The sequence below is a fragment of the Coloeus monedula genome, assembly GCF_965178545.1.
Source record: "Coloeus monedula genome assembly, chromosome: 6".
In the NCBI taxonomy this organism is placed as follows: Eukaryota; Metazoa; Chordata; class Aves; order Passeriformes; family Corvidae; genus Coloeus; species Coloeus monedula.
In genome coordinates, this window is record NC_138786.1 from 54,896,077 (window position 1) to 55,025,072 (window position 128,996).

The window sequence follows — 128,996 nt, forward strand, 5'->3', positions numbered from 1 at the left end:
CTGGGAGAGTCTGGTGTTTGCCTGACACCTTTTCTGCCTCTGTCTCTGCCCAAGACCTGCTGCCCCAGAATTAGGGGCCTTTTGGGGTCTCAAGTGCCTCTTTGGCAATCCACCACACATAGCAGACTAAAATTCATTAAAGTTGCTTTCGTCTGTCCTTTGCTATTGATCTCAAGCCCTGAAGCTCCCATCCCAAGCATCCTGCCTCCCTCAGGTAACTGCTGGTACCATCTAGGTACCTGCAAAAAGGAACAAAAACTTCAAAAGAAACAACACGGGCAGAGACAAAGACAACTGGAGCAGATCCAACTCACCTTCCAAACTCCAAATAACATTTCTTCCTCCAGCAAGACCATGCTGCCACAGAGCATCAGGTACACACTGCAGATGGAGTTACACAAACTACATCTTCCATGCAGGACAGGCAACAGCAGGTTATCCTGCAAAGAGAAGCAGGACAAATGAACAGGGAAAGGGCAGGCCCCTTACACATGGCATAGCGTGGGCACTCAACTCTGTGTCTGAGGCAGAGAGCAAGAATGATATTCAGGAATGCTCAGAGGTGTTTTAAGAACATGGGACATATTCTGAAAGCTGGAATGGCCTGGTTGATACAAGCTGGCTGGAGGGTTAGCCATGCTTCACTACATTCAACTAACATTGATGTACCACATGTTTCTAATATTGCTCCTGGGGAAACCACTGGTTTGGGACAAACATTATGAAGACAGCTTCTTATACCCCAAATTTTCCATTTTTTTCCACCCGTCATATAATACTCACACACAGAACACTTCTGCTGTCTATAACCTGCAACACCTCGCATGTGATGCTGCACCGAATTTTCTGTAACCATATTTTCGGGGGGATCAATTAATTCCCATATACTTAATCAGTACATGTTTATATAATTACACATGCATTCTCTATCTTACTGTTTAAACCAGCAGGCTAATACTCCCTTGAAAAAGAACTGAAAGCAGCAATTATTCACTGCACTCTTTAATGGCAAAAACAGATTTGCAGCCATTTCAGAAATTACACAGTCAGTAGTTGGTGCCAGAGTCCCGTTTAGCTCAAGAGCCTTTTGTAACAACAACAAACAATAGCTTCTTCCTTATTTATCTGGCTTCCCTTAAGAGGAAGAATTCATGTTACAAAGGAAGGGCTACATAATCACGCCTTACTTGCTCAAGGTACACAGGACTTTTACAAGTCCCTTAGAAATTTCAGTATTCACAACACCCATGGAAGTTATGAGCAGCCCAAGGAAAACAGTCTGATCTTGGTAACAGAAGAACTACTAATGAGTGCAGGACAATAGGCACAGGCCAACAAAGAGCAGAAGGAAAGGTGTAACGGGAGCTGGGTTATCAGCTGTGCTGTAACAGGAGAGCTGGTGCAGGCCTGCTCTGTAGCCCACCAGCACCATGCATGGTGTCTCTCAAGGTCACAGAGCCACCCCAGAAGCTGAAGGTGGTGCAGAGGTGAGAAATGCAACTCCTCTACTCCTGCTAAACAGAAATCACCAGTCCTCTCCTCCTCTCACCAAAGTGATGTTCCCCTCACTGTTACCTTTCCTCATGGGAATGTTCATGTGTCATTCCAGTACAAAGCTGCTGGGAGACCAAGTTCAAAATCACATTAGACTCATTCTTTAAATATCCCATTTTTCTTTCTTTTTTATTTTTTTGCAAGCATGAAATGAAGACTTTGTGTCTTTTTCAGAGAGGGCAATGTTTTATTTAAAAACGGCCTGCCAGCACCATGAATTTTACATGACAGAAGCTCCATCCCACAACATATTGAAACCTCTCCTCGTTAGTCATCAGAGCTCTGATCCTTCAGCCAGAAGATGTGGCACATCCCACCAGGACTCCTGGCACAGGGTCCAACTAATGTTGTTCACAGGCCTATCCCTTCTCCCTGCTGACCACCCTTGAAACACAGCCTGCCCTGAAGCACTGCCTTAGAGGAGACAGATCTGCTGCATCAGCTCCTGCCTGCAATGTGTCCCACTGAAACGGCCCCCCCCCCACAGGCTGTCTGGAATACACAGATGTGAGCAGAGATTTGGCAGGTCTAGCGGAGCATCCTATCTGTTGCAAGGCCTCTGTAGGTCACAGATAAGCAAACCCAGGCAAGGGTAATGCTGGGCACATAGATATACAAGCAAAACAAGACAGGCAGCAGATGTCTTCCCATAATTTTGCATCTAGTGCAGAACTCACTGGTGACTGTGGAGTCATCCTTAGTAATGAGTGTCCAGAAAGCCCAGATTTTACAGTAAACCGAACATATTCAATTCTCAATTAGCCATGGATGATTAGCTGGGTTGGGGATTAACCAGACACTCCCTCCCCATAGCAACCACAGCTACAGCACCAGGGCACCACACATAGAACACGAGCCCCTGGGCTGTGCCCTACTTTCACCTCAGCAGGGTAAAGCTGTCCCCACTCAGGACAGAAACTGGCAGGTTTCTCACAATCCTTTCACCTGTAGAAGACCTGAATAAGTTCTTATCCCCTAAATAACATATAGCCTGTACAAGCCAGGATCTGTTTTATCTAGGTTACCCATGCCACATTTTCTTCAATGGCTGAAAGCTGACGATAATTACATGAAGCAGCCAATACTAAAACAAGAACACACCACATAGCCTGCAAAAGCTGTCCCAAGCACTAGGCAGCTGGTGTGCTGACACTGTTGCCTATGTGCTGAGTAATGATGTCTCACTATTTCTTTGTGCTCCCTTACCCATCTCTTTCCATCTGTTGTTCCTTGGCATCCATTTGGATCATATGCTGCTCAAAGCAGGGCTTTCTGTTAGCACCTAGGAGATAATCTGTGACAGGGCACTGCAAAAATCAGTCTGGTTGATTCGTGTGAGTAATTAGTGAACTGGAGTCGATGCTGTCAAGGACACGTGTATGAATGGGTTAAATATGCTGTGTCTGGACGGAAAACGTGACTCGTAAGTGTTACTAACATTATTCTTTCTCATGTCCATAAACCTATGTAAGAAATGGGAGAAATGGAGTGGGTAGAAAAAGACAGCAGGCTGGCGGGCAAGTATCTCTCAAATACAAATGCACTAAATTATGGGTACATAGATCGGATGCTGAGGAGAGCAGAGCATTTGCAACTCCTACACACAGCCCCATTTCTTCTCTTATAGCTATTAACTCTGCATGCTTCTCCATTTTTTTTTCCTTCATCTTTCACATACATAGCCCAAGACTTGGATCTTACCTGCGCGTATCCCAGTGATTTCCTGGCATGTCATGTGCATGCACAGCTACACCCACACATTGAGGCATCTCTTTCTCTGCCTTCTGTACATGCTGATAGTGCAACTACACCAGTCACCAGGACAACAGTCACAGCCTGTCAAACTGATAAGAAGTTGGTTTGTTGGGTTCATGCTCTGAAAGAGAGCAAGATGGGGGCAATAAATGTAATACTCAGCAGAGAACTACAAATGACATTTGGTTTTCCCCTTAGGGAGCTGAAATGAGAACGAACATGAGAGTAACAAAGAAAGAAGAGAGTCTGAAGAGGCTTGCTGTTTAACTTTTAAAGCTCCACAGTTAATGGGAAATGGGAAAGATTCAAGTAAGACACAGGGTTGGAGCTCAGACCTGGGGTTTATCTCAGCCCTCTCATGAAAAGGCAAATAGTTCCAAATTCCCAAAAGTGACCAAAGCTACTGTCACACCAAGGGGCTCAGAGGTTGTCACTACTGGACACCAAAGTAGGGGGCAACTAAAAGAAATAAGCACTTACATTGCTAGAATTGCCTCTCACCAAGAGCAGCCAGGACTGCTATAGGACTGTGCCACGTCAGGCCAACGCCCAACATGTCTCTTGGCTGGATCTGAATGAACTGCAGGAGGAGGACGCTATCTCTTCCCGCAAAACAGCCCCGCCAAACCGTGCCAAGCTGAATACAGAACTGGGGCATGCCATTCAAGAAAACTATTTTGCCAAAGAGGCATTTTGTAGTTATGGAAGTCAAGTTGTCATCCAAATTTCTGAATGCTGTCAAACCTCAGGGAAGCACAGAACTGGTATCTCTCACCTTCAGTCTTACAACTTCAAGGTCCATAGTCTGACCATTTTGCCAGTGCAGAAATAGATATGAAAGACAGTCTGAAAAGAAAACCAGTTGTAACTCCAAGTGAAGTCTATTTTATCATGTTATCTATGGCCTATGGCAGGAGTAATTTATCAAAGTGTCAAAGCCTTGTCACAACAAAAAGGAACTGCACATATCCAGCTGAAGTACAAGAACTCTGGTAAGACTATCCCTCTAAAACTGATGAGAAACACTCTCCTGTCTCTTTGAGAGATACTCATGGACACAGCAGGGCTTCAACCAAAGCGAGACTTGCACTAGCTGCGTTCAAAATAAGGTCTGAAAATCCAGGTCACACTGGTCAAGCTGTAATCTAAATGGGAACAGAGAAGCAATACAAATACTGGCAGACAACAGCTGGTGATAAACGGGTAGGTGGTGGTTAAACGTCTCCTCTCCACTTCTTCCTCAACACAGATGAAAAACTTGAGTATCTATATCCTGTCTCTCAGCTGTGATTCAGCTGTGAATTCTTGAGATGGAAAGGTGCCCCAGCATTCAGAAACCCTCTCCATCCCCTAGCCTGCATATAAGGGAAAGGGGAACTTCAAGCCAGCTGCACAAATATCTCTGATTTGGCTGGGGATGAGATACACACTATGGTCCAACACATTCAAGGCCTTTCTAAGCACAACAAACCAATGCCAAGAAAAGGAAAATGTCATCAAGGCCATATAGTTTGGTTTCTTGCATTTGTTTTGCATCTCACTCAAAACAGGCAGGCAGAATGCAGGGAGACAAAGAGGCCTTTCTCAGTGAGCAGCGTGGCGTGCAGTCCTGGATCACCTCAGGCAGCTGTCTGTCTGCCCAGTCCCCTTTACCCTGTTTAGATTGTAGCTGCATCCTTTCAGTATCAAGATGTGGATACTTAATGCATGCTCACCTCTGCCCCAAGCCACACACTGTTTCTGCTTAGCTAATGCTTTTCTTGGCAGGCTCAGCCAGGCAAGTCAGAGTTCAGCTTGCACCCCGATCAGCTGAAGCACAGATGATTGGCTCTGGGAAATGCTGCAGAGACACGGCCAAAATGAACTGAAATCGCTTACAAGGAGCTGCAAATTGCCCTGTGTTGGTACTCAGCCAGTTTGATTCTGGCCCATGACTGGGCATCCAGCCACAGCCAAAGGACAAATCAAAATAAACAAACCAGAAGTTTCTTTCAGGGACATATTATGAAGAGATTTTCTGTTGGGAAAGACGAAACAGGAAGGCCTTATAAATATGATTGCCTGACAAAAGATTTTGGGAATATGAAAACTATAAGCGACATCGAAATGAAAGCCACCTTTGAGATACCAAGTCTTAGTTACTGAACAACTGGAAAACAATGGTATGGCCGACTGAATGTAATCCCCTCTTGATTGAACAATACCCTCTGCTTGCAGGCAGGTCCAAGGGTCAGAGCAGACCCTACTAGCTCAGCAGAAGGGGTCCAAAGAGTAGTTTTAGAAGTTAAGATGTAACACTCTATGGTAATATAAGAACTCTTATAGGCTGTATGTAAATGCTATAGGATTTGTATCTTGTATTAGATTGGTTAGTGACAATTAGAATATTCAGTACAGAAGATGATTTATTGTATTGTAACCAGGACTTCACACACTTTTTACTACACTTCTTTCACTACACTTCTTACTATACACTCTTACTGTAGACTCTTACTATTCTCTCTTTGCTTACCCGCGTACTCTCTTGCTCTCTTGGGCCTGCTCAGAGCTGCCAGCTGCAGCTCTAAGCAGTGCCTCTGTACCCACGCCCTTCGCAATAAACCGCATGTTCCAAGACCTGACTACAGAGATCTCTCGTCTCCGTCCCCGACCGTCCGAACCCGCACCGAGCGTCCCGAGTGACCCCCCCGCTCCTACAATTTTCAAAGCAGGATTTAAGAACAGAATACTGTCTGTCCATGCCTTAACTGCGTGGACAGCACAATGACAGGCCCTCTAAAAAGCTTTAAATGCAGTCAGTGCCAGTGGGAAATGGACAACATAAAAGACACAGAACAAGACTTAAGACATATACAGCTTTTCACAGCTCTGGCACAGCTCTCCCGTGCAAGCAATGCCTGCCAAGCTTTCAAGAGTGGTCAGAGCAAATGGCTGAAGCCTAGCTGGTCCTGAGTACAGGCTTAAGACTGTGACTTTGTTTTGTCTGATATTTTTATTTATTTATTGAGAAGCAGTCATTAGTTATCACTCTATGAAAGAGACCGCTGTGGGAAACCCAGGACTACTAACTCTCCTTTGATTCATGTGTTCTCATCAGCAGGTCTTTGGAAGAATACATTGCACAGCCTTTTGTGCAATAGCCCTGTGCAGAGTCCACAGATGTAGGGAGACAGACCTCCCCAACACTGATCATGTCTCCCAAAGATCCCTAAGGAGATATGCTGAGATAGGTTAGAATCAGCATGAGAAACACAACACCATTTGCAGATCTGGAGCACGACAGGTAAACGCAAAAATCAGGCAAATCTGCCACAACCCAAAGTAAGCCACAGAGCTGCTTTTAAGACCTTTGCTAGGGTAAGAGAAGCCCTGAGTGGCTCACTCTATAGCAGGTTTGTGCTGACTCTCAAGCAACCTAGCCAGCAGGTTGGGACTTGGCAGCCCACCAGTACTTTGCCTGTTTCCCTGCTGCTCCAGGATGTGAGTGAGCTGTGAGCGATCTGCCTGCACACATCCCAGCATATGCCTCCTGTGCACCAGAGTTAGCACAGCGCTGGACAAGGTGCAGGGGACAAGCTGTTCACGCTCCTGCCCACTCAAATGTTTCTCAGGGTGTAGAACTCAGTAGCTTAGGACTCTCTGCAGAGGAACTCAGTGGGACTCCCTCACATCTGTGAGAGGAGAAATTTCAGGCTTCATCTTTATGACTCAGCTGTTTACTGTAAGTCTCTGGCATTGAGAGTCACAATTCATAATCTATAAAATGAAAAGAAGTTTTATCAAACGTCTACTCTAAACATCCTTCAGAGCACATAGACCCACACAGAGACTTACCCTCAGAGCATATAGACTAAAGTATCAAAACCCCTTGTCGCAGCACTCCGTGTCTCAGTGCACCAGTAAAAAAAAAGCAAGCAGGGAAAGTAAAGGCTTTCTTTAGCCACATTAGGTGCAACCAATCAAAAGAACTGGATATCTACTAACAAAAAATAACCATTTATATGTCTTTGAAGACAGAAGTATTTTATCTATATGTCCACAATCAGGGATAAGTACACAAAGCTAGTGCCAGGAAAGATACCTCAGAAGTAAAGCCTCTGAGTAAACCCAGCATATTATCCACGGGTATAAAATGCTGCATCTCCATGGACTTGAATGAGTTCACACATATTTACACACCACCTTCAAGATCCCACCTGCACACACACACCCCCTTCCTAACGTCATCTAGAAGACACTATTCATCCATCACCTGGTCATCCATTAATCTGTCAAATGCCTGTGCTGGTTTCAGCTGGGATAGAGTTAATTTGCTTCACAAGGGCTAGTACAGGGATATGTTTTGGATGTGCAAACAATCAGAAATGAGAGGAGCTGTGTATTTATTACACATTTCTGAATAAGTCATGCCAAATATCTAGGACAAACAATACATTAAACCCTAAAGAACCCTTTGAAAGCTTTTTGTCTGCTGGAGGCAACAATGAAAATGTAACATGATAGAAAGGGAACAGTAAATCATTCATGAGAATGATTAAAAACTAACTGTGGGTGTGATGCAGCAAAACAGCACTGAAAACAGCCAGAGTATTTTTTGAGCATCTCATCTTTTAAAGGTTGGAGTGGTTGTGAGGAACTTTAAGAAGTCCTACTTTGTGTCCTTTATTGCAAAGAAGACATAGCAGATACAAAATCTGTGGAGAATTGTACAGCCACAAGTTGCAGCTTATTCAGATGCCTCATGTCCACGTCAGGCACTGAAATAAAAATGCTACTGTGCCTGAAATAAGTTGTGCAAATAAGTCTTAAGAAAAAGGGATCTTAGGGACACTGGTGAAATAAGTATAAATTAGATTAAGTGCTGAATAATGCTTTATACATGTGATCTCACATGCACACAATCATTTTGGAATCCTAAAATCAAGTTCTGAAAGAACTACAGTGTCAAAATGTTCACAGCTACCACATAATGTAATGCAGTTGTTGGTGCCACAGTTTTCCAGATGAGTGTGGTAGCCATAAATTGTGTTATCATTAGTATTTATTTTAGACCCCTTCAACTCTATGAAAAGGCATGTTTCAGGAAAGCTTGTATCCTAAGACTATCCCAGGTAAAAAACTCAAAAACAATCAATGTGGATAAGATTTTTTTTCTTCAAATAACACCCTTGAGCTTCAAGGGAAAATTCACCCTACGTTATGCCTTTGAACCTTCACTGGCCCAACTGTGTGTCTTAAGACTTTTGAAAAACTGATTTTGGAAACAACTCAAGGCAGTAAAGTCCTTGTAAGAAAGTTTTGCCTTCAGTGTCTCCTGGATTATTCTCAGAAGAAAAAGTCTACATCAAGTCAGTAAAATCATGCCAGACTTCATAGTCAGCACCATGTTTGACCTGGATTCGTATTCAAGGATATTTTTAGCCTCATTTCTTAAACAAAGAAGAAAGACTTATGCAATGGTGGCGTGTGTGTTTGTGTGTGAGTATGCACTTGCCTGTGTCTTCAGCACCATTTACCTGTTCCTGAACCCCCTGCATAATTCCAAACACAGTGACATTCACAGGTAGAGTGAGACATTATTAGTGCTTCAAGTCAGCTTTTATTAGGTGTCAAAGAATCCCCACAGGCCAAAACCAGACTTAATTTATTACACCACTCTTGGAAACCATGTGTGTTATTGGCTATTTTAATATTGCTACTAGTCTGTGTAATACCCTGAGCATACATAACACTTGGTATATGCAAACCATAGGACAAAGTTTCTGCCTCTATTTTCCTATTGAAGTAGCATTCCCCCTGCTTTGTTTTGTAGTTTGAGAAATAATTTACTTTAGTAACATAAATATTTGAGCCGCAAACCACCAGAGCATTCAAAGCCTTTGGCACTGCATGGCAGTCATGTATTACTTGCTTCATTACAAAAGGTAATCCCTGTGTTTTTATTAAAAAGCTGGCACCAGCTGTACTCAAGCTGCTGGCCAAACATACCAAACAAGCAGCAAATTCTCAACCATGATGTACAAATTCAACATTATCCTCTAAGACCTGTAGTTCCCTGCAAAATACCTTCAACGTTGCAAGAGGCAACTCTTTAGGGATTTAAAATCAGACTTCAGAGAAAAAAGTATTTTCTGTGATGTGTCTGTCTGTCTCCAAATGCACAGCACTGCCCTATCAGCCAAGCAGTGCCTTCAAAGGTTTTGTTTTGGAGAACATGAAAATTTTCCTTTGCGTTCAAAACTGGCTTTTCCTTTCCTTTCAGCACAAGCATCGGGGATAGCTTATCTTCTTCCTAGATCTGCCAGCAGAAGCACAAACGTAATCCCTGCATGGATCTCAGTGCTGCCTCCAAACCTCAGCTCTCCCAGCAATGCCCTCATATTGTCGTAAAGAAAAGAAACTCTTCCATGCTCAAATGGCTGAACAGATGAGCAAAACTTGCTGCACCTGGCAGCGCAGACCCCTAGAAACAAGCTCAGCAGACACATTTTGGCTCACAGGAGAAGGGCTTTGAGAGCACTTAAGATCTCCAGGGTCTCCCCAGACTGGGAGGGGGTTTGGAGACAGGCTGTCAATACCAGGGGCTACCACACCTTTCCCTTAGGAAAAGTAGAAAACCAATAGGTAGCTCTAAGTACTCATTACTCTTTTTTACTACTTAGAATTAGCATCTGCTGGGAAATCTATACTGATAATCACAGCACTGGTTGCCAGACCATAACAAGCCAAAGAAAAAGGATGAAGGAGGATTAATCTGTGGAGGTGTTGGCAAAGCATATGACAGCTGCAGAGGACGCAAGCTATTCCTTTACTGAAACAGAAGTGCAAATTGCTAAAATGATACTGAGAGAGAGATTTAAAGCAAGGGCAGATTTTGATGTCTGAAGCTTGACTATGACAAGAAGCAGGGAAATGTAAATGCAGTGGTTACTAATGGGCATAATGAACAGGCAGGTAGCTTTGACAGCATGTTCTCAGCTGGAAGCTGTATTCCCAGGGACTCCTTATCTTCCATATCCACTTCTTTCAGCAACCATATAAATGTAGCAGGCAGATTTGCCAACCACAGGCATGCAACTGCTGGATAATGGTAGTGGTTGCCAGTTAGGCCTGTAGCCAAAGCTGCTACCTGGACAAACTGAGAAAACCTGGATTCCCTGATTCCTATCACCAGCTCTTCCACCTACTGCTGAGACACACAGAGAAAAGACAGGTCTCCAAGGCAGGGACTTCACTGCTATCAAATACTGGTTTACATTCTGCAGAGAAGCTGTTTGCCTCTCCTTGCTGAGGTAATTCCCTTACATAGGCAGACATACACCAGAAGAGAAAGAAGGAGGGTACAGGGAACCTCACTGGTGACAAGACCAGATTTGGGGCAGAGTTTACCTCATGCTGTCAGCTGACACTGACGCCTTTCAGGACACTCAGACTCAAACACTACCTGGGAGATTTTAGCATTTCTGCATAGTAATAGAAGCAACAAAAATAACAACCATAAATAATGGCTACATGTGTGTCTAACGTCACACACTTGCTCTCATGTTTTTCTCTGTTTAGTAATTCCTGAGCTACTAATAATAGCTAACAGGAATGATGGTGCTACAGAGCATGGAAAGGAAAGCATTTCACAAAGTGAACTTCCCCAAGATGACCAGTGAGGTGCCGGACAGAAATTACTGTGAAGCTCCTGAACAGTAAAACCAGAATTAACCTCTGCCCTTGTGACTGATCAATGTCTAGTGTCAACCCCGATGTATTTCGGACCCACCCTTCCCTAAAGGTTACCTATTCCAACCTAGTATGTAAATAATTAAACTTTCTCTACACATTGCCAAGATAGGAAGAAGAAAGGCTATTTCTATTCCACGTAACTATAGATAAGCTTGGCCCTCCTTCTATCTCCTGAAATTACAGCCAAAGCTGTGAAGATGGCATGAGGAGGAATCCCTTACTCAGGTGCTAATGTTCCTGCCTGCACTGGATGAAATTAAGAGCTCTGACCCAGCCACTGGGAGGTAACACACACAGCAGAGACAAAACATTCTTCAAGGCCAAGGTTACCAAGAGGGCATTGCATTACTGTTATGTTTACAGCCAGCCACACCACTGATAGTGGACAAACTTGCTGAATAAACCACAGACAGGACACAAAGTTGCCAATCAGAGATAAAAAGGACACATCATAACTGTTCAGATTACCACTTTGTGAAGATTTTAAATATGTTAAGAATTTCAGTAGAGTTTTGATTTTGCTGCATTGTCACAGTCATTGACTCTTGGTTATTTCTAATAAAAACTGGCTAAGGCAACATAGAACAAACTTGGATTGTTCAAGGCTGAACTCAGTAATAACAAAGCATTTCTGTGATAAGGAAATGCACCCTAAATTCAACTGTGGAAAACTTCCTATTCTTGGAGATTAAACCATTTGCAAAACCTGACTTACTAATGTCATTTAAAATGTCATACGTACAAGAGTATACATAGTTTCTGTCAATAAAATGCAAAGTACACAAGCAGTCTGGGTTTTGAAAGTCACACAAGCAATGTGAACTATGAACTTCAGGATTCATGAAATCATGATATTTTAAAGTGGGAGGAGAGAAAATATTTTTCTGTCTTGTCCACACCATGAAATATTAAAATGAACAAACTGTAAATATTAAGATTCAGTAAAAATATTTGGGATGCAACATTCAATATTAATGAATTTTCTGCTGAGGAAAAAATCAACAACGAGGCACCATGAAGTCAATAATCCAGTTTTAGTCTGGTTTGCATAATCCAGGAGAATGTCATGTGACTTCACCTGGATGAGACCTGCTCTTTGCAGAAGAATCACCATCTTAAAAGGGACCTCTTTAACTTTTGTCAATTTATCTACTATATACAAAAAATGTATCTTTCTTTATGATGGTAATGGTAAGGGTTTTTCATTAAGTCAAATAGTACCAAATCCAGGGTCTCTTTCCAAGCAACTCACTAAGTGGTGTTGGCAACGGTACACTTTAACACTCGTAATTTATTAACCCCCTAGGTGTTGTAACACAGAGCTAAAGCCACAGACAGGAGGCATTTAGCAAGTTTTATGTGCCACATATTTTTACAGCAAAGGATTTCCTGAGGTGCTTTTCTTGCCTTCCACTTTTTTATGACTTTTTTTTCCCTCATGGTAACTGCCAAGCCTCACAAACTTTGGAGATGCTTCCTTATTTTGCCCTGACACTCTCTCTTGTTTCAGAAAGTGTTGCTATGCATTTATCAAGGAGACATTTAACATATCCTGAGGAATTTTTACCTTTTTCAAATGCTGATTGTGAAGCCCAAGACAAACTTACATGATGGACTCTCCATCACCAGAAGTGTCCAAGGCCAGGTTGGATGGCGCTGGTCTGGTGGAAGGTGTCCCTGTCCGTGGTGAGGGGTTAGAACTAGATTATCTTTAAGGTCCCTTCCAAGCCAAACCATTCCATGATGCTTTACAGGGCAGTGTCTTGGCTAGAAAGACCAGCTATTCCATATGCTGAAAGGAGACGTAGCAAGGGCAGCTGCCACAATGAGGGGTTTTATAGAAAACACCAAGATGTGCACACTTATCTCTGGTTGCTCCAGCTGAGGAAACAAGATTTTTTATTGTTGTTGTGTGCCACTGGAAGTGGCAGTAGCCCTGCTTTTGTGACTTCTAAGAAAGCCTCGTTTATCAGCCACCTTCCTGAGTGCAGTTCTTCTGCATATCAGACCAAAAATGTTCAGTATGCACTTCAAGGTTCAACAGGAGGGGTATCTCCTTTGACCACATCAATGTGATATCAAAGTCAGCCAGGAAAACTACGCATCAAAACTACCTTCAGGCAGGAAGAGATTTAGAGTATATAACACTATTTAATGTCACTACTAGTTTTCTTGTCGCTCCCTCTCTTTTCCTCTATACTCCCACAGAGCCATCAAGAAGCTTTACGTTACTCAGTAAGACAGTGACAGGAACTGAGGAGCATTGTTCTGCTGGGGAGTGTTTATAGGGGTAAGACAGGTGGTTATCCACTCAATTCATAAAGTCAGAAAAAAATTCTTTCCCACTTGAACATTATTGACACTCTAAAATACCCAAAACATGTAATTCCTGTGATATTGGAAGAGTGAAGATGGAAGAAGATGGGAAAGAATACATAACAGGGAAGAAAGGATGCATGTTTTCTGCTTTTGACGTGAAAATAAATCCAAACATGCATTTCATTCAGGGCCTCAATTCAGGTACATAGGGCTGGCAACATTTTCCACTAAGAACAGAGTACATGCATATGACAATTGTGTCATCCTTTGTAAGGCAGCCCAGAGCCACCCAACGCTGAGCCTTTATGACACCGGGGTTAAGTAACAGGCTCATCCCCACACCCCAAAAGCCGGCTATGCAGGAAAAACACAACTTATTCAGCAACTTAATTGCTTTTATTCACTTGTAATATAACTTGTAACATAGTTGCTAAGATGTCAAGCATTGGGTCACTGCCCTCCCGGGAGCAGCTCGCCCCCGGGGCAGTGTCCCGGCACTCCGGGCAGGACTGAGGGGCCGGGGGAGGCCCGGAGCGCCCCCAACCCCTGCCGGCCCCGCCGCACCGGCCCGCGCAGCCCCGAGCCCCCCGCCCCCCGCTCTCTCGCGAGACTCGGTCGCTGTAGACGCGATGTCCTTTGGGGCACGGGCGAGGGGAGGGCACGAGGGGAGGGAGGCAAAGCCTTGATTGATAGCGGTCTTCACCAATGGGTGGGGGGAGCGGCGGGGTCTTAGCCAATAGCTTCGCTGCGAGCCGAACAACGAGCCAATAGCGATAGCGGGGGGCGGGGCGCGCCGCTGGCTGATTGATCCCAGCTCTGGCGTTGTTCAGTCGGAGCGAGAACATTCTAGAGGTGAGTACGGGGCAGCCATTGCCGGGTCCCGTCCGCCGCCCCCTCCTGCCTCAGCTGCGCGCCGCTCGCCGCCTCTCCCTCCCCCCTTCCCTCTTCTCCCCCCTCCTCCTCCTCCCTCTCCCTCACAGGTGCCGCCGCTAACGATGCTCCTGATTGTGTCTTGCCCGCAGATTGCCCGGCACCGCTCTCCCTGGTGATACCGCCCGCTCCAGGACGCCGGGACCCGGAGGCTGCGGCGTCCGCCTCCGCCTCCCTCTCCCGTCTGGATATAAGCGCCCCCTCGGCCCTGTTCTCCTCTCACAATCGGCTTCGTCGCAGCCCGGGGCGAGCAGCGTTGGGTTTATGTCTTTATTGGACGAAAACGGTGAGTGTTAGTAGTGGGCTACGGTGAGTGGGGGCAGCGGGGTGAGAGTGGGAGGAACGGGCGGTTGAGGTTGGGCTGGGGCCTCAGGCTGTTGGTGAACGGTGGATATTGGCAAAGGTTTTGTGTAACGAAGCGTCCGGGACTTTGACGGGAGAGGAAAGAGAAGCAGTGTAGGGGGCGGTGGGAAACAAACAACAAAAAAACCCGCAACAAAATTTAAATCTAAAAGCCGTAGATCTTCAGCTGCAGGGTAATTGTTTGGTTTGGTGGGGGACGGGGGGGCTTTTTTTTTTTTTTTTTAAATTATTTATTTATATTCATTTCGCCGCCGCCATGCGACGAGACAAGATGGCGGCGGCGGGGCCGCGCCTCCCGCGCTGTGGCGGAGGGGGGGCGGTGGCGCAGTTCCCACCGGCCGCGGGGGGGGCGCTCGGCCCCTCTCCCGAGGGGCGGCCCCGGGGGACACGCGGGGGGCGGCCCGGGGCGGGGGGGGGGGCGGTGGAGCGCCCCTGTCCCGCGGCGCATGCGCGGCCGGGGTGACTCCCCCACGGCTCCCAGCGCTGACTCAGTGCTTAATTGCTGCATTTATGACTCACCGCGAGAGGGGCGGGGACGCGGCGCTGTGCGGCACGGAGTCGGTCTGCCTTCCCGCTCTCTCCTCCGTGCGCGGCATATAGGGGGGTGGTGCTTGGTATGAGGTGTCGTAGGGACCAGGAGAGGGAGCTTCAGCCTGCAGCAGACAAATGCTGTACTCTGGAAGGAAGGAAAAACGGCACGCTTCTTCTGGGAACTCGGTCACCGAGAGAGCTGCTTCCTCAGCACTTCTGCAAACGCGTGGTCAGGTTACGTGGTGGTTCTTTTTAGACATCCTGGGGAAGGAAACCGTGTGTTTTAAACGGAGTCCGCAGTGTACTTTTGGCTGAGGAAGGGTAAAATTGCATCAGGGCTAATAATGTAGAACACAAGGCACGTACCAGTCTATCTGCTTATTGTGTAAAGAAGTTGTAAACCTGACCAGAGGGGTTCAGATCGTGTTGCACCATAGGCACGCTCTTACACATAAATACAAAGAAGGCTTTTTTAATGTGCCAACGCTTCTGTCATTAACGATAACAACATGATGACGTGTCAGGATAGCCATGCTCTGTAGTTAGGGTTGCCTGTGTAGTCAACCGGTTGTGGCTTAAGTACTCTTAGATCTGATTATAGAGGCACGTGTTAATTTAAATATGTAAATACTGCTCAAGGCAACGTTAATAATAGGATTCATCCTCCTTCCCCTTCCTCCCCTTCCTCCCTTCCCCCAAGAAAAAAATCAACTGGAAAAGCTGCTGCACTGCTCTGTACCTCTGCATTGCTAGGCTTTCTACAGTGAAGCAACTTTGTCAGACTTTATCAGGCTTATTGTTAAGTCAGAACTCAACAGAAGCTGCTATGAGAATCCATAAGTGAGAGGGAGAATTACGTAATTTTCAACTCTTTTCCACTCCGATCCAAAAACTGGTAAGCCATGTACAAACTATGTTGGGCTACAGATTGCTGCTGCTTCATCTTACTTATATTTCTCAACATTTTGGCAGACTTCAGTTTGTGTGATAGGTTCATGCTACGATATGGAATTTAAAACGGATTTCCAAATCTTTCTCCTGATTTCCTGTGCCCTTCAGTCTGAAACCATACCACATGACCCTTATGGTGCAAGTCACTGGTCTGCATAATAAATCAAAGAGTGTGCCCTTCCTTAGTGATCCCAGAACTGCTTCAGGAGTTAATTGTATAAAAAAGTAGTCCTAAGCTGTTTAGTGGTTTTAGGGTAGTTAGAGAGGGTGGAAAGTTTTGTGGTGTAGTTAAAGAAAAGTTCCTTAGCAGTACAATCCAAGGCTGTTGTTTTCAGTTCCATAGGTTGAAGAAAGCCATAGCATAACAAATGTACTTTTCCCTTTTTCTCACCCTAGATACAATCTTTATATAGCTTTGTAGCAAAAGTAGATTGATGTACATCAAGCTAAACTTAAATTTTTTTTGTTTGTTAACACTTGCAGAGCTGTTGCGCAGCCACTGGTACCTGTATTGGGGAAACATAGCATACAAGCAAGAACCTTACAGCCTCAGTGGCGAAAATTTTTTCATGTCAGAGACCGAGAACTCTTGCAGTCGTTTATGTCATCCCGTCTTCTCCAGACAGAAGATACCAAAAAACTGCAATCAAAGATCTCTTCATCTTATTGATAAAGCTACTAATAAGGCAAAATGTCTGTCAACGTCAACCGCAGTGTTTCAGATCAGTTCTATCGCTACAAAATGCCCCGTCTGATTGCCAAGGTAACTTCCTAAGCAGCTGTAAGCAGGGAGTATTCTCCCATAACGGGTTCTCCCAGGAGGGCAAAGAGGCAGTGGTAATGCTTGGCCACTCAGGGGAGGGAGGGTGTCCACTCCTTCAGTCCACATAAGTGCACGTTAGGTCCTGGAAGGAGAGGCACTTCAAAGCAGAATTTTGGTGTAGTTTAATGGGAAATGCACGCTGGGCTTGGCTGTTGCAGGCATTTAACCTTAAAACATTATTTGTTCTCTAGGTGGAGGGCAAAGGAAATGGAATAAAGACGGTTATAGTCAACATGGTTGACGTTGCAAAGGCGCTTAATCGGCCTCCAACGTGTAAGTAATAGTGTGGAATGACACAGCATTTTTTAATGCTTTCGTGTTTGAAGTGGTAGTGTTAATTAGCTAATGAAGCATTAATACTGTCTTCAAAGATTTGTAAGAAAGAAACATGATTATCTTGGGATGAAATAATGGACAGAAAGAACCAATAGCCTATTTACTTGCTGTTAAAGAATCACAGTGAAGATATGAACATGGCAGTGACTATAATGCTTTCTTTACAGATCCTACCAAATTTTTTGGTTGTGAGCTGGGAGCACAGACCCAGTTTGATGTTAAGAATGACCGTTACATTGTCAATGGATCTCATGAGGCGAATAAGCTGCAAGACATGTTGGATGGATTCATTAAAAAATTTGTTCTCTGTCCTGAGTGTGAGAATCCTGAAACTGATCTGGTGAGTGCTCTCTGTCCACATCAACAGTGTCACTATGGAAACACTATATTAAATGTTTGTAGAAGTAGTGCAAAGTTAAAAGCTGACTTAAAAACACATAGCAGTATCTATGAGCAGAAAATCCAAGTACGCGTTCTTGCACTCTTTGGGAAGGTTTTACATCTCTAATAGTTCCTAACTTAGATAAATTGCTACTTCTAAACTTTGTCTTCAGGGGTGATAACAAAGTATTTAAACCTCTGCCTTAATAATTTGGAGATAATCATGTAGACATTAGGTTTAGGTTTCTGTGCATAATTGTTCTGTAAGATCTAAATTCACTGGAGATTGTTGTCTCTTACAGCATGTCAATCCTAAGAAACAAACTATAGGTAACTCTTGCAAAGCCTGTGGCTATCGAGGCATGCTTGACACAAACCATAAACTCTGCACGTTCATTCTCAAAAACCCTCCTGGTAAGTGCCTTTTCTTTCCTTCTGGGGATAAAGAGAACTTCTGTATTAGTGGTGTTATGGAAGTAGAAAAATAAGTGGCTCGCATCTAATTGAAATGTAAGCAGGCACTAGCATACTCTAGAGTAAGGATCAAGATGAGGTAGCTGTGCTGGTAGTCTCTTTCCTCATTATACTGTGTCCTTCCCAAGTAGAGCTACTTGTTAAAAGCTGGATTTCCCTGTGCAGGACTAAACTTAGGAGGAAGGAAGGTAGTTAGCAGTAGCTCATGGCAGTTGTTCCTTTAAGTCAGTGTTAAGTGTGAGAGTAGGTTGTAAAAACTGTAGTAAATGCAAACTGTAATCTGTGCAAGCAACACTCTGTAGTAAGCATCCAGTTGCCTGCTGCAATTTGAGCTTGCTAGAATAGAAAAGTCTAACCTATTCCAGGGGTCTCTGCTTTGTGAGGTCACCTGTTATATAGACTTGGACAATCTTGGTGACAAGCAAGATTTTGGCTGCAACTGGGGTTTCCCCACCAGGTGTACATCTTCCCTGAGTGTGTTTCGGGATGGGTACTACCCATAACTTACAGCTAATGAAAGCATCCAAACCCACTTGGGGATATGGCAGAGGTGCAGGGACTTTCTAGTTTGCTCTAGTTCATAGAACAAAACATTAAAATTCACTTGCAGAAAGTGGTGACACTGGTACAGGAAAGAAAGAAAAGGAGAAGAAGAACAGAAAAGGCAAGGACAAAGAGAATGGTTCTGTGTCCAGCAATGAGACACTTCCACCCCCACCACCAGAGGAGATTACTCCTCCACAGGTTGTGGTAAGTAGAAGGGAAAGTGGGGAGATAAGGGTGTATGGTGTCTTGCTCTGATTTAAACCTTTGAAATCACTGGCATTCCTTGCTGGTCAACATTGCACCTAAAGGTCTTACTGTATCTGGAACTTAGTGCTGGAATAGAAGGATCCCTGATTCTCCTCTAGAGCAGCTTTATCAGCTCATCAGTACTAGGGTTTGTGCTCCTTGCTAAGTGAAAGCTGCCTATCCTTTATCACTTCTTTTCAGGCACCTGGATTGTCTCTTGTGTACTAGGTAGAATGGTAGAACTGCAGTTCAAGTAGCCCTACAGATGGCTATAGACTCAGGTCTAGCTTCCATTACTTCTTTCCTGTTTGTACTTTCTCCATGGTCTTTGACTTGTAAATTGTACTATAAGCATTTCTTTAGTTTTATAAAAGTGCTGTCGTGTCTGTATAATTTCTATCATCACCTAATACTAAGCCTGCAGTAATATTGTGTGAATCTCCTGTTGTACTTTTGTATTTTAGGAGGAGGAGGATGATGATGACTGGGGTGAGGACACAACAGAAGAGGCCCAGAGGCGTAGAATGGATGAAATCAGTGACCATGCAAAGAACCTCACACTTAGTGAAGACCTGGAAAGAACTGTGGAGGAGAGAGTCAACTTACTATTTGATTTTGTGAAGGTAACTATTCTCTGGTTGTTTGCGTGATACAACCACTCAGGTGTAGTGGTACAAAATGTTTGTAAGGAAACTAAAAGCAACGTGCTCAAGCTTCTGCAGAGTACTGGTTCTACCAGTGGTGGGAAGGGAAGAGTGCAAAGAGTATTAGTGCAGACCTCAAGTGGCATTAAAATGTTGCTCTCTGCACCTGTTTCCCTCTAGAAAAAGAAGGAAGAAGGTGTCATCGATACTTCTGACAAAGACATTGTAGCAGAAGCAGAGAGACTGGATGTAAAGGCTATGGGCCCACTTGTTCTCACTGAAGTCCTTTTTGATGAAAAGATTCGTGAACAAATAAGAAAATACAGACGTCACTTCCTTCGTGTAAGCCATCTCTTCTGCACTCATTGTGACAACTGTTTGGAGTTTTGTAGCAGTTGCTTGGTACTATGGGCAAGAATTCTTGAGTTTTTGTAGTGTTTTACTTTTAAACCCCTCCTTAGCTGGGGGCAACTGCTGGGAAAGATTGTATGAACTATTGTAAGCTCCACAATCTCATAGAGCTGCTTCTGCTCTCTATTCAGTCTGGAGAGAAGGTAAAAAAGCTCATTCAGTCACTTTTGCTTTTATCACAATTCTAGTTCTGCCACAACAACAAGAAAGCTCAGAGGTACCTTCTCCATGGCTTTGAGTGTGTGGTAGCTATGCATCAGTCTCAGCTTATTTCGAAAATACCACATATTTTGAAGGAAATGTATGATGCAGATCTTCTGGAAGAAGAAGTCATCCTTGGCTGGGCAGAAAAGGTAAAGGGCAGTATGTAATGTACTGTAGCAGTTAAACACCTGAAGGTAGCCTGTGGGGTAGCTTGTGCAGTGAGAAGCCTCCTTTGCAAAAACAGGCTATGGAAGGCAGTGGGTGAGGTTGGAGTTCCAATTTAAGCAGTTTGGCTACAGTCTGGTGTAAACTCCTTCAGTGTTCACACGAAGTCTCTGTCTTTCAGGCCTCAAAGAAATACGTTTCAAAGGAGCTTGCCAAAGAAATCCGTGTCAAAGCAGAACCATTTATTAAATGGCTAAAGGAAGCTGAAGAAGAATCTTCCGGTAATGAAGAAGAGGATGAAGATGAAAACATAGAGGTAGGAAAGGCTCATTTACTGTCAGCAGCTCCAAGGTTGCACTGTTCCTGCATGCTTAAGTCTTGTAACCTTGTCCTGGTGCATTCTGAAAGGGATTACTTGGGGTATTACTGTGCATGTTGGGAACAGGAGGAACATTCCATTTACAATGCTTTGTCAGTGTTGCTGCTAATTGTTGTCAGTTGTCTGTCTGACATCACTGTAATAACTGAAGTGCACCTGGATAGCCCAAGACTGTACCATTCCATAGTGACAGTCTCTTGCACCGTAGCAGCTCATGTAGTGTAAGGTTGACAGGATGTATTGAGCATCGAGTCTCATGTTCTAGATGAGTTGGTGAGGGTGTGTTTGTTAGATAAGCTGATGGCAGAATAACCCGTTTCCTCACAGTTCAGGCCTAGGTAAAATCTGTTGATTACACTCCAGCTGGCTGTGGCTGGGAGTGTTTTCACATGGGGGTTGGTTGGTTGGTTGTTCTCTTCCCAGCATTAGATTATTCTGCTCCGGGGTATGAGATGCTTCTTCCTCCCAGGTGCACGTGCACAGCTCTGCCTTAAAAAGCAGCATGATGAGTGGTGCATGGCCATGGTCAGGAGGGTGGTTGTGTGGTTGGGTGTTGGAATTACTCCAGTGCTTAGTGGCAGTAGGTGCTGTAGTTACAGGAATGCCTTGTCTCCACAGGTGGTGTACTCCACAACTGCCAGTGTACCTAAAGTTGAAACTGTGAAGCCTGCAAACAATAAAGATGATGATATTGATATTGATGCCATTTAAAGTGATGCAACATAGCTTCCAGCATAGTAATGCAAACTTCTCTGCGTTTTCTGCCAGAAGTGTGACTTGTATGTGCACAAGCTGAAATGGCTTAACGTCCTGCTACTTTGTACTCTAAAATGTATCTTTTTACTGTGACTGGTCTTGTGTAACTAAGCCTAATACCAAGGAGTCAGCACGTCGGTGAACTGATCTAGTTTGCAACTGGCATGTTCTATTTTGTTTTTCTAACTTGTGTTGGACACAAACTTGGAGCACATTTATACAGTTGTGGAAATAAAGGATTTGGTTTTGGTCAATCTTCATTTATGCCTCAACCCCCTTATTGCTTTTCCAAGTAAGTATTTACACAGCTCGGTGAAATTTGCAAAGCTGGTCACACAATGACAATCTCCAGAATGAGACAAAAAAAACCCCACCTTAACCCTCGAGACTGTTCCAACAGTGGAGATTTGAAACCTGGGCAAGAAGCAGGTGTTGGGTAATGAACAGTGTGCAGCTTCCAGCTTCTTAAAACAGGACAGCTGTCTGTGTTCTTATCTTTGCAGGCTTGGGTTTTTTTAAGCAAACTTCCACTGGTGTTCACTACATGAGTTGGGTTTTTGCTTGGGTTTTTTTTCCTTTCCTATGGTTTTCAACAGCTCCAAATCCAGGATTAAAGCTGCAGGAGCTGCTACTGCTGCAGTTGGTGTGTACTGCTCCTGAGGAGCCCAGCTGTTGCTGTGTGTCCAGCTGTGCAGTGTCACTATGGCACAGGCCAAGCGGTGCCCAGCTCCAGCCTCATCTGGGGAGGGAGGGGCAGAGGAGCAGATCTGGCACCTTGAGCCCAAGAAGTCCCTGAAGTTCACTTGCTTATCTCTGGAAGTGAGTGTCCTAAATGCCAGTGTTGAGGAATCAGATTATTTTTAGAAATGGTGAAATGAAAAACCTGGGCCATCAAAATCAGGAACCTGGTACGACATGGTGTGTGACAGGTTTTGGCCAGGGAGGAGCTAAAGGTGGGGGTTTTGTTGCCCTTCACAGCTGCCTGCTGGGAAAATTGAGTGGCAAGAGAGTGGGTTTGGGGGTTTTTGTTAGATTCAGTATGAGTAGTTTTGAGAGATCAAGGCTGCACTGCACAGTGAGCTGCTTTTTCTAGTCAGGTTATTCTGGCAGAACTTGGACAAAGGCAAAGATTGTGCTTGGATAATTACAGCAGGGGTGACTTGGGCTGCAGGTTCTGCTGTTCTGCAGTGTTGTGTTGCATGTGGCCCTGGCAGTGAGTCGTCACTTGGCACTAGCAGGTGTGGCAAACCACTAGAACGATGGGGTAAAGCCCTGAAGCATTTGAAAGTCCCCTTTTATCTTACATGGATTTTTATTGCAGTAATGTAAAAAATACAAGAATTAACATTTTTAATTTAGAGACAGGTTTATTCCTGGCTTCTTTTGTCTAAAAGAAAATCTGTTCTCCACTGGGTTTAAACCAGGTTTGTTTCCGAAGTGTCCATTTTCATGCATGTTTGGGAACCTGGAAGATGAATTACTAACCCCTGTGTGCCCTGGCAGGAAGACCTCTGTCCCTCCTGGTGCCAGGCTCATGCCTCCCTTGTGTAGCTGTTGTGAGCACACGCTGATAAGTGTTACTCTCATGACCAGAAGGTTTCTGGCTGAAGGTTTTTTGTAGTGTTGGCTGCTCCCAGTTGTGACAGTGAAGTACCATTTGGGGGTGGTCAGTACCATTTCAGGGCAGACTCGGTGGTAATTGAAAGCTGCCACCAGTGGTGATAATCTCTGGGATTTTGGTTTTTTGCTCTAGGATGTAGAGACTAGCAAGACACACCGGTTCCTTCCAGCAAGGAAACTAGGAAATGAATCCACCCAGAATCGTTTTTCATAGGGTCAGTGAACTGATGATGTCATACCAAAGCTGTAGGATGGTAGAGTTGGTGTAAACGGGGTGGGAGCATGCAGGGAATGAAAGTGTTCTTGTCTGTAGTAGCCCACAGGTGGATCAGAGTGAGTGTATCACAAAGTGGTGCCCTAATTTCAGTCATGGTGGAGGCTTCTAGAAGTGCTGAGGCTGCTGCTATGAGATTCCTGGTGCTGAGTTATGCTTCTGACCCTATTTTCACATTCATGTTGCTGTTTCTGTCTCGGATCATTAACGGATGATTCCACCAGCTCATAAAAATTTAGTGTTTGTTGTGTGACTATTTCTCTAGGGAAGGAAGTCTGACTTTAAATTGTTTCATGAGTCTTTGAATGTATTGCCTCTGCTATGTGATTAAAAATAACAAGTACATCTTCAAAAGGCAACTTGGAGTTCAGATAAAATCTGCTCCAAGCAAGCTTCAAAGGTAGACTTCTGGCACCCGGGAAGGAAACAGCACTGGGTGATTTCCCTCACTTGGTGCTGCACTATCTCCCTGCTAGAAAACCTGTGTGAGCACTGCCTGTGGGCAGGTGGAGAGTCTTGTGGCAGGTCCACTAGCCTCGGCTTTACAAACCCTCATATTCTTGCAGGAGCTTAAATTGGGAGCTTTGCTGCAGCTTGGCAGCCTTTGGCAGTAGCTGCTCTTCATCCAGCATGACAAGGAGGTACTCCACTGCCAGCAGTGCTTGAGGCTCAGCAGCTTCAACCAGGGTTTGAAATCCTGACTGTTGTTGTGCACATAAGAAGTAAAGTTGCCTGGTGTTACTTCTATCTGTTAAAGCCTACAAGTTGTCATTCGAGGCCAGTGCCGCCTCAGCTGCATCTGGTAGGACACGTATTAGAAAAAAGAGTGCTCTTTGCTCCTGAGCACGCACAGCTCAGGCTTGTAGTGAGGCAAGGACTAAAGATGGGTAAAGTGATTTGAAGGGATTGCAGTAGGCACAGAAATGTGTGCTTTTGTTTTACCTTGCTGTGGTAGTGGCTTCCCTTACCAGTGTAGCCATGATGTGGTGCTCCCACAGAGGTCACCTCTGCTGGGCCACTTGCATGAGGCATTACCACAAGGCTGTCATTCCTCCCCCCCTAAGATCTGCCCTGTTCCTTGGGGTAAGACACTTGCCAAAAGATCCCAATCTCCACCCAAGTCAAACAGCTTGGTTAATTTGTTGCTGTCCAGATGCACCACAGAATTTAAAAAGTTGATTTATAGATAATGCTTAGCACGTGAGTGTATTGCAGTTGTGCAAGTTCTGAACCTTGCCATTTGAAAAGGAGAGGTACCTCTGAAAATAGTTAACGTAGTGACCTGTAATGAAATGTCCTTTCATTTGAGGGCTCCTACAAAGCTGTAATAAAGATAACAGGACCTCTGGGCTCTCAGTGAAAGCAGCAAATGGAAATGGCAAGAGAGATGGAACCAAAGTAGCTGACCCACCAATTAGTCTTTCCAATCTGTGGCAGCTGCTTTCTTCACAAACTAATTACTCCCAAAGAGCCTCAGCGGCCTGTTGCTGAGACTGGACTCCTTGGGCTTAGGTAACACCACTGAACTGTGAAGTTCTGGAACAGAGAACCCAGAAGTAAAGACAAAAAAAAGTGGCTTGAAAACAATGCTCTTCTAAGCCTTATCTGTGAAACACTGCATGGTTAGATTTCAGCTTAAGGTTTATAAAGTTGTTGGAGCTGTTGGGATTACTTACATGCTTGACAGGCTGCTGGCATTGTCTGTGTTTTTCATTCTGGAGATTATCATCTTACTGTCACAGTGGTGTCAGAGTCTGTCTCTTTACCTGGAATTGTTGAGGAGCTGTTCTGGGGCCACTGAGCAGCTTTCCCAGGACTTCCCTTCCTAGTGCAGACCAGCACCAGGGTATCTCCACAGCTTCCTTAGAGCTGCTGCAGCTGGCGTCCGTTAAGGTCATGGCCCCAGTGCCCAGGTAATGCTGCTTTTAATTCAGTAAAATTCTAAAATGTCTCAATTTTTTTCAGAGGAAAATCAAAAAACATCTTTAGTGTTCTGGGTTAGGAACCTAAGAAACAGATTCACCCAATCCCTGTCTGTAAACAGAGGGAACTCTTCTTCCTGTTGTAATTAGTGTCAGGGAAACCAAATGAATGCTAAACCATCTTTTCTACGCATCAGTTTTTCTACTTGCGTGTGCTTCAAAGTCTTACTCAGTAGTTAGGGCTCTTTAAGCTTTTTGTTGTGGCTAAATTACCAGTTCTGAGTGTCCTGTGGATGGGATGCCATTCACTTCCAGTGCTGGCCACACAGATCAGCTGTGCCAGGACAGGTTTGGAGTGAAGCCAGCCAGCTGGGTCAGTATGGCAAGGCTGGGACCAACAAGGCCCAGGGCTGGGCACAGACCTGCCCATGTGGGTGCACAAGCTTTACAAGGGCCCTTGCCCACGTGCCAAGGTGTCTTGGCCCCAGCTGTCTTCTCCCAGGACTTTCTCACTCTGCTCCTTCCACATCACTCAGCTCCAAGGTTACTCGCTGCACCACATTGGAGCTTGAACATAGGCTGTCCTGCACCTGCAAGGAGGGGAAAGGTGTTGCAGAGCCTATTCCTACTCCCAGCTCCCTGCGGCTGGAGCTGTTTATTCTGGTGCTAATCTCACCCCATTACTGTGGTGTTAGAGGCATTTTCTGCACAGTATTTTCTCAGGGGGAAAAGAGATGATTCAAAGGAGCGCTTGGGTCTGAGCATAGAGTCATAGGGCCTACAGCCATACATTCCAAGTAAGGGAAGTATCAGCACAAGAACAACTCAACGGGAGGTTTGTGTGGGTGTTTTATTATTCTCTGTGAGTTTTTGCTTGATACTGTTTTTTATATTTATCTGATATTAATAAAACCTTGATAACTGCTCTGACGTCAATGGAGTTTCGCTTTGATTCTGTGCAATTAAGGTAGACATCTGACATCTTTAAAAGAAACATGAGGAAAGTATACTTCCCCAGGAGAATCCCATCCCTGTGTTGTCAGGGAATTGTTAATGAATTGTTTATTAATTAATAATCACTCTTGTGGACAAAGTCACAGGTATACAAATTGTGAACAGATTAGTTCACATAGGAAAAGACTAAATAAAGAAGTATAATACTAAATGAAAATACTAAGGGCAGTCTCTGGGATTGGGAAAACTGGATTTAAAGGCTTCCATCTTCTCCTCCTTTGTTCCTTCAGCCTGTGCTCATATTCTGTATCATAAGCCAGAGGAGCTGGTGGTCCCAGCTGGATGTGCTGTGGAACTTGGAGTGGTTGTGGATGGTGGGCAAACACACTTGGGCAAAATGGGAAACAGGAGCACAGCTCCAGTGACAGAAAAACACTGCTCTGCTCTGTGTGGGGGGAGTAATGGGATTTTTAACAATCTTAAATTCTTATTTATTAGCTGACATTTAGTACAGGATTTTGCATTCTCCATGAACAGGATTGGCTGTATTTTAGTTTTGATTTATTCTGCTGAAAGATGCCTATAAAAGATCCAGAATTCAGAAGGGCAATTTTAAGGAAAAAAACAAAACAAAACAAAAACCCTTGACTATTGGTGGATTTCATCAAAATCCCGAGAAACAGTTTCGATAAGATGAATGATGTAGTAGCTGCAGCCAGCTGCAGCTGCTGTCAGGAACACACCAGCTCCAAAGAGCAAAACCCCTGCTTAGGTGGAGCAGTACAGAAACATGGAAGGGAAACCTCTCTGTGAGGAAAGCACATTGGATCCTACCCAACAGAGGTCACTGAAGAACAACACCTTCACCTTGCAGTCAGACAGAGGAGCCAAAGTTTTAGCAAGTAGCACAACTTGCTGAAGGTGAGTCCAGGGATAGAAAAAAATGCACCACAAAAAGCAGTAACATATAGAGAGAACTAATCAACTGTGCATTCCTCATGCTGACTAAAAATCAAGGAGGTGGAGGTGTGTTGAGTCCTCCTAACCAGCTCCTGGTCAATCCTGATACCAGAAGATGGGAGCAATGCATTTGACTTGGGCAAAAAAAGGCCGTAGGAAGCAAGCGGTATTCCTGGAGTCCCCAGAGCTGTGCAGATGGATAACCAGCCTCCGTGAACCTCCTCACTTGTGTGGGCCTGGGGGTGCTCTCAGCTTTGCATGGCCAGGTTTGTGTGCCCGGGTGAAACATCTGCTCCAGACCCGTTCCTTGGAGAGGACAGGAGCATGTGGGCTGGGAGGGAGACACAGGGAAGCCACACTCAGCACCACAGGCATGGCTGGCTGCATCCTGGTCCGGGTCCGTGAGAGGGAAGCCAGGAAGTGAAGGTGGCTGTGGTGTGTGGGTGGTGAGGATTGAGAGGTGATCACTGAGGCCTTCCTGTTTAGTAGCACCAACAGGCTTTTCCTGGGCAAGGGGGTGGTTTTATCTGAATCACCGAAGGGGAACTGAGTGTTCCTGGTGGGAGGAAAAGTGAGAGAGCAGGTACCTGTCTGTTGTGAGAGCCTTTCTGGGGGCGTTCAGGGATGTGCACTGAGGAGCTGTGGAGCTTCACTAAAACAAGGCACTAACTGCTGCAGTTGCTGGTTTTTTAAGTCTTTTATGATACTGTGTCTGCCTTTGTTCTTTTTTTTTTTTTTTTTACTTCAGCATTGTGGGGTGGGACTGGGAGACAGAAAGAAGCAGTGGTATCACTAATACCAGAAAACCTGCTCTTCAGGAAAACCTGCAGATGTGTGCAGGATGGGGAAGGAGCGGCTTCACTCATGACCCAACCTGCCCTGCATGCAGAAGGCCAGAGGGTGATGGGGATGACAGGCTTCTTCCTCTGTCTTTCCCATGAATCCATTCTCAGCTCTGGTCAAAGAGGTGCTGTTCAAGGCCTGACTTGATAACCTTCAAGGAACTACTGGAAGGAAGGTTTCCTCCTGCCTTTCCTGCTCTGTGGGACTTGCTCTGCTGTGGTGTCAAACAACCTGTGCCTTGGTGCAGGGCTGGTCAGCAGTGGTGGGTTTGGAGTTTATAAGGGAGATGCCTGTAGCTGTCAGAGGGCTGACATCGTGGGCCATGCCCTGCGGAGGCACCTGGCTCTCAGAGAAGCCACCAGTGCTGGGAATTTTCCATGACCCACTTTTTCTCTTGAAATTCTGTTTCTCAACAATGGCAAAGACTCATTTCCCAGGAACATCCACAGGCGGCAGGAGGAATCCCAGGCAGGACTAACCTTGCTCCCCCCATCACCGTAACACATGCACGGTCCCCTCTGTGTCGTGCTGGGACACAGCCCGGGGGGCACCGGGATTAGGGGGGCACAGGGGCAGATTTTGAGCCGCCACAAGCCCTGGGTGCCACCTGTGACCCCGAGCGCCCGCCAGCCTCGCCGGGGCAGGGCTGCGTGGGGCGCAGGGATCGTGGCGGGGACTGGGGGATCAGGCTGCCGGATCACTGGGGCCGGGCACTGGCGCGCCTGCAGGGACGGCGAGGGAATGCGGGGTGCCGGGAACGCGGGGTCCCGGGAGTGCGGGGTGCCAGGAATGCGGGGTCCCGGGAGTGGGGGGTGCCAGGAATGCGGGGTCCCGGGAGTGCGGGGTGCCAGGAATGCGGGGTCCCGCCCACGGGGACACAGGCGAGGGACACCCGCGGCCCCGGCCCCGCGCCGCCCGAAGCGCAGTGGCCGCCAGGGGGCGCCCGCGCGCCGGCGGCGCCGCCCCGGCCCAAAGCGGCCGCGAGGCCGTGACGGACACGGGGGAAGGAAAGGGGGAAAGGGTGGAAAAACATAAACCAAACCAACAAAGCCCGAAAGATAAAAGCAAGGAAAAAGAAAATTAAAAAAAAAAAAGAGAAAGAAAAGAAAAACAAGGGGGGGGAGGGGGAGGAAGGAAACAAGAGAAAGAGAAAAAAGAAAAATATAAAAAGAAGAAAGAAAAGGAAAACAAAAAGAAAGAAAAAACACACCAAAAAATCCTCCCCTCCTTCCAATTTTCACACTCCTGTATATTGTCTGGCTACAGATCTACCAGTGTTGGACTTCTCTCTCCCAATACCCACTGAGTTCATGTTGCCTGAGGCACATTTTTGGGTAAGTAAGTGCAAATTTCTCTGTGCTGGATGGAAAGGGGTGAGTGCCAGCCTCGAACTGCCCCTGCTGTGGTCACACCTGCTGCAGGGCCTCAAGAGATGGGGGAGCCTCAGGACAGGGAGGTGGCACGGTGGCTGCCTTGTCACTCTCCGCCCTAGGATGGCTCAGTCACTGTGATGGACATGTCTCTCTGGAAGGAAACAGTGGGGAGCCATGTGATGGGAAAGGGCATAAGGGTAGTGAAATAATGCTGTATTGAAAGTACTGTCAAGAAAATATTTGAGAGAGAGAGAGGGAGAGCTGCAGCTGCCTCTCCATCACACACAGTCCATGGGTATATCCATGTTACACTCAGGGAGAACTTGCTTTTTTATATCCTCCAGCCTGTGTCATTAGGATGCTCTTAAAACCCTGTTCTATGTAATCTCAGCGCACATGCTTTGAGGGCAAAGTGACACCTTTGACATCACTGGAGAAAATATTCAGGCCACATGCAGCCTGCTTACCCTCAGCAGCACTTTTACCTGCAGGAACAAACTACCTCATCTCCACATGTCTGTTACCTGACTCATTCCCAGTAACATGTCTTGTAATGAGCCAGCTGCACTCACCCAAATGTCATGTGAGGAGATCCTGCACACGCAGCCAGCTGCTCCTTTGCCTGCATGGGTGCCTGCCCTGCCCTGCTGATGATCTTGGGTGTTCCTCCTCCAGCACGGGATGTGTGCTGGGAGGAAGATCATCCCCTCTATCACACAGCAGTGACTCACCATGCAGCACCCTGCAGCTCCATGGTCTCCCCTCCCTCTGCACTTCTGGTACCCAGGATGCTATAATGAAACACCTCTGAAGAGCTGTGTTAGCATGGGCATACCCAGAGCTGCAGGGAGCCACAGAGAAGATAAACCTAATGGCAACACCATCCAGCTCCTGCCCAGCAGTCCAATAGGCTGAATCTGAGAATCCATTTATTTTTCTTCATTTTCCCCAGATGTTATTTTTCTGTGATCATGTTGCTCACAGCAAAACTGAAATGAAAAGCAGAACAGCTGAGAGTATCAGCAGTGCAGGAAGAGAGAGCTCCCTACAGGATCCTGCCTCAAGCTGCTCCTGGGTTGAGCATCTTGGCTTTGCTTGGGCAGTGGGGGAGGTGGTGCAGGGTGGGATGGGTTGGTGGAGGCTGAGTTGTCCAAAATCTTGTCGTTGGCATTTGGCTGCATCTATGTAGCTCTGCCAGGCACGGTGGAGGGACAGACCAAGCCACTACCCAAAAATCATCTGCAAATCATCAGTGGGTGCAAATCCAGTTTTCCTTTCATTTCACAATTCCTTACAGAATTATTTTTTCCCAGTCTTCCTAATTTCCTTAAAGACAAGCATACCCTTCTTGTGGGAGAGCTTTAAGGTAACTGCCAGACAAGTGAATTTATAGCCTTGCATGTGTCAGAGAAGCAAAAACCTGATTGCCTGGGTCAGATTGGGGGAATTTTGATGTATTTGACCTCCTCTTGCTTGACACCTGCAAGATCAGATGCTCAGGGAAAGGCTGTGTGGCCTCAAGACTCTCCATGGGACCAGCTGGACACCAAAGGCAAAAAGGTGGGGTGAGGTATCAGCCTGGAACTGGGTGACGGGTGCTGTCTGCAGGGATAGGGTGAAGACAGTGACTCGTGTGATCCTCAGCAGCAAAGGGTGGCTCCAGAAGGGTCTCTGCAGGCCCCTCCCCTCTGCTCCAGGGCTCTCCATCACAGTCCTGCCCCAGGAGGGGCCAACCAGACCCTACAAATATCAAGGTGGTCCCCACGTTTCTAAGAAGCAGATTTTTTTTTTTTTTTTTTCCAAAGCAGGAATATGGTGAGAGTTGGGTCTCTGCATCCCTATTTTCTGGTTTGGCTCTGAAACATTATACCCAGGTCAGGACCTTAAACCATCCTTTGTTTAGGCTTTCTCAGGCAGGTGATTTCTCTGTGCTGGGCTGCTGATGGGGATGGCAGGTTCCCCCTCCCTGCTCTCCCCCACCTCCCCAGTCTTTGATCACAGCAGCTCTGGAAACTAAGCTTTGAAAATACAGTCATTTCATGGATGTGTTGATTAGGAAATGAAATTCCAAGAAGCAAATGACAACCCAGCTGCACTGCCTGACTCTGCAAGGCTGGAGCTCCCCACCAGGAAATGTATTCTCTTTTTTTTTTTGACACATCCAGGGTGTTGTATCATTAATAAAAAATGCAGACAGAACTTCTTAAGAGAAAATGACTTCCAAAGAAACTGCCTTTTTTTCCCCCAGTTTTTTCTGTGAGACTGTAGGCTTCCTTGAAGACAGCTCAGTCCTTTCTCTCTTTTGCAGAGCAAAATGAAGCATAGGTTTTCCCTGGAGCAGTGCCTTCTGGGCACACAGTAAGACCCCAGGGATTTATCTCTCCTAGCAGGCTGTTAATCAAGGTTTCCAGCTGCATAGGAAATCGGTTTGATTGGGGGACAGAGGGGTGCTGTGGGCCTTCATGGTTAATTCCACAGAAAAATAACCCCATCCCTGCAGTCCTGTGAGGACTGGATTCTGTCTAGTCCATCCAGCTGGGATAGGGAGAGGTCTAGCTGATGTGCCTGCCTCCACAGCAGCCATGATGCCATACACTGACTCCAAGTAAGCCTCTCTTATTCAAACATCCTCAAATCCATGTCTGAAACACAATCCTTTTCCCCTTTCCTTCTGTATTAATAGCACTGTGCTTTTTTGAGTGCTATTCTGAGTATATCAGCCCAGGGTGGGAGAGTATTTTGGGGCTGATTCATCTCAATTTTGTTGCTGAGAAAGCAGGACATTCAACAAGAGTGATGGCAGAGGCTGCGCTGATTTGGTTTCAAAGTGGGTTCAAGGAGCTCCTTGAGGCTACTCAAGGCTCACAGAGCTGCTGCAGGAGGCGAAAACCCGAAACAGGCCATGCCTGTGTGGGGCAGCCAGGTATGGGGCTGAGAGATGGTTCACACCCACTGGAGGGTCACAGCTGCAGCAGCAAGTTGGACTTTCCAAGTCTCTAGATTTGCTTAATGTTTAAAGTTCAATGGAAGGTTGCTCAAGAAGGCCTGAAAAGAAGATGGGGTATTTGGAAGAACCTTTTTGTGAGGAAGAAATATCTCTGCAGGAAGAAGATTGTTTGCTGGGACACAAAGAGCACTCAGTCTTTGACTGGCACTTCAGGTGTGATGTGAAAATGTTGTAAATGGCCTTCCTGTAAAAGGCAGATCACTTTTTCCTGGATGCAAGGAAGAAAGAAGAGCCAGGGAACTGATACAAAGAAAGCCTGTCAAAGCAACAAGCCAGGAAAAGCAGCTTTGCAGAAGTGCTTTGAACGGCTGCATGTGCTGTGACAGGGGATGTATCAGAGCCAGAGAGGTTAAAGCAAGTAAGATGAGAGATGATGTTGGCCTAGACATGAAGGACCATATCCTACTCTGCTCTAGTTTGCATATCCAGAAATAACAAGCAGACAGGGTCTGACTTCCAAACATCGTGAACAGAGGTAGACACCAACAGCCTTTATCCCTGTAGACCTGCTTTCCCCCCAGCACAGAATAGTTAAAACTATTTCTCTCTCAGTAGGCTGCCTCCTCTCCCTGGGTGCTGCTTAAAAATCACCCCAAAAAAATTACAAACAGGTCAGCCCTTACATCTGTAGCTTGTTCTGCACAAGTCACCCTTTTGGGAAAGGAGTTTTCCTGGTGACGGCAGGAAGTCCATTTAGAGTTCCCCAGCACTCATGCTGCAGCAGCCCCTTTCCCTGCCACTGCTCCAGCACACAGAGGCACTCCCACAATGCCAGAGGCTCATTCCCCTGCATCAGTGGGATGCAGGCAGAAGTGTGGCCAGAGGTGGGGACGCAGAGTGGGCACGGGGTGGGAGAAGGCTGAGCAGCCCCAACCCTGACTGCTTTCCCCCGTAGTATGAGGCTGCTCTGGTTCCTCCAGCTGGTTGCACTCACCCATCCCCATCCTACCCCCATCCCCATCCTACCCCCATCCCCATCCTATGCCCATCCCCACAAAGAGCAGCTTGCAGGTGACATCTTTGACACCTCCAGCTGTCTCTCTGCACATCGCAGCTTTTCATCTCTGGCAGCTAATAGCATAGTGCTGGGGGAAGGGAACATATGCCAAAGCAGCTCATCTAAGGTGCCTTCTTACTAATCACATTACCTGCCCCCCTAGCCAGAGAGAGGGTTTGATATATGGCCAGGGAGGTACCAGAATACCTCTCCTCTCCCCATGCTACAGGGGATGCTTTTGCCTCTCCGGGTTGCAGGAGGCAGCTCCATGACGGGACAGGGAATGGAACACCTCTCTTTGGAGGGATACCACAAAAAGCACAGGCTGGAGGCAGCCAGGAGCACATGTTCCTGACAGAAGTCCATACGGGAGTGTGAGGGGTGGGCAGCTGCCGTGCAGCATGACGGTGCTGGAAGGAAGGCAGAGCCTGAACTGATCGGCAGAAAGAGCCACCTTCCATCACTGCTTTCTGCAGGGCATTTGCTGGAAGTAACAACTGAATCCCAACAGCCTGGGGCAGTTAGAGGGTATGAAGCTCGGGCTCAGATCAGCTGCAGGGAATCTCACTACCCCCATTCCAAAGAACACCCTTTGTAGCTCCGACAAGCTCTTAACGATGTATCTATCCCATTAATGGCTGATCCTACACAGTGAATGCAGGTGTCAGGGATGCGTGATTCAGACAGCAGCAGCAAGGTGATGGCTTTGCCCATCGGAGGGAGGAGGTGTCCTGGTACCCTGGGGAGCCCAAGGGAGGCTGAGCTGCCAGGTGATGCTGTCATCATCTCCAGGTCCTGTCTGCTCCCCAGTGCTCCCTCCTGAGCTCAACTGCATCCTACCTCAGCCATGATTTCAAATGGAGCTGGTGCCCAGGGCCTGGTGGTGGGGATGTGGCAGTGACAAGCTGTTGTGCCAATGGGGGCTTGGGAGAGACTGCAGAGCACCGATGGGTTGGCCCATGAGCTTCATAACAGTGCCAAAACCCTCTTCCTGCCTTTTGCTGGCCAGCCTGATAGGAGCTGATTAACTGTGAAGGATGCACTGGTGGCCCTGTCCGTCTCTCAGTGCACAGAAAAACAAGACTTCTGCATCTTTTCCTAAAATACATGCAAGTGCCAAATGTGCAGGTCAGCTTCTCCAGAGCCAGGGCTTGTGTGACTGCTGGCTCTGGTGTGTGGCTGCTGGAATGAGCTGAGGACCAGCCTGCACAGGAGAGAGACAGGAGAGAGACAGGCTCTCCAGGTTTGCTTTCCAGCTGGGGGAATCCTGACCTGCTTCTGCTCTCTTCTGATGGATGACCTTTCCACAACTCATGCTTGTGTTTGGGATTCCTGAAACCCCTGCCAACAGTGCATGCTCTCACCTTGGCATGCCTGGAGCCCTTTGGGGTCTGTGTCCCACCAGAGGAGTTACTACAGAGGGTTTTCCAGGGACTGGTCCCCTTCTCTACTCTGCTTGCCACAAGTCATTGGCTGGAGAGGAGGCACGGGCATGCACATGTTTCAGTATGTGTCTCTTTTTAATGCATTTATTTTTAGCTTGTTTTTGTGGCCCATAGAGGATTCCACAGGAAATCCTGCAGCCATGGGATCATGAAAAGCTCAGGTTCCTGATTGTGTTACATACGTTAACAGAGATGTGATCTATACAGGGTTTTTTAAAAAGCAGCTATAAATACTTCCTCCAGCTGCACCAATATCCCCTTGTCCCTCTTCCCTCCACGGCACCTGTTGACACTCATGTACCCAGTTAAGATTAGCTGCTTCACAGGAAAGGGGAGCCCTGACTCTGGAGCCATCCCTCCCTGCCCTGTAGCAGGAGCACCTGGCTGGCCTGTTTTGGGACACGCCTTGGGCTGTCAAAATTTGCACAACCCCAAAGGGCCGACTCCTCTGATGGGTTTGCTTGGCCCAGCAGTGGTGTGGGGCAAGAGCCACAGGACCCAGCCCCATATGGTGTGGTGACACTTGGGTGGTTGCCATCTGAGCCCCAGACAGCTCAAGGCTAGGTAGCCCCACCACAGTGGGGAGGTTGTCAGTTCTCAGCCCTGCTTCCTTCCCTAGCCCAGGCTGACCAGAGAAGCAGGGGTTCTCAGTGCTGGTGTGCACATTCACATTTCGTTCTGCAGCTGTGGGGTGCACTGCCAAGTGCATCATTTCCCTCCAGCTGTGGAAGCTGATGGCTCGCTCACACGACCCCTCCAGGCTCACCAGAATGAGTAATGCCTGCAGGGCTGGCCCGTGTTTGTGAAATATGGAGATGTGCATGTATGAAGCTTGAGTTCAAGGCCTTCAAGTGTGTGGGAGACCTTTGGGTTCTTTTGACTAGAAGCAGAGGGGCTTTTCACCTGTGAGAGGAAGCTCTCAGTCTCCTCTCTGTCTCTGAGCATTGTGGAGGAAAGGTGCTGCACAGGGCGCCCCAGACCGAGCTAGGACATGCCTGGAGGAGGCACCTGCTGGAAATGTGTCCCATCCATTACATCCATGCAGCCTCCAAACTCAACCCTGAAATGCTTTTCCATGGAGAAAAAAACCCAGCAAGGTAAGAGGGAGTTTGCCAGGGGCCAGTCCCTGCTTCCCTGCAAAGATGCCAGCCTGTGCTGGTGTCCATGATGGGCACTACTCTGCAAAGTCCAGCTCCAAGCTGTGCCCATTTTTTCCCTGTCCATGTGTCATCGTTCCTGGCTACTGGTGAGTCAGCTCCTGGCCCTGCTGGGTGCCTCCACAGCAGCCATGCTCTGCTGCTCTGCAGAAAACCTCAGCCATCAGGGGAGCCCAAAACATAGCAGCTGCAGGCAGTGTTCCCCTTCCATGCTGGGAGGGAGCCAAGACTTTTCAAAAGTCTTTCAAAGGTTTGTTTATGCAGAAATTATCCAAATCATAATGAGAGACTCCTTCATTTGCCACTTTCCCCCCTACACAAGAAGCTAATGCCATAACCCTTCACACTCCTCTGGCCCTGAATGTGCCTGAAGAATCCATCCTGGAGCCAGAAGAGGTGTCTGATGAAACTTTAGTTGAACATGAAACATGAAACATTGGCTACACTGTGAGACTTGATGTGGGAACTGGAAGATGTATTCAGTTCACAGTTAAAGCAATCAGAAATTTACCCTATCACTTGGAAACTCTTCTGATCCCCACCTACACTCTCCCAAACTACACCTCTGAGTGTGCCACGCTCCCAGGCTGGAAGCTGGGTTGTGTCCCTCTTTGCCAGTGTGCAGGATGGATTGCAAGCCAAGCAATGTCTTTCTGCCCAGGTAGACCCTGCTGAGACCCTGATGTGGGTACAAGGGGGTTCAGATGTGTGTTGTCGGCCCTGCTATTGCTGTACTCCAGTAGACCCAGAGCTTGTACAGATGGGATGGCAGAAATCCAAGGAAAGGCTCATGACACCAGCTCAGAGGAGAGCAGAGAGTGAAAAATGGGATTATGTGGGCTCAGCTGATGGAGAAGGCAAAGTCAGAAGCAGAAGACAGAGTGTTTAGAGGTGAATTAATTCTGTTTATGTAGATTTGAGGTTCATCTATGGTATGGTCATCCAAAACACTGCAATGAAGCCCATCCTGGGGAAGATGTCACACACCACGGGACACACAAGGACTGCCCTGGTCCTCTGACTCACCAAGGCCTGCTGGATCTGGAGAAGGTCTTTCCAGAAGGATCAAATATAAGAAGTGGAGGAAAAGGAAAAGCAGTATTTGCTTTCTTCTGCCCTGCTTCTCCCAGGCTGTCACTTTAGCCAGGCCTTCTGACAACCCCTTCAGATGAAGTGTACTCCAAAAATGTGTTCTGGGTTTACGTAAGACTCTGGTACCTTTGGTGACTCACATGCCTTGTCCTAACATGCTGTTCCCCACAGCTATTGTGTAACCTCACTGAGAAAACACGCAGTAGCCAGCCCCAGGGACGGGGAGCCGTGGCCCTAAAGATCTTCCTTCCCAAGGAAAGACAAACCCATTGAAGGACCATCCCATTCCTCTCACATATGGAGATGAAGGAGTCCTCCCACAGTGTTGGTCTTGCAACTCAAGGGATGGTCAGGGAAATGAAAATTGTGAAATTCATCAGACTAGAGAATTTGTGGTTGGCATCCAAACCTGTGGCTTTCCCTGTTGTGTGCTGTAGTGAAAGGTCTACTAGTACTTGTAATGAAAGGGTTCATAGGCAGGAGAGCAGGAACAGGGATATCTTCCTCACTTACCCAGAGGGCCTTCTTCCTGCAGTGAAGGAGTCTGAGTTTTCTCTTGTTTAAGCATGAAAACATCAGGATAGACTTTGCAGCCAGCAGTGGAGATACTGGCTGTTCCTCTGGCACAAAAGGAGGATTAGGCCTTTGTGGAGCTCCTGGAACTTGCAGTGGATGTGTGGGCACAGCAAGAGGCAGTGAGGGGTGCAAGCACCCAGGAGCAGCAGCATTGGAAGTGGGGACGATACTCCCAGCAGCAGGGTGGGGACAGACCAGCCCAAGGTTGTCAGGATGGATAAGCCCATGGGGGCAAATTGCACGTGTCTCTGTCTCAGTGTGAGAGGCTGTGAAGGAGAGGGGCTGTGCCTATGTACTGAGCAACAGTCTGCCCCGGGCTCCTTGCAGACAGATCCAGTCTGCCATGTTTTGCCATCTCCTGGGACAGCGTCTCCAGTGGCACAGAGCAGAGGGCCTCACCTTCCCTCCTATTCAGAGTCTGCCATTGCTGGAAGGACACAAGTCTCATCTAGACAGCTGTACCTCAGCATTTTGTGTGGCTGATTTTGGTTTGTTTTTCACCCTGCCCATATTCTGTTTGAATGTGTGTGCCATGAATGCAGCTCAAACATCTCAGCCCCTCAAGGCAGCAGAGTTACTGTAATGTGGGTATGTTGGAGGAAGGCTGAGAACTGGCAAGTCAGCGGCAACCTCTGCTTCTCTGAACTCACACTGCCAAGGAAGTTCAGACCTCATCCTGCCTCGCACTCACGTCTCTCAAAGAAATCAGAGGCAATGAACAGCATACTGCAGGTTTGGTGCTGCCTTATGACTTCAGGGCCAGCTCATCAGCTGGGACAAGTGAGGGTAGCTGCCCCGAGGCAGTCCAGATGAGCAGGTATTTTCCTGATGTCTTGCCAGTCCTTGATTCCTGTCCAGGACTCCACACCTGCCCCAGACTACCTTCTGGTACAAAAGTGATGGGTTTGAATCATGCAATGGATTTACAGACTGGTTCATAAGCTGAACCGAAAAACAAAGTTAAAGAAACTCTTCTTGTTCAACTAAGGATCTGGTTTCCACTGTTTTGTAGCTCTGCAATGGAGTGATAACATATTAGGGCTGAGTCTTGGCTTCAGGACGCCACTTTTAGACTTGTATAAAATCACAGTAATGCAGGCATCAGACTCATTATTTATGATACAGTTATAAATTATACAATTTTGCCCCCTCAGTCCATAGCTAGAAATCACCACTTCCCACATACAGCATATGCAATGCTTTATTTTTAAAAAATAACTTCCATCTTTCTAAAGAGTAAAGGCAGAGCAAAAAGATGAATTAATGTGACCTATTATTAAATTATGAAATGCTTACAAGCCCACAAAACCATGCATGAATTCAGCTTCCTCAGGAAAGAGGGCGACTGCAAGGAATTTCAGAGCCAGCACCTAGCCTGATGGAAAGCAGAAGCCACCGGCTTCAGCAGGAATGTCTATTCCTAACTGCAGAACTGGTTCCCAGAACCAGCTCACCATGAAGCCCAGCCTTGGTGGTGTTGGAGGACACTCATGAGAAGCAAGACAATTATTTTCCCCGATTAATAATGGCAGAATGATTTGCAAGTCATGTTCTAATGGCTACAACCACACGGCCACCAGGAATCGAGCCTGCAGGAACACACCCTGCCTTTGCCAGCCTCGCAGGCTGCTCAGGCACAGGATGTCTCTGCTGACTGGCAGCACTGCCTGCTGTCACCATGGCACAGGGTTCTTTCTGTAAAACCTGCTTCAGACATATTTTGCCAGGCTCTAACCACCAGGGCCGGCCTCAGATGTGCCAGCTGGCTGCCAGGCCAGGAGATCTCAGTCAAGGTAGCTCAGCAAGGGTGAGGCTGGGACATGATATCTTTTGTCCTTGACCTTTTGGGAAAGCTCTGGGATGAAGAGGTAAAGAGAAGAGATGTGGGCATCCTGGGAACAGAGGGGAAAACTCTGAGATGGGGTGGGATGGCTCAGGAGGGGCAAGTTGGGATAAGGAGCTGGGAGAAAGGAAGACAATGAGACAGCAGGAAAGAGGAGTCCCTTCTCCCCATTAGGATGTGTCCCCTGCAATATCTGGGAAGAACCACATATTCCCATTTGTGTTTCTCCTCCACTGTCAGCTGAAACCTTCAGATCCTACGTCTCATATGGGTTGATGCTTTGTGGATGGCAGCCTTCCACTGGGACAAACACATTGTTAGATCCCATCACACTTCTCCCTGGTGGTGTCTGTACTCTGGCTCTGCTGCTGGCCCTGTCACCCCCCAGGTGGGCCGGCTGGGGACTCCCATGTGCTTTGCTGGAACCCAGGAGCACCCCTGCAGAAGAGAGTATGTGTGCAAGTGACCTTCAGCCAGCCACTCCAGGGGTAGGAGAAACCAAGTGAAGCTGCCTCTGCAGGTTTCCCATTTCACTCTTTCCTAAGGCTCCCCACACAGCTCATCTCTGTGCACAAAATGGATGGTTCCTATCAGCAGAACAGCACCAGAGCCACAATCCTGCTTGGAGAGATACCTGAAGCAACCCAGTGCGAGCCTTAAAGCAGTTTAACTGCTGAGCTTAGAGGAAACCAGCCTGTTCTGTTGTGCTAATATTGCATTTATATTGCTCCTGGTAGAGGTACCCGCTGTAACCCAGCTAACCCAGCAAAGGGGATTCCTCTCCCACACATAGCTCTGCTCCCACTGCAGGTCCTGTGTGCAGGGCCTCTGGAAAGGCAGCAAGCAGTCCTGTAATTAAAGCCTGGATCCTAATGTGCAAGTACAGAGAGGCCACATGCTGGCTGATTTTCTTTGTAGCTTGAATAGTGTTTCTTTAATGTAGGTGGGTTGTTTTTTTGGTTGGAGTGTTTTTCGTGCGTGTGAGAAACATAAATAGGCCTTCATCTTTTATGCATTTCCTTGTGCTTTCCAGACCCAGAGCTCCTCTCCATCATTTGACATCGTTTCTAGTTTTGAAAGACGCACTTACTAGAAAAAGATATAAGGGTGTTTTCATTGCAGTACATCATATTCACATACATAAAATATTAAAAGCAATACAGATGAACCCCAAAACAATGCAGCACTTTAGAAAATAGTATTAGTCTTTTCCCTAGGTGTTAGAGAATGCGATAAATCCTACTCTGTTAGACATTGCAGCCTCTGTGGACTGCCAAGGGGAGCGTGTGTCATGCTTAGAAATACCAGGAAGGTCTCTTACGAGGGGAGAAGAAGATTTCCTGCTATATGCATGCAGACACAGAAGAATATAAATATATGCATGTGTGTGTGGATGGATGCTTACAAAGCATTTGTCAGCACTGCCAAGGCACGTTGGTTGTGCCTGCCCCACACCGCCGTCTCCCAAGGACAGTGCATGTCCCCAGTCCTCTCCCAGTCTGTGGCAGGTCTTCCCAGAGAGGACACGAGGTCCTGAAATCTATGGCACAGTGCCATAGAGAGGTCTACAGGACATGGCAGTGGATGGCAAATGCAGCCCAGTGGAAACAACACGTTTTCCTCTAATGGGCAGCTCCACTAAAGGAGCCCTTCAATGTCTTCCAAACATCCTTGCTCAACTCACTGCAGTCAGACTTTGGCCTCAGGGGAGCCCAGGCTCAGTCTCAAGTGGCTACAGGTGATGCCTCTGACCTTCAGCAGTGTCCCCTGGAGACACGTCCCCTTGCAGGTCACCTCCCTCATATAAGAAGGCAAAATGATTTTCCTCCTCTTAAAGGGTGTCCTAGAGGCTCAGCCCCACAAAAACCAACTGCAATATTCACTGAAGCCCAGTAGCATGAGGAAACAAGAACTCAAACCATCCAGGATCACACCCAGTGTGGGACCTAATGTGGCCTCTGAGCTCACTCCTCTTTGTGAGAGGAGCAGATTTACTCAAAAGGAAAATTCTCCCAGGGTTAGTGCCTGCATGTTTTTCCAGCTGCTAGCTCTCTCCCCATCCCTCAGACCCATGTGCCTTTTGAGTCTGTCAGCTCTTCATTCATATCCACATGTGTGTTCCCTTCCTCCTTTCCCACTGGGAAGCCTCTCACAGCCCACCCAGCCCCTACAATGCCATCTTTCACTTCCCCTCCTGGGGCAAGGCAGCAGGACCCAGCACTGCTCCCATGTCCCAGCTTACTGTGGTTAAAACCATCTCATCTGCTAATGTAGATACACAGAAGTGCTTTCAGCAAAAGCTGTTTGAAAAACAGGAGCAAGCATTTACTGAACCTTTAAAAACCTGCAAACTCCTCTCCATCCTGTTATCTTCCCTTTTTTCAATCTTCCCTCTTTTCTTTCCCTTTTTTCTCTTTCAAGTCATAGAAAAGTTTTATATTAATAATTATTGGTGCCTCTTTTTCATGGTATTTGATTCCATATTGCTGCTGGAAAAAAATGGTAAATATAAAAGGTTCCTAAAGCATTCAGAGTCGTACACCCACATTTCTCTCCAATATTATCTTGCTTTTCAAAGTCAGACTGAAAAAGCTACAGTTATTGTGAAAATTTTAAAACAAATTTAAAGGTCTGATTCTTCGAAGTTCAGGTGGTTCAGGATTCAGTAGCCACCAAAGAAAGTAAAACCAGAACCAACAGAAAATATGAAAATCCTTTTACAGGCAGAAAATGTTAATGGGAGAAACATTAAAGGTGTTAATAGTACCAATGCCATATTCAGCATCTCCTATAAATGGGGAAGGGAATGTTACTGTTGGCAACCCTAGGCAATGACAGGAAGTATTTATTAGCTCAATGGGATCCTATATTTGCAAGGGTAAATCCTGCCAGCAAGAATTATCACTCTGTTGACAGACTAGCTAAGGGGCCAGGGAGAAGGTAGGTGGCAAAGTGGGCACTCACTGAGGGCAGGGGAGGGCTTGAGAGCCCCCAAAAAGCAGAACTCCCCAGGCAAGAGGGTTTCCAGGGCTACCCTCCTGCCCTGCTCAGAGCAGCTCACAGCTGCTCCCACTCTGATGGTATTTTTATGAATGGTGAAATGAGACTTTGGTCCAATAAGTCATAGGAGAAGTACTGGGCTGAAAAAAAGAAGGGCAAAAGGGAATAAAAGCAATGAAAGGTGATTAATGCTATGTAGTTGTAGGTAGATGCTTGCCTGTAAATCATGTGATGGTGTGTAACATGAAAAGAAAATCAGAGCAAGTTATTCGAAGGGAAACTCCGTGACACATGGAGAAAACTCTTCAGCTGTACACCACAGGCTTGATTATCTCCATTCAGAATACCTGCAGCATGCATGGACTTCACTGCCACCAGGGACTATTCATTTATTATGGTTATATAGTGCCAGGCACTTGAAGCAAGTCCTACAAAGCTCTGTGATTCATACAGACCACAGACCTAATCCCAAAATGTTTATTATCATCAGTGAAAAGAGGCTAAGCTGTGACAGGCACTCTTGGCCAGGAAGAAGCAGAGCTGGTGCCCTGACTATTTTGGGACAAAGACATCCTGTTCCTCCAAAGCCTGAGCTGGGAGTACATCTTTCCCACTGGGAAGCACCAGCCAGGCTGGCTGCAGGGGCAGCCAGGGGGAACCTGGCCCTCTACAGCAACTTCAGATGCCTGCTCAGATAAATACAGATGCAGATGAATAAAGCACTTGAGTTTATTATTTGTGTGTTTGAAATTATGATAGTCTTAATTCCTGCTTTTCATTTTGATAATATTAAAGCATTCCTTCTAATTCCTTTTGCTCTTCTATGCATCTTGAAAACTGTCCTGTGCTTAGATGATAAAAGATCCCCTCTCCCTCCAAAAGTGTTTTTACGTTCTAGTGTGATGTGAATTATAATCAGGATTGGGGCAACAGCATTAAAGTGATATTTTTCCAATTCAATTTGAAGCTATTGACCTTCTACCATTTGCAGCCATAACACTAGGTTGTGATACAGAAACTCAGGATAGACATGCAAATAAAATATTTCTTCTTTGCTTTTGCAAAGGTTGTTTATGATTATAGAGTTAATTCTCTGTTCAACCCCCCCTTGTTGCAGTAGCACATATAATGTTGCTTTGTCTGGGTAATTATCAAGGATGCCTTCAACATAAGCACAGCAATACAGCTGTCTGTGATATCCAGTAACCTTTTGGGCAGTGGGGAAGCTCCAAGGGAAAGCAGATGTTGGAAAAGGTTTTGGAAATGGTAGAGAGAAGGATCCAAGTAATTATAGGCCTGTCTCCTGACACAAGTCCCAGCAGTATAATGGAATGACTCATATGGATCTAGATTAACAAAGAATTAAGGGAGGAAAATATCATTAATGCCAATCAACAGGAGTTTATGGGAAGAGACCCTTTCAAACTGACTTGCTATCTTTCACCAAGGAGATTGTAATGTTGAGTGATAAACGTAACAAAGGTGATGTAAAACACCTGGACTTCTTTAAGGCCTTCAACTTGTTGCAGCAGGACATGGTGATTAAGAAACCGGAACAATCCAAAGCCAGCGTGACACATATAAACTGGTTGTCTAACTAATCATGCCTGAGACACCACCATGGGATTCCTGGAAGGGTGCTCAGGGCATTGTGAGCAGCAGGCACTGCTCCCTGGGTGCCACCCTGGGACCTTCAGCTCAGTGTCTCACCCCAACCATTTATTCAGTCCTCAGTCCTTGCACCCATTCCCTTTGCTTGCTGGCAGACCCCATTAATCAGCTGAGTTTTCTCAGAATAGTTTATTTTTTCCTTTCCCACCCTGGATGGCCTGCACACTGTGTGAATTTTCAAGATGGCAATTACTTATCAACAATTTTCTAATATCAGAAAAACGCAATATGATCCCATAACCCCGCACAATTGGTTCTTCATCTTTACCAACTGATATTTTATCAAGAACTGTAAAGAAACAAAAGGATTGCTGATAAGGTTTGTAGATGACACCAAGAGAGGGAAAAAAGGTAGAAATTAAAGGATGTCACCAGCACAAGCAAACCAGTTTGCAAAATTGCAGTCAGATGAACAATACACATTTGAGTACGACCAAACATAAAAATGACAGCTGTAAGAAGAATAATAAAGGGTAGTTTCAATATAGGAGATACCATTGGAGGGGAAGGGTCAAAGATACTGAAAAGGGCACATGAGACATAGCTGAATGTGAGTTTCCAGAGTTCAGAGTCACAATATCTGAGAGGGCTAAATGGGTTCTTTGGCTGTGGCATCAGCAAAATAACCTACATCATGTCTGTATTTGGGTTTCGTGTTATTACAGCTGAAAAACCATGTTCACATCTGGTATCCACAGCACAAACCAATGGATAAGGTAGAGATTAATCAGAAGCAACATGCATACTACTGCTTACAAACTGGAATAGGATGCCTTTTGATAACAGACCCCAAGACTTATTCTCTTCGGTCTCTTAGAGAGATGGATGTGGGCTGACCTGGGTCCTGATTTGGAGTAAAAGTCTGATCATCCATGACACAAAAGGAGGAAAGTTCCCATAGCTGGAAGATGTCATTAGCAGGCATATCCAGAGCAGAAGAAAAGGTTTCTAAAAGTGAGGAAGAACAATCACATGGACAGTCTTCCTAAATTGCTCACTGATTCCTTGCCTCTGGTAATATTTAAATAAAACATACAAACCATATCAAACACAAGTTACTTCAGGGGAATACACAGAGGGACTTCAGGGCTTGGTTCTGTTAAAACTTTGGAGACTGTATGAGCAACAACCTGGGTCCTCACCTAAAGTGCCTTCAGAAACTACTGAGGTTCAGCTGATGTCTGGACCTTGACACACACTCTTGTATGAACGAGGATTTAACAAGTGTGGGCTATACCAATTTTTAGGAAAACCTGTACCCAAAAGCCCTGGAATTTATCTTACTGCTACAAAACAATTACTTCCCACTATCGCCTGGGCACACCAGTTCTGAACTGGCACTTGAAAACATGACATGCTCAGGAGTCATCTATTCATTGTGAATGGGTCTTTGATTCAGTATCAACCACACAGGAAATGGTGTAGGAGGCACACTAACATGCCTGACTTAGATGGCAAAGCATCTAGGATGCGGCTTTGGTGGGGTCATGTGCTGGTAGGAATGGAAGAGGCTTGCTATAAAACACCTATTTTAGCTTCAAACATACGGAGTCAAATTCAGAGCTAGCATCACCACCAAGTGGCTACTTGTCCTTTGTATCACCTTTGTAACTCACATGGCACCAGGGTCATGGAAAGCTAAGGAGGTATTTTCAATCCTCTACTTCTCTAAACAGTGACCTTGTGCCAACCCATGAGAGCAATGCTCTCACCTGGCTCTGTGCAGCACTGTGATTCTGTCCTGGAGCTATGATCCATATAGGCATTTGCGTCAAATGGTGGTGGAATGAGTGCAGTTCAGGCACTTGATAGTGATCCCATCATGAAGGTTCACGTGTCATGCACCACACCATATGGCTCTGCAGGCAAAGCACAGCATGCTTGGCCCTAAGGAAGGGAGTTAAATGAGGCTTGCAGTTCAGGAACCACCACTGTTTGCTCCTGTTTGCCCATGGTTGCAGCGCAGAACCTGAACCTCTCCTCACCTGAGGAATGCAGAGCAGTTGCAGTGCCACGGCCACTCTGCTGTCCCCAGGCACTTGTATGGACTAAAGGGAGAAATTAACACACACAAAATCTTCTCCCACCTCTCAGATCTCAGTCTCTACAGGATATGAAGTCGAGGAGGAAGATCTTTTCCCTTTCCAATCTTTTCTCTGCTGTCAATACCACATTTTGCAGCAGGTTGCACTTGGGCCTCATTATAACTGAGCATGGACTATTGATTCAGGTTGCAGACAGTAATCAGTCCTTTTCTATCAATAGCTTTGTCATTGATATTTTTAGAATCACACACTTCTTCCTACCATAAAACACTGTCTGGAAGTTAAGATTTTAAAACCAAATGCAAATACTGATTTCAAACACAAGGAACTACTTCAGTTCTAAAGACAACACTGATGATAAAACAGTCCTGGAAATCTTCCACTGCATGGAATTATCTTAGAATTTCTACAAGAGAAAAAAAAGGCATTGGAATAAGAATGAATAATATTAGCTACATCCCAGTGGATGTAACATATTTTAAAATGTGTTTTTCAAAGGCTCAAGGAAAAAAACAAAAAGTTTCATCAGGGCTAACAACTATCAGTCTAAACTGGAATTTTTGTATAAACTAAAATGATTTTAATACCCAGGCAGATTCCCAGCTGCTAAGTACTGTCATAGCTGCAGAGCACAACAAAGCACCTATAACAATTACATTAGCTGATTTTCTACCTGCCTCTACCAACTGATGCCTTTCAGTCCCCAGCCTTTAAAGAGTGGTGAGTGGAATACAAATTCTTCAGTCAGTTCTGCATTTGTAATCCTTCTTCCAGAATTAAGACTTAAAACCTGTGCATATGAATACATTAAACTTAATCCTTATGTTTTGCCCAGCAATTGTAATCAAGTCCAACAGTTTTTGCTCTGATTGCAAATGCTGTTAGAGTCTACTCTGTGCAGTGCAGTGCTAAGAGGTTCTTAGTGTGGCTTTTGATGTCCAGAAGAAAAAACTTCTAAATTCTTCACCACAATGATGTCGTTCTGTATCATATTGTTTTCTCTGTGAGGTGGCAGCCAAACAAGCGACATTAAAAAGGCACCTTAACTAGCAGAATCTGCTCCCTGTACGTTTTTGAGTCATTTTCTCCAGCTCTACGGGCAAAAACAAGTTTTTATAATTGCTAGCACTGTAGCCAGTACAGCTCAAAGCGCAAATTGCAGCCTATTCTGGTAATATACATACATTATCAGCTAAGTCCTCTTTACAAAATCACTGTCAGTATCACTAGTGATAGCACAAGAATCAGAAAGCATGATAGGATTATAAGACTGCTTTCTGAGTTTTCAGAACCTTTACATAGGAAAAAAAATCACCTTCTGATTTGTGAATGTGGCTTAAGTAGTACCTGATAATACACAGAATATTTATGGACAACAAAGAAAGAGGAAACCCATGGAATCAGCTTTTTCCTATGGCCCACTTTCTAAGAAAAACATGAATACACTTTGAAATTAACTCATCTGTTTAAATGGGAGAAGCAGAATATAGCAACAATGAAATACAGAAGAAAGCACCTGCTATGCAGTTTGTCATTCCCTGTGCAAGTTTTGCTACACAGTAAAACCAGCTCTAATCAATGTTGCCATTTAATGGCAATAAAATAGCAAAATCAGCTACTATTATTTTTGTGGTCTCAAGCACTTCAAAAGTTCTTACTTCAAAATCACTTTGCCAATGAAAAACATGACCCTGAAAGATACAAACAGTCACCCCCCACAGCTCCCCGGCTCCCTGTGCCCCTTCCCCAGCCCGTTTAAATTTGGACTGCAAGTATTACATGTGGACTTTATCAAAGGCAATAGTGGAACACCTACGGTACCAGCAGGCCCAGGAAATTCATCTGACTATCCACCACTGTACAGTTCAGATTTTATCAGAGTGACTACTGCTTCCACAGAGCAGAAATGCAAGTATGTAAAACACAATGCTAAGTTTAATGCCTCTTCATGCCTGTGCACAGAGCTTCCACAGATCAGGACAGGCACACTCCTAGGTGCGAACAGAATTACGTGTGCTGCTCACATGCTGCCAATCGCTCCAGCGCAGGCAGCTCAACCTTCCCATGCTGGCTGGAGTGCCCATGAGTGCAGGGTGAGAGCACTAGGCTGGGTAACAACCCAAAGAAACCTCTGCTCATTTTTTGCCCTTTTTCTGACTCTGTCATAACTCAACTACAATTTTTTACAAACACATTGTAAAGAACATATTCTACTGGCAATCAAAAAGAAAAAGATGAAGCAGCAGCCCTGTGGCAAAAGCAGAGTCAGGAGATCTGGATACTTTTCCTGGCTTTGCTTTAGACTTCGTGACTGACCTTGACAAGTCAGATACAGACAAATCCCACTCCCTGCTCTGTGCAAAGGGTCCTGCCTGCTTCCCAGGGAGAGTGGCTCCACTACTTGTCTGAGCAAACGCACACATGGATGTGCATGTACACACAGAAATACAAACATTTGCACAAGAGATGAGTCCTGAAATCCAAAATTCCTGTCATTAACACAAAGCAAGACATCAGCTTAATGAGAGAGTTAGGAAGGAAAATCTGCAGGTCAGGTGTTGTGGAGCATTTTGATAATGAAGTAACAGATGTGCAACTTTACTGGGTGGTGTTCAAAGGCCATCTTTCCTTGCTCGTGTCTCTAAACGCAAGGGAAATATCGCCAACATCATAGGATGGATTTCAGGGCTAAGCTGGCAAATATTTATGAGAGCCATAAAGTTTGTCAGAGAAACTACACTTTAGAAAGACAAAATGTTACTGCTAGGCTGCCAGACCTGCAGATGTGCCAAGTTTCTACAAATCCCACCAGATCCAGCTTTTTTTTTCTACAGAAGTTCATATCTTCTCTGTAAAAAAAAAAAACCACCAAAGAGAAATAGGTTTGGTTTTAAATCATCTACATACTGAATATACAGAAGTTATTTCTCTTCCTCGTTTCTCATTAATAATTACATCTATTCATGACTATACCAAGATCTTCTTTATAGACTTAAAAAGGATTGTGCAGAGTAACTACTGGATATACAAAGAATGTTTTGATATCCCAGGCTTCCACCCTCCTTCAACAAATGACCCAAGCATCAAGGTGGTATGAAAATGAAGTGCTGTAACATTGTATGGGCATCTGATGGCACCAGGTGAGATCTGCCAACACCAGCCTCAGACCCCTGCCAGGTGTGAGCTCCCTTCTGTACCACACACCATCCTCTGGGCTGGGAAAGCCCAAGAAAAGGGAGGACATGCTTTGGCAGATGGCCCAAGGGCCAAACCCTGAACACAGATGACCCATTCCCGGACAACCCATGCCAGTGTCACTTTCCCTGGCTGTGAGTGGGCAGCAGGGTCTCTCCCCATCCCCAGCTAAGGGCTGGCTCTGCAGGGAGATCTGCCATTTCTCCAGCCACTCTTTGCAGCTCCATGCCCTCTGCCCCATGGTGCTCCCCAACACTTGAGCTCCCCACCCCACCTCAATTCGCATCTCCTCTCACGCTGGGGGGCCTGCAGCTCCCTGAGGGGCTCTTTGTAGAATCAAAATCACAGACTGTTAAGGGGTTGGAAGAACCGAGTCCCAACCCTCTGCCAGAGGCAGGGACACCTCCCACTAGACCAGATTGCTCAAAGCACCATCCAAGCTGGGCTTCAACACTTCCAGGGATGGGGCATCCACAGCTTCTCTGATAACCTGTTCTGGTGCCTCACCACCCTCACAGTAAAAAATTTCTCGCTAATATCTAATTTCCCCCTCTTTCAATCTGTACCCATTACTCTTTGTCCTATCGCTACAGTCCTTGATGGAGAGTCCCTCTCCAGCTTTCCTGTAGTCCCTCTCAGACACTGGAAAGTTGCTGAGTTCCCCAAACAACCTTCTCTTCTCCAGGCTAAACAGCCCCAACTTTCTCGATCTGTCTTTTTAGGGGAGATGCTCCAGTCCTCCTATCAACTTCGAGGTCCCCTCTGGACTTGCTCCAACAGTTCCATATCCTCCTTGTATTGGTGACCCCAGAACTGTACGCACTGCTCCAGGTGGGGTCTCACAAAGGCGAATCCCACTCCAAGCTGTGCCGCCCCGGGGCTACTCCGATCCCCGGAGGACAGCGGGGCCGGCAGGGAGGGCAGGGGCCGATTCCCGAGAGGGATGAGACCGATTCTTGGAGGACAGTGGGGCCGGCACGGAGGGCAGGGGCCGATCCCCGGAGGACGCGGGGCCGGCACGGAGGGCAGGGGCCGATCCCCGGAGGACGCGGGGCCGGCACGGAGGGCAGGGCCGATCCCCGGAGGACGCGGGGCCGGCACGGAGGGCAGGGCCGATCCCCGGAGGACGCGGGGCCGGCACGGAGGGCAGAGCCGGTCCCGGCCCCGAGGCCCCCGCACACGCCGGGCGGGGGGCGGGACCTTCCGGTTCATGTCGGCGCTGGGCTGGCGCGGAGGAGCAGCGCGGCCATCTTGGCTCGGCCGGGAGCGGCAGCGGGGCGGGCGGGGGGCAGGCAGGGAGGGAGCGGCGGGCGGGCACCCACCGACTGTCCGCAGCCCGTGGGGCGCCGGCCTTCTCGGAGCCTGGGGCGGGCCGCGATGCGAGCGGCGGCGCGGTGAAGCCGGGCCCCGGCGGGGGAAGGAGAGGGCAGACCCCCGGGCGGCGGGCCTGCGCTAGCCGTGCCCCGGCGGCAGCGGAGAGAAGCCGGGCTGTGCGGCGCCCCGCTGCCGCCTCCACCCGCCCGCCCTGCGCTCACCCCCTCCCCCCCGGAGCCGCTCCCTCGCCGCCTCCCTTCTCTCGGCTCCATCCCTTCCCTCGGCTCCATCCACTCTCCGCTGGATGAGGCGACCCCCTCCCCACTGCTGACCCCTGCGGACCCCGGCTGTAGGATGAGCCCGAAGGACTCGGAGGGGGCGAGGCCGCTCCGCTCCCCGAGGAGGATCTAGTGGGGGGGCACCGACGCGACGCCGCCCCCCGCCAGGCACCTCGTCCTTCATGGTGGCTCCCTGCGACCACCATCTCGGAGCAGACGCGCAGCCCGGGGCCCGTGTGTGTGTCTGTGCGCGCCGCCGCCGCGGCCGCCCGAGTGAGGGAAAATGTCCACTCGGACTCCATTGCCCACGGTGAACGAGCGCGACACCGAGAACGTGAGTACCGCGGCCGCGGGGGACCCGCCGCACCGCGCCCGGCCCCGCACCGCGCCCGGCCCCGCCGCGGGGGCATCGCCCCGCGGGGCGCTGTCAGCAACCGCCCGCCGCCCCTACGCTGCCTAAATTGCCGATTTATTCTGAATTGATTCTTTTTTTAACCCTTCCACAGCACGGTTCGCCTGCTCCGTGGCGTTTGCGGGCATCCCTCCCCCTCCCAAACCCGGTGTCCCCTCTTTAATTCCCCCTGTACTATTCGAGTGTGGCAGGGTGGGGAGGATCGCGTTGGTTATGTCGGTAACGGGGATCCGCGGTGGGGAGGGGAGCTCTGGGGGGCTGCTGCCTTCTCCTGATATGCAAACTTACTGCTAAAGCACCCGAATAAACCTCTGGTAAACAGATGGGAATAATTCAGCTTGGCTAGGGGTGGGCTAGGTGACCTAGATAATAGGCCTCTTCCCTGCTTAATTTGCAGGGTTCCCGATGGTAGTGACGCTGTTAGGCTAGTCACCTGTTCAGATTACTAAAAGGGTTTCTTTACTGGAATTGCCCTTCGCGCAAGGGAGCCTATTCCCTTTACACTATTTCCCCCCCCCCCTTTTTTTTTTTTTTTTTTTACCTTGACAAAGCCAAGGTTTAGGAATTGACACTTTATTTACAAGATTAAGTCAGTCACAAAGGTCGTATGCTAAAGGAAGAAAGAACAACAAAAAAAAAGTAGTCCTACCACATGAGCATATAGCAACAAACGAAGCTCGGCAGGAGACTCCCTTTCTGCAGATAGAAACTATATTTCTCCTAAGTTAAAACTTACTTGATCCTGGTATATCCTGTCTGACCATTTTTCTGCATGGGCTGTGACATGTCCCCAAATGATAAACAGAAGGGAGTTGTCACTCAGTGTAGTCTGAAATGAGTTGATCGGTGAACTTTGTATTCAGCTTTTTGTAAAGGCTATCTGATTGTTCTTTACAAGATAGATGCTAAGGTTCATGGAGGAGGCTTTTCTTTTTTTTTTTTTGCGCAAGGGCTTCTTATGTTTTGGACTGGCATAAAAGGTGGAAACTTTGGTTAAAGATCAGGAAAAACTGTTGGATTGTTCCAGACCATAAATAGTCCGAGAAAAGTGATGGTAGCCCCATTGTTTAAAACAAGACCAGACAAAGCGTTAGAAAACATGCTGCATGGAACAATTACTGCATTACTAGGGATTTAGATTTTATTGACATAATAGGCACTTCTGACTTCTGTGATCTTTATTTGTTTTAGCACTACATGCAACCTGCAGGCTAAGGGCTGAATTGAGCAAAAAGCCAACTAAGCATATTTGCTTGTAAAATCTCAATGAGCTTCCTGTCTTGTGGAAGAAAATAATTAAAATATTATGCGGCCCTTCCTATGCCATGGGGAGAGTTGAAGTTGAAACATACTCTACAAAATACTATGCAGAGTTTATTTGGATAATTGTTTTCGTGTATAACAAACCTGACTGGGGTTTTCAAGCTCCATGTGAATGTATGGAGGCCACATAGTAAACCATTTTAGAAACTGTTCAGATCAGATTCCCCAATTAATTCAAACTCAACTGTGGATAACTTAACAGTGGAAAGACTTAATATGTGCTCGAGGAGACATAATTATTCACAAGCTGTGTGTTCTAGCACTTGAAGTTAGATTTTTACATGTCTTCCACTTAAGGCACCTTGTTCTCACTTCAAAATATTGGTCTAACACTTCTGTTTAGTTATCTTCATAATTTGACATACATGGATTGTCTTGCTTGCAGATGAATTGCCTTAGGTTTAGAATAAGGCATATTTTTCAATTGCTGTATTCTGTGCTGGTGTCCACAGAAATACCTGTGGGTAGTGACATTGACAGGGAGTGATTAATCCAAGTAACTCACCAGATCCAGCGAGCCAAGCCCCCCCCCAGTGCGATACCATATTCCTCAGGAAGTTCTCTGATGTTTTGGCCATCAGCTGTCTAGAAATTTACCAAACTGTCTTCTGTTCAGCCTTGCTTAAAAACTAAATTTAAATCTAACATTTAGTCTGTGTGAATTACCCCTACAGCTGTGAACATCAGGTCTCTTTTTTAATGCCAATGCAATAATTTTGATACTTCAGCTAGCTATTCTTCTACCCCAAATCTGGGTTTGTTGTATTGGCAAGTAAATTGAACCTTGATTCATTCTCTTTCACATAAGAGAAGTCTAATTAGTTAATATTCAGAGGACTCTTTGAAGAGGCTTAGGAGGTGCCAAGGTATTCAGCTCGCCTTTGGGCCATGGTTATGGACCCCATTAATGCCTTCTCTCTGCTTGGAAGGTTACCACTGCTGACAAAGGCTTGGCTGGTGTTGAATCTGGTTGAAGTGTGCTGATCATAGCTTATCCATGCCTATACTTGCAGTTTTGAAAATGAAGTTAGCCTCCAGAATGACAGTGAGTGTAAATTATCATTGTCTGTGCTTGCAGTTAACCACGTTCAGCCGTTGGCAGGTCCTGTTGATTAACAAAGGTGTAATTGCCAGTACTTGATTTTTATTTTTTTTTCCTAAGGCTTCTTATCAAGACATGCTGAAGTGGAAATACTGTCACAGTGACTGTCCCCAAAAGCTACTCAGAGCTACCAAGCCCTTAGTGCCTTTGAGATTAAAGAATTTGGCTCCGAGTCACCTGGTTTTGAGAGGAAAGGCATCCCAGATGATCTGTGATCATAGGAACTTCACACTTGGACAGTTGGAAGCTGGCTGTTGGCCTGCGATGAGCTGGCTCCTCACTGCAGAGACAGAGCAGCTCCTCTCTGGCCATGTCTTGTGCACGAGTGGCTGCCAGCTGCTTAGGGGACAGAAGTGCAGGAGAGGATCAGATCTTTTTCAGAAATATGTCCTACATGTGAGAGAGAAAGCAACAGAGACAGCAGAGACCTCCTTCATGCAAATCTGGGAGACAGGATAGCCACAGAAGAAGGACTTCAGATGACAGAAGAATGAGTAAACCTGTTTTACTAGTGATGAGAAGGAAGGGAGAGAAGATGGAGGAGAAAAGAGTGTGGAAACACTGTGGGAAAGGAAGATAGAAGGTGGAAAACAAAAGATGAGAGGAGTCACAGAGGAATGTGCATATGGCAGGATGGAGGACAACCAGTGACAAAGAAATAGGAGCAGAAGGAGCAAGATTGTGAGGAGTAGGATAACTATTCATTAAAAAAAATATTCAAAGAGTGGGAAGATGATAGCAAACTATAGATAGAAACAAGGAAATACAGGTGGTATGGAGGTTGGAAGATTACTTTTTTTAACAATATGAAATAGAAAAGAAAAATCTTGGATTAAAGAGTTTAATTAAAACCTCTGTGTTCATTGCACAGCTGTGTTTTTTGGGGGGGAAAAAGGGTAACTGTTTTGAATGTGTTGGTTCTGCAGGCCAATCTGAGTTAAAAATTTAAGTAATTTGAGGAAAAGCAAGACTAAAATACACTCTTATCTCCATGACTGTGCCTAATGTGAAAAATTTGCTATTGAAAAATGCCAGCATGATGGCAACTGTGCTTGCACAAAAGGATTCTGTGCAGCAGAAGTATCACCCTTTTTATTTTAAAAAAATTTAGTAAAGGCAGGGTTAGGTACAGAAATGTATTTTAAGATACTGGGAAAGTTAGTGTAGTATGTCTTGGTTTATTACCAATTAACTATGAAATGCATTAGAGCATTTGCAGTCAATATGCAAGCTTGCATTGTTCTATGTATTATTTATCAGTCTTCTCCTATTACAAATAGATCTGTAATTGGAATGCTTTCTTCCGTAGCATGAAATCCTGTGGGTTTTTTTAAAGAAGGGACTGAGGTTCCTGTGGCCAAGAGTTGTGACAGATTTTCTTCTACAGGACCATCTACATTCTTCCATATTTTTCACCAGTTGTAATAAATGTTCTGGTTTGAATTAAGTCAGGGGAAGGTGGCAAAATAACTGTAAATAAAAAATATTTTAGGAATTCACCTGGGATGTATTTCTTAGTGTCAGAACTCCCCAGAGCAGAAAAAAATGCTGATGCCTGATGGGCCTGGTACTGTGTTCTCAGAAGATACCTGATGAGGCTGTGCGACATTGCGAGTCACCAGCTGCTAGGATTTTCACATTTTTACAGTGAGACATTTAATTCTTAGCTGTGCTGAACAGCCTGTGCTGTGGTGTTTAATCAGTTGGTTTCAGTCAGCTCGCACTGATGGGAGGCTGCTGGGGGCATCAGCCTCAGATGCCTCTTCCCACCCGCGGTTTGTGCCAGCACTAATTATTGTGGGGCTGTGTGACGGGTCTGGTCAGCTCTGATCTGACTGCTATAAACCCTTGAGAAAAGTGGGGTTATCTCCATTCTGTGGCTGCAAACACAATGTCCAGTTCAGGTGGGGAAGGTTAGAAATGCTTCCTAGTGTTTTTGTTTTGGTTTGAATTAAGCCAGTCGTAGCACAGCACTCTAGGGCTAAGGTAACTTGAGTTGTGCCACATCTACAAACAGAGATACATATTTATGACAGTGTAAATTGGGATGGTTTGTTCCTGGAAATAACCTTTTTTTTTCCTTTTTTTTACATTAGTTCAATAACAGATACGTAATTGCAACTGCAAATGGCGATTTTTTGTTCCTGGAAACAAACTTTTTTTTTCCCTTTTTTACATTATTTCAATAACTCAGAAATAGGTTGCGGGACCTTATTCCAGAAAATGTTAACAAACTTAGACTTAATTCATTAGTAGCACTGAATGTGACTTAAATTGTGGCCTTAGAAGTAGCAATCTGAAAAAACAGAACACAACTACAGGAATTGCTGAAAGAAAATAAATGAGAGGAAATAGAGTATTTAGTACATTGAATTTCATAGACTTCCTTGCCTTTGTTACCCACTCACCTGGTATCCTTACCTGCTCGATTCTCCATTTTAGTTCTAGCCAAAAGACATATTCATGTTGATGTAAGCGGACAGTTCCTGTTGACAGCATGTCTCAGGTGACTCAAGTCAAAGGAATTCAAAGAGTGGAGGCATTTGTCTCTCCCGATCTCCATTTCATATGATATATAAGTAGCATGTGTCTGCAACTTCCTCTTCTTTTCAGTCAAGTAATGCTGCCTCATGGGTGTCAGCCAGATCAAAAATGGAGGTCACTTTTTTTTTTAGGCTCATGGCATATCAAGGTTGGCTCTGCTTAGTGTGGAGATCATCTGCCACTAAAATTCTTTAGAACATATGATAAATAAGTGCATACTGCTCTTAAAATATAAACCTGAAAGATACTGAGTACACCTGTGATAAGGACAAAACCCCTGGGTTAAGAGGAATTCTTGCCCCATAAAGCAGCAAGTTGCTGAGGTCTGTACGTATATAAATACATATAAACAGAAAGTGACTTTCAAATAAAATTTGTTCCTGCAGGGTTAAAGCCTAAGCAAAGTTTTCTATTTGCAAGCTCAATGTGGTTTTTGAAAACCAACTGTGAGGTGGATGGGTTTTTTTTCTTTTTTATTTAGCATGTAATTACTGACAGTGATGATTCTGGAAAAAACTTAGTTGGCAGTATTGTTGATGAAGAATAGAATATGGTTGGCTCTTTAGCTATTATTCCCCAGGCTGATGTCAATAAATATCCATTTTAATCAGCAATAAAGGAACTTTGGCTGGAAAGATATGATGAATGTCAGATCTTGATAATGTGAAGCAACAAAAGAGCTTTTAAAGAGCTTTTGTAACCGGCACCAGACTTATCTTTTTGATTATATAAGCAGGATTTCTTCACTGTTGTGTTGTTCAGTGCTAATCATGGAATTACAGATTCACTCTCTTTCATATGCTGTATAGACCATGAACCAAATGCGCCAAACACATTGCAGAATCTGTAGTGGTTTTACATGGGAGGACTCTTGAGCCAGACCCTGTTTGTCTGCGGGGGGAGCATCCTTCCTTTGCTGACGACTGTTAGTGCTTTGCTGTCAGCACTTCCCCACTCTGGTCTTCAAGGCAGTGCTGCACTTGTCACTAGCAATTCCCACCGCAATTCCCACTGCTGGTCAGTAGCCAGAATTGGGAGTGTGCAAATGTTGCCTTGGGTAGCAGTGTTCCCTCTGCCAGGTGAAAGTGTTCTGTATCCCTACTGTCTGGCTCCATCAGCCTGCCCACTGTAGGGAGTTGCATTGCTGTGCTCAGTTTGAGCTGAAGCTGCTATGTCCTGAGTGTTACTCCTGGTTTTTTTTCATTAATCTTGCCTTCCCCACTGAGGTGTGGAGGAATTAGGAAATGTGTGTCAGATGTATAGCTTCCATGTGCTAAAGCCTGTTTACTCTTCAGGTTCCCCCTTTAAAGTGGTGGTTTGACAGATCTGACCTAATTAAAATAGCCACTCATTTTCATTAATGTCATACCAATTACATGAATGAACACTATGATAGGCTGAGAACTGCACAGTGAAATCTTCCCCTTTTCACAATGGAAGCATGCAAATTAATGTTTTCTCTCCCTTAACATTTTATTGTATTTCTAGAAGGTCTGCTTTGTCTCCCTTGATGAATTCTGACCCTTTGAGTTGTTCCACTTGATCACAACATCCATAATGGTTGGGCTGTAGCCCATGTCAGTGAATAAATCTGCCCTCATGGGTTGATAACTTCAGTGCCACTTTAGGTGGATAGCATTTTTCTGTGTAGGAGATCCTTTAAAATTTTGTGAGATGGAAGCCGTGACTGTTTACCCTTAAGATTGATTATGGAGCAAGCTAGTCTAAAAACTGCCTTTTAATTATATGTGTTGGAAGCAAATAATTGGTTATGCAAACATTAACATATGCATACTGGGTCTGACAAAATCCACCTCACTCCATATCCTGATTTGTGCCTTGGTCACTGGTAGGAGGGAAGTAAAATCAGGACAAGTACAGGACATCTTCACCTGACATGTTCCTGTTTTATAATCTAGGAAAATAATATAATATTTTATAATACATGATTATTTAGGGACTCCCAGAGCAGTAACTGGTGTATAAACAATTGTGGTTGAGTGTTTGCTGTGGCACCTTTTGGTGGCTGCCAGAAACATAAGTCTCTGTTTTGACTTCCCAGTAGAATTCCTTCGTCAGCAGTTGCAGGATGCCCTTCTGTGCTGGTTCAGGGATATCTGTGCTCAGGAAGATGCTACCTCTGTGCATATCCTTAGGGCTGCCTTTTTACACTGAGTAGTACTCAGCAGTTTGTGTGTTCTTAAAGATGCTAATGAGAATGGGAAATAAAATACAACACATTGTTAGGAAGGGCTGCAGTGAAATTTTGTCTTGACATGTTTGATTTAAAATATTTCTGAGTTTTTTTAAAAAACAAGCTATGGTATGTTTCCTGGTAAGTTTTTCTATAAATACGAGTGCTGGTGGGGAGTACACAGCCAGAGATTACCATGTGTTTATATATTGTGTGCCCAGGCTAAGGTAATGAAGCAATCTGGTGTCTCAAATGTTCATCATGTCCTGGAATGCTTACATTATTAACATTATAGGTTTTAAGTAGTTTTTTCTTATTACAGTTAAAAAAGCTGAATGAAATGAGGCTGTCATGATAGTTACTAGTCTTGACGGCTTTCCAAGAAATTCTGTAATATCACTTTGTACTATTTCATACAGAGGTAGGGTAGCAGCTAAGGTAATAAACATTCCTAGAGACTTTAGTAAGATTAAATTTTATTAGTTCATTTTGGCTCATCATAAGCTAGTTCTCACTATTGTATTAAATACATACTTTTAAAAAGTTAATGCCATTTGTACCCCCCCATTTCAGAAAGAGTTTCCTATTTACTGTAATTAAACATGGATTTTTGCAGGTCTTGGACATTCTGATTTCTTACTGTTTTTCAGCTCTTCAAATGGATATCAGATTCTGTCTCTTTCAGGTTTTTCCTCAACCTCTGGCACCTTCTTAAGCAGTACAAGAACCCTGATACTAGTCATACCCTGCCCTGTGTGTTTCTAACACTCTGAATGTTAAGATACCTGAAACCATACAATACTGGATAAAACTAACATCTACCAAAAAGATTTCAGTTGTTGACACCCTCATACTTCATTTGCTTTTTACTTTTTTTCCTTTTCTTTTTTCTTTCTCTTCATGCTAATCATTATCTGGCTATGAAAGGATGTCGGCTCATCATTGGGGGAAGGCTTTTGCGAAAAGGTGGGTTTTGTGTTGTGTTCCAAATGTAGTTGGTCTTGGGTTCAGTCCCTTCTTTGCCATAAGGTCTCTCACAAATGGAGATGTTTTACTTCATTTCCTTCTGGGTTGAGTAATAATAGGGTGGGGCTGAGGGGAGGAGGAGAAGAATGTTTTGTTTGGGTTTTTTTTTAATGACAAAGGTTGTCCTGGTAGCTTGAAAATGGATGGTGCAAAAAAAAAAACAAACCTTTGAAGTGTTTAAAAGATTTTTAAATGGGACCTGATGCATGCCAAGATACCAAAGAAAGCGCTTTCTTGTCATGAGTGGATTTCAGGAAACTTTTAAAAGAGGTGGTGGCTGGCAAACCTGAAGTCACACAAAGTACCCAATCTCCTTGCTTCAGTTTCCCTCTACAGTGTAATGGTCTTGCTTTGCACGAAGACAGATATTTTGGGAATCATTCAGCCATGGTGAGTTCATTAGCAAGTCTTATTCTTACACAGAAAGCACCTCCAGGAGAGGTGCTTCTACTCACCTACCACAGTGTTTGGAAACTTAATACAAATAAACACACGCTTATTTTAAATCTTACATTTTTAAGACAAACCCCATTCCTTCTTAAAACCATATAAATTGTGGACCTGGAGAAGAAGCCTGAAATCAAACAGAGTTGGGGGGGGGTCAGTGTAGTGAGGGAGGCAAAATCTGCAGATTTGAGGGTGCGAAGACCTGCACCTCAGTTTGGAGTGCAGAAGATGCTATTACCATTTCTCCAGGCTGAGATTGGCGCTGTTAATCTGTTTGCTGAGGAAACTGCCCTGGGAAGTACTTGAGTACAGCCAGATGCTATACAAGCCAATGCATGATTTGAGCTTTTATTGGACCACCTATATTTTGCTTTTTGCCCACACCATTGAGCTTTCCATCTGCCTATCATGGCTTCTTGAAAATGATTCGGTTGGAAGAAACACTTTCATTCAGTTTTGAGTTTATGCTCTTCCTTCATTTCCATATGCAAAAGAAAATCCATGTTGAAATGGACAATCTGTTTTCTGTGGTTTTTAGAAAGCTTGTTGTCTATTCAGTATAATAATGGAACTGACAGAGGAAGGACTTGCTGATAGATTTATTTATGTAAAGTGGAACATAGTCCAAATTAGATATGGTTGCAAATGGCTGGATTTCTACAGAGTGAAACATGGCTGTGAGCAAGTCAGTTGGAGAGAACTGAACTGCTTAGGAACGCACAGCTTGATACTTAAAACCCACGGCTGAAAAAAGTCATATTCTTGAAAAGAAATAATCTGGGTTAGGGTGGAAGTGCAAACCTCCATAGAAGGAGATTGTGTTCAGTTTATCAACCCTAGTCGATAAATTAGTTCACAGCTGTTAATTCCTCCCTTTAGGTGCAAAACTAGGAAGCATGAAAAAAATTATAGGACACACTAAGTAGTTTCTCAACAAGAGGACAGTGAAGCTCCCAAGACACATTAACTGGGTGGTTTACTATGTGGAATCCAGTTCGTTAGTATAACAGGATCTTTCTTTTGCCTGATAGTGTTTATGTGAAGTAGGGTATGAGTACAATCAATTTTGTCTAACCTGTTTTCTGGCTTGGGTATATGTGGTACCTGATGCCCACATCTCAACTGCTTCTTAGGCTAGCTCAGGACTAGCAGTGTTTTAGTTCAAGCACAAGACAGCACAGCTACTCTGTTTTCAGAGTCAGCTGTGTGGTTCAAAAGCAGTTGAATTCAAGTTGTTCAATCTGTCTGCTGGAGAGCCTAAGCTAACAAGCCCTGCTGGGAGGCAGTCTGGCTCCTACTTAAGCCAGCTTATGCTGAGTGCCCAGGTGTAGAAGGGCTGTAGTTCAAATAGTTCTGATATGCTTCTTTTTCTGAGGAAGGTTATCAACTCTGTGAAGTGCAATGTAAGTAGTACAGTTGTATTCCTGGGATGCTGTACTTGAACTGAAATGAACCTTCCTCTAATATATCCAAGAAATATCCTCCTGGCCCTGTACAGAACATCCTGGTCCCTGATCACCAGGGGTAGCAATGTAGGAGGATGTTAGCATCTAGCATCAGCAGTTGCTGCTTTTTTCTAGCTGGTCTGAATGATTTGACACTAAAAGGTACAAACGAAGCTGACAGAGAAGTTCTCTGCATTGTATGTTGCAAGGTTTGTTAGAAGTCAAAGTTTAGGGAAATACAGAGGATTGACGTTGCTGTGCCAGTACACACAGGGGTGGCTAAAATGGCATGAACAATCAGCACCAGCCTGACATTAAGGACATGCAAAATACTGAAATTGTTAATATAGGGTTTTGCTGGCTTTAATAGTTCCTTCAGTTGTTGACTGCTCGTCCATCCTCTCCTTGAGAATTACTGATTGATAAAACACTTACCCAATTGTTGTAGGTCCCAAGATATTATTGAGAACACTGAATTATTACCAAGTCTTGAATTTTTACTGGATATTGAACAGGTGTGCTTCTTGTTCGTATGCCAGTTATTAGTGGTTTGGAAGAAACATGTTCTCTTGCTCCTGAAAACTGGGATAGAATTGCTAGAATATGAAATAGGGCAGGATGGGCCACTCATCAGGAACACTTGATACTCTGCATGAAGGGAAACTTTGCGTTTCACTTCAGCCAAATGTGATCGTGCATGTAAGGATCCAGGAATGGGAAGCAATAATTCTTGAAAGAGCTACGGTTGGTGTTTGGTGGTCAGGTACAGACAGTCTTCTGCAAAGAGAGTTAGTTCTGCCCCTGTGAAATCAGTGGGGTGTTGAACAGAAGATGCAGCCTCTGTGTTCAGTCCTGTTGCACCTACTGTTGGTATAGTGGGTCTGTGTCCACCATGAACACCACAAAAAGATGTTGGAAAAATAGGGGAGGGTTCTGAATGGAAGTACAGGAAATGTTTCCTTGTCTTTAATCGTTTGTACAGCAGCCTGTTTAGGGAGCTCAATATACATATCACTTACTAAAGTGAAGGGGTATTGTGGTCACAGAAATTAAGTACCTCTATGGGAAGTAGAAATCTAGTGGCAATGCAGTAGCCAGGCAGTAAGGAGAAGCTAAAGCCAGATTGATACTAAAACATTGTGTGTGGTTTTTTAAAATAGTAAATATTGAAACAATTTTCCAGGAGTTGCCATAGACTCTTATCAGTAGCATTTCTTAAATTAAATGAATGTGTTTTTAAAAATAATTTGATCACAGCTGTTGCACTCAAATTAACAAATCAAGGAACCTAAGATGTGAGAGTATATGGTCACAAGGTTACATCAGGCAAGTGAAACTTGCCAAGTGTCATGCAAGCTTGGATTTGTTCATTTGTGCCTGTACCATGGTTGTTAGCTCTTGAGGTGTGATCTCATCCTCATGCTACAGTGATTTTCAGACTGAATGTTGCTGTCTGCCAGTTTCTTGGTTGTCCCCACTGGGTTTCAGCAAGAGGAGTGGTAGTAGAAGAGCAAGATCTGGGGTTTCTGGGGTGACTATGAGTTTAACGTGTCATCTTTGGTGGACACAGATACTTGCTCCACATTTGCAGGCTCCTGAGCATTTCTAACTAATACTTTAATTAGTATGATTGCTGTACAGAGCTCAACCATGATTTAAGAACATAGGAGGGCACCTGCTCTTTCATAAACAGCCTATCAGGAAATTAAAAAATACTTTAATCTTAACCATTCGATCTAAAGAGTAAAGACTGTTACAATATCTAACCATTCCTTGTTGCAATTAGTAGCTGTTCAGGGAAACAGAGTGAAAGGAACTTAACAGATTGTAGTCAGATCTCTGTAACTGGTTTTCAGCCTATCAATATCCAGGGTTTCTGTACATTAGGTAAGATTTCTTCCCTTGTTCTCCAGGTCATCCTGGATATTTTCAGTCATGTGGATCTGTAGGAACACAAGTTTAGTACCGCAGGAAAGAAAAACCCCTTTTTTTAGCTTAGTATAAGTTGTCCAGTAAAGGTTAAAAATTTGTGCTCTTGGAAAAGCTTTTTTTTGTGTTTCCTTTCCAAGGGCTTTCCTGCACTAGTTAGGCACAGTAATGCAAATGGGAAATAATATCAAACACCTCCATGTTTTGTAACTGATCTGGCAGTCCATGTAAGTTACTTAAAAATGCTCAACTGTTGCTGCAGTGCAGGTGATGTTCCACTGTCTTTACCAGATGACGAAGTGGATATTGTATTGTGAACTGGGCACCACTTTATTGCCCCCATCAGAACAAAGTTCAGTGTGAATGTGAAGTTGGAGTTGGATCCTTTGAAGGTTTCTTCAAAGGCATTGCTGATGTTTTTGAATGTTGTATGCTTCTCATCACTGATGTGTTTTGTCTTTATTCCTCAGCCTTACCCGTGTATGTTTTTGTTGCAGCACACGTCCCATGGAGATGGACGGCAGGAAGTTTCCTCTCGAACTGGTCGCTCTGGAGCTCGCTGCAGGAACTCCATAGCCTCCTGTGCTGATGAGCAGCCACATATTGGAAATTACAGACTCCTTAAAACAATTGGAAAGGGGAATTTTGCAAAAGTGAAACTGGCAAGGCACATCCTAACTGGCAGAGAGGTAAAGTGGTATGGGTGTAAACAGCAGTGAGTTGCTGTAGGTGTGAAGGTTCTCTTGGAATAGCATCATCTAAGCCTGTGAGATAGAGCACATTTTACTAGAGATATTGCCACTGATGTAGAAAAAAGCAGAAATTGAAAACTAATTTTTAGTAATGATTAGAAAACAATTTCCCTTGGAAATGGTTTCTTAAATTTGTATTTTTGACAAATTCTCTGTCCAGCTGAATTATGTTAAAGTTTGCTACTAACATTCTTGGATAAATCCTCCATTTTCGAAAAACAGATCAATATATAGCAATTAAATAAGCTTGTGGGAAGGACTGCCTCTTAGTATCTCTATACTGCTGGGCTGTATTGGAGGGGAAGTCGGGAATGAGAGCTGAATGTTGCCTTAATTATGTTCCAGGTAGCCCAAATGCAGTATTTTCTTGCCAAAGCAATGTATCTCCCTGGAATCCTAGGGTGGATCATCCCAGGGTGTCTGCAGTGCCGGGCAGCTTTGGGAAGTTGCTTCAGTTCGTTCAGAGACAGTTTGTGTGTCAATGACAGTTTGCTCAATGTGTGTAGTATAGACAAGCTTTCTCTTGCATCTCTTCTTGGAGTCTAACTCAGCTCCCTTTTTAGTTTCTGCGTGCCATTGCAATGTAATTAATCACTTGCACTTAATGGTGGTTCTGATTTGGTGAGCTGTAGTCCTGTTTGCTTGTTACAAGATGGTGTTTCTTGGTGCTGTTTTATTTAAAGCAACTCTTAAGTACTGAAAGAGGGAGAAACACCTTGCTGACCTTTTCTTGCCAAACCTGTCTGATGAAATGAATGTTTGCTGATACCAGCAAGGACTTTTACAGAAGCTGTGTAGCTGACTGCAGTGCTTTAAGGGAATTTCTCTTTTCTGAGCTAATACACAGTTCAGTAGCAAGAACAGAGGGAAGAACAGAGGGGACATCGTTTTGCAAGAGCTGTTGGGAAGGATTTTTTATTTGGCTGACAGTTCCCGTTGTCTTCTGATGTTAAAGTTACTTTTCATTTGTTGAGAAAGTTTTTGGTTAACTCCTTTCCACTTAAGTTCCCTCCTCTTTTTACTGATACTTAAGATGGGATATGCAAGTAGTTGGTTAGTGTTTCTTTGCTATTATTATAGGTATAGAACTTGGAGATGGAGATGTGTCGCACTTTGCAAAAAGCGAAGTACATTTTCCTTTCCTTGCAGATAACTGCGTTGACCTCTGGTTCATTATTTTTGTTTGACATTTCTACAAATAAAGGGGACAGTGTAAAATCTTTGGCTAAATTTGGAAAGGTTCATGTACTAAGTTTCTTCCACTCTCATGGAATTGATGTGGTTCAATCAATTCAGAGCATAAACACTTTCTGGGATGTGATCATTGGAATGAGTGTCATTCCTTAGAAGGGAATAACTAAGTTAATTTTATAGAAATGTCTTCAAGATATTTAAAACTTCTTATTTTTCTTAAGAGAGAGATGAGTAAAATTTCTCTGCTTGCTAAATGAACTGTACAATGTTGGTAATTTTAGATGTCTGTGACCAGAATTGTTCACAATATTCTGGACAGCAATTTCCCCAACGTCATTAGTTTACCCTTGCCCTTACAGAAGTATTTACTGATCAAACTTTAGATTGTGCTAGCCTTTCTCGTGGCTGTTAAATTGATGTGTTTTGCTTGTGATCAGCAACAGCACCAACCTTGTGTGTTGTTGAATCTCTGTTTCATTGCTAACTCATCTCCAAGGTTGTTTAAATCAGTTTTCCATTGTATTTGATGGTGCCTCTTAACTCCTTCAACAAACTTAATCATTATGGTTTGACATCCTGTGCCAAGGTTGCTGATACCAATATTAAACAAGATTGGTCCCAAAATCTTGTCCTTGAAAAACTCTTACTCATTTATTTCCAACCTAATATCTCTTTAGCCATCTTTTTTTAGGAAAAAACCCAATTCTGTGCACTTTTCAGCTTATCTAGTTGAAAAATTTCCATGCAGCCTCCTAGATGAGGCTTTGCAATAGTCCAGGTAGTCATATCTTGTGTGTTTCCATAGGGTACAATTAACTGTAGGAAAATATGTTGCATTTAATCCTTCTGTTTCCTTGGTTTTTCCCTGCCAGTTTCGAGTTCAGGAATTTTATGATAAATCGGGAAAAAAAATTGTCTGATCATTTCTAAACCCTGCTCTTCTGTTCTGTTCTTGGTAGATGCTAGGAACCTGTGCTGCAAGAATGCTTTTTTTTTTTTTCTTCTTTAAAAACCTGCTTCTTGTAAGAATTTCAGGATCATATTATCAGCCTGGCCTCAGCCAGATGGCACTTAGCTTTCTGAATTTGTGATTTCCTGCTTTACACACTTGCTCCCGCTGCCTGTCCTGTCTTTGTTCCTATTCTTTTTTCCATCTTATTTATCAAAACCTAAATTAAATGCTTAGTTTGGGGAGTTACACTTAAATGAGTTTTCATCTCTGCTGTGTTCTTGCTGGTTTTGAAACCCCACTTATCTTCTTGTTATCTGTGTCTCTGTTCTGAGTGTCCTTTTAAGTGTCCATGTCAGTTTCACTTTATGGCAATTCTTTATATCTCTGTGCTGAGGAGCTTCCAAATCTTGAAGCAGATCAGCACTTTTCTGTCACTTCCTGGGAGGAGGAGATGTTTGTTTAAGCATTCTTTTAGGATAGTTGCTCGTCTCCTTGCATCGGGAGTCCTTCCCTGTGAATTTTCCTGTTGCTTGAGATGAAGATTTCATGTTTCCAACTGGAGTAAGTTCTAGGACTCTTTTTCATTTCCATTTTTAGTATGTCTGTGGGACGCATGATGAGAGCCCGTCTTCAAATTACAGAAAGGAAGGAATGTTTAGCCCTTCTGGGGATGATCAGAACATCAGCCTAACTTGAGGGGGTTGAATTGTCTTGCAGGGAGTGCATAGCCAGAGATTAGCTTCACTGCATTAGAGCTGGTGTTTGGACACACCATCCTTCTTGATCCTCTGCCTAGGGAGTGTTATTTGTAGGCTGTCTGCCCTTTTGAAACCACAAGTCTTCATTGTCAATCTGCTTTTCTTAATTCTTTGACTGCAATCCATGTTATTTTCTGTTGTAGTTTTATCAAAGGGTGTTTCCTCTGACAAGTTTTTTATACTTGCCAAAATGAATCTAAAAGATAAGACTACCTTCTGCTCCTACTGAGGTGGCCAAAATTATTATGGATCCTTCTGTTCATTGAAGACGTGTGTTCAGTTAATAGCCAGGGAGTTGAAGTTTCCCAGTGAGGCTGAATTCTTTCAGAATCCAAGTCTGACTCCAAGGAATCTATTGTCATCTTCTTTCTGTTCTTCTCTTGGAAAAAGTGAAATTTTAGAGGGAGAAAACATTCTGAATAGTAGCAGTTTGGCCAATTTGCTCAGTGTCCCAACTTCTGATTTCTTTAACTCCCTTATTCAAATCATGTAGGAGGAATGTTTTAAGTCATGTTATTGTGAATGGTGAAAGCAAACTCAGTTTTAATTCTACTAACGATTTCACACAGAGTATCATGGCTGATGCAGCGGAGTAATAGTGTAGGTGGACTTGCATTCCTCCAGCATTGGCCCTAGCTCACAGTACTTGAAACCATTCCAAATGCACTTTATGGAAAAAGAGCAAAGTTTCTGCTTTGAAAGGCAATTCAGCATTTTATTAACTGTACTTTTAAAATTCTCCATTTAACTTTCTCAGGCTTGTCAGAACTATTCTTGAGGGCTGGCTGCCTTTGCCTGTGATTTGGAAACCTTATCAAGGCACCTGAAGTTGTTCCCTGTTCTGATGATGGGTTCAAGCTCTCAAAGTCCATGTTAACACATTGTACCCTCAGTGTTCATGTGGATAGGAATTCTCTAAATTCATCCTGCCCTTAAGGCTATAATTAGTGCACTGAACATGCCTGAGAGTCTGTCTTTTGAAAGACTGAGGTCTGTACCTTCCCTATATCCTGAGGGCTGAATTTGTTTGACAGTGTCAGAGACCTTTCTGGTCATCTAGCACCAAGTGCACCCTGAGAGAGGTGAGCTGGCTTTGCAGAAACACAGTACCTTAAGACTTTGTGGGTTCAAAGAAGTTTACATCTTTCAAAGATTGGCCAGAATGGTACAGCCCACAACACAAATGCAACCTTTTCTGAATGGAATGCATTTGCCAAGTGAACAGCCTTGGGTAGTCTTGGAACACCAGGTCGCTTTCAAATAACATTATCTGCTTTTGACAAAGGCAGTGGTCACTACATCCAGCATGGAATTATACGAGATTGCAGGAAGCAAATAACTGAGCTATTGTCACAAAGTTAACAACAGGCATAAAGGTAGAGATAAAAATCTTTCTTGGTTTCGAACACAGCTGCTAATATAAAAATACCTATTGCTTAATGTTTTTCTCTCTTGTTTGTATTTTTGAAGTGATTTCTCGAGGTTTTGCAATGGAATTTTGCCTTGGGAAATAGTGATCTTTAATATCAGTAGCTTGCCTTAGAAGAAAATACTCCCCAAAGTAAAAGCATTCTTAGATGGCTTCTCAGTCATGTCTCATCATATCTTGCATCTAGAAGAGCTCAAAATAAGTCTTGAATATCAGTTTCAGAAAACACCATATCCGTTATATAATTCCGTGATGCACTCAAGCGTTGAACACTGTTCCCTTTACCCCCTCCATCGTGATGATCTATCCCTGTGTTTTTGCACTTGAATTTAGGGATATAAATTGGCTTTGATGTAAGATATTCTTTATTCCATATGTCGCCAACCCCAGGTTAATGAGGTGACAAAGATAGCACAAAGTGATGCAGGGATATGGGAGCTGTGGCATGGGAAGGAGCAGCGTCTACTGTTTGAGCCAAAAATTGAAGGGGAGTTGAAGGCCTTTGCTTTGCACCAGTGAGGTATTATAATCAGCTGAGTTGCAGCATCTTGCCTCTTTGAGAGGCACCATCTCCTTCTGTAGAGCTTCTTCTGGTATGTTTAGTCTCTAATTTAGAAAGGAAAAATACCAATTGGCAAGTAATTCTAGAAAGATTCCCATTTCCTGTTCTACCTCATCCAATATCCAAATTGCATTGCACTGAAGTCTCTGTTGCTTATTCATTCATTGCTTCAAATCTTCAGGTTCTGACCAGTTAGCATGGTACAGAATTTCTCTTTTGCTTATTTTGTGATTTTTTTTTTTTTTTTTTTTGTTCTTTAATATTTCTGTGCAGCATTTACTAAAAAGATGAGAACAAGTAAAGGAATGTACTTACCCAAAGTGTTGTACTACAGCCAGCGTGTTTTTGTTGATTCCCAAGTGATACTCTTTTTAATACCCATCAGGGAGCAAATTGACACAAATATTTAGTGAATTTCCAAAGATGAACTTACTTCTTGCCAAATTTTTGTGGAAATGCTTTCAATATGGTCTGAAATCTCTGTTTTTAGAAACTGCCAATGCCCAGTCACTACTGTGTAATCTGTTGTGTAATTATACTGTGTAAATATTATCTGTAGGCACACTGCTCTCTATCGGGGCACTGTCTGATGTTGGAGCTTCCACTGCTATGAGTGTGATGGTCTTAATGTCAAGTAAAAGACTCAGCAAGATTCTCTTTTTAATATTCTTAAAATACCAGGGTTTTTCCACTCTCCTGCTTCTAGTTTAAATACAAGTACATAATTTGCAGAAGGAACTTAGGCATTTTTTGTGCAATTTTCATGTTTTCCATTTCTGTTACTGGATTTGAGCATGTTGTAATAACGCAGCATTGTTCCTGTGGAAAATACTGATCATGAACTCTTCCTTTAGGTTGCCATTAAAATAATTGACAAAACACAGCTGAACCCAACTAGTCTACAAAAGGTATGTTTTTACATTTAATCTTTCAACTGTATTATAACTTGTTCACTTCCCCACCTCCTTCCATTAACCCTGAATGCCTGTGCAGGAGAATCCGAAGCATTGCATACCTTTGCACACATCTGACTACTGTATTTAATAGCTGGTTTTGTAACAGATATTTTTGACAACCCTGCAGTTGTTCAAGCTGAGCTCGTAGAGAGCTGTAAACTGAGCAAACAGTGGTATTTGCCACTTCCTTTGTCTTCCAAGCAGAGCTGACTCTGTAGAGAGGACGTTTGTGGTTTGGTGTCATGCTCCCATGTCTCCTCCATGCCAGTCACCTTGTTAAACATAGAAATGCAAAACTTATGTTCTGTCCTCTTAAACTGGCCTTGAAAATACTGCCTGTGGACTGAAGGCCAGGCACTATCTGTGCCTTTCGTGTAGTTTGCAGCAGGAGAGGTGATGCAGTTGTATGAAACAAACTGGGCCATGGCTATTCTGGTTTCTTCCCTCTAGCTCTGAATGTTTAATGTGCTGTTACTGTTGTATTGCCTTATCTTTTTTAGTACAGAGTGATAAACCCTGCTCTTTCATTAAGCAAGCCAGTCAGTTTGGGAGTCCATGCAGGAAGTACATTTAAATGTTACTTTTACTTGGGACTTCTCTAACTCTGTCCTTTTAAGTCCTGCAGTCAAAGGCTTCTTGTTTACTTTTGAGTACTTTGATAAAAACCCCCTTGAAATATTTCTGTTTGAACAAGAGAACACACAGAATTTGCTTGCAAACAAAATGAGAGAAGGTAACTAGGGTAAACTGGAGAATATATTTTATGCAAATACTAAAAAGATCATGTGACTAGATGTTTTTATCAAGATTAATGGTGCAAAAGTAAATTGGAAAAACACACAATTTCTTACATTGTATTGGGCTGAGAGGCAAAGAGTAACCTGTAGACAAAGGCTCCATCACCCAAGCAGGTAGCAACTTTGTATGACTCTGTAGACCAGGTAAAAGTAGATAATCTGGTTCCATTTTTCTCAGAATTTTTCTCAGCTTAGTCCCTGAGGTTATTGGTGGTTTCTGGGTAAGCAGGTTGAAAATAAAGTGCAAATTAGATAATGTGATGGATTAGATAAAATTTCTGTGGCAGATTGCAACTGGAAAAAAAAAAGGTTAAATGCATGAAGGACTTGAAAGTGAAACAAAAGCTGTGTGATATGAAGGGGAAACATCAGGGTGTGGGAAGAATGGTCAGAGAGAAGTAAAGAGGCCATGTTTTCAGTTAAAAATGTAAAATCGTAGTCCTTCAAATGGTGTTACTTGAGATTGGGCTGTAATGCCAGTTTGAGCTCATATCAGAGTACAATACAAACCTTTTACAAGTCACAGGTGTTCACTTGATAAAGCCACAAGCTGGAAGTGTACATGATGGGCCTTTGGTAACTGGGTTTCAGCCAGCTCAGTGTCCACTCATGGCTCCATCTCTGTTGTAATTTAATTTTTATTTATAGTTTATAAAATTAGACTATAAAGTGTGATTTGTAGTATGATCTTGTCAATCACTGGATTTCTTAACTGGGAGTCTGGAAGAATAGTACAAAATAGCAGGGTAGATATCAGATCAGATTTGTGGAGTGAAATTGCTAATATGCTTTCCTCTCTAAGCTCATTTGTTATACAAGCACAGAAAACATTTAGCAAGATATGTCAGTTTTCAATTCAAAAACTGAAAGCAGTTTTATTAAAATTAAGTGCCTGCTTGCCATAGTAAGGAGAGTGAATGCACATGTTGCTTGCCAGCTTTGCCTGACCAAGGCTTTTTATTTTGCAAGCCTTTGCCCCTTTCCCCCCAGCACAGCTGGCAGTGCCGCACCCTCGATGCCTTTGGAGCCAACTGCACGCACGACCTGTGGATGCAGGGGAAGCTAAGATGGAAGTGCTTCTGATCTTGCACTTCTGGAGAGAGAGATAAAATATTTGAGGTATGGTGGGGAGGGAAGGGCTGTGCCCAGAAGAGGGTGTGGTGTACAGTGTCTCAGCTGCGGTGTAGCTGCATACCCAAGTCATCCTTAGGTGGGGAAACAAATGGTGATTAAAGGCTGCCAGTTCTGACTTCTTTGTGTTCCATCTTCCACATCGATGCTTCAGCTGCCAGGAAGAAGTTAACCTTGTTAAGGACTTGCTTTGCTTTCCGGAGCAGTAATTCTTGGTATGCCCTCGCTGCAGCCCTGACAGCTCGATAATGGTACTCGGCAGCGCAGCTCTTGAGAAGGGTCGGGTTTCTTGTCTGCTGCTGAGGAAGTTCTGTGGCAGCCACGTGCAGCTACTCTTCACTGTTGTTCTAGGACCTAATTACTGCTCTGCTGCTCTTGCTTAGTGAAGAGGAAGCTGTAACCGGTACTTCCCTGCTTTGAAAGAAAGGGAATTCTTGGAGGTTTTTTCCCATGCTGGTGGAGTTAGTCATAATCACTGTTCTCCACAAATGGACTTGTGTACGCAGTTCCAGTGAGTATTGGTCTCACTGCAAACAAGTGCTGATGCTACAGAGTTCACTTCCTCCTAGACAAAAAAAAAAAGTTGTGTTTTTTTTTTCCTTTTGAGTTAGCAATGCCATTATATGCAAGGGTTTTTTTAGCAAGCCTGTGTAGTAGCACTAAATCACTTTTCATTTTCCTGTTTCAGAACTTGGCTCCTCAGCCAAATATTTTTGTTCATTATGTGCAGATGTTTTGCCACTTACTTGGGCAATATTTATTGTTAAAGCATTTGAGGGTTCTTAAACATCAATTTTAACATGGTTCATGTCCTTTCTGACCATGGGTCAATCAGTGTTTTATGAACTGCAAGAGAAGGATGAGAATTTAAAATGCTCAGGCTTTTCTGTTTGTAATGTGTATCCCTTTCTGTTTTCAAGTTGTGCTTAGTTTGAGGCAAACTTGTATTGTGTGAAGGCTTTTTGCTTGAGGCTCTTTATTATATGTAGGGCATATTTCAGGGAGCAGTTACCAGGAGAAGCCTAATACACAGGTCAGGCTTGAGCTGGCTTGGAACAACATCCTGTGAAAAGCTTCCTCCTTTAAGAGAGGTGACCAGGAGAGGTTGGTGCTCTGCAGCTGGCACTGACTCAGTTTTTAGCAAACTTTTTCAGTAGTTTTAAAATAATTTGTTATTGACAGTCTTGTGATAGCTACTGCAGGAGCACTTCTAGTTTGTCTTTTGCTGTGTTCAAAGAGAGTTGGCCTAAAAGAACCAGCTTCCATTGCTGGTTCATTGGGGTTTTTTTTTCAGTTTTTTGGCTCCCAGCATTAATTAAATGTCGTTCTTTTCCTGTATCTGACATGGCTTACACTCAAAGGACCAGACCACAACAAAGCTGAAAGCCATTTGTTTGGCAGACTAAGGATGTTTGTCTTTGCCTAGAAACATTTGTAGAGCTCCTGTTGACGGAAAATGAGCTGTTCAACAAGCTGGAAGTAGTTTTTAGTATCGGTATTAGAAATTAAACTGATGAGGACTGTTTTCAGTTGTTTGTCTGCCTTTATAGTCTCATTATGACAAGTAAGTTCCTAAAACTAAGAAAATAATTTTCTGTATTGAGAACCTTTGTGTTACATTTTCTGATATTACACCTTGTTCTGTGTCCCTGTGGGCAGGGAACCTCAGAGGTGTGAGGTTTTATCATACCTGGCTGTTTGCGATGAATTTTACTGTGTGATGATAGTTACTACCTCATTTCCTAGAAGCTGATGAACATAATATTTTGGGGGAATGAAATCTGTAAAACTTTTATCCAGCATACTTTGGGAAAGTTGTATGATGTTTTAAATTTTATTTCTCTATCAAAAATAGACTATAATACATTTTACAATGTCAGGCATTTGCAGATATCCCCATCTGTGTCAAAATGTGACCTATAGCAGATAAACTGAGTAAGGGAGCACAATCTGAAGTGCATTTATCCAACTGAAATTACAATTTGGTGGTGGTTGTATCCTATTCTCAAGTATTTTTATTTTTAATTTCCTCTGAGATAAAAATAGTCTGTTTTTTAAAAGATCTTGTTCCTCGTCACCCACTTGAACAAATGGCTCATAATGTAGAAGCTGCTTTTTGGCATGCTTCATTTGGGTTAGTAAAGCAGAGTAATCATTTTGTGGACCAGTGTTTTGGTGAGGGTCTGACCCAGTAGGCTTTATCTGGGCGTTGGGGGTGGAAGATATCAGATATCAATAGAGAGTGAATTAAGCAAACTCTCTTCAAAATTGTAAAAACTGATAAAAGGCTTTCAGTTATATAAGCTGTGATTAAAAGTATTAATGGAGTATTCAGAATATATTATACACCAGTTTAGCTGAAATGAATGAAAAGCAAGAAAAAAATAGCTGTATATTCAACTGCTTTTAAATTTCTGATGATCAAGAGAGAGGTGATGTAGTCTACCCTGTCTAATCACATATGAAAAAGTTCCAGAAATAACATCGTTTAAAAAAGAAAAGAAGGCAATTTTACCTCTCTGTAGGATAAAGAAAATGTGCATGCAGAGGTTTTGAAGCTATTTTGCATGGCCAATAATTTACTTGATCAATCAATCATGATTTCATTTAAACAGCTTGTCATCTAGCGAAGTGTCAGGCATAGACCTGGAAAACAAGATAATTAAAAGCATTTGGAAAACTGTTTGTTTTTCTCTCTGTGTTCAGGTAGTGTGCCAATCCCTGCTGTGGCTGTAGCAGGGAGAAGGTCTCCTGGGCAGCACAGTGAGGATTGCTCCCCAGATGTTGGCCTTTGCAGAAACTCTGTGATTCTGAAATATCAGACAGCAGAGAATGGTTAGAACAACCGGTCTTCAAATTGTGAATTTCTCCTATTGATTTATTTAAAACTCAGCCTTTGCATTTTCTTTTATTAAAAACCACAAAGGTGTAAGGATTTTGTTTTTCTGTTTGTTTCTAATGTTTCACCACCTTTTTTTTTTCTATTACAAAGTTTCACCTTTTTTTTTGCTTTTATTGAGTAAATACACCTACAAGTTTTTGAGTTGTTACTAATATGTGTAGACATACCAAATTTCTTCACTTTATCTGAAAGCTGACCTGAGGCAAATCTTGCAGCAGCACTTTTTCTTCCTTACTGTTAATAAAAATGCTGCTATCCCATACTTACAAAACTCTTGGGGTTTTTCCTATGTCTGCATTCCCTTGGAGCTGTGGACTTCTATTCTGCTTCAGTCTCTTTACATTAAGTTCAGTATGGTCTGTTAGGTTACTGATATTCCTGTAAAATTTTTTGTTAGGTTTCTAATGAAACCTCTTGATTACTCCCACTTTCTGAAGCATGCTGTTAGAAGGTAATTGACACTGAAGAACATCAGCCCTCCGGACTCTTGGGCTGGCATGGGGGAGCTGCAGAGGGAGAACAGCTACACACTCAACCACCATGTAGTGTACTGCATAAAAAGAAAATTCTTTGGTTGTCTGAATACAAGAGTATTTGTGCTTCAAGTTTTTTGTAATAATACTTTATCTTGGAATCGCTTCTAATTAATGTATTTACCAGCTTTGTTAAAAGCAATGTTTTATACTGCAGTAACACCACCTGTGGCATTTTTTTAGTTACAAATTTGTGTTTCTTACAATGGTCTTTTGCAGAAGAGTTTTGATGGGTGAAAATAATTAACAACTGATCAGTCATGACTTTGCTTTCATTTGTAGTTTGTTAAATGTCACTCCATATTTTCATTCAATTGCAGAAGGACAGTTTGCTCTGTGTGACAGGCAAAGTTGAAATCTTCAGAAATAGTAACTCAAGCAAAGCCCTCTTGCTCAAAACACGAGTATTGGCAGTGGGAAAGGGACAGACAGGACATGGAACATGACCATATCCTTAAAATCAGTACACTATCTCTGGATTTAGGACAGGGGATATAATGTCATGCTGCAGCTTGAAATGGGCAGTTGTCCCTCACCACCATCCTGCTGGGGTGGGCTAGAGATGGAGTGCTTTTATATGGGGGAATTGTGTTTTTTGTGAGATTTTTCTGTTAAATAATTCCTGCACCACGTGTGTCAGTCAGGGTTAACACCAGTGCTTGCATAAAGGGAAGCAGCACGATGGGATCAGGAAAACACCGTTTGTGTTCTGCACTATTAATTTTGGCAAGTATGTTCAGAGTGTTGCACTGGCTGGGCAGGCTTGAGACTGTGTCTGGCAGTGACTCAGTGGAGCTGTGCTGGCAGACCCAGGACTAGATGCTGCTGCGCCACAGTTGCCTTGCAGGAATGCTTCTGAAGGCCTGAGGGGTGGCTTTGTCTTCCCATCTCTCCTTAGAACTTGCTCCTTGCTGGTGTAGTTGGATAACACGATTTTTGCACAATAGAAGCAGCTGGTTTTTCACCTGTGATCTGCTATTGTAGCACAGTAATTCCTGGGCTTTAGCAAAGTACTGAAGAATGCTGAATTCATACTGCAGTGGTCTTCTAAAGGTGTTCTGGTGGGGATTCACAAAAATTTGGAACTGTACTTTCTGTGAAGGGAGTGAAAGATGTGTGAGATGTACTGGTCAGCAGGAAGCTGCCTGGGCTCACAATGGTCTTCTGACCCCAAAAGTGTGCAAACCACAGGGCTAAGGTCACTTCTTTCCTCAGCTGTCTGGAGTCCTTCGTGGGTGTTTTCAGGTTTTTGAGGGTTGATTTGTTTGGGAGGGGTGTTAAGCAGGCATTTAACTCTTGCCTTCAATAAGTGCATATTTCATGAACATCATTGAAACGCTAATAATGTTTTCCCTTTGTGTTTCAATAACTATATTGAAGTCATTGGTCTTTAAGAAGAATGGCTATTTGTTAGTGATTTCATTAACTTATTTCATGTTTTATGTTTATTTCAGCTCTTTAGAGAAGTAAGAATAATGAAGATCTTAAATCATCCAAATATAGGTATCTTGTTTCTTTCACATAATTTCCATCTCTGGAGAAGTTTTACCTTTTTCACTGTTAAGATTGTTGTGGCATGAGTTTATAAGATTCTTTTGCACTGGAGTGTGAATGTACTGTAAAATGGCAGTAGTAAATGGTATTTCAGAACTCTGTGTTAAGAAAAACAAAATAAACTTTTTGGTCCCTTTGCACAGAACTGTTTTTTGCATAGCTAACTGATAAATTTTCTCTTTTTGAGTATAGTATTGATTTTTTACTGAATTCAGGGTCTCATTAAAAATTAGCATATACACCAAAACCAAGAAGTGGTCAAGAATTTTTTCAAGTTTATACCTTTAAATGATGTGGTATTGCTATGGGACTGTCAGCAGACTGACTGATAACTGGTTTGTCACCACATGTGTCAGTTCAGTGCACAAAAATGGCTATTGCCAATGCTCAGATCTGTGCATGTTCTGTTTAGTTATGTTCCCGTGTAACAGAAGCAAAGTATTGTTTCTTGAGAATGTTGTTCTGTATGAGTTGACCAAATGTGTTAACAGTATTTTCTACTTAGGAACATTAGACAGAAAGCTTCTTTAGAGTAAATAGTCTGATATTATCAAGTGACAAGCAAACAGTTTGGGTATTTTTCTCTCACAGAATTCTGTGGGGGGTTAACATAATGCTTCTGCAGCTAGTTAACTGATGACTAAATGTCTTTCTTTTCTAGTGAAGCTATTTGAAGTCATTGAAACTGAAAAAACTCTCTATTTAATAATGGAATATGCAAGTGGTGGTAAGTACCTCTCTCCTGGAGTGACATGCATAAGCAAATTGCCAAGTGAGAGAAAGCACTTGTTTTCTTGAAAGTTTTGCTTTCTTTTTCAGCAAATATTTATGTCAAAGTAGTGTAAAATATTAAGCAAAGTCTTTAATATTCACTGGGACTTTTTTGGTCAACATAAATAATAAATGTAACTTGTAAAACCAGCTTCTGAACTTACTGCAACTTAGTAACATTTGCTTTGTTTTCACAAATTAATTGGGAATCTTTTCTTGGCCACTGATCGTTCCTGCCCATAACAAATACTAACCTTCTCAATTTATTATATTAAGTTCTCAACCTCTGGTGTCCTATTTTATGTAAAATACTTGGTAAAACATGTTCAGAAGAAACATTTCTGTGTTTCTGTAACTGTTGATTTCAAAAGCATGAGCACTGCAACTTCTGTTTTTAGATGTTGATGACATCTTACATCTCTTAATCACAGGCCTTCTACTGTCAACAATTGTTAGGCTTAGCCTTGTGCCATTTTAGGAGAAAGTTACATGCTCTTCCTGATTGCAGAGGGGATGGAAAAGTGCACATCGTTAAGTGTCAGATATTTTCACCAGAGCCAGAGCTAAGGTATTGAGGCTTAAATTACTCCTTGCTGGCTAGAACTTAATATCACTCAGCTTGTCAGTGTGACCCTTGAGCACCAGCATCTGGGAATCTCAAACAGTTGAGACCTTCCTTTAGTTTTAGGAAGGAGATAGATGTTTTTTCAGAAAAAATTAGCAATTCAGACTGTGACATTAGAGTATGTGAAGTTTAATCAATTGCTACAAATAAGGCAAGATTCTGTGCCCACCTGTGTTTTTTTCCAGCAGCTTCCTAAATGCTCAGCCAAGATTTGCCTGAACAGGAACAGAGTGGGTATTACACCATTAAAATGCTGACTAGTACAGGTGTTTGTGGAGACACCTCTGTGCTGTTTGATGGTTCTAAGCTTAAAAGTGAAGTCCTATTGCCATCTAGTGATTGGCTTCTAGGAGGTAGAAAGGCCAGTGGCTCTCTAAAGGAGGGAGGACCTTTCATAGAGTGATAAGGGAGAGATAAATACTGTACTGGTCCAAAAGGCCAAGAGCCCACCTTTTGATGTGCCATGCTGTGCAAGACAGAAATGGCTGGTAATCATAGTGACAGGCATCAGTTTCCTGTATTTTCTCTTTATCAAGGCAGAGGTCATCATGATGCACATGAACTCTGGCTGCAGGATGAAAGACACTGTTGCTACAGCTGCAATGCTTCACATAAATTGGGGATAACTTTTTCCCCGGTGTCTTTTTCCCTGAATTATGAAGAAGTGTTCAGGTTTGCTGCTTCAAGGTTTTTTTAAGGAAACAGCTGTGAAATACAGCTGAGAGAGTTATCCGAGTTGAGTATTAAAGAATACACTGCAGAGGGAAGACTATTTTATAGGAAGTCCTGGCATTCCCTCAGATGGCTCAGTTGTTGCTTTTCCTGCGGTGTGACTCCTTTTTTTATTGCAATTTGGTGGAGTTGCTTCTTTTAAAAAAATAAATATGATGTTATTCAGCTCTTCCCTTGCAAGGTGGCTGTCTACAAAACCGTGTTTCCTTGCTCAGTAGGGAATGTTTAAATATTTGAACCACTTCTGAGGTTTTTATGGTTGTTGCATACTAGTGAGGAATTTTTAAAACTGTGTTATTATTCTGTGTTTGTAGTTCCTATGTACATGACTGTTGGTTTTTAGTAAAGAAAATCTCCCATGCTTTCACAAACATGTCAGTGTTTTATGGGCCAGTGGTCTGCACTTAAAGCTCAAACATTGTAGTCTGTATTGATGTGCTCTAAAATGACTGTATTGATTAAAGAGGAGAAAAACTGAAACACAGTAGATCTTCAGTAATCTCTAGTCATCCACAGCCATAAACAGTGGGCTTGTTCAGTGTATTTTACAGGTATGATCGTTGTGTGAGGGATTATATCAATGTGTCCTGCTGTGCTCATTCTTCTCACCTTTCTTGTGGATATCTCCTCCAAGCCTAGGTTAAAGCCAAGGTTTCTGATTTTGTTTAGAGCCATTTTATACACGTGCACAAATTAAAATTTTACTGTTGGTATGATGGTTATTTACAGGTACCGTCAACTGTTCTCATACATGAAGCTTTTTTTTTTTCTGAAGCAAAAGAAACTCCTGTGAGAAAGTCTGTGAAGGGGTAGATGTCATCTTTGTTTACAAAACAGAAGTATGCTGCTCAGTTTCTATCCTAAGTAATTGGGAGGAAATGGTTTCCTTTGTGTATATCCAGTCACTCATTATTTTCTTGTAAAAGAGATGATGGTGTAGTAAATTGCACAGCAGTTGTGCCTTGTTCTCTTGAGCTGTCCTGTAATCATAAACTTGAAGTACAGTCATTCCAGTGAAGCTGCTGTGGGCAACTGCTGGAGAGGAATCTCTACATTCTGAAATTGGCATTAATGTATCTCGTTATTGAATTGTAGGGGAGGTGTTTGACTATCTGGTTGCACATGGAAGAATGAAGGAAAAGGAGGCTAGAGCTAAATTTAGACAGGTATGTATAACATTCCCATACATCAGCTTTCCCCTCACCCCGGTTTTTAATGCTGAAATGAGTAAAACAGCTGTCCTTTGCATTTGACTTACAGCAGTGTTCAGCATGTTGTGGGCCTGCAGCTCTGAGTAAGATAAAACTGAGGTCACAGTAGTACTTTGAAGGAGTCAGTAGTCTGTTCAGTGGTACTGGTTTCCTTAGTGCTGAGTGCCAGAACACAGAGACTACTTGGTTTGGAAGTGTATTCCATTCCAAAATACATTTCCTCTAGGTTGATTTCATATGTCCTTAGCTCAGCAGGTCTGTAACATTCTGGAAGCTGTTCAAATGTAACAGGCTACAAACAGGCCAGTTTCAAAATGCAGACAGTGCATGTGATAAGGATCCATTTGCATCCATCTGCTTACGTGAGAAGATCCTGTTTAATAGTTGTTCTAAAAAGTCACAGAAAAGTCATTCCTAGACTTGCTAGTTTGGCTTTATTTATGATGGATAAGTTAGCCCTGCCAAGATGTTGGAATTTCATTGATCTGTAAAAAGCATTTCCATTCTACAGTAAAGCAGTACTGGACATAGCCAGATATTTTTGCATAACTAATTTAAATCGAAATGTCTGCTCTTGTGACATACAGAGTTTCAGATCTGACCAGTCTGATACACTTGTTTTCTGCTCTTGTGCAGAAATTTATGAATGCCTATTCCCTTTGATCACTTGGATAGCCTAGATAATGTTGTGGAAAATAATAAATGTCAAAATCATGCTCCAGCTTAGTGACACTTCAAAATAACAAGTAGGGACAAGAGTGGTTTTTTGAATGGTATGTAGGGGTTTTAAACTGCTGGATTATGGCAGTGATGTGTCAGTCACTTTCCATGTTGGAAGGGGAGGCTCTGACAGTTTCACTTCTTAAGCACACTCATAATAAAAAAAAATTGATATAAGATATGAGACTTCCAGGAACTAAATTAATAACTTTCCTTTGTTTTCTCTCATCTCTTTAAGTCTTGTATTTACCCTTTTTAATCTTTTGGGGGGAAAAACCCACGCCAAAACCACCACCACCAAGCAAACAAAACAACGCAATAGCAGCTGCAGGCTTCATATCTTCAGAAGTCACTTGTGATTACTGGAGTTATACAGCTTGATAGTAGGGAAGATTTTTCTTACTCTTCAGCAAAGTCTTACATGTCTTTTTAAAGCTGCTTCCTTCACTTTCATATTCTGGTAGGTAGAGAGCTTTCCTTTGTGATTGAAGGTTTCTAGTTTATGCTTCTGTGCTGTGTTGGAGTAGAAGTGGTGGGATGTGGAACAGTCATTCCCACTTCAGCCATCTCTTCTAAATCCCAGGCTGTTGCCTTTGTAATGTCACTTGAAGAGCTTCAGAGTAACTTGAGAGGATTGACTGTTCTCTCTCAGATGTCAATATTGAAAACTTCTGCTGATACAGTCTCTGCTCTCAGTCCACAATTTCTTTTATCAGGAGCTACGTGGAAAAAGATCTTGCAGTAACAACGTTGAAATTGCACATTTCTTCAATTAATACCTATTTTTTTCTAACAGTTTGACTCTCCTTTAAGTGAAAACGTACAGAAACAGGTCAAACATGTTTTACAGGTACACTTAGTGCTTAATTTTATGGGATAATGTGGGTAGTACAGGATATATGTAGCTTCATTTTCAAAGAGAAATGTGGAGGAAAATAATCTAAAAGGGAATTACCTGCTGAGCTGGATATTTGACCCATCAAGAGCTGGGTTTATGTACTCTCAGCTTGATGATTTTTTGAGTTGGTTTGTTGGGGTTTTTTTTTTGTATTTCAGTAGAATAAGTGCTGTTTATAAAGATACATAGATGGCCTCACTTGTATGCACTGGAGTACACTTTTCAGTTTTTTCTTGCGAGTCTCCTGGTGCAGACAGCTGTGCTCTGTCGTCCCCCAACAGCTGACTTCCTGGCTGCTGAGCTCAAGCAGTTTTAGAGGACCTTGATCTCAAAGAAGGGAGGTTCTTGAAAGCTTCAAAAACCTCAGTTCCTGGGGAAAAAAGAGAGAACCCTAGAAATAAGCAGAGGAGAGAAACTGTAGCACAAGTTGATTGGGCTTTTCTAGAGAGAAGAGCATGTGTGCTGGACGAAAGTCAGGTAACTGATCAGAGCTTGGCATTTTATAGCTGCTGAAGCTCAGGCTGAGGGACAGTGTCAAAGGAAACAAGGAAACTAGATCTTGCTGGGTTCACAGGTCATAAAACTATTCATTTCACCTTGCTGTAGTCCCAGAATAGCTTTGTATTGCTTTTGGCCATTGTTGGAGGAAGAATACACTCTGCAGACCTTTTATCTGATGTAGTGCAGCTGTTCTCTGTTAGATAGAGACTTATGACATAATAGTCTCTTTTTTTAAAATTCATTAACTGTTTTAGCAGACAGTGGCTCTTTCTAAACTGAAAAACAGTTGTGCCGTGGTATTGAGATTAATTCTTACAATAGGTTGTATTATATCTTGTTTTCAGATCATGTTTCTTCTTTCAGTAGATGTGATTTCTGGGTCAAACACTTGTGTTTTGTCTGAGGAGACACTTCCTTTCTAGCAGGCAAAGAGCAGAATTCAGTAATTCTCCCTTCTTTGCTTGTTAAAAATAAAAAGGAACTATTTTTTAGTCCACTTTGTTACACATATGTAAGGTGTTTAGCCGGAAAATAGAATGTAAAAGACAGTAATCATATTATTCCAGTTGCACTTGACAAGGAACACAGGAGAAGGTACAAAGTCTAAAAATACGATGATGCTATACAGTTCTCCATTTCAAACTCCTTTTGTGTAGCCATGTGTGAGAAATTCAAATTGAGAATGTTTTGCATTCGTAATGTCACCTTGTTCATCTTCTCCGTTACAGACTTCCAAGCAGTTCTGGTTCAGTCTCACCCTTTTTCCACAGAAAAATCTGATGTAGAGCAGCAAGTCTTAAATTTGTATATATTAAGTCTCTCTCTTTTCTGCAAGCCATGACATCTGGCCTTCTTCAGTCTTCTCACTGTTTCCCTGCTGAAGCAGTTTAGAATTCTAATGCCAATAGATGTTAGGACAGATCTTGGAAAATTAAAAAATCCACAAACTACATCTTATTGGTGTGTTGCAGCAAAGCAACAGAATGCTCCTGGCAGTGTGAAAGGAGCCTTGAGAGGTCATTTAGCTATCCTTTTGTAATTTAATCCTTATAGAGAATGGTTCTTCTGCCTAGAGAGCTTCTTCTTCAAAACTTACATTTATACAGATTTTTAAAATCACTCTTTAGAAGTATTTCAGTGCTCCAATTGTTACTTCTAGCAAAAAGCTCTGATGCTTTTTCCCCTCTTCTCCTTACCTGCCAAGCATCAGAAAATTCCTCACACAAGAAGGTTAGGAGTGAGGGAGCTGTCAATGGAAACAGTGATGGAAGGTGGAATACAAGGGTTTCAGTCTGGTGCAGCCATGCTTTGTGCTATTTTTCATTCAGTTGTGACTGTTGTTCTTCAGTTATTAATGTCCTACACATTGCATTATTTCCCTTCATGTGGATTGGGCTTACTTCTGTGCCATCCTGTTGCAATGCAGAGGAGTTCAAAAGCATCTCCAAAGGAAGCTACTGATTGATCATCTGCTCAACCTCCGCTCTTAGGCAGTCACAATAAAGCAGTTCAGGAGTGAATGATAATAGTGCTGTGTCTCTGCAAACCTGAATAAAGCCTGAGGTGTTTGTCATGCTGCCAGCATTGGAAGCCCCTGCAGAGTGAGCTTGTGACTGGCACTGAGGTAATGGTAGCAGAGAGAAAAGGAAGGGAAACCAAAAGGATGGGACAAGTGGTGGCATGGGAGCACTTTGGCAGTTTCAGCAACTGTAAAAAGCTGAACTTGGAGTCTGAAAGAGGGAACCAGTACAGAAAGGAGCAAGCAAAACCAGAATGAAGGCATAGGGAATGGAATAGTACCTCAACTTTCCATAGTCTGCATGGTTTCTAAGGTGGCATTTTGCATGTGAGTGATTCAGTAATACAGGATGCAAAGATCACTTTGGTGCTTATGTTTCAAATACAAAATTTACTGCTGCATCAGTTATTTGACCTACCAAGAACCTACCAATAACTTTCACATGCTGTAAATAGAGGGAGAGAACCCTTGCTCCTTACCAATACAGGAGGATCCTTACACTAAACTGGTGGTCTGATCATGAGTTATTTTCTTGTAACAGTAATGCTGCCTCATTTTTCTGCCAGGGAAGTCTTCTTATGCTTGAATGAAGACTGAAAATACATTTATTTAAATGTAGTTACCATTTGTGCAGTTCCGCTTATTTTAAGTGCCTCAGTTCTGACCATGCATGCATGACAAAATGCATTTGACTGCATTTGTGATCATGTAAGAATAATACTTTATCCAGCTTTTCCATACATGTGAAGTTCTGCAGCAATGCTTATGACTCTAAGAAGCAATGTACTAGGACACTGCACTGTGTAAATAGCTTATAAGGTTTGCTATGTGAAGCAGGAAAAACTTTACGATATTTTGAAATTATGATAGAAGAAATTATTCCATTACACTGGAGAGATATAAGAGGGTTTTTCCACTGAGCTTGCTATGGTATAGAAACTACACTAAACCATATGCACTTAGACAGCAGATCTCTGTCAGATGCACAGTTGCTTCTCATTGCATAAGTTTTGACAAACAGCCTCTTTCCCAGTAGTTTCTCAAGTAACTAAAGCCAATTTCTTACCCTTTTCTCTCTGGCATGGCATGAAAAAATCACCTTTGGAGAGGGCCTGGAAAACCTCAGTCCAGGAGGAAAGCTTTCATAGTTGTATACAGTATTGGAATGGAAATACTTCAGTAACCTTTCTGAAAGTCATTGCTTCTGCTGGTCTATAATTAGCCACACAGGAAAAACAAAATCCTCGTTCAAGTATAGGAGAAACCATAGATCAAATAACATTGAAGTTATTCAGCAGCTTTTTCCCAAATATGCTGGTCACTGTAGGAGTTGGTTATGTAGCTCTGACTGGAAAACTTCGTGTCAACTTCAGTAATAAATGTTGAAATCTTTGATTAAAGCTCCTGCTTCTTTGAGATGTCACTTACATAATTTGGCTTGTTTTCTATCCAGATAGTATCTGCAGTGCAGTATTGCCATCAAAAGCATATTGTTCATAGAGATCTCAAGGTGAGTAGGAAAAAGTATGTGCAGTGTATGTGTGTCAGCTCTGTACCTGTGGGTGTGATCTTTATTGTGTATAAAATACAGTTTATACTCAGCTTTCTGATTTATTTTTTACATATGTTATAGCAAGTTTTGAGAAATATTTGCAGCTTAAAACCATTTTAAATAAAAGGAAGAGGATTTATAAGGCTTTTAAATGCAAACATTTAATGTCTGCTGAAAGATAGCCTCTTACCCAGTGGTCACATTAAGATCTGATGCAGGTCTGATGTTAGCTGAGAAATCTTTTTTTTTTTTTTTTTAAGTAGTAATTTTATAGAGATATGACAAGAGTTGAACAGAGTGAATTACCAGTAGTGATGATGAAACTGAAGTATGGCTTCTTTGTAGCTTGACATGAAACAGCATATCTCTTCTTTAAACTGTGCCTTTTATATTAATAGTATTGCTACATAATCTGTTTAACCTGTCATAGCATTGTAACTTAAAAAAGCAGAAAGCAATACCACCACCAAAAAAAAGGAACACGTGAAAACAGTTTAAAGGTTATGTTTATTACCAAACTACTGCAAGAATACCACATGCTGTCAAGTATGGATTATGAGACTATATCTTATTTTCATCTGAATAGATCAAAATGTAAGATGCATTTCTGTGGAGAAAACAAATAGATGGTAAGAAGTTTTCAGGTAGTATCACAGCTCCCATAGTCTGAAGCCATTGTACAGAGATTTTTAAAACAGGATATGCTAATGATTGACTAAAGCACACTTAAAGACCTGGCAAGGCATGGAATGTTAACAGGTATTTCAGCTTCTTGCCTTTTAAGAATGAGTAAAACCAACCAGTAGCATTCTCAATTAAGTATTTTATTAATCTTACAAAGCATTCTTTCTCTTCCAGGCTGAAAATCTATTGCTAGATGCAGATATGAACATTAAAATAGCTGACTTTGGTTTTAGCAATGAGTTTACAGTCGGAAATAAACTGGACACCTTTTGTGGCAGCCCACCATATGCTGCTCCAGAGCTCTTTCAAGGGAAGAAATATGATGGACCTGAAGTAGATGTTTGGAGTTTAGGTGTTATTCTTTATACTCTCGTGAGTGGATCTCTTCCCTTTGATGGACAGAACTTAAAGGTAGCTTTTTGTAGAATATATGTTCATCTAATATTTTATCTAATATTTAAGTGACTTGTTGCTTACAATTTACTGTCTGTTCTTGTTCTGTTACCAAGGAACTTAGAGAAAGAGTGCTAAGGGGAAAATACAGGATTCCTTTCTACATGTCTACAGACTGTGAAAACCTCCTCAAACGTTTCCTGGTGCTAAACCCAACAAAAAGAGGCACTCTAGAGGTAATGGCACAAATAAGGTGCATCACAAAGCAAGACTTGATATTTTGCAAACTGCATTTTTGACCTCTAACTTATTATTGCCAAACTGTTCCTATGCATAATTGGAGTGGGCTCTGGAGGTGGGATTGTTGACAAAAACACATGACTCTTTTTAAAGATATTGTTTACTGGGGTTGTAACACACCTGACTCCAGTTACTTTCAAAATCAACGTGTCACTACACTTTCTATGTCACATAACTTTTCCTGGTGGTTAGCTTGTGGATTCCTGCATTAATGGATGATCCACCACATTGTTTTCCACATTTTCAGTTGTGAACTGGAGGTACTGGCTGCTGTAGTTGCCTTTTGCCTGCCTTTTATACCATCATGGAGGAGAAAAGGCCAAAACAGGGCTTCCTTGGACTTCTGTTGGTGGAGCTTGGAATTCCAAGACATGTCGAAGTTGTCACACTGCTCCTGGTCTGCGTTGCAGGCTTTTGGCCCTCAGCTGTGAGCTGGAATACAGCTGACTGGGGAGCAGCCTGGCTTGATGTGTGTAGTTGGTTCTCCTCACTGAAGCAAAGCAAAACTGAATAAGCGCTGGGAATGTTCTGGAACATGAAAACTAGGAAAGACCTTACTGTTTGTTAGATAGAGAAGTTGTTCTTCCCACAGCTTGTTTTCTTTGCTGGTAAGTGTACTGTACTAACAAAACCTTTTTTTTCATAGCAAATTATGAAGGACAGGTGGATCAATGCAGGGCATGAGGAGGATGAACTTAAACCTTTTGTTGAACCAGAACTAGACATCTCGGACCAGAAAAGAATAGGTAAGTGAGTACTTTCCAGAGTATGATACAATTTGCATGATGTGGGAGGGGCTTTTTTCCTCCACCACCACTCTGTATTTGTTTGCCATTTGGAAAAAGTAACCAATCCTTTAAAACTGATACTTGATCAGGTTTATGTTCTCAAAATTAATAATTCTGTTTTAATTCTTTAAATGTTCCATCCTTTCTCTTGAACACTCAGCCAGCTGGAACATCAGAATTTCTGTTTACTTACAGAATGTCTGTTTGGTTTTAGATATTATGGTAGGAATGGGATATTCTCAAGAAGAAATTCAGGAATCCCTTAGTAAAATGAAGTATGATGAAATCACAGCTACATACTTACTGCTAGGAAGGAAGTCATCAGAGGTAAGTACCATTCTTAAAACTGCAAAGAAGCAAATCAGAAAGTGTCCTTAGCAAATTTAGAAGCAAAAATTAAGTCAGTTACTATAGGCATTGCATTCCTGCACAAAATTCCATTGCACTTAAAGTCATGTTGTTCTAGTCATCAGCAGTCCAAGTGATGCAGATTTGTTCTCACATGATTTTAAGTGAGTAAAGTCTTGCCTTTAGGCCCTCCAGAACTGCCCTGTTTGCTCAGCAGTTACTCCTCTGAAGAATTTTATATGCAGTTACTGTCCTGGCAAGTCTAGGAGCTCAAGTGTGAATGTGCCAGCTGTAACTATTTTAAGAGAACCAAGGAGCAGGACTGACCAACCTGAAAAAGTTCTTGCATTATAGATTACCTTTCCATATGCTGCTGAGAGGGCTCAGCATCAGTAAGCTGGTCTTGGTTCCTCTGCTGGAGGAGTTGGTGTGGTGGCCTCTACAAAGTGTATCGTCTCTTCCTGTTAAAACCTTGGAGATTTTAGGAATCTGAGGGGAGAGTTCTGAAAGGACAAATGGATTTTCTTTACTGATTAGCCTTTGAGGAGCTGCAAGTTCCACTGAGTTTTACCTAAGACAGTTGTACAACCTCAAAGAAGGTGGGACCTCTTAAGCAACTGCCCATGCCATCACTAATTTCCCATGTAGCAGAGCCATCTTCCACCTCCCTGTTCCTGCTCCCAGAATGTGGTGGATGTTTTAATTTGTTTTGTCTGAACTCCTTGTTTTAATACTCTCGTTTGTATTGTAGTTGGATGCAAGTGATTCAAGCTCCAGCAGCAATCTTTCACTTGCCAAAGTTAGGCCAAGTAGTGATCTTAATAATAGCACTGGACAATCTCCTCATCACAAAGTTCAGAGAAGCATATCTTCTAGCCAGAAACAGCGGCGGTACAGTGATCACGGTGAGCATTTCTCATTTTCAGTGTTGCAGAGTACAGTGACTTCCAGTTCTGCTTGGTTTCTGGATTTGTCTCCATCCCCCAAGTGTAAGGAGGGTGACAACAGCGTGGTTCACAGCATGGTGGTTAAATATTTTAGTGAATAACTGATTTTTTAATTGGTTTTATTATAAAGCCTTCAAAAGAGCTTTTAGAGGAATGCTGAATACACCAACTTAATTCTCTTGTTCTGCCTTGTGTTGTCCCTTACATTCCTGACTGTGCTGGCAAAGTCTTGTTTCACAAATTGAAGAGAATGTTGCTACCCCTTTTTCATGAAAAGCACAGCACTCCTCCCCCATGCTCTTGTATGTCTGTTCAGCTTTTGTTTTCTTTTGACACTAATAGGTCAGCTTGTGTCTAAAACTTGAAGAAATGTCAGTTTGCCAATATTTCTGGTTTCCTGTTTCCTGAGGGTAGTGTCACTTGGTTGTCCTGCAGGAATTCAATTTCTAAAGAACAAAGACTCTGACAAACTTACAACTCTTCTGCTTAATGAGAGTGCAATATAGTAGATTAGGATTTTTAAAATGTCTTAAACATCCTCCTGCTCAGACACTTAACTCATGAAAGGAATCACCGTTTAGGCCTACACTGAAATACCTCGAGTGCATTCAGAGGTTGCTTTCCTTGGGGAGTCTTCTGGGATGCTAATTACTGGGGGTTTTGATACTTTTAAAACATGTTTTAGCTATGTATTATATATTTATATGTTTATGTATTTATATGTATTTTTTTGTCTGTGTATATACATACACTTTTTGATTAATTGTTATTAAAACATTTCACTAAGAAGTTGATGTGACTTGATGTATCCTCTTCAGAGGTGTGAGATGTCAAGAAACACAATCCTGACACCACCCACAGGCTTTACCCAGTGTCCAGGAACCTGTTAAAGCAAGAGGGAGCTTGGCACTGTTGAAGGGGCTTCCTCATTCTCAGGTGTCAGGAGCAGTTGTCTGTTCCTGCACACGTGGGGAGGGTGGTGGGGAACCACTGCCACTTCTGGCTGTTGGAGGAGCACAGACCAACAGCCATCAGTGCTGCTGGTGCTCCAGGGCTGTGTCACAAGGTGCCTGTCTCAGGAAATTGGCTTGAACAGTGTATTGTGCTAATGGATAGTGTGGTTTGAATGAGTCTGTTACTTGTTAAGTGTCTAGGATGACTCCAAAGGGTTTTCCTAGCAAGCCAAACTAGAAACCTTCATGAAATTAATGAAACTTTCATGGAAATCAAGTAGTATCTTCACCTTGCAAGGTTTTTGTTTTTCACAGTATTTTACTGTCTCCTGAAATACATCTATTTCAATAATTTTATTATCTTTTTGAAACTCCGATTCTCAGTGTTAACTGTGTTGTTTCATGTGTGAATATATTTCCATTGTGGTGGAAAATAGTTACTGAACTTCTGAGAAGAAAAATCCTTTTCCTGTTTCTTTTGTTTGTTTTTTAAGCTGGACCATCCATCCCCTCAGTAGTGGCATATCCCAAAAGAAGCCAGACTAGTACTACAGACAGTGACCTCAAAGAGGAAGGAATTCAGTCAAGAAAATCCAGCAGTAGTGCTGTTGCAGGAAGAGGAATTGCACCAGCTAGCCCAATGCTTGGAAACGCCAGCAATCCCAATAAGGCTGATATTCCTGAACGTAAGAAAAGTTCAGCTGTCCCTAGTGTAAGTAGAAACGTTTATTTATCAAAACCATGAATTTTTTCGAGGAGTTAAAAAGTGTTAAACCTGTGATTTATCAGTGGTGCTGATACTACCTGTCATTTATCAAGAGTAAATGTAGGTATTTTCTCCCTTGCAATGTCAGCTATTCAAGTTACCTCCTAACAGTCTTGAAGTAGTCAGTATTCATAATTAGCATTAGTAGCTCTTAGTAAACAGACATAATTCGGGTATTTAAAAAAGTAAACAAAAAAAAAAGGTAGTTACATTACTCCTGATATCACCAACTACTCCTTTTTGGCCTCTGTACAAAAGAATGAAACCTCTATTTTTGTTATCCTCCTTTACAGTTTCATGTGTATAAGGAGCCACCTAATCTTTGTCCTCAAACATGCTATTTTAAGTCATAGTTATGTTGTTAAGATTATCAAAGAAATGTAGTTCTAAAAACTCTTCAAAGGTATATTTCAGCCTGTATTCAAAAGCAGTGTGCCTGGCTTTTGTCCTTGTGGGCTTCCCCCACCTGCCTCTAAACCACAACAACAACAAGAAAAATATACAAAGGAGCAAAAGTAGGTAATATACATGGTTTAGCAATAGGCAGTGTGCCAAAAAGAAAGAAAATCCTTTGTTCAGTTTGGATTTAAATGTGTTCTCTGTGGTCCCTCCCTCAAAGACACAGTTGGAAATATGTTTTCAGATAATAATAATTCAGTCTTGCAACATTTAATTTCTAAAACTTTGGGATTTTGTATTGGAAAAAATCCTTCTTTTCAGAATAAAAAAATTCTCAGTCCTTTATTCAACTTGTTCAACTTGCAACAGAGTGATTTTTTTTTTTTTAACTTATCCCACAAAGCTGTCATATTTATTTGGTTGTAATACTCAGCAGCATTACTTACAACAAATGAGACAGAACTTCCTGAGCTGCAGCTTTTTGACAGTCTGAAGCAAAAGAAGTGAAATGGCACTTGTTTTACTTTATTGGCCCTGTATTGTCAGTTGGCTCAGTGGCTAGTAGTGACTTGGCTCAAGGATATCAGCCCAAGAGTTTCCTTAGAAAAACACATCTTCTACTGTAGCAGCTGTTATTCATAAATGTGGACAAGAACTCAGGATTTTGGAGGATCCTTTATTGATTTTTGTGGTCCCCCACACTTTCCCTTTGTTGTTATCAGTCCAAAAACCGTTCAGATTTGGTTTTTTCTTACATGACAGTTCTTAGCTGTTGAATCTCAAAATGGTAGGATAATCAAATCAGTTTTGTCCTACATCGGACTTCACTTGGTATTGTACGGTGCCTTATTCAAAAGATTTGTGTCACAGTTACAACATACTTTACATTCAGTATCTTTTCATCTGCTGTTCTATGCCACTCCCAAATACTGGGGATTTATTCCAGTAGGTTTATTCCAAATTCCTTACTACTGTACCTGAAATAAAATTTCAGCTCATAACCATATGATGCTTCCCTGACTCAGTGTGCAGCTGATCCAGCTGATCTTTTACAAGCAGTGATACCAGGTGGTGAACATGAAATCAGACTTAATGTTGTCACTCAATAATTAGTGTTTTAAATTGTCTCTGTTTATAGCTCTTCACACCAGACAGTACAAACTCTTCTTTTTTCTTTCCTTTTTTTTCCCCCCTGCTAAAGATGAGTCTTTGGCTTTCTGGTTGTTGGGGGTGAAGGGAAGCACTGACTTTTTACTCATTTTCTACAACTGAGTAGGGAATTCTATTTCTTACAGTGTTGGCATGCATCTAGAAGGAAAAAAAATTATTGGAGTTACCATATTGTCCTGAGGTTGAAAAAAGTTTGAGGTGAAGAGAGTTTCTGTTTTACTGAGCACTGAAGTCCTAAAATCTGTAATATGACGAAAAAACACTGAAGAGATGGAAAAATACCCTATAAAAACAATTATTATTTTGACAGAACAGCAAAAGCAGTAGAACCAGTCCTTGTTGGAGACCCTCAGTCAGTTGCATGCCACTCTTATTAAATAACAAAGCTTATAAGCCTGCACTTAAGGATGAGAGTTGTGCTTGTACAGCATATAGCTAAGTCTGGGACTGGAGGGAGGGGCTCCAAGCTGTACTTCTAAAGTTGACAGTGTGTTTAAACTCTTGTAAACCAAATAATTCTGCAAGCTGAACAAATACACATCCGAAATCTTCAAGCTATTTGGGCAAATACCAAATTAATAATGAAAAGCTGCTACAGATGTTGGATAGTTAGCAGGAACTGGTATATCTGTGTTTTAATAATTCCTTGTTTATTTCCTAGAGCTTTGGGTTTTTTCTCAATGTTGCAATAAAGCTGCCTCAGAACCCTAGAATAGCTTTAAGAAAACTGGAAGAGGATAATAGGTGGTACATTGGAAAAATCACCCAGGACCAAATACTGTACTAGTGCTCTTAAATAAATAGATTGGTTCACTATTCCAAGTCAGAAGCTTTTTTTGAAAGTTTTTCATCAGTCCTTGCCTTGATGTCTCTTAATGGGAAAATAGCCTGCCTGAGCAGAGCACACAGGACTCTCTCTAGGAAAAGAGGAGGGTGCTGTAATACAAATACATCATCTGTGCTGTGACTGGGCCTTGTGCATGTGCTCACAAGTCCCAACATGTGCTTTTGCTGTGTCAGCTTCCCCTGCAAAGAAGGCAGACGATGCCATGAGGATGAACTTAGGCAGCTAACCCTGACCCTAGGGGTTGTCATTCCATCAGGGAGTGGGGTGCTGTTGACACCAGTTTCCGGTGCTGTGCACCTGTGCTATTTAGTCATGTCCAGAGATTAACAGTCTGGGGATTGGCTGAACAAAAAAGTCACAGCTGAAGAGCTTCTTGATGAATCGTGAAAGGTCATACACTAGAAAGTGTAAAGGCCCCAGTACCAAGACTGTTCTTGCTAAAACTGAAATTTGAAACCTTGAAATGCTTAAATCTCTTCTGATCTCTGAAATGTGAGCCAAACAGGAAAAATGGTATACTGACGTTTCCATCTTTGCATTTCAGAATGAGCTGGGAAAGCATGTCCTTGCAGTCCTCTAATTTCAGATATTAATACCAAAACTTGTCCACTCCCAAACCTGAAAATGCATAGTCATAAAAGTCTGGTCCAGCACAAAGATTGCAGTCTTGTCTTTCCAGATGTGCAACATGACAATACATTGTAATGGTGTCGTGTCTTCTCAAGGGAAACCAGTATTTCATGTTCAAAGGGAGCAGATGGAAAGAAGGAAGCCTCTGATTATTGTGCTTATTTCCCACCAGAAGACCAGTGTTGGATATTTTAGGTGCTTCATCCTCTAGTATGTTCAGAACACAGAACAAAATGATCTGCAAATACTGATAGGCAATATTTCACTGTACCATTGGTTTTTGAGGCTTCCACGAAGTGTCCTGCACAGTGTAACCTCCCAAGAGCAGATAACCAAAACCTTGCCTTAGGTGCACAGCTTTCATTGCTGGCAGGCTTAATAAAGAGAGGGGAGTTTGTACAGTGATAAATGTCAGGGGAAAGCAGAAGAATCAGTGGTGGGGTTTTTTTAAATAAATAAACATATATGAAGACAAGGGATGTACAAGGAATAAAGTACAAGGAAAGGGCCAGGAAAACTTCTGCTGATGCTTGGCACATGCCTATCCCTAAGGAATATCCAGTGAAAAATACTTGAGAACCCTTCAGACAGCTGCATGCATCTTACAATTTAATTAATTGTTCTGCTGATCTGAAATACTCTTTGTCTTTGTACTTTTTAACACCAGGAGGTTGTGCACTTCACTGTTGCATTTTAATTTGTACATTTGTGTAACAAGATGTGTAACAAACAGGTCAGCAGTCTCTTAGACAAGATGGTTAAATATGCAACTCTGGGAATGTGTTGCATGAGACTCCCTAGACAGCAGATATTTTGCCTTAAGGCACTGGAGGAGCTTTTGCCAGTTATTGAGAATACTCCACTTTAACAGTTTTATTTCAGGTTTGGAAACAAAAAAGGTTTGGCTACTCTGCTTTTGTGCTTGAACTAGTTTTTCCTTTCTTTTTTTTTAATCCTTCTTGCCATGACTCTCTCCTGTGACCGTTTATGCGAAACCTTTTCTTAATGCTATTTTTAAAATCCGCTGAGTTTCCCCTGTCCGTCATAGCATAATTCTTCAAAGAACTCCACAAGGTTAGTTGAGCATGAAGTCCCCTGCCTGATTCTTAGTGGCCCTCCTTACTCAACATGTGCTTATCCAGGTGCTGACCAGTCATTCCCTTAAGCTGGCCTCCTCCAAGACTTTCCCCAGCAGTGATGTTTGAAGTTAATAGCCTTTTTTGCTTCCTGCTTTGCCCCGTGATCCTTTTCTTTAAAGAAAACTTTTAAAGGTTTTTTTCCATTTTTCCAACCATTTGCAGTTTCCTGTGTTTCATTCTTGGGGTGGGGAGAAAAAAAAATACAAAGGCTTGCCAGCTTCCTCTACAACCTGGGGGTGCATGTTTGTCTGGACCACCATGCTTTTCCTACAGTAATTGCATCTAACTTTTTATAATTCTGTTATCTGTGAATTACCTATAGCTTCTCAGTCGTTCCTGGAAAATTGACCGCCAACTTGGGCATATCTCCACCCTCTTTCTCTGTAAAGACAGAGGCAAAGTAATTCTATTTTTTTTCTCCCCTCTAAAGTAAGGTCTGTAGTTTAAGTTCCCCTGGTTCTCTTGTCCTCAATGTATTATGCTTGTATTTAAATGTGTATTTTAAAAAATGTCTTACTAAAATTCTCTGCAATTTGTCTCTTATTCTTCCTTGTTTTTAAAACTTGTCTAGTGTTTCATAGTATCTTAATATTTAAAAGTCCATGTTTACCTTCCCACTGAATTTTACCACATTTGTTTGTTAAGTCTTTGCTTTTCCTATCTTGTTTAAGGGTATGATTTTAATTTAAAGGAAAATTCTCCAAGCTACAAGTGGTAAAGTATTTCAAAAATAGGCTATAAAGACACAGGCTATCCAGATGAGGAAGAATGCTATATATACTGAGAATTTGTAATTCAGAACTTTTGTAATAAAAACTTTAAGGAATATTAATTTTGAGCCATCAATATGAAATACAAGAACAACTTGTTAGAATTATTTTTTTATGATTGCATTATTCCTTAAAGATACTAGATGGAGTTTGTATATTAAGTTATTTAATTGTTGTAAGTTTTAGAACTGTGTAAAACTAGCAGTAAGTAAAAAGCCTTCAATTATATGCAGACTTAACCTTGGAAAAGCCTTTTGTGGAGAATAACAAGCCTATGTTTTTTAATTGTAGAACAATACTACCCCTGGAGCAATGACACGGCGCAACACATATGTTTGTAGTGAAAGAACCACTGCTGATAGGCATTCAGTGATACAAAATGGCAAGGAGAACAGGTATATGAAATGTCTTCCTATGGTGTATGTCCCTTGTCTTCACCTTTCCAAAAAATTGTAATGCCTAATTTAAAAGTAAATGATATTCTAATGTAATTCTTAATGAAAGGTGAGTACAGATCTTTGGTTATGGAGTACTTGTAAGTATGTCGGAGTTTGGGGGTTTTTTCCTGTATTGAATTTTATATTCTATGCTTAGAATGTAAAAGGAAGTTTCTAATTTCTGGTTAAATACATGAAAAATTTGTAGCAGCCTTCATCTTAAATCTGTTGTGAACTCCTGTGGCCAAACAGCACATGCTTGCAGAAGAGCCTTGTTTAGTGTCAGACTGCAAAGTCCATCTCTCTTGAGCCATTCTCTTTTTACGTTTCACTCTCAACTCTGCTTCACTGGGATTATTTGAAATACCATTTTTGCTGCAAAGTCTGAGGGAGAAGGTAATTTTTTCTGAGCAAAGATGAAATAGTGATAGGCCATTGTCTTAGACTAGTAATGTTCCCTGCTGATAGTCTGGCAGTCTAACTGTTTCCCAGGATTTACAGAATTCAGCTGCTTCCCTCCTCAGGGTATCTCCATATTCTGAGTGAAAACAGAGAAATAACAAATTTCTTTTCACTTTACTGAATGAAACCCTGAGTAGAGCATGCAATGGAACTGGAGCTAACCACTTCATGTGTTGGCACTGTGGTCATGTCTACTGCCATCCTGTGAAGACTGAGAAGAGCTGTTGGAAATAATATTATAGTGAAAGTAGATATCAGGTATTCAATAGCAATTGGGAGGAATACCACCAGATTTCCTGGCTGGCTGAGGGTATTTTAATTTCTTCTTCTCAGAATTTTACTGCTGTCAAAAGCTGGTAACAATTAAGTAGTTAACCCTTGCCAGGAGAGCCATATAGCTGGTACTTAAAGGAATGTGTACCCTTCTCCTACCCTTCCCAATTTTCTCTACCCCTTCCTTATTTTATTATACTTTGTAAATGGTGGGAGGAAAATTCCTATTTTCTAACTTGTGGTGAAGTTGGCAGAAGATCTGCCATTTTTTGCACAAAATTTTTCCCCCTCCTTTTGGCAGTCGATTAGGAAGAGTGGTGACATTGTGATGTTGGATGGAAAGCCTGTCTGTTCCCTGTTTGATTCCTGAAGCCTAGGGATAAAGAACTTGATTTTGACCCTGTCTCTTCCTCCTAGCTTTCTGCAAATGGAAAGTGATTAAGGAAAGAGTCAAGTATAAGTCTGAAGACTGCCAAAAGTGTAGTTGGCCAGCTGGGCCTGCAGTCACCTGTCTTGTGAAGTACAGCATAGCTACTTGGTACTGTCTCTTAGTGTGTCTGTCTCAGCCTTCATTGGTTACTCCTTATTAGTGTTACCAAATTGTTTCAATTAAAGCTCACCATTAACAGCTTTTTTTCTTCCCAAGCACTCTTTGAAAAAATGAATCTTTCTGTCCATAATAGTTTTGATAATTTTTTATTACTTAACTACTTGGATTATTACAATTTTTGTTCACCCTTAAACTAGTATCTTTGCAATATCTTGTCTACAATTTCCGTATTACATTTTTTAAAGTTATTAGATACTGTTTACTAGGAATGCTTGAGATTTAGATGTTCCCTTAATTTGGGAGTAAGTTTATACTCATAAGGAGCTATCTTTTGAAGTAAATTTTTTCCCTGGCTTTGAGTTTCTCAGCAAACTGATGTTTTTCTGGTTTGTCACATATAGGTCTTAATCTCAAAGTTAAGACTGAGTAGCACTAGACAACTACATTAGTTGTGTTTTGTATTCATAATTGGTTATCCTTGTGTAATTTGCCTTTTATTGTCAATATTATATTTAAACATCATTTGCTTTTTCTACAAACTAGCCTTATTTGGGTCATTTGAAATGTCTGAGAATTTATATTTTCACAGACAAGTAAAAAATGTCTTTATAGCTTTTATCATGCGTTTTTTGATTACTACATTGATTACTCTTTATAGAAGGTTTAAAAGAGAAAAGGTAATGAGAATGCATTGTTAATTTTATTACAGTTGGAGACTTGTCATTGTCTGAAACGCTTCAATACTAAACTGCATGTTTATTTTGGCACAGTTTCAGAATTACTGTGATTTGGCACAGAATTCAGAATTTACATTTGAATGTATTCTGTTGCTGTAACTGGGTAAAGCATTGACTGGTCACATGAAATGCAGGGACCTTTAATGCAGGAAAAATCAACATGGCTATTGATGGGACTGGCTCTTCAGAATTAATCTTTAATTAATATTTTACTCTCAGCTTGGCAGAAAGTAACTCTAGAAACTTGGGGGTTTTTTTCTTCTGTGAAGCAAGATCTGAAGTTGAACCTGGGCTTTGTCCATATCCAAGGTTTTATTTAAAATTACTTCTGTGGTTTTGAAATGTCTATTGGTGGCAAATGTTACAAGCAGGAGTAATTGCTGTAAATGATTTGTTACAGATTGGATTTTAGATTTTCCATAGCTAGTGAGATACTGAGTGTGACCCACTGAAAACTTGGGAGACTTACCGTAAAAGGCAAGGTGCACACATCTAAAATCTCTATTTTTTTCTGTAGAGGAAGTGTTAAAACATTGCTTGTTCTGTTTTTATCTTGCACATTGAATTCTGAGAAGGCACTATTTCTGAAAGTATGAAAACTTTAAAGAGTCAGTAGTCAGTAGATCTGATGTTGGAGAGAGTAGGCTTGAAGACCCAGACTGGTAGAAGCAAAGAGTTGTTAAGTCTCTCATCTCTACTTTGACACATTGTGTGGCTGACACAAGCATTCTGCTGGAGATGACTCTATTGGCTTTCCTCCAAAGCCTGAGCATTAATTAACGCACTTGGGGACTCATGAAACACTCTTCATAATGATAAGCAGTTGCTTTAAATCATTTGTAACACAAATGATTTACAACAGCTTCAGATTTTTAATAAGCCGTGGCACTAATTGGTGATTGTTAGTTCACTGTTCCTGTGTTCCCAGGCTAATAATCCAAGGAAACTGATTTCTAGCAAAGCATCAGAGGAAGAGAAGGTCCCTGATTGATACCTTTAGATGTCACATCTTTGGAGGCAGGTGACTGAATAGAACTTGGGTCTTGTGTTGTAAAACTAGATTCTTTATCTTTTGCAGCAAATATAGAGAAAAGGAGCTGGAAGAGCTTGAGAGGCTAGTGACCAGTTACGTGACTTCAGGGTATTAGTTTTGGGATGAATGTTCATTTTCTTACAATTTCTTAATACCCTGGGGTAGTGTAAATGCTGGGCCTGTATTGAAGGCTTCATTGTAAGTAGTGCTTGTAGTTGTCATCCTGATGGATTCAGCATTGTTGAAATGTGTGCATGATTCAGATGAAGTTTTTCAGATCCAGAAAAGCTAAAAACAAACCAAAACCAAGTCTGAGCTGTGTGGTGTTTTGTACTAATGCTTTGGGAGCTGAGCCTGAGAAAGTGGGTGAGCTGACACTTGTAGCTGCACTAGCATTCTCCTCTCCAAAGTCTGGTGTACCAGAATTCGGTAACAGGACTTGAGTTTGTGTGTGTAACCATGAAGTAACTTGAAAGTGAACATGTGGTGTCATGAAACTGTCACTGAGAATTATTGAATTCTTAACCTCGAGCAATATTTCTGAATTACAATTGTCTTACTTTTAAAGCAAACTTCAGATGAATGACATGGTGGTGTAGTCTGAAAGGCCCAAAACATCTTGTGGCCTCTCACTTTTCTCCTATCCTTATCATTACTAGGTAATGTGAAGGCTGCAAAGAGTATTTTGGCCTAAAGAAATAAGTAAATTTAATGCTCCTATTTGAACATATTATACAGCTGGCAGCTTACTGGCCATTCTGCTGAGACAGTGCTCTATACTTTCCTTCAAAGCCTGAATGGTAATTTGAAGAATTAAATGTTCATGGTCAAGCAATACAAGATGCTCTTCAAAAGTCATTCCTCTTTCTTCAGAGAACAGCAAGCCATGTTCATTGTCTACTACACGTACAGGTTCATTATTAGCAGCCTTTTTCTTTTGGCCTCTCTGGAGTTGTTAAAGATCATGATATTTTTGGTTTCAATTGTACCTGTGAAGTCCCTCAGTTATCTGATGTAGATTTGACAGCTTGCCCAACTTTCACTTATTTCTTTTAACATGGATGCATTCTGAAAACAAAGGATTTCACTGTAGTAATGGAGCTATCGTGAGTCTTTTGGAAAGTGCACTTGGTGGGGGTTTTAATGCATTGTTTACTGTTAAGAGCAATACAAGTTACATCAGTGCTTTATCCTAGAGCTTTGGCATAGAATTCTGAGTTATTCAGGTTCTGTACATCAAGGAGGGTATCACTGCAAACTAATGCTAATGGTAAGAGCATGGTCACTTATAGATGTCCAGTGCCATGTAAGTAAGGATGCTTTTTAAGGGGAGTATAGGGTAGTTACTGCTGTTTACATAGAAGAGGAGGGCTGTTAGAGTTCTTGTTCTTTGATAAACCAGTTAATAGAAGGAAAAGTTTGCTTTTTTTTTTCTATGCAGTAGTTTGTTGTTGGTCCATCATGCTCTTCTTTCTGCCTCTGCCTGAACCCAAACCCCCTCGCAGCCTGACAGAAATGTTCGCTTACGCAGCTAGCCCTGCTTCAGTTTGTACCACATCCTTCTCCAGTGTTCGGCTGCGACATCAGAAGTCGATGTCCATGTCAGCCTCTGTGCACACGAAGATGATGTTGCCTCCAATAGACAATGGCGCAGATAACTTCAGGCCTATGTAAGAACCAGAAATCGTTGTGACACTAACTTATACCCACTGCTTCTTAACTTTGTGCTGTGGAATTTTAGTCCTAGATTGTTCTAGTATATTTTGCCCACAAGATGTGTGTTTCCTCATTTTTTTAGTCTCGTTTACATTTGTCTTGTGGTGTGTCAGGCTGTCTGTGACATAATCCTGCAATAGTGAACCTTAATTCTTTTCCCATTGTTAGGAGTATTGGACATTCCCTATTGTCAAAGTTTGTGGGGACTTAAACTGTGTATCCTGAAGGACTTCACTACTTGGAGCGGTTCGCTTGTAGAGAATTTTGTGTAGGATACTTTCAAATTAGCAAGACTTTCAAAGATGTATGTACAGAATGCGGAGGGAGAGACATTAAAGTTACCTATTCTCTTTCCTGGGAGGAAACTTTACTGGTCTATTCTTTTATCAGTCTTCTCAGTGAAACATTGTAGGCCTGGTTTATCTGGTCTTTTCCAGGATACTCCTGTTGCACTTTTCTGTCTATGTAGGTTTCTGTTTCGGCAGCCTCTTAATCCTAACTTCTTACAAGTTTTGATTCCATACAGTGCTGTAATAATGTTGGTATTTCCAACCTTGGCCTATATAAAAGTGTCTGCTTATGCTTTACTGTAGAACATAGTGTTTTGTGTTTCCTGCTGAGCCACAGTGCCTGTGTGAAGGCGTTCTAGCGTTGGTTTTTTTTTGTTTTCTGCCCTAGCACTATTCCCGATCAGAGAACTCCTGTTGCTTCAACTCACAGCATTAGCAGTGCGACCACCCCTGACCGTATTCGTTTCCCCAGAGGAACGGCCAGCCGGAGCACGTTCCACGGGCAGCTCCGCGAGCGCCGCACCGCCACCTACAACGGCCCGCCCGCCTCGCCCAGCCTGTCCCACGAGGCGACGCCGCTCTCACAGACCCGCACCCGGGGCTCCACTAATCTCTTTAGTAAACTCACTTCAAAACTAACAAGAAGGTAAGCCTCTTAAAATGCCGGTGCAATGTTCCTGTCTTTTTTTCCTTTTTATAGTAGAAATACCTCATTGCTTTGGTGGTTTTGTCCACGTTTACTGATTAATAGCTTAAATTCTGCAACTTAAAATGCAGTTGCTTATGATTTTTTCGTAGTTCTATTTTGGTTACAGAAGCCATTTGTTTTTGGGAGTTGAATCAAATGGGATTAAATGTGAGACAGTTTAGTCTGTGCTGTTTCTTCTGTGCTCTTCAACCTCAAACGAATGAGGTACAAATGCTGCAGAGATTAAACATTTCAGCTCAGTTGAAAAGTTGTTCAGTGGCTGCATAGTCCATCTGTAGATGGCATAAACTGGGATCTAGTCTAGATATTTGATGTAGCATTAGAAGCTCAGGTTGTGTTTCCTAGTCACTTAGTCCATCAGTGTTTTCTGCATAACCTTGCTGGCAGCACAGAAATAGAAATACCACAGATGAAAGGGTAGGGGCAGGAGACAAAAGCTTCTGTTGGCAGTAGTGCTGTCACGAGCTATCTTAAAGTAATGGCAGTATTAGGATTTGAGTCTAGGCAGGAGTCTGGTCAAACCTTGAAAAGCTTATTCCTATTTTGGCCTTTAGTTCATGTGCAGATTGTTTTTGGTGTGAAGGAATTGTGGTCTAACCAAAGTCTAGCTTCAGCAGGTGTTGTTCCTGCACTAACAGTTTTTAGTCTAATTGGACTTCTGATTTCAAATCCATGTATGATTTAGATTAGTTACTGTAAACCCTGAAATTGAAAATCATGGTTTTTCCTTCTGTATTTAAAACCTGTCAGTTCCCATACCACATACATCAGACCACTCATCTCCACAACTTGCATTTTAAGATAATAATCAAGATTTTGTACACTCCTTATCAGGTGAAGTTTTTTGGACAAGATCATTCTGATCTTAGCCTACTAGCTTTTGTTTTAAGCTTATACCACATCCACAGCAAGCCATTTCCTTCCTGTCTATTTTATAACTATAGATGCCTCACTCTCAGTATCCCCTTTGCAGTCTCCCATTCCTACAAAATAATGCTAAGCCAGACTCCAGTTTTTCACAAATGTCTGTCTGAGTTCAGTTTAGAGAGTGAACTTCTTTAAAAATGTAGAAGTTGCTTTTGTGCAAAACAAAACCATGACAGTCTAGCCTTTGATAAATGTTTTAATTTGCTCAGTTCTCTGCCAGGTAACACTTCCCTGGGAAACACTATTCTCTAGGAAATTTGGTTTGGGCTTTTTCCCCTTATTTTTATGTTGAGAGAGAGAGATGTTTAATTTGAATATTTTTTAAGAGTTAAGCCATCTGCTTTATGTCAAGTGAGGTCTTAATCAGCCACATCCTTTTGGCACTTCTTTCTTTCTGTACTTTTGTTTGTCATATCCTTGCTTAATTTTCCATCTGACGTTCCAAATGTGGACACTCAAACTGTGAACATGCAAACTTTTCACTCAGTTGTTTAGGCAGCATTCAAACTTCTATCATTACCTCTGAGTTTCAACTTGTGCAGTGCAGTGTGGTTTTCTTGAAGAAGTCTTTCCCCGTGGCTTTTGACAGTAGTTTAAATTCCATCTGGACTTGATTAAATAACATGCAGTTGTAACACAATAGCACAGTTACAGATGATTTGTTTGCACTTGGAGGATGTCTTGCAGTTAGGGCTCTGTTACATGCAGTGCTGTACAAACTACAGAGGAGGTGGATAGTGCCACTGAAGGACATGGTTATGTTTCTTCCTGTTAAATAAATGTTTTAAACCTTAAAACTTGTTAATTTATTCTAGCATTCTCTATGGGGAATCAGAATTCCTTTGGTTATAAACTACTTATATTCTGGTGTAGGCAATTGTTACAGCTTCTGCCGCTAAAATAGCTAAATATTTAAGGCAGCTTTTGGTACAACATGGCTGACCTAACGTTATGAAGAAAGGAAGAAACCTAACTCTGAAGATACTCAAGATATAATTATAGTAGAGTTACTCATTTTTGCTTTCTATGGTAAATATATGAAGAAAATTCAAACATATTTTTACCTGACCTTGCAGATTTCGAGTTTCAAAGTGTTTTGACACCAGTATATATTTTAATTCATAATAAATACTGGTGACATATTTCCCAGAAAAAAATTGAAAGTAGCAGTGCCAAGAGTTTTATTCTTCAGCCCCTAAATAACCTGCCTAATCTGAGAATGTATTGAAGTGTAATTTTTAGATTGTGCATTTTAAATGAGATCTTTTTGCATGTTTTGCTCTAAATGCCTTTTTCAATTTATTTTGTACAAAATTTTTTGTTAATTGTTGTTTTGGCTTAATTTCTTTTAGAAACATGTCATTCAGGTTTATCAAAAGGTAGGATTTATTTATATTTAAAAAAAAAGTGGCTCCTGCAATTAACAAAAGATTTGGCTTTTCTAGCCTTGGTTTTCTGAAAACTAAACTTCCTGCTGAGAACTAAATACTTTCTTTCTTCAGAGGAAAGCATAGAATAAATCCATTAACTCATGATGATACCTAAGAATCTGTGGCACCATCTGTGTTGTATAACAAGATGCTAAGCATGCCTTGTGAATTCCTCTTTCTTTGATAGAGTTGGTAGTGCCAAAGTAATTCTGTTCTCTGTACTAATACACTTAGCATGCTTATGTTTGAAGAATGAGGTGTTTGATAACAATGATGAAAGTATAAACAAAACATAAGGTTGCAAGCAAATAAAGGTAAGTGATGTTAAATTATCTCTCTGTTTTATGATATTGAAGAGAAAAAAAGATTTGAATTATTGCATGCAGCTGAGCACAGTTGTGAGTTGAACAGTTTTGTGTGTTAGACTGAATGAAGATTCAATAGTTGTGCATTTATTTTAAAATGGGCTGCATTTGTTGAAGTGAGTTGCAGCTGGAGTGCAAACAGAGCACTTCAATTTTAAACAAAAAGTACAACATTTATGCAAATTCATCAACGAAAGGGGAAAAGCTCAGAAGTCTGATTCACATTTCAAGCCAAAGGATTTCATTTAGTTTTGCAATTTGGGAATGAATCAAGCTGCTATATATCTCATTAATCCACTATGATTCATGAAAATTGCTTACACAATTTTGATGCACAGGTAAATTTTCCAGTAAAATTTTGTAATAGCCCATTTAGTTGTACCATGTCTTGGAACTTCTTAAAGGGTGGTACTTCCAATTTCCTACTGCTGATCAAAACCAGGGAGATGGGGCCAAAAACCAGGCATATGTTTTAACTTTCACAATACAAGGCTATTCTTGTGACTGTAATTAGGAGTTAGACTGTTTCAAAGAAATGCTTAGATTAGGGAGTCCTAAGATATGTAAATTGCTGCCTAAATGTGGATTTATTACGTACAGTGCAAGGCTAAAGGTACCCTACCTGATTAACTGAGTAAATTCCATGCCGTGGTGATAATAATCAGTGCTCTTCCAAACATGTCTGTGTTTGGAACTGGTGTTGGTTGGCTTGGCTGGCATTGTCACTGCTGACTTGAGAAAATGCAACAACTTAGTTAAGGAAAGAAACCATACAACTCAACATACAGCTGGAACTGAGCAGTGCCAGTGGCTTTAACCCATCGTGCATCATGAGCTGTGGGGTGCAGACCACATCTAAAACAAAGGATTGTGATCTGTGCAACCCTCCACAGCCAGATGCATCTACGTTTGTTCTGAAGAAAGACAGGGAATGCTAATATGAGTACAGTTTTAAACTAGAAGGTTACTGTTTCAATTTGGGACTTCAGGTAATTTTTAGACAATTTTTAAAAAATTACATTTGACTTGGGACCAGAAGTCTTAGACCATTGTGGAGCTATCTGCTACAGCTTCCACAAATACATCTTTTTGAATAAGAAATTTGCAAAGCCTTACACCACCTACACAGGACCAGAGTGTGATTTTTAAATTCTGTTTTAAGTGTGTGTGGTGTCCCTCCATACCTGATCTGTATGTAGGTACAAAAACTGAAAATGCTGGGGATTTTGGCAGTTTCTCCTGGCTTTATTTGCTATGAATCCTACCTGAGCTCACTGTTCTGAAAGAACTATGGTAACCCAGTAGCATGTATACATAGTGCCACAACATCAGTTCTAGGGAGCTGAATGAAAGTAGATAATCAGTCACTCCTTGTTAAACTGCTGACTTTTACTGTTGTACTCAGTACACAGAGGTTATCAAATATATATATATATATATATGTGTGTGAGTGTATATATATATATATCTTGTACTATGCACTGTCTCTGCCAATCTGCATATTGTGGAAGTCTTAACTTTTTTTTTCTGACAGCAAAAATGACTCAATGTTCTGGATTTTATTGCAGCATCATTTCTACATTTCCATAAATTGATCTTATTTTATCATCTTGCACTTTTTGTTGGTTTTCAGTATCTTTTTAGACAGTTTTCTTTGTGTTTACTTGGATATTTAAAATAGCATACAAAGATGTAAAGAACAGGAAACACAGCATAACTCGGGACAGATGTGTGGAAACAATCAGATTTGTGAAAGCCCTTCGTAAACCATGAGGCAGATAATGTGTAGGCATGGCATGACAAATGAGAACACAGCTTGCCTATGTATTTGTTCCCTTCTCAGGACCAAGAAGCGTCTTGGTCCATAAAATCAGTTTATGTAAAACACAAGCAAAAGCAGAAAATTTAGAGCATAAACTAGCACAGAAGTGAAGATTGTATTAGCAAGTGAGGAGGCCTCAGGACTGCATCTGACTCACAAACCCCAACCAAAACAATCCTGGCAGTACAGTAAGTGACTGTTCCCAGAGCAACAGTGCTGGGCTGTAGAGCTGGACCATAACAGTGTCTGTCATGAAGGAAGGAGCACCTTGAGAGACTGGCACAGCTCTCCTAAGCTTGGCATGGTGGCTCATATTTGAGGTTGTGTGTCACTTTATGCAGTTCCTCCTGCTCAGTGAATGGAACTTTGATGCATGGAAAAACTGAGCAAAGTGAGGATTTTCTGAGAGGCTTCCATGAGAATGTTTATTATTTCAAAGTGGCAGGTATATTCTAAATAATGACCTTTCTTAGATTTAGAGTACAATGGTTTAAAAACTGAACACTTTGGCTCAATTTCAAACTGAAAAGGGTGTTAGAACATCATTAGGGATTTTTCCTTACAGACTTTTCTGGACAGATTCCAGCAACAGTAAGGCTATTCATTGTTGGGGAAACTGGTTGTGCTGTGATTTTCTATAACCTTTGGCACGTTTCAGAACAAAACACAAAAAAACCCACAAAAATCCATAAATGTTTGCAGCTTGTAACAAAGCTGCCATCTTCCACTTTGTAGGAACACAGAAGGCTCTTTGAAGTTCAAGTACTCTTAATTTTCTGTTGAGGAGTGTTTTCTAACTTGTTGGTTGCTTTGCCCAGTGAAACAATCATCTGAATGGGATGGATCTGTTCACTTGGTACATATGGTGATTCCTGCCTGCCTGTTTTTTGGTCCTGTAGAGCTGTCACAGGGGATGACTTTGTGGACTCTGTATACGCAGACATGAAAAATCTTTTTCCACCTTCTATATCCGCCATAGATTAGCAGCACGAGATCTCATGAAAATAACTACAATAACTGCCCACTTTGCACTGGGGCTTCCCAGTTGCTTCCTTCTCATTTTTTCTGTATCTTCCTTGCTTGTGGTAGCTGTTCATTTGTCAGTGGTGTTGTCCCTGTTGTACTGTGAGCTCTGCGGTGCCTCAGACAGCAGGGTTCTGATCAGATGCTGCCATGACAAGCAGCTCACAGCTGAGCAACTCTGCACCCTGTTAAGTGCAGTTGCTTTGCAGTGGCACCTGAGTTGAATTTGGGCCAGCTCTGTGGCCTGTGCAGCCAGTGGTGCCACCCTGCCCCTCACAGTGCCAGCACAGCGCCTGGCCCTGTGACAGGGACTCCCAGAGTCACCTTGCAAGGCTGATCCCTCACCACAGCCCTCAAAAGGAAGGAAAGGAGGAAATCACGCCTTGTAACACCCCCCACACCCTGATATAAATATCACTGTGCATCAGAAAATAAGGTTACTGTCTTACATTCCTGTCCCTAGACACCTGCTACCCAAATTACTGTGTTTGTGTTACTCAGGGAAGCCATGTACTGCCTTAGTCTGGGTAGGAGTGTTGTACAAGCAGCATCCCTCTGAGCAGAATTAATGCTGATATGTTGAACCATCCTCTTGCAACAATGGGAAGGTAGAGAAAGATAATTTTCCTCTTAATTCTGCTTGACCCTGGGCTTTCAGTAGATGGTAGTGACTAGCAATGTAGCTTTAAGCACTGCAAGAAGACAGAAAGCTTAAGCTTGCTCTTAGGTGGGGAAGCTGTATCCATGTGGGAATTAATAGAATGGTTACCACAACTTGAGAAATCTTGGATTTACCTCTTAAAGTTCTATTAAAATGTATATGCATCTTCTTCTTTTGCATGAAGGTATTTTGGTATTGTTTAAACACCTCAGATCTGATGTGCATGCAAATACACAAAGTGATCAGACTTGTCTGTAAATAGTTACGGGGACTTTTTGAAATATATACTTTATTCCAGATAAAACTTTTAAAAAACATTAGCCTAAAAAAATGTGGGAGTTGTATCTCTTTTAGGAGGTACTTACTAAATAATGCAGTCACTTCAATATGCTTTGTAACTTTAGTTTCACATTTTCTGCTTTTAGAACTTCAGATTTATTCAGTGAGTTCTACAGATTTAACATGTAAACATACGCTGTTAAAATTAGTTATGGTCGGTTTAAAAACTGTGGTTTATAGACTTCCATTTGGTTTGACAATATGTTACATTCTGAGTTTGGCCTAACCTACCAAGTTCTTTACATCTTTGTTGTTCTGTATTTTAACACACCTTTGGTATGATTGCAGTATCTTTTAGCAACTACTCAGATATTGTATATTGTAGTGTAAGATTTGTCTTCTCTTTCCCACTTCCTTTTGCTTCTGCATTCTTTTCATTGAGGCTCCCGACTGAATATGAGAGGAACGGGAGATTTGAGGGCTCAAGGTGAGGGTAAAATTTTTGTTTAAAACGTTACTTAGGTGAGTTTAAACCTTTCTCCCCTTGATTATGTGGCATAGTGGCTTCAGGCAGCAGCTTTTGTTTCATGTAAGTCATTAGAACTAAACAAAGAAGCATTTCTGTCTGCAAAACAGCTATTAAAGCACTGACTGACTTGGTTCTAAACTTTCATCTTTCCTTGTTGCCTTTTCCCTTGTGTGATTTTTCTTTTTTTTGCATTTTAGTCATTGTAATTTGCTGTTGTCGTGTAGATGTGTAGATAAGTGGTCTCTAGTGAAGCTGCAAATGTGTGGAATAACCACTGAAGGGTGATAAGATATTTCTCATCTCCGAAATCACAAATAGTTAAATATTTTTCATGTTATACTCTTCTTCCAAAATCAGCATATCAAAAAATACTAGAAATTATCAAACTGCTGGTTTTGCCAACTGTTTTCAAGTAGAAAAAGCTTCCAAAAATAAAATAAGCATTGAATAAAAGTTGGGGTTTTCCCTGGCCCTTTACAACCTTAATAAATTAAAACCTTAAAACAGAATACTCTTTAATTTGCATGATGAATTTTATAACATCTGGCAAATCACATTGCATAGTCCCATGACTCTCACAGTCACAAGAAGTCTTTTAATAGGAGAATTATGAAATAGGTTATATTTGAGAAATATATTTAGTTGTGGCCTTGCTATCACTTTTTATTTATCTTTTTCATAATTGCCTGCTTAATGGTAGTAGAAATAAAACGTGGTGTAACCGTTGCCATCTGTTTCAAAGAGCAGCTTGGCTTAATATGGAGGCTCAACATGAGACCTAAACTGCATGGTTCGGGGTCAGTTAGGTTAGCTATTTTCAAAATTAGTTAAGTATGACAGTCAATATATTTATCTAAATTTGAAGAGGTGACTGACAATGTACAAATACTCACAAAGCAAATCCATATTTTGTCCCTGGAGGTCCAAATGTAATTATTTGATCTTTAGCTGCATGACTACTGATTTTATTAAAGTAGAAAAATTATTGCAAACTAGAATTTTCTGGAACATTTCTTTCCTTTGTCCTATATAACTTTACGTATCCTTACCAAAGGAAAAGCTTTTTCATTTAAAAAAAAAAAAAAAGCTGCAGATTTGGGAAACACACCCTCAATATTTTGTGCTTCATCTCTTAAAACTGTGACAATAATGGTAACCCTCTCACTCACCATCTTTACAAACTACACTGAAGAGGTGTCTCATAGTGACTTCCAGCTCTCTTCATGCACATCAGTCTCAGAGGCAATTAACTGCAGAGCTGGTAGCTGCAGAAGATTTCATCGCTTTCCCTCTGTCAGCCGTTGGTATTTAATGGATTATTGACCAATTTAGGAGGAAGTGTTTCCTCTCTGAAGGCCACCCCCAGAGCCTGCAGTGTGGTGTGTCCCCAGGGATCATCTCAAACACGCCCCAGCGCAGGAAGGCCAGAGTGTAACTGAGCCCGCCCAGGCCTGGGGGTTCGTGTTGACCCTGGGCAGCAGGTGGGTGACCCTGGTCCTGCTGTCCTTCCTTCTGCTCGCAGCCAGCTGCTGTGGGCCTCCATGGGCGCTTCCAGGGCTTGGTCTCCCAGCTGCTGCCCAGGAGAAGGTGCAGAGGAGCCCCCAGCCCCTTTGTGCATGGGTTCACCCCGTTCCCTGTAAGTGGGCACCTCCCATGGCCTGGACTGAGCACCCTCCTGTCACAGGGAGCTGTTACTTGAATGTTCCAGAAACTTCTAGCACAGAGCTGGTGTTTCAGCTGCCCATGTGGCCTGAGAATACAATTTTGAGCAGAACCTGCCTTAAAATCAAGTCGTAGGTGCTGCATGTAGTTCTGCCTCCAGAAGGTCATTGCCCTCATGCTCCTGAATCCAGTGACTGCCAGTTGTGTCACACCTCAATGTGCCATACCTTTGTTCCAGCCCCAGCAGCTACAGCTTTCCCCTGACCGTGTGTGTGTACAGCAGCTGGGGAGCGGGGCTGGGCTGCAGCCGGAGCCTGCAGTGCTGCTCTAATCCGGGTGGTGTGCACTGAGTGTTGGCTTCACTAACGTGGCCCCTGGGAAGGGTGGCTGGCCCTGCTCACTCTGAAATTCCTGTCTTTCAGCCGCAATGTAGCTGTGGATCAGAAGGATGAGAACAAGGAAGCCAAGCCTCGGTCACTGCGTTTTACCTGGAGCATGAAAACCACCAGCTCCATGGATCCCAATGACATGATGAGGGAAATACGAAAGGTCCTGGATGCCAATAATTGTGACTATGAACAAAGAGAGCGTTTCTTGCTTTTCTGTGTCCATGGAGATGGGCATGCGGAAAACCTTGTACAGTGGGAGATGGAGGTGTGTAAACTGCCAAGACTGTCCCTGAATGGAGTTCGCTTTAAGCGGATATCGGGAACATCCATAGCTTTCAAAAACATTGCTTCCAAAATTGCCAATGAGTTAAAGCTGTAACAAGAAAAAAATAGTTAAGTTGTAAATTAGTTAGCAATTTAAAGTGTTTTTGAGAATTCCGATGGAAATGTATAGAATAACATTTAGGCAATAACTTCTGCATCCTTCTGAATAGTGATATTAAAAAAAAGCTGCTGAGCTGGGAGGGAGAGTTGGACTTTTTTATAAGTGCACTACAGCATTAAAGTTGCCTACTATGTAAAATATTACCCCTTCTGCTTTATTTCCATTGCTCCTAAGTCTTTGACAACAAATTGAGACACAGAATATATTCATTTAAATATGCCTCCTGTTTGTGTGGATGTGTGAATGTACAGTATGTGTGTATAATATATAAAGTATTATATGTAAACAATTCATTTACAACATCGAGCTGTACCAGTACCTCTTTTTGGGCTAATTTTGGTGCTAAAAATTGAAATGGCCAAGGAGGAAACACTTGAGTTAATATTTAAAATGACTGAAGCGATAACCAGTAAACGCAGGTTTACAGTTCACTGCTGTGTTAAGAAAAAAAAAGTGTGTGAAGGGTTTGGATTTATGGTTGTGAACATTATTAGTCCTGTTTTCTAAGTAGATCTCATGGGATGATTAAAAATTCACTTTTACTGAGTAAGTCTTGCATTATATTTTGCCCACCTATTTATTATTTAAGTCTGAATCAAATTTTAATAATGTAGTTAATTTGTGCATTAATATTTGGATAAACGCTTCCATTCTTCTGCTTCTGCTAAACTACTAAAATTGTATCTTTGTCCTTTTGGCTTATGAGTATTGATCGCAGCTAAGAACATTTCTCTGTTGTTTCTCTGGGGAATGAGGCAGTGTAAAAGGAGGTGCTAATTGCTGAGTAGTGGTTTTCTTTCAGAGCGAGTTTGCCACGTTAGTCTAGGTCAGGCTGATACAAAGCACAAAGGGACTCTCAAATCATGGCCATACTCTGCCGCAAGCCACGTCTGAGTCGGTGCCGTTCCGAGGCCTTGGTGCACGAAGGGCAGTGCTGTCCCTCGCTTTCTGGGCACACTCAGCATTGAACCCCAAAAGTGGGAATCAAACTGGCTACTGATCTCCTCTGTCCAAACGTCCAGCTTGCTAAACTACAGCCATAGGTAGGAGCAGTTGAAGCTTTTCCTTGCAGCTCTCTTCCAGTGCGCTTCCCCTTGGTTCCGGCTGTGTTGCTTTGGATGGCTCTGTGCCAGTGTGTCTGTGGCTGTGCTGCTGAGGGAGTCCACTGTCCTCTGTCCCCGTGCGGTGTAGAACCTGCCCCTGATGAACTCTGATGGCCAGCTAGCTTTCGGTAGGATGTGAAGCTGCTCTGGGATAGCCCCCACTTTTTAACCATCACAGCAGTGAAACGGATTTGGTTTTGCAAACTAGAATGAAGAGATTTCTTCATGCGTTGTTTCCTACCGATACTCAGTTTATTTCATCGAGGACTTGTGTAGGTAATACCCTGCATTATCTACTTGACTTTTTGTATTAATGTTTTGTGGTTATATTTCAGTGAAGCACTTAACGCATGTACTTAACATGTGCTTTAAACTGGAGCCTAAATTTGCATTTTAAATTTGCAGTGAGCTAATAGTTACTCATAGTACACAGTTCAGGTTTGACCCGAGGTGAAAATGCAAAGTCCTTAATATTTTGCAAGTTAGCTCTTGTGATCTGTAGTCTGTGAAGGCAGCAGACTTCCCCTCTCTTTTTCCCCTAAGCATTGATATTGATTATGCTAGTTTAAAGGGTAATCATAGTTGTTAAATGTAGTAAATATTCCTGAATTTGCATTTTATTCTCTGTATATTCTGTATCATGCCATGGCTTGAGAACTCCAGGTGCTACCGGAGTTCAGTTGGCTTTCAGTGCTCTGCCCGTGCCTGTGCTGCTCAGTATGGGTTTTTTCCATGAAAACTCCATTTTGTAATAGCAATAAGACATTTCAGGGCAGTCATTGTACTTTCTCAGGTGAATGGTCACCTATCCTTTCACTTCCTACATTTTAAGCACTCCTCCAAATGTATTTTTTTCACCTGGCAGTGCACTTTGTTGTCTGAACTGAAAAAGTGTTCTGATAAATTATGTAAATCTGTATTCGATGGAAGTTCCAAAAGGTTTCATATTAAATGTTTTCTGAAATACTCTCTTCCTACTTCACCTGTTAAGTATGTAAGTGTTTCTAAAAAGTGCACCAGTATCATGCTTTGGATATTTAAAGTTTGTACTTCAGTATTTTTTCTTAAAGTGTTCTCAGAAGGTTCTTTCAGAGTAAATCTTTATTTGAGGTATTAAAAGAAATCACGTATTATAATCAGAAAAAGATTTTTAACAGCTTCCTTCCCAAATGCCTTGTAAACTTACCAAGTTGTGAGAATATTTAGCACCCTGCACACTTGGTGTTCAAGCCTCTGGGAGCTGCCTGGGAAGGAAGATGCTTTCTTCAGCTCTCCGAACCAAAGAGGAACTGCTTCCCCAACACAGGCTTTATACCTGTTCATACCCCTTGGGGATCTGTGTAGGTTTGCAGGCGCCACTGCTGATAAGACTCTGCTGAATCACAGCTGGCTTTTCTCTCCTTAAGGGGCAAGTTTTAAAAATAATCAGAGGTCAGTGTGTGGTGAGGAGGCAGCAGCAGGTCTCAGTGTTTTGAGACACGTGAATAGCAACCAAGAAGCATTTTTTATTTAATGACATGACTGGTGTCCTGGAATGTGTGGTCCAACTGGTGTATTGGGGGTTGATTGTAATGGGCTCATGACTAAAGGTTTCTATCACTGAAACCTGTGTCAGCCAACACTGAAAAAGAAGGTGTCTTTTGATTGCTGGATCTGGCAGAGAAAAATGTCTTAGGAGTTTGGGTTGTGGGGTTTTACTTCATTAAATAAAAGCATTTAAAGATACATACATAAAACAAAACAACAAACACTGAGCAGGAACAAATAAGTTCAGATACGCTTTTTCTTATGCAAACCTTCCCTGTACTTAGGATTTCTGAAACACTTCATTCTATTTGACCTCTTTACAAGACCTGAGGTCCTTCACCATGTTGAGAAGTAGAGAGAGGTAGTAGAGAGAGGCTGGAGGAACAGCTAGTCCTGCTGGGCTAAGTGTTTTGCACTCTACTTCTGTTCAAGCTACAGCCTCTGGTCCAATCATTGTGGGTTTAAAGATTTATAGTACAGATTTGGGCAAGGTGTAGCTTTTCCTCTTGTATTACAGTGAGGCTTAAAGATCAAATATAGCAAGATACTGCATCCTATTTTTTTTTTAATTACAGAATTTTGTGTCAAGATAAATTAGATTATTTATAAGAGTATGAAATTAGCATCCACGTGTTTATGTTGCAGAAATGAAGTGCGGGGTTCAGGAGTCCTCCTAGTCACATGAAGAAACTATGGCATCTCTGGAATATAAATAGGAGCTCTCTCCAATTCACTGAAAAGCTCAGCTATACATGGGCCTGTTGGGATAATGTGTAGAGGCTTTTAATCAGTATTTCCCACAGCTGCTGTGTCACAGACCATGTTGTGGATTGCAATTTAATTAGGCCTGTGGCCAACCCAGAGAGCCATTCTCTCTGTGCAGCCCTGGTCTGGAGCAGCAGAATGTGCACAGCCCCCTGGGTTGGAACCCGCTCAGTCACCATGGTCACTGTCCCCAAAGGGCTCAGGTACCCCCTGAGTGTGGGCAGAGGCCCCTGTGAGCCAGTGTCACTCTCTGTATTTCAGGGAGGGGCTGGTTGGGTGTTTCTTGCTGTGCTATCCAAGGCCATGGATTTTCTTAGTAACCTAAAGTGTTAAATATTTAGAGAATTTCAATAGTAGATGGTATTCCTGCTATTTGGGGGGGAGGGGCGGGGGGTCATACTAATGTGAAATTATGGTTTCTAATTTACATTGCAGATGTTTAGGAATAAATACAGTTTTGGGAAGCTGGTACCACTGTGGATTAACATTTCATTTTAAACATGCAGACTTGTAACTGTCTATACAATCTCATTTCTGTAAGTTTTCATAGAAAAGCCCTGGAGCTTTCCAATAAAGACAGGCTTATGTTATTACAGATCACTGGTACTGCCAATTAAACCCCTGATTTGACATTCTGATGAAGTGGGGTTGTGAAAATTTCTCCTTTGACTGACTGGAGTTTTCCCCTCCAGTAGCAGTGAATTATTTCATTGATTTTGCCACTGACCATTACTCCATCACTTCAGAGAATAAACTGTTATCCAGCAGGAAGGGGCATGAGCTTTGGATAAAGCTCAACCTAGTGCAATTAATAATTTTTTAGAAGTTCAACTTCTCCATACCCAAGACTTATCAGAGTCCTGCATTACAACAGCAGTAAATGCTTAAAGAAAACCAAGAACAAGGGGGATACAGGAATTGCTGTGTCTGTGTGTGCTCCTTACTTCTGGCAAACTTATGAGCAGAAAAAGGCAAACCAGTAAACTTACTTGGATAACTTGATGGTTTTCATGTTCCTGTTTCTGCCAGTCTCTTTAGTGCACTACCAGGTACTGCCTACAAGCCAAGGGGCTGGATAAAGTGAGCAAAACCGTGGAGGAGCGGTCTCTTGACCACTCAGTGCTTCTGAAGTTGAAGCGGTTTGGTATTTGAAACAAAAGAATTTGAAAGACCCTTAACTGTTCTCTTTTAGCCTTCTAAGAATGCTTTTAACCTTTGGTACAAACAGCAGGCTCTTGTTCCAGCAATAACAGAAAACAGAAGGGTGTCAATACCACCACTATGAATCCTGCAAATATCTCTGCACAGAAGCCACATTGAGGGCATTAATTGTCAGCTATTGGGAATTCACCTTCACCTACAAGTGCCATTAACATCTTGTAGTGGTTGTGACTTAGCAGGTAAGATGTTTATTGCAGGGGAAAAAAATGCTTTTGCTTGGTTTTTGCTTATGTGTGTTGAGCACTTGGAACAGCATGTTCAGACTTGGATGTAAAATCCATGCAGAGTGGCCATGGTTATGGTTGCTGTGGGAACCACAGCATGGAATTTTAAGACATGGAAATGTTGCAATTCTCATGCCATTTATACCCTTATGTTATCATTTAACATCCTTAAAAAATTCAGGGCATAAAACCAAAATATTTGTACAGTTCGTGTTTCCTTGTAGTTGCTGATCACATTGAATGTATTAGGTGAATAAAATCAGATAACAAAATACCTCACCACTAAAATAATTCTGTTAAAACACATGGGGATGCAAAATCAGAAAGTAAAATTCTACTGGTGTTACAATCACATGGTTTTCAATCATTTGCCTGTCTCGAGGTAAAGTCCTGTTTGCTTGGAGGTGCCTCTTACCAAAACCTCAGCTCGGCATGAGCACCGTAACCAGCAACAAACAGCAAAGTTTCTAAGCATGGAATAATTTCCTTCCCTGGCTCACACAGCCAAAAGGCATGAAATGAAGTGTTTTCACACGTGTTTCTACATGGATGAGAAAAACACGGCCTGGTAAGAGTTGGGAGGCGTGGTTACAATGGTCCCGTGGCTGTGGTGCCCAGAGGAGCAGGGGCTGGTGGCGGGGGGTGCCCGCTGAAATGTCGGGGGCTGCCTAGCGGGACTGGGGGGGGAGGGATGGATGGATGGACGGACGGATGGATGGATGGATGGATGGTCCCTTCTGCACGGCAAAGCGAGCTGCAGAGGGACGTTGCAGTGTCAGCAGCGGCCACAGGATGTCTCCCAAACGCAGAAACCGCTCTGGTGGGGTTCTCGTGGAATATTTTTAGAGACGAGCTCCAAGGATAACTCGCCCCCTGCGATTTCACATCGGTTATCGGTGTTACTCTCTGCTCGGACAACTTTGACTTAAAAGCATTACGGAGGAAAATGGACCACATGATATTGATGGAAACTGCATTTTTCAGCTTGAAATACACTCTAATGCTACATTAACTTTTCCATTAAGTTGTATTGCTTTCTGAGCTGTAGTTCCAATGGGCTTTACCTTTGCCATGAAAAACCTTTAGGGCTACAAAGCCCTTTTTCACTTCTTTGTTAAGCCTTATTCAGTCTCCTTTCCTAGAAAATTACTGTGTCAGGCAGCATGCTCTTCTGCTGAGAAGGGCAAAAGTCATATTGAATATTTAAATTCATTTGCAGCTAATTTTACGAGTAAGAATCTTTGGTTTCCTCTTCGGAAATTTAATTACTGAAGTTATTTTGCTGTTCATCCTTTAGTAATCAGTCTAATCAAGGCTGTAAATTGCAGCCAGCCTTTTCTAAAATAATCTGGGATCACTTGCCATTTATATTCCACTGTATTAGTAACTCTCTAAAGCTTTATGCCTGGCATTTTCCATGCCTGCAGTCTATTTTATTCTTCAAACAAATCATGTCACATGTGCTTCAAGTAGGCAAGAAGTGAAACTTCCTTATTTGCTCAGGAGCTTTTTTCAAATCATATATTTTGGTCCAGTTTTCACTTGCATTGTAATCCAAGTTTTGCTGTTGTGGGATTAATAGTGACTGGTACTAATATTTATCCCTGGGGTGTTTGGACTTGGCAAGTGGGAATGGAGAAGCTATTTATTTCAGCTGATCTCGGGTTCCTCCGTGCTTGTTCTGTGAAGGAGCCCTGTGTCTCATCCCCTCCTTCCTGCAGTCCCAGACCCATGGGCTGCTGCTGAGCCCTTTTCTGAGCCTCCCAAGGCAATGCCTGGAGTGTTGATTAGGGTGAGAGGCATGCACAGGGCTCACCCCATCGTGTGTGACTGCAGTGGGAGCAGCAAAAGCAGAGTTCTGCTGTTGGGAAGTTCTGTTCCTCATCATTGATCTGGGAGCAGCCACCAGAGTAACTTTGTTGGGTCAAATGTACTTTGAAGTTTTATCTAACTGACCCCTTGGCTTCTAAAACTTGTTGCTTTCTCCTTATCTCCAGAGACAAGCCTTGGCTGAACCCGTCTGAGCTAGGTCTTGCTTCAAGGGACAGTCCCTTTTTAAGGTCTCCTGTGGTATCAGAGCTCTATGAGTCTCTGCAGACCAGATCTGTGAGAACTCCTAGCTGGAGAAAGAGTACAAGTGCTGTGGGGCCCCTGAAGCACCTCCATGCTGGTCCATGGTGCAGAGCATGGCAAGTGCAGCAGGATCTCCTCAGTGTTTGGTTGCTGAAGTGAATCCAGACCTGCAGGACGTCTTAGCTCAATTAAAGTAAGGCTGTAATGAATCTTGAATTTAGAGCAGTCCCTAGGATAGGGGGAAGAAGAGTCATCAGTTCTGGATGACTTCAGTTCCTGGGTGTTTTCCAGGGCTCTTATTAGGGAACCAACCCCTCACCAGAATGCTCTTTATTGGGTGTATTCTGTAACATGTGGGGGCCTGTGCAGTGATGGGCGAGGTGCACATCGCCAGAACAGCTCAGCAAGGGGCCGTGAGGGCTCTGGGTGCTCATGGACAAGGGCAGGGCTGTCCTGTTTGGGGCTGTCAGGGAGCAGCCTGCTCTCACTACAAGGCTGCCATAAGCAGGAAGAAAAGCTTGTCCTGGCCACGTTGCTGTGGGAAACCACATCCATTTTTCTCCCTGGTGGCCCTTTGGCTCCACTTAGACATTGGAAGGAATGTTGCAAGGTGAAAAGGGAGACATGGTGAGAGCTTACCAGTGACAGAAGAGAGCTCAGCAAGCCCCACTTCAAAGGATCCCTTGCTTGTGTGGATTTGAGTCTGGAGCTCAGTGCACTGTTTCCTGTATTGTCTCACAGTCTGTTGGAACAAACAGCTCTTGGAGAGAAGCTGCAGCCCACAGGGCCTGCAGGGAGGGGCTCGTTCCTCCTCTGAGCTCTGCTCAGGGCACAAACAGGGAGGTTTCTCTCCAAGCCATCCACCTTGCTCACTTGCAGGTGCCACAGCTCCAGGGGGCACAGACTGAGCATACATGAGCCCAAGCTCCAACACACGGTGTGTGGCCACATGAGGCTTGTTTCTCTGGGAAACCAGCTCAAAAACTGTGACAGATCACAGCAGGGACCAGAGCTTCTGGCCAAGAGGCATCTCGTCTTTAAAGGTCACTTTTTAGGTCAGAGCTGCACTCAGGGTGAATCCTGATGGAATAGGGGAGAGTTCTGCTGGACACAAAGGAGAGCTGAGCTCTGGTTTGTGCACCAAAAAACTTGGGTAGCTTAAAATATCAAAGACACTTCTCCAATTTTCTGTCTACCGCTGACATTATGAGCTGGGTCTGCCAGGGTGGGCGTTGCATGATGCAAAATAGTCAGTGAAAAATGGTCTTATGTCTGGCTAATTCTGCTGAAGAAGTGGGGAAATGTGGAACCACATCACCTACTGCTTTGCAAAGCAGTAGAAGTAAAGACAGTGACAAAAGCCTTCATCAAGGATAAAAATAAAGCAGAGGGACGAGAGCCAAGGTTTATGGGGACAGACTCATGCTGTTTATTTAACCAGCATCCAGCATTTCTCATTAACTTACTGTTGCCTCTACCTTACCCTCCCCTTCTGTCTTCTCACAACATGTGAGAATAAAGAATGTTTCATCCTTGCCTTTTTTTGTCACTCAGATGATGCCTTTTCCCAGTTTTCTGTCTTGGGAGCAGCAGCATTCCACATTTCATTGCAAAGCTGTTTCATTGATCTAGCAGCAGAGTTCAGGGAAGGCAGGGGATGAAAACAAGTCCTAAATTGTGACTGAACCAAAGATAGACATGCTGCTAAATGAAAAACCAAAAGCCTGGAAGTAAAGCTCTGGATCAGCATGGCGTTGCATTGAAATCTGTGGTTATGCTGATTGCACCTGTTACACTGGCTGTGCTGGAGGATTTTCTGGATGCCTCACAGCCAGGCTGTAGGTGTGGAAGTGCAGTGCAGAAGAGGAGGCACCCCCAGTCCTGATGGTGACTAACCAAGGCTGGCACGACATTCAAGCTGAGAACTCAGTCTCTTCTCCAAGGGGACTGAACACCCACCTGGCTGCAGAGCACCCTCCAGCCTGGCTTCTGGTGCAAGAGCAAGAGGCTGAGGTGTAAAAACAGGTTGCCCATGGAAAAGGTTGCCATCTCTAGTTGTGGATGCCCTGTCCCTGGAACAGTTCAAGGCTAGGTTGGATGAGGCTTTGAGCAGCCTGGTCTAATGGGAGGTGTCCTTGCCCATTGCAGGGGGGTTGGAACTAGGTGGACTTTAAGGTCCCTTCCAACCCAAATCATTCTGTGACTCACTGAGCAGCTTCTTCAGCTCATAGACCCTCTTTGTGCAGCTTGGGAGGACTCAAAGAGCTGCTTGTGCTCATTTAGAAATCAGTGTATGTGCAAAAAGTTTGCAGTCACCAGCAAACCTGGGCTCCCAGACCAGTTCTTCAGCCCATAGCTGCTGGTGCTTGTGTGGTGCTGTACAACTTGCTGTTGAGCCTGAAGGGCACAGAGCCTCCTTTCCTCATGTTTCTGGGGCAGACAGCAAAGGAAATGAGGTGTTAAACCCAGTGGGAGCTAGAACACAGCCCTGCTCAGCCTTGATGCCACCGGAGACAAAAAGGCCTGCCAGCAATCCCACTCACCAGCTGCCATGTGGAAAATCCTGGAGTGTGCTGAGATTCAGGAAAAGGTACTGAAATCTGTCTTTGAGGGTGATGGAGGTCCCTAAATAGGCCATGTCCTGAGTCAGGAGACTGAGCAGAAATGGAGGCAAATCTCAAGGAGGAAAGGTTGGGGCGATCTGATCTCATCTTCTATTTTCAAGCAGGTGAAATAGACCTATGGATTTGAAAAGGGAGTAGCAGCAGTTCCTTCCCTTGATACACTTCTTCCAGGCATTGCTGGAGGATTGGGTCAATTTATAGGACAGTCACTTGTTCCTCCTCCCAGTGCTTATAACAGGGACCCCCTGTTACAAGCACTGGTCCCCACTGGTCACCCCTGCCTCCAGCAAGGGTCCATCCTGACAGGTCCGGGGGAGCACCCCAAGAAACAAGATCCCCACTGGCACATCCTTCTCTAGGTGTGGTTTTCCACAGAAGAGCAGCCTGGTCTGCCGCTCTCTTACCTTGTATCACAGAGCCCTGGCTGGCAGGGGTGGTAGCAGCCCTGGAAAGGGGCGAGCTGGAGGGTGAAGGACGAAACTCTGCCTGATGATAGCAAAAAGTCTCTTCCTGTCTCAGCTGGTTTCATTTCTCTGTTCTGATCTGAATACATGCTGGGTTGGGTGCTTCTTAGGATGCCTCTTAGCCCTGGTTTCTTGTCTAGTGGCTAAACCAACTTCTCCTTTGGCTGGCTGGATGCTCTTCTGCTGCCCTTCCATATGGCCAAGGCTGGTCCCTGTGCGAAAGAGGAAGGGAAGGTCCTGCTCTCTCACACGGAGTGGTGCAGCTTGTGCAAGTGTCTGTCACAAGGCAGGAAGAGTGGGAGTCAGACTTTCCCAAGCCTCAAGTTAGATCTCTTTCTGGCCACCACAGCGAGTGTGGGTAGGCTGACGTGTAGGACAACAAAATCTCCACTTACATCTCTTTTGGTAGATGTAAGTGGAGTAGTTTGAGAAGGTCCCAAATTTTCTTCTCGGCAAAGTCAGACGATATATTTTCACAGTGCTGTGAGAACCTTCCTGAAATTTTCTCGCCTGGAGAAGGGATTCACAGCATCCAAGGAGGACTTCAAGATTGTTTTACAAGACTCAGCAAAGGACTAGGAGGAAGCACAATACCACAGCCCTGTGGTTGCTTGTCCTGTGTACAAGCTTATGATGTTCTTCCTGGAGGTCATAAATATTCAGTCAGCTCTGAGGGTTGGCCAGTGATATCTCTGGGGAGCCAGAAAGTCCCTTGGATCTTCACTGTACAGAGCTGGTGTCTGTTTGGAGCTGCTGAAAAGGACTCTGCATCTCACTGACAGATCTCACGGACAGCCCTGGCTATGGCTGAAGCGTGGCCACCTGTGTCAGCTGGACCCATGGTATCCTGTGCATGCCCCAGGGAGGCAGCTGGGGATCCATGCTGAAGTCTCCCTGGATGGACAACTCTTGACTGCCTCACTGCCACTGCTGAAGGGAGCAGCAAGCTGTTTTATGAGTCTTTTAGCCTGCAATGATCCATAAAATCTCGAGCACTGGCTCCTGCTCAGACTGTCATATGCTTGAATTCAAGAGAAGCTTTCTCCTTTGGCAAAGAAGCGAAGCCACCTCTGGTTTGGTGCTAGCCAGGAGCATCACCCCTTCCCCTCCTGCCCCAGACCGAGCTGTTCCTGAGCTGGCTGCCAGGACTCCATCCCTCCTGCCATGGCCACAGCCATGGTCCTGCTCTCTTGGGCAGCTCCTCCCTACCTGTGACATGCTGCAGACACTGTCCCCAGAGAGTCCAAAGGAAGAAGCACTTGTCACCAGGAAGGACAGGTCTTTCAGACATCTTTTGAAGCCTCACAGCCCTGGGACTAGGCAGGGCTGAAGTAATTTGTTTCTGGAGCCAGAAGTCTGGAGGAAAAGCAGTTATGGAAATAACAACAACAGCGACAATCAGAATAGGTGGGATCGAGCTCAACACAAAGACAATGTGTCGGCTGAAGCAGGCATCTGTTTCTGTGGAAAAAGTCATCTGCTCCTGTGATGAGCCTGCACCCCTCCCTGCCTTTGGGGAGCTGGGAGGAGGAGGAGACAGGAGGGATGGAGGTGGCTCAGTGTGCTGGTGGCCAGACCTGGCTGTGCCTGAACTAAAGGCAAAGTGTGATGCCTTGGTGTGTATGTAGGGAAAGGCAAGGGAGCTCTTTGCCCCTCTCACGGCTCCTGGACAGCATCAGCTGTGGCTTTTGTGAGCATCTGGGCCAAGCTACACCTCAGCAAGGTGAACACATCAGCAGAAACCCTAATGCTTTGCAGGACACACCATGTCAGGTTTGGCCCTGCTCAGCTTGGTGGACTCTGAGGTGACAGCAGGGACCATTTGTGGTTTAAAACAGGTCAGTCACAAATTGCAGTAAGTCATGGTAGCCCTGGGTGTGTGGCCTACAGGTGAATGTCTGGAAATAGAGCTTCAAAGGCAAGTGGAATCCTGTCCACAGCATGCTGCTGTGGGGTCAGCCTGGGCTTGAAAAGCGATGCAATTGGAGGTCATGAAATTCTGGTCAGTGAAGAACTCTGCCCTTCCTGCTGGCACTGTTTGGTCATGGCCTGTGCTGGAGGCAGCCTCCTCCTGCCAAGCTTAGTGTCCCTGAGCCCGGCCCAAATCCAGCCAGGTGCTGGGGTTCCTGGGGCACCTGTGTGCTGTGACCCTTCAATGTTCACTGCATCTGGTGGGCACTCACCTGACCTGTCACCCCTGTGGTGGAGTTGTCCTGCAGGATCTCAGGGTGCCATGTCCCCTTCTCCTCACCTTGTCACCTGCAGAGTGACATTCAGGATCACAGAGCATCCCTCAGACCTGCAGGTCCTGCAAGCCCACAGCAGTGCGGGTCTGTCCCAGGGCAGGGCAGGGAGTGCTGCCCCATGGAAGCACCACGTAAGCAGTGGGATGGGGGCTCAGCACCCTTGGCTGTAGCAGCAGCACCCTGCTTGTTTGACAGACCTGATGTCCTAATGACGCTTGCTAAGGATTTCTGCTGGTCTGCAGCTTCCACCCTGCGTGAGCATCGGCCCAGCTGGAGATTAAACAATATCCTTTAATAGGAACAGGCAGGCACCCTTTTCCAGCGCAGGGAAGGCCGGCACGCCAGCAGAGCCAGGGCTGCGGCAGGACTGGGATGCCCTGATTTGGAAGTCTCTTGCTCGACCCAGCTGCTCGAAAGGCGGCTGTTTCCTACGCAGGGGCCAAGGGAGGCTTTTTATTTAGAGGATGCTTCGCCTGCTCAGTACAGAGGGGAAGTCGAAGGACACCAGCTCGCACTCCGGGGCTCCGCCGGCTGTGCCTGTGACCTACAGCAGACACAGGAGCCACCCCCGCTCTGCCGGAGCCTCCCGGCACGCGGGGCCGGGCTTTGCTGGTGCTGCCATTTATGGGGCTCCCCCGCCGTCCCGATTAGATAATGCTCGCCCAGCGCAGCGGCAGCTCTCCCTCCTGTGCCCCCAGCACTGCCCTGCTCCTCCCCGGCAAGGGGCTGCCTTTAAAAATAAACTGAGAAAACAGCCAAGCTGGAGGGCATCGCTCCTGTTTCCATGAGAACACAGGGAACACAGCCTGCCAGGGCAACTCAGCTCTGGCCTTGGCTTTCTGACCCTGCTTTCACCCTGCAAGAAGATTTCTCCTCAGCTTTCCCCTGCTTTTACCGCCTTTCCTTCTTGAGGCTCCTTTGGGTGCACCTTGCTGTGGCCCCTGCTCTCTGCAACCTCTCCTGCTTCCTCCCAAGCCCTCTGAGCCCTCCTGGGGCAGGAAAGTCCCATCCTGGCACCACCAGCACCCCAGGGTGAGGAGCACAAGGGGTCCCGCCCCCAAAATGGCCAAAACTTGGAGGATAAAGCCCAGTGCCTGAAACAATGAGCCTGGGGGCAGCAGACAAGGATTCAGCCACATCTCTAGTAGGGTGATATTGCTGCCAGCACTTCGGTTGGCACAGGGGTTTGTCCTGAGCTGGGTTGGAGGATGGGGTCCCCTTTGGTTCTCTCCTCATGCTGGTGGGAGGTGACCCGTGGGAGGGACCAAGATCTCCAGTTGCAAACAGACCACAAGGTTTTTCACCCCTGATAACGTGATTTTTACAGTGTTTTCCATCCCCAAGAGAAATTCTGCAGGAATTTTCTATTTCTGCAGGAAAGGCAGCAGGGAGAGGAAAGGCTGAGCTCTCTCGAGACCTTTGTACTTCATTTTTACTTTTGTTGTTGTTTTTATTTTAATCTTGAGGAAGGAACAGACTAAAAGGGGCATAAATAAAATCCAGCTATTTGGTACAAAAATACTTGATTGAAATCCTTGCCCAGCCCTGTGGTTGAGTTTGTACATGAGAGAGACACTCAGCTGGAGGAGGATTCTGTGTCTCAAACCAGGATTTTTTATCTTTTCTCTCTGTTCCATCTGGAGAAGAAAAAGAGTGACCAGGTTAACCTTCAGCTCTGAAGACGATAAGCAGTACAGCAGAGGATCTTGTCCAAGAGCCACCTTTTTCACCCTGTCCCAAGCCTCAGCAAAGCAGCTTCCTCCCTGCTGTGAGATGGGGCTAAGATACTCTCCGAGGGCTGGTTAAAAGCCTGAATGATGCTTTGCTAATGCAATATTACAGAAGCACTAAGTATTGTTAAAGCCTCACATAAGCTGAAGGAGCAATCTTGTTTTCTTTTCCAAGACAGACTTTGGGGTTTCACCGGAGGTTTCCTTCACCTGGGTCAGCATCATGTCCCCTAACCTGGGAGTGTGACAGGACGCTTTTCTGCCTTGGAAAGGAGAGAAAATGCTGTCAAGCTTTCATCTGCTTCTAAAACATGTTTTAGAACACTACACTCATGCAGAGTGTAGTGCCATTGCTTAAAACAAATATATCTAATTTTCTTGTGTTACTTTCCAAGGATCCAAGTGTTAGTGTGGCTTGGCAGTAGTCTCTCAGCACAGGTTACCCTTTCTGAGAGGTTCATTTCCAAGTCCCAAAATATCTCCTGCAACAGCTCATTTGGAAACTGCAGCCGTGTCCTGGGTGCCGGTGTGAGCCTGGACTGGCCACCTCTGCCAGCACTCCAGGGCTTTCTCAGTGGGGTGGCAGGACAAGACAGAACATGTTGAGAAATAGCGAGACAAGATTTATGCCAAGTTCAAAGATTAGTAGTTGGCTTATTAGGTTTTCCCCTAAGCTCAGTATTAAGCAATGCTAAATGACCCACACAGAAATCAGAAGGGAGGATTAATAAAGTTTAATGGTGGAGGTTTGTGTTTGGAAGTGTCATGGGACTAAAAGTGCTGGCAAACCACAAAGTGTTTCCCCCAGCACTGGTAGATGTTTCCTAGTATCTTAAAAATTGTTTTACCTCACTTGCTAGTTTTATGAGTCTTTTAATATGTGTTCCCATGCCCATTCAGCCTCAAATAGCTCTTGGGTTTATAAATGTATTTCATTGTTTCTCTGTATCTTTTGGATGCATTTACTCCAAATGCCTTTTAGGTAATCTAATCTCTGGTTTTGGTGGTCCCTGCTCAAGGCTGGCTTTAACTGGAAGTGAATAAATTGAGCTGAAAGGCACATCAGGTGGGCACTTAAACAATTCCTATAGAAGATGATGGCTCTCCAGACAAGTTGTTCTTGGTGGAGGCTTCACTCTTGAACTAAGTTGTATGAAAATAATCTCAATGTGGCCATGGCAATGGCAATGGAAATTATCTTAAAAAAGAAGAAGTCTGTACAGGTACCCCAGGAAAGTCCAGGCTAATAGGGTATATACACTGCCTACAAAAACATGTCATTGCTGGTTTTGACATTGATTTGTATAAAAGTATTTGGAAAAGACACACTGGCCATCTGCCTCTTCAGCTGACCCACCACTTGGTGTCATTTCATAAATACTGTTACAGGGCCAATCCTTTATTCCTTGTGAGGAAAAAATACAGCTTCAGTCTGCTTTTAAAGCTGCATTTTATACCACATGCAAGGGTCTTCACAGACACATGTTCTGGGGTGTCACGCCCAAGCAGCAGGGCCACCTGAGTCAATTCAAAAGCATTTCCAGGGAGCAGGAGGGGGCTGTAGGGTGGGGTGCTCCACCCCTGGAAACATCCTGGTACCCCCAGCAGAGAGAGGGACACGGTCTCTTTCTGATAGTGGGTAGCAGCTGAGGGCTGCATCCTAAAACATTCAATCCTGCTGCTTGTGTGAGGACACAAGTGACCATCAGCACAAAATGCTGCCAAGCATCTGTGACTGCCAGCAGGGAGAGAGGCTGGATGCAGGCAGACTGATGATTCCCAGTGAGACTGGGGCCTGGTTCTGTCCAAAATTTAGGTTACTGCCAGGAAGTGAGGCACATGAGCTAGGGCAGAGCCCCATGCTGCCACAGAGACCCTTCCCCACTGACATACTTGGGATCCAGCCCCCCATGCCAGGGGTGCTGGCCCACTGCAGCAAGGAACCGGTCTGGCAGAGATGGATTGTCTCCATCCCATGCTGAGGTTGTCCTCAGCACCTTGTTTCAGCTCAACAGTGACCCAGGCTGCCACCTGCAATACAAGGCAGGCAGCTCCCCCCACGCTAAGCTGCAAGGCCTCTGTCCTGCTGACAAGTCTCTGCAAAGCACAGGGTTCATTGCAAATAAAAAAATCCACCTAAAAAAACCCAACCCAAACGACCAAGTAACAGAGAACACACAACCCGGGGCTCTGAGCTGGCCAGTCCCTGCTTGCTGGCTCAGCCTTGTGCCTGGATGAGCCCTGCCCCACTTCACAGCACCCCAGGGAATGAGTTGGAGCAAGCACAGCAGTAAATGGGCAGTGGACAGCTCAGCTGCTGCACAAGGTGGCTGCTGCTCAGGTGCGATTCCCAGCAGCTGCTGCATTAGGTGCCTCTCACACAGCCCTGCCCAGGGCTGGCTGCAGCAGCCTCTGCTGATAGTCATCCACCTGGCTCTCTTCCACTTAATGCAGTCAGGGGGTGCCTTGCAGTGAGAAACAGTCTGTGGGGTCACCACTGGCCAGGGACTCTGGCAGGACCTTTGAGACTGTGGGGAGGTGCACCCATCCCAGCACTTACCTCCTGCTGCTGGGATAGGGCTTCAAAGAGAGTCGAGAGGTGGGAAGCATGGACACTGTGGGATGCTGCGCGTGCTACTGTGGGCTGGGGATCAGCCTCTGGAAAGCCACAGGCAGATTAGGGAGGTGCCCAAGCACCTGGTGGGCAGCTGGGCACACTGCTGCCCCTGCACACGTGGCCATGCATGCCTGACTTTGCATTCCCTCCTCAGCTCTCCTCAGCCTCCAGAACAGCTGTAAGAAACCCCCAAGCCTCTCCTGAAGTTCTCAGTACTAGGAAACAGCTGTTTGATTCCTCATGCTCCTTCCCACCCTTTAGGCAACTGCAAGGTCTGGGTCACTGCTGGGGCCCCACCAGCCGTCCCTTGGTGGAAACAGAGAGCACCCTGTGCCACCCACCAGATGGAGGAGGGGAAGTGGGGCTGACAGGGGCAAAGGGGGGACATGCCAGAGTCAGAGGGAAGGAGGTAGGTACCCCTTCCAACCATGAGGGAAAGAGCATCCTCAAGATGCTCAGTGACATTTTCCCTTAAAATAATGGCTTATTTAAAAAAAAAAAAAAAAAAAGAAAAAAAGGCCAGCCATGACTCTCCCTCCTCATGGAGAGGAGCTGAAACTCTGGGGCCATGAGTGCTCCCATCCATCGCAATCCTCTTCTCATGCATATTCCCACAAGTATTTCTGGAGCCATCTCTCCCCAGACAAGTTCCAGCTTGAAGGCTGTTACAGCGACGATCCAAGACGATGCTATCCTGATGTCCTCTGCTGAACACAGCCCACTCACTCATGGAGCACAGTGGTTCCATAGCCCTCCTGTGTTCATTCCCACTGGAGGCCTCTCCTGTCCTGCCCATCTGGACATCTTCAGCCACTGGCTCCAACATGTCCTCTGGATCGGCACTGCCAGCACGGGATGGCTGTGCCAGTAATCACAGGCACTCTGTGCCCAGCAGCTCAGGAACGCCGGCAGCCCAGGCAGGGATTAGTGATGATTCAGGGGATTTCACCACAGCCTGGAGGGAGACCGGCCAGTTTCTGTGGGCAAACC

At 43.4% G+C, this 128,996-nt stretch overlaps 2 protein-coding genes across 8 annotated transcripts; both read left to right on the plus strand.

The window, feature by feature from the left end:
- The first annotated feature begins 14,193 nt into the window (after positions 1-14,193).
- EIF5 (eukaryotic translation initiation factor 5) lies at positions 14,194-21,762 on the plus strand. 3 transcript variants are annotated; one of them, XM_082283523.1, is made up of 12 exons: positions 14,194-14,214; positions 14,385-14,578; positions 16,621-16,900; positions 17,152-17,233; positions 17,464-17,636; positions 17,980-18,091; positions 18,762-18,901; positions 19,408-19,566; positions 19,768-19,929; positions 20,187-20,351; positions 20,549-20,683; positions 21,365-21,762. In XM_082283523.1, exons 3-12 carry the CDS (start codon positions 16,829-16,831, stop codon positions 21,455-21,457), a joined length of 1,293 nt encoding a protein of 430 aa, XP_082139649.1. In that variant the 5' UTR covers positions 14,194-14,214; positions 14,385-14,578; positions 16,621-16,828; the 3' UTR covers positions 21,458-21,762. The 3 variants fall into 3 exon arrangements, with proteins under 3 accessions (XP_082139649.1, XP_082139650.1, XP_082139648.1); XM_082283524.1 differs by lacking the exon at positions 14,194-14,214 and adding an exon at positions 15,887-16,081 and having other exon boundaries at positions 14,226-14,578; XM_082283522.1 differs by lacking the exon at positions 14,194-14,214 and having other exon boundaries at positions 14,226-14,578.
- Positions 21,763-50,712: 28,950 nt separating this feature from the next.
- MARK3 (microtubule affinity regulating kinase 3) lies at positions 50,713-111,555 on the plus strand. 5 transcript variants are annotated; one of them, XM_082283741.1, is made up of 20 exons: positions 50,713-51,402; positions 59,571-59,609; positions 63,988-64,179; positions 69,992-70,045; positions 76,911-76,959; positions 77,672-77,737; positions 80,234-80,304; positions 85,441-85,497; positions 86,398-86,634; positions 86,733-86,852; positions 87,563-87,662; positions 87,919-88,031; positions 88,804-88,957; positions 90,447-90,664; positions 95,965-96,068; positions 100,671-100,835; positions 101,560-101,817; positions 104,160-104,186; positions 108,830-108,874; positions 111,001-111,555. In XM_082283741.1, the coding sequence occupies exons 1-20, from the start codon at positions 51,352-51,354 to the stop codon at positions 111,344-111,346; spliced, it is 2,466 nt and encodes an 821-aa protein (XP_082139867.1). In that variant the 5' UTR covers positions 50,713-51,351; the 3' UTR covers positions 111,347-111,555. The 5 variants fall into 5 exon arrangements, with proteins under 5 accessions (XP_082139867.1, XP_082139871.1, XP_082139869.1 ...); XM_082283745.1 differs by having other exon boundaries at positions 108,830-108,909; positions 111,001-111,141; XM_082283743.1 differs by lacking the exon at positions 100,671-100,835.
- The last annotated feature ends 17,441 nt before the right edge of the window (positions 111,556-128,996 follow it).

What these genes read in the sequence shown, in the direction of transcription:
- MARK3 (XM_082283741.1), top strand. Translation starts at nt 51,352, where the DNA reads ATGTCCACTCGGACTCCATTGCCCACGGTGAACGAGCGCGACACCGAG. An exon ending in ACGAGCGCGACACCGAGAAC is followed by an intron (nt 51,403 to 59,570) that starts GTGAGTACCGCG and finishes TGGCTATGAAAG; the next exon opens with GATGTCGGCTCATCATTGGG. An exon ending in TTGTTCATAGAGATCTCAAG is followed by an intron (nt 85,498 to 86,397) that starts GTGAGTAGGAAA and finishes TTTCTCTTCCAG; the next exon opens with GCTGAAAATCTATTGCTAGA.
- EIF5 (XM_082283523.1), top strand. Translation starts at nt 16,829, where the DNA reads ATGTCTGTCAACGTCAACCGCAGTGTTTCAGATCAGTTCTATCGCTAC. An exon ending in TACTATTTGATTTTGTGAAG is followed by an intron (nt 19,567 to 19,767) that starts GTAACTATTCTC and finishes GTTTCCCTCTAG; the next exon opens with AAAAAGAAGGAAGAAGGTGT. An exon ending in ACAGACGTCACTTCCTTCGT is followed by an intron (nt 19,930 to 20,186) that starts GTAAGCCATCTC and finishes TCACAATTCTAG; the next exon opens with TTCTGCCACAACAACAAGAA.